The sequence below is a fragment of the Lissotriton helveticus genome, chromosome 12 (genome assembly GCF_964261635.1).
Source record: "Lissotriton helveticus chromosome 12, aLisHel1.1, whole genome shotgun sequence".
NCBI lineage: Eukaryota > Metazoa > Chordata > Amphibia > Caudata > Salamandridae > Lissotriton > Lissotriton helveticus.
This window is the reverse complement of record NC_136073.1, coordinates 204614822-204759000: the sequence shown is the minus strand read 5'-3', so window position 1 is coordinate 204759000 and position 144179 is coordinate 204614822.

Genomic DNA, 144179 nt, shown 5'->3' with positions numbered 1-144179 from the left:
CCCAAGACATTTGTATAGCTTTGGGGGCCTGGAATAGCCTAGAATGTCACAATTGTAGGTGTATCATGGCTAGTAGTTGTGCTGGTACTGTCATTGGCAGCGCTAGCAGGGGCAATGGGTGGTGTAAGCTGCAGTGGCTTTCTGACAGGGCCCTGACATGTATTTACTTACAAGTTAAGCACTGCGTACTCCTCCTCCGTACACTTTATACTGGCCACATATCCAAATGAAGTGACCAGTGAGTATACAATTGTCAATACTGTGAATAGAAAACCCTAACAAAAATAAAATTATATATGAGAAAGAACAGCAAATACCCATTCTGGCTTACACTGTTCATTGCAAGCTGAGTCTATCCACCCTAGTTAGTACATCAATCACAGGTAAAATGCCATTAACTGCAGATTCTTAACTACATTGTGGACATGACCAATGCTAAACAAGCATTTGCAATGCAATAGGTCTCGCATTATGAAAGTTTGAGCTATTGGTCTTGTAAATGACAATTTGTGTTGATTTTGAAAATAGCTAAATTAATAGCTTTGTCATTTTCAATGCCAATAGTTATAACTTTCGCACATGTGACGACTATAGCATTTGTAATGCAACATGTTTTGTATTTACGTGACTTAGATGTATTGATATTACAAATAGCAACGGCTTTTAATTTTTTTAAATAATTAATACTTAAATAAAAGTGATTGTAATTTATATTGGCAATAGCTTAAACGTTTGTAAATAACGTTTGTGAAGATTATGTTCAGTGTATTTTACTGTGATGAAAATCCAAGAACAGAAGTGAAATAACATCTTTTTGTGACATTTGTAATAAAGCTTGAAACATTGAGAGAACATAATTGAACCAGTTGTTGTTGAATGGTTGCACAGATTGATGCTGTGATGTCGCGGAGTGATGCTGTGGTGGTGCTGAGTGATGCTGGGATTGCGCTGAGTGGTGCTGTGGTGGTGCTGAGTGATGCTGTGGTGGTGCTGAGTGATGCTGTGGTGGTGCTGAGTGATGCTGTGGTGGTGCTGAGTAATGCTGTGGTGGTGCTGAGTGATGCTGTGGTGCTGCTGAGTGATGCTGTGGTGGTGCTGCTGAGTTCTCTCTGCAACTGCACTCTGCAACTGCACTCTGAATCTGCACTCTGCACTCTGAATCTGCACTCTGCACTCTGAATCTGCACTCTGAATCTGCACTCTGAATCTGCACTCTGCACTCTGAATCTGCACTCTGAATCTGCACTCTGCACTCTGAATCTGCACTCTGAATCTGCACTCTGCACTCTGAATCTGCACTCTGAATCTGCACTCTGAATCTGCACTCTGCACTCTGAATCTGCACTCTGAATCTGCACTCTGCACTCTGAATCTGCACTCTGCACTCTGAATCTGCACTCTGCACTCTGAATCTGCACTCTGCACTCTGAATCTGCACTCTGCACTCTGCACTCTGCACTCTGAATCTGCACTCTGCACTCTGCACTCTGCACTCTGAATCTGCACTCTGCACTCACAATCTGCACTCTGAATCTGCACTCTGAATCTGCACTCTGAATCTGCACTCTGAATCTGCACTCTGAATCTGCACTCTGCACTCTGAATCTGCACTCTGCACTCTGAATCTGCACTCTGCACTCTGAATCTGCACTCTGCACTCACAATCTGCACTCTGCACTCACAATCTGCACTCACAATCTGCACTCTAAATCTGCACTCTGCACTCTGAATCTGCACTCTGCACTCTGAATCTGCACTCTGCACTCACAATCTGCACTCTGCACTCACAATCTGCACTCACAATCTTTACTGTGATGAAAATCCAAGAACAGAAGTGAAATAACATCTTTTTGTGACATTTGTAATAAAGCTTGAAACATTGAGAGAACATAATTGAACCAGTTGTTGTTGAATGGTTGCACAGATTGATGCTGTGATGTCGCGGAGTGATGCTGTGGTGGTGCTGAGTGATGCTGGGATTGCGCTGAGTGGTGCTGTGGTGGTGCTGAGTGATGCTGTGGTTGTGCTGAGTGATGCTGTGGTGGTGCTGAGTGATGCTGTGGTGGTGCTGAGTGATGCTGTGGTGGTGCTGAGTGATGCTGTGGTGCTGCTGAGTGATGCTGTGGTGCTGCTGAGTGATGCTGTGGTGCTGCTGAGTGATGCTGTGGTGGTGCTGCTGAGTTCTCTCTGCAAATGCACTCTGCAACTGCACTCTGAATCTGCACTCTGCACTCTGAATCTGCACTCTGCACTCTGAATCTGCACTCTGAATCTGCACTCTGAATCTGCACTCTGAATCTGCACTCTGCACTCTGAATCTGCACTCTGAATCTGCACTCTGAATCTGCACTCTGCACTCTGAATCTGCACTCTGAATCTGCACTCTGCACTCTGAATATGCACTCTGAATCTGCACTCTGCACTCTGAATCTGCACTCTGAATACTCTGCACTCTGCACTCTGAATCTGCACTCTGCACTCTGAATCTGCACTCTGAATCTGCACTCTGCACTCTGAATCTGCACTCTGCACTCTGAATCTGCACTCTGCACTCTGCACTCTGAACCTGCACTCTGCACTCTGAATCTGCACTCTGAATCTGCACTCTGAATCTGCACTCTGAATCTGCACTCTGCACTCTGAATCTGCACTCTGCACTCTGAATCTGCACTCTGCACTCTGAATCTGCACTCTGCACTCTGAATCTGCACTCTGAATCTGCACTCTGAATCTGCACTCTGAACTCTGAATCTGCACTCTGAACTCTGAATCTGCACTTTGAACTCTGAATCTGCACTCTGCACTCACAATCTGCACTCTGAATCTGCACTCTGAATCTGCACTCTGCACTCTGAATCTGCACTCTGCACTCTGAATCTGCACTCTGAATCTGCACTCTGAATCTGCACTCTGAATCTGCACTCTGCACTCTGAATCTGCACTCTGCACTCTGAATCTGCACTCTGCACTCTGAATCTGCACTCTGCACTCACAATCTGCACTCTGCACTCACAATCTGCACTCACAATCTGCACTCTAAATCTGCACTCTGCACTCTGAATCTGCACTCTGCACTCTGAATCTGCACTCTGAATCTGCACTCTGCACTCTGAATCTGCACTCTGAATCTGCACTCACAATCTGCACTCACAATCTGCACTCACAATCTGCACTCTGCACACTGCACTCTGAATCTGCACTCTGCACTCTACATATGGTATGTTATGCTTACATACTGTCATATAGCTCCTGTATATCCTTATATCATGTTATGTTAGCATAGGTACATTTAAGGTTTAAACGCCATTTTTCTTTCTTGCAACTTCTGCACACAACACTTAATTGTTGACTTAGCTTTCAACCTAGTAGTTTGCCGTGGTGTATGTGAGAATAATATGTTATTGCTCTGATATCAGCTTTGCTTATTAAACTATGTCTGCACGAAGAGTGCTGAAGTTTCAGGAACAACACGATATGGAATTGTTATGAGGTCAGATCTCCACGCCTTCATAGTCATAACACAAGTGCAGCCTTTGCCAACTCTGGCTTCAGGCGGGATTGATATTGCTTTGCACGAGGCACATAGAACACACTTGATGCGGTGCACATGCAGAGAGAGCTGGTGTATGCTGATGTGATTCCTTCATGCTAGGACACTAAGGTATGGGCCCGCCCTAAAACAACCCAAAGAGACCTTCTTAGCTAATAATATAATATATGTGTTAGGGAGGGTGAGATATAAGTGTTGTTAACTCTTATTCATTACAGTATGTTGACATGCTGTCACCATTCGCTTTTTATGTCTTAGTAACTATGCTGGTAATTTTGCTACTGATAATAAGTATACTTGTATTATCTAAGATACTGCGCCTGAGAAGACGGCATTAGTAAATAAACATTTCAAATGCACATGTGTCTTCTTTACTCCATGTTCTGGTTTGTAATGATAATATAACGAAAGAGTGTTCATGAGTTCCACGTATCCTGAGGTACTGTAAGTTCATGTTCTGGTTTGTCTAAACATTGGGAGTTTGAGAAGACCAATGAGACACTGTAGCTAGCTCGGTAAGGGGTAAGTTGGGTACTAAGGTGAGTTTTGTGACACCCTAATTCGCCGAGGTTCCAATCCTCTGTGCACAGTTCTGTGTGAGAACAGAAACCCTGCGACATGGCGCCCAACGGTTTCGGTGGTCTTATATCATGACACTCGAGTAGTATATTGTTCAAACCTTAACCCCTTCACCTCCGTTTCCGGAAAGCGGGGTGTCGGTGAAACCTACCTATTTTTTGAAATAGGTTTTATTCAAGCTTGATTCTACCTTAAACGGTTTCTTTGAATTACTACCCAGTTGTGCTACAAAGTATTCTTTGTATTTTCTTGTTTCCAGTGTTGTCATGGCGGCGGTGGCCATTGCGCAGCATAGTCGCGTGGCGGTGCGCAACCATCTTCAGACGTACCAAGTCCCGGTGGATGGGATGGCTGTGATTTTCGTGGTGTGTGCAGATCCGGCGTTCCCTTTCGAGTTGTTTTACTCTTGGGTTACGTTTCCGGCTGTGGACGCTAATTCTGGTTTGTTCCACTCCTACACCGCCTCGGCTGTCCCGGCTGAATATACACCGTACAGGGCTCTGGAAATACCTATTGATCATTGGCAGCATCGAGTTTGGTTTGATGGCGCCCTCCCCCACTCTTTGTCCGCTGCGAGGTTAGGTCCACTCTCGATTCCAGGTACAAACTGGCCTGCGTTGGGTGGTTTTACCCCGCACCCGAATCACGGCGCTTGTACCCTGCAGGAAATTCGCAGGTTGCATGTTGTGTCTATTTCCGTGATTCGAGCATTAGTGCAATACATCGGTCGCCATCTTCCTGGTGGTCCCCAGGGGGGTGCGGCCGTTCCCATCGATAGAGGCGGTATGCGTCTCAATCCAGTAATGGTAAATTCGGTTTTTGGTGCACGTCCAGTTGACAACGATGACTTCCCGTTCTGGCTAGCAGAGAAGTTTGATCAACTGGAGGCGGTTTTTCCGAATTCTACTCCTGCTGATAAGCATAGAATGTTGACGATTACTTTACCGAAGGATTTAACTCCTGAACTTGTTGACTGTGAAAGCTGGGGGAAAACATTTGCGGCCGTTTATACGAGGTGCTTCGGCACCCCGTCTATGACTGCCCTGCCTGACATCATTAAACGTGTTCAGAATGATCACGGACCTGAGGCAGCGGTTGAATTGGGTATGCGCCTGTGTGGTTCTTTTGAGATTGTAAGTGATCTCATAATCTCCAATGTTAAAGGAGATGCGGTGAACTTTCAGGTGTCGAATGCTTTGGCTGCTCTGCCCGATGCCGATAAACCCCGTCAGTTAGCAAAGATCGTTGTGGCCGCTTATAAGACAATTGGCCGCACAAGTAGAGGTCTGAAATATTTTTCAGTAAAGGAGAAAAAACAACCTCAAGGACATTCTGCAGTGGCAGATGTCCAGCCCAAGTCCAAAAAACAGAATTGGCCTAAAAAACAAACACAGGGGAAGCAAAATAAGCAGACTCAGGATTCCTTTCCTGCACTACAAGCTCCTGCGCCGCCAGAGATATTTTATGATTTGCGCGATCGCGCGATGATTAAATCACCTGATCGATTTCAGGGTTCTGAACAACGCTCTCCTCGTTCCTTTCAGGAAACATCGGCCCCGAAGACCGGTGGAGGAGGGGGTGGACGTGGACGTGGTGGCCAACAAGGACGTGGTCAGTCCCGCCAGACGGACGGCGCAGTGAAGCAGGAGGATTCTACGCCTAAGAGACCGCAGTTTGCGAAAAAGAAAGTCGCTGCCTTGACAGCACATAGATATGCCACAGATAGTGAGAACGCGGCTTCGGAATCTGACGTGGGCTCTGACCTTGCTGGACAGCGCGGCGGAGATTACCATAGTCAGAGAGGCGCTCCGTCCACTACTGAAGGTGACAGCGACTGATGTGTTCGTTGTAATTGAAACAGCCGATACGAGACTAGCTCCCCCTGAGAGACTTTTTGAAATTGTCCTGTTAATTGAAGGTGACATACAGCGTACTGTCAGAGGGGTATTTTGGGAGAACCTTTCGTCTACGTACGACATTTTGCTTTCTGAGGCTGACTGGCCCCCACCTTTTGTGCTTGCGGCGCCGCGAGGGGAGGAGGTAATCCTTCCCAGTTTCGCGCACACTGTCTCAACTGAGCATGCGCAGCATTTTGCAGAAGAGTGGGCTCGGGCTCTTGCGCCGGCTCTGTACCGCAACCAATGTGGTTGGGATAAATTGTCTCCTTGCCACGAAATTCCTTTGCGGTCTGAGCCGCAGCCTCAGCCTCAATATCCCATACGGCGTGAAGCTAAGGCTGCCGTGGCAGAAATCCTTGAACAATTGGAATATCAGGGAGTTATTGAAACGTGTGTGTCACCGATGAATAATCCCCTTTTTACTGTGACCAAACCTGACGGGTCATATTGTTTGGTATTGGATTACCGGCATTTGAACTCGCATTGCCGTAACTGTGCAGTACAGAATACTCACGGCTCTGCGCTGGTGGATAGTCTAGTGCGTAAGCGTTTCAAGACAACGCTTGACATATCCAACGGTTTTTATGCTCACAGACTGGATAGCTTTAGCTCCCAATGGACAAGTTTTACGTCCGCTGGTGTGCAAAAACGCTTACGGCGACTCCCGATGGGCTACAAAAATAGTCCTGGAGTCTTCACCTCAAGAATAGTCACTCTATTGGAGAGTATCGATCCAGATGCATGTTCTTATGTGGATGACATTTATCTCACAGACGACGAAATTTGGATGCATCTGTGTCGCGTGAATTCAATAATTTGTAATTTTGCAGATATGGGTTACAAGTTTAATTTTGCTAAATCGCACATTGCAGAACACACTGTGTTGTTCCTCGGCTATGAGCTGAACAATGAAGGTCGAGGATTGGCTCCTCACTTCCTGGAGAAATGCGCACAGTTACGCGCTCCTACCACACTGAAAAAATTACAGTCTTTGCTGGGCTTCTTGAATTTCGGCAGAACTTATGTTCCGGACTATGCCCAGCGTATCAAGCCTTTATATGCTTTGATACAACCTACATTCTCAAAATCAAGCCGGCTGCCTGAGCATTCGGCCATTCTGCAATCATTGCAGGCTGATCTGCTCGCTTCTGAATACTTACTGACTCGTGATAACCACACCAACCTGGTGATAAGAATAATTCCAGGGGCAGTGGGTTTCACGTACCTGACTTTTAATGAAGGAGACACAGTGCCTATTGCTTACAAGTCACACTTGTACACTTCGGCTGAATTGCGGTTTCCCACTGTGGAGAAGGTTTTAACTGCTGTACAGATGGCGATTCTTAAGGAACGATCTCTGTCACAGGGGAAGCGCATGTTAGTGGTAACACCCTGTCCTCATTTGGAGGCAGTCACGAAAGCCAGTGTACCAAATTCTAAAGCTTTGCACCCACGGTGGATTCAATGGGCTGCGTCATTGACGTCCACGGATGTCACGTTTATTTTTGACGCCTCTTTACGGTCGCAAGAGTACTTGCAATATGAGTTTGTTCATCCTGCTCCTCTGGCTATGCGACCTTTGGAGGACTTCCATTGCATCATTTACACTGATGGGTCGGCGCAGGTTGCGCATGGCTCAAAACATGCCTACGTTTCCGCATGCGCTATTGTGGTTGGTGCTATGTTGAACGATGAGTTCATTTCCAGGGAGGTACACACGTTGCCCCTGGGCGATTGCACTGCACAATTGGCTGAGCTTCGTGCTCTATTACTAGCGTTGGAGTACGCAGATCCAAGTGTTACTACTCTGATTGTAAGTGATTCTTACTACTGTGTCCAGTCTTACAATGAGAACTTGTTCTTTTGGATTCAAAATGATTTTCATGATTCCAAGGGTAGCACAATAAAACATAAAATGATCTGGGTTCGAGTGGCAGAGCTTAAGGCTATGTTGCCACTCGTTTATGTGATTCATACTCTCGGTCATCATCGCGTAGGAGTTCATGCTGTTGGCAATTCGCTTGCTGATGAGGCGGCGAAATCAGCAGTATCTACATACTTAGTTGCAGCGGTTACTAGATCCAAAACTAAGATTGATAGCGACATCTTAGCAGCAGTTGCTGCCTCTGAGAAGGGAAGTAAACATCCTACGGGATTCCCTTCGAAGTACAAATACCACTTAAGTCCCGAAAAGATTCCTTTTGTGACAATTCCTGACGTTGGGGAACGGCTGATTCCCAACTCGGATCGCAGAGCAGACTTGATTACAGCGGCACATGAAGGTGTGGCGTCTGCGCATGCGGGCGTCTCGGCCACTGTAACTCAATTACAACAACGTTTCTGGTGGCGGGGACTGTACAAACAGACGCGTGATTATGTCCTTCTTTGTGACATATGCCAGCAGATTAAACCTTCGACTGCTACGCGTCCGCCACAGACTCAGTTGTACATTTCTAATAAACCGCTAGGTTGTGTTTATTTAGATCACTGCGGTCCTTTTTCATCTGATACTGCGTATAAGTACATCTTAGTAGCAGTTGACTCATGCACACGCTTTGTGTGGGTATGGCCACATCGCAGCGCTGATTCACGGACTGTCATTAGAGATTTGCGTGTCTTTATAGGGATTTTTGCCTGTGGTACCTTCCATTCGGATCAGGGTCCGGCTTTCGCCTCTAAGGCGTATAAGGATGCCATGACTTCGTTGGGGGTCCAAGTCAAGTTTTCGTCTCCCTACAGACCTGAGGGTAACAGTGTAGTTGAGCGAATGAACCGTGATTTAAAGCAATCTTTGACAGCCCGAGTTATAGGCACTGGCAGAAACTGGCTGGCTCACCTCTATGGCGTGCAGCGTGCTCTTAATAATCTCCCTAGAAGGTCTCTGGGTGGGCGGACCCCATACGAAATGCTCTTTGGCATCAAGATGTACGTCCCTGACCTTGACGGTCTAGGCTTGGTGGTTCGCGCCACTTGCTTTGACGCAGATGAACATTGCAATGTTTCACAGAATCTACAGAAGACCAGAGACAGTCTTGCAAAGGAACATTTGCCCTCCACGTCGGATGATGCGTTGCAGATCCCGGTAGTTGGCTGGCTACCCCGAGTTGGCGAACTGGTTCGAGAGAAGATCGATAACAAGAAAGAATTTGGTCCTTCCTATCGAGCTCCGGTTCCAGTCCTTGGAGTGAAGGGCACAAGAACAGTCATTTTACCACCACTTCCTGGTCGTAAGGAAAACAGGTTTATTTCAATTGACAATGTCAAGATACACAGAGTGGCCGATTCTTCTTAGCATGACACCGGCTGTTTCCTGTCCTTCCATTGTGAGAAATTCAGTTATGCCCACTGCTTCTAATATTGAACCTGAAGTGGCAATCGAATTGCCTGCTGTTTCCAGTCCGTTATTAAATAATTTACCCGGAACTAACATTGATGAGATAGACTATACCTACCCCACTGATTTATCCATGCCTGACCTGCAAGCACGTTTAGCCACGGAATCCAGATTTTCTTTTGACTCTGCTTCCCTTGCCTCGAAGAAACCCTCTCGAATTGCAGTTTGTGCTAGCCTGTTTAAAAAACATTTTTTGATTCCCCCTTGGACATACATTTGGCTGGTCCTTTTTTCAGTTTACCTTTTTATGTCAATTGGGTTTGTGTTTTATTTTTTTCGAATCATGAATGGACACTATGTCGAGGAAAGAACATGCATTACTCATTTAAATGGAACTTTAGCTCCGCTTTCCTCGTCACATTCTACACACAGATATAAAAGAGACTTGACTTTGGTTAACATCACAGCATGGCCTGTCCTTGATGGAATCGTGTGGGATGCAGTTCGGTTTCAGATTCATGGCCCAACGGAAGTCGTTAATGTCCCTAATGTACTTAGAGTGAATATGGGGGATGTAGTGAAACAAAACATTCGTTCTGATGACTGGGATGTCAATGCTGTAGAAAGTTTATTTTCTGATTTACAGTACTATGCTGCATTTGATGCTGAGGATTTATATTTAGAATCTGATAATTACGGTGAATTATTCTGTTATCAACATTATGGCAATCACTTCTTACACAAAACATCTTCCAGAAGGGATACTGTTAACTTTACTCAGTGGGAACATTGCCCAGCACCTCAAGAGGGGAGTTCTGAAACGTTTCTAAAGAAGTATACTTACTTTACTGACTTTAACCAGTCCAATCCCGAGTCCTTTTATTTTGAATTTCGAAAAATGCCAATGTCCAAGGTTAGACTTACCGATACTAAATTGTTGTATTCGAAGGCCTTCCTTGATCAATTAGCTACTGGAGGCTATGAGTTATGGAAGGATACAATAGACCTTAAATCGGTTTGGGGTTCAAGGGCCTGGCAGGTACAAGGCACTGAGGCTTTGCACCGTGCATGTCTCATCCCGAATCATATGTTGTTTCTAAATGACACGATTTCCCAGACCACATGCTTTGGATTGGCTACTTCTAAAAAGTTAAACACTCCTTCTTTCCCGGAGTTGGAAGAATATGATGGTTGGAGTACATTTACTCTGTTGTCCATTAGAGAATTACAGACTCTACTTCTTAATTCCTCCTTTAACATTTCCAGTATGAATCCTAAGGGTTGGCTGCTTTGGCACCGTAGTGCTGATTCTTGCCAGCATAGATTTTTGAATTTAACTGACGGTTTTAGAACTGTTAGATCTGATCCCAGGTTTAGCGTAGGTCATACTGTCACCTCGTATTCTGTAGGCAAATTGTGTAAAAGTTGGCTGAAACATTCAACTTTACCTGCGGTTAAGGATCACCTTTCTAAACTAAATGCAGATGTGGACTTGAATGATTTCATTAAAGGCCCAGCTGGTGGCAGGTCGAAAAGGTGGTTATATGGGGTATACAATGAAATATGGAAGCTATCACAGATTGAGGCTGCTACACGCCTTAGGGCTATTGATCAAGCAAATCTTGAGAAAGTGCTTGCAGTTGTTGACAATAGCATTAATGTGCTTTCATCTAGAATTTACACATTGGATAATATTGTGTCGTCAGTCGTCGATATTGTACATAATGAGGTGTCTGTATTATACCATGGTCAGAATCAATTACGATCAATCATGCAGTTTGCATGGACCCTTCAAACTCTGAAAATGGGTGAAGTTCCCTGGGGGTACATGAATGTTTTGACTTTATTTGCACCGTTTAATTTGACTGACAAACAACGCTTACTTTCGATGCGTGATGCTTCCTTTTCTATGTTACATATTGAAAGGTTAGAATCTTTACCTTTTTCCGTGGCTGAAGCCACTGCTGCAACGTGGCTTATCCACGGTTTAATAACGCTGCCTTTTGCTTTATACAAATTTTCAAATTGCATGAAATATGTTCCCATAGGTCGTTATGAACCTTTAGGTAGCGGTTTCCTTCATGAAGTCTGGTCACTCCCATACACATACAGATGTTTTAAGGATGACCAGGAAGTTTATCTGACAGGGGAGGAGTGCACTGAGACGCCAGATCATTCTTTGATGTGTAGACACATACAGTTGCACGGTTCATGTAACAAGGACCAACAGAATATTGCTTGCGTTTTGCAAGGCACGCCAGTTCCTGCTATCATCCCCACGTTTAAATTATTAGAGAATGGTAGTTATTTAATGCTTAATAATGAAGACTGTTGTGGGTTAATTAAAGGTATACCTTTCATAGTAACAGTAAGTGAGCGGGTTATTTGCTGCAGAAATGTGCTTTATCCTCCCACACGTGAACATAGGGAGTCTTCCATCTGGCCACAGATACCAACCTTGGGAGCAGAATTCAGCGGCATGGCTAGAATAAGGGCTCTTTTGTCCCAGAAAGAGGTGGCCTTGAGCTCGGCCCGTGAAACTTTCGTGCTTCACATTGCAAACACCCGTAAAGAGGTTCAGGCTCTTTTGAATACTGATTTGCCTTTGCATTTCGGAGCGATGGTTCGAACTATCTTTAACGCATCCTCCACAAAAGGCCTTGCACATTTTTTTAAAGTTGTTAGCAGTGGTCTCGTGACTTCATTTGAAAAGATTTTTGGAGTCATCCCTGCTTTCTTCCATTCTATTTTTTCGTCCTTGTTTGGAGGGTTCCCATTTTTACTTGCATTAGCAGCTGGCGCGCTAGTGGTTTTTTGTCTCTTTAAATATGGATGTCCTTCCTGTGCAAGACCCCGCGCAACAGCTACTGACGCGGTTTCGCAACCGCATGCTTGAATATTATGGCGCACTGCCGTTGGCGACATTGAGCACGGCATATGGATTATCTTTTCGATTCTCCTACTTCACCTGTGTCCAGCCTGTATTTCACTGCCTGACCTGTGATTTCCATTGGGCCATTGATTTGTGTCTCTGCGGACCGGTTTCTCCTGACGTCAATTTTAATCAGCTGATGAGTCCTATCATTGCTCACGAGTTGGTTTGTTCTGACGAGAGGATTATGGCCTTAGCAGTGGCGCATGGACTAATGGGTCCCTGGGATATATTGTCGGCAGCACAGACTTTCTTGGAACTAAGTTTTCTTGAAAACCCACCGAGCTGTCCTCTGATGGTTATAGAGGATCCGGTGTTGGGAGAACACGTATGTTCCTTTCATCTTTTAAATTGGATGTCTGTACTATTTTCGGATGAGGACAGTGATTTCCTATTAGAGGCAGTTGCTGCTTACTTTTCATATACAGTTTTATCATAGACACTGCCTCGGATTGACGCGCTGATTAATAGCATTTCATTGATTTTATTGACTTATTTGTCAAGAATTTTTTTATTTTTACTTGCCTATTGGCTTGAGCCACGTTATATTTTTGGGCTATTTTTTAGCATTACTTTTTAAAGTTTAGTTTCGATTCATGCTCGTTTACTGTTGAGTTCTGCTCTCATGTGATGGCACTTCTGTTATCATATTTAGTCCGTTCTCGGATCATGGGGGGGTGTCATATAGCTCCTGTATATCCTTATATCATGTTAAGTTAGCATAGGTACATTTGAGGTTTAAACGCCATTTTTCTTTCTTGCAACTTCTGCACACGACACTTAATTGTTGATTTAGCTTTCAACCTAGTAGTTTGCCGTGGTGTATGTGAGAATAATATGTTATTGCTCTGATATCAGCTTTGCTTATTAAACTATGTCTGCACGAAGAGTGCTGAAGTTTCAGGAACAACACGATATGGAATTGTTATGAGGTCTGATCTCCACGCCTTCATAGTCATAACACAAGTGCAGCCTTTGCCAACTCTGGCTTCAGGCGGGATTGATATTGCTTTGCACGAGGCACATAGAACACACTTGATGCGGTGCACATGCAGAGAGAGCTGGTGTATGCTGATGTGATTCCTTCATGCTAGGACACTAAGGTATGGGCCCGCCCTAAAACAACCCAAAGAGACCTTCTTAGCTAATAATAGAATATATGTGTTAGGGAGGGTGAGATATAAGTGTTGTTAACTCTTATTCATTACAGTATGTTGACATGCTGTCACCATTCGCTTTTTATGTCTTAGTAACTATGCTGGTAATTTTGCTACTGATAATAAGTATACTTGTATTATCTAAGATACTGCGCCTGAGAAGACGGCATTAGTAAATAAACATTTCAAATGCACATGTGTCTTCTTTACTCCATGTTCTGGTTTGTAATGATAATATAACGAAAGAGTGTTCATGAGTTCCACGTATCCTGAGGTACTGTAAGTTCATGTTCTGGTTTGTCTAAACATTGGGAGTTTGAGAAGACCAATGAGACACTGTAGCTAGCTCGGTAAGGGGTAAGTTGGGTACTAAGGTGAGTTTTGGGACACCCTAATTCGCCGAGGTTCCAATCCTCTGTGCACAGTTCTGTGTGAGAACAGAAACCCTGCGACAATACGTTCCATATATTATCCAAGTATATGCCACATTTAGTTAAGAATATATGTTCTGTTTAGTTACATTACTTTGTTTGTATACCTTTTTATGCTGCTCTAAAGTTATTTCAATGGGTGAAATGCGGAGCCTGGGTAGCAGGAAGGAGAAGATAAGAGAGTGCATCGAGTGCGGACTTGTGAGCAAGCGCCTTAAGCCATCAGGATGCTACATCAAGGCACGTAGACAGGGTCGTAATACCCAATGATACTCGTAAAGGTAGCTACAAAAAATGGCGTTAGGTTGTGCACACACCCTGCAAAGATGCGTGTAGCGCCTGAAGTCACAAGTTGAACCTGGTGTTGTTCGCTACAATAGACGATAGTTATCAGTGAGGTTTGTTCCACCATGAAAAAAAAAAGTTGGCTGCCGAGAGTAACAAGGCAGTGCTGGGAGGGGGGCTGTGCACCAACTGAAGTGCTCTGTTTGCACGGCCTGCGGCCGTGTGAAGTGATAAGCCTTGAACGGCCTGCGGCCGTGTGAAGTGATAAGCCTTTGAAGTATGGGAGTGTGGGAGGAGTGCTGCTATGGCCTGGGGGAAGCTGGCTGGGGAGGGGGAGGAGAAGTGAATGTAAGGCTGTGGGGAACAGAGTTTATGGCCCAAAAGCGCGTGCCTGTGGTCACGTGAACTTCAAGAAAACTGCAAGGAACGAAGCCCTTGGTTTGACGAGCTTTTCGAGCACTTGAATTCTCGATCCCTCAATGCGCTTGCGCGCATTGTAGGTCACGAGACCTAAAAACCTGTTCCCGTAAAAGTATCCATCCATTGCGTTTACCTTCCAGAGGTATCTCATGAGTAAGGCCTCCATATGTAGTATTCAAGTAATGAGGGAGAAAGAGAAACCATACCCCTTTGCTCCAGGAACTCTAATGTGGCTCACTCCATATTCATATCAGACCAGAATAGCTATCACAGATTGCCGCCCCCAGGGTTACAATATAAATACAGGCACCACTGACATACACCAATACACCTACTACCTGGGATGCCATAATGAAATGTTATTTATAGCGCCTAATCACTAATGGTCTCTTAGCGCTTGTATGAAAGTTACAACCTAACACCAGCTATTACCTGTCATAATACCCCTTCGGTCAGAGCTTGCCCAAAGACCTGCATGAACAAAAAGGTTTTCAGTTTGAATCTAAATGGGAGGAGAGTAGTTTCACCACGCAAACTTTCCGGCAGTTTATTCCACAACTGGGGAAAGCCAGTCCATCCATAGTCACTTACTCAAACCATGGGCAGGTCAGCAGGCTTGCCTCGGATGACCGAAGGCATTGTCCCGGGACATATCTCCTTAGATGGTCCTTAATATAGACTGGTACCATCCCATACAGGGCCTTATGTGCAATACATAAGCCCTTGAACATAATCCTCTGCTCAATTGGAAGCCAATGAAGTTGTGCAATGTTGTAGCATGTGGCTACACCACTGGCTCATCACTGGTGACTCCTCACAGTGTGCTGCTGATTATCAGGCTGCAATGTTTGCAATTAACCCTGAAATCTCCAAAACAATAGCAGGAAAAAAACACATGAAGTTCCAACCCACCTAATGAAACAAGTTGCCTTTTAAAAAAGCTCTACTCTATGTCAATTGGCACTACGAGTCAAACTCGGATCTAGAAAAAGAACATAATATTTTATCTCACCTTTGAGTCTGAGTGACCATATTGAAAAGGTGCTGATGTGTAACCCCAAATCAACACAACTCTCTCAGAGCCGGAATGCAATGGAATCTCATTACCAACAGAGAACCCCTGGCTGGATAAACCTCTCAAAGGTATAATGACCCCTCTATTATTACTTATCAACAAAGTGTAGGGGGGACTCTGAAAGGGCCTCTATTTTTACTCTATAGAAACCAATGTACAGTCCCAATGATTTCCCAAAAACAGAAAAGTGCTTGACCTAAGTCAGAATTCCCCATTATTCAAAATCCCTGAGAACAAATAAGATTTAGTTCAAGTTCTAGTAAAAAACATTTTTCCAAGGAATTGTCTCATTAAGGCCTTCCCTGTATATTCCCAAAGTGAACATCCAGTACTCTTCCTCCAATTAGATCGATCCTCAATTTTTAACTACTGTCTGGTCGATGACATTAGATGAACGATAATTAGTCATTTCATTTAGAGTAGCCTGCATTCCTTTATACTCAATCTAGGAAGATACTATAGCTCCATTACAGGCATGACATTCACTGTATCTATGATTATCACATGCTGGGTTATGACCAGTAATAGACTTTTGACAGTAATTAACTCCACACTCAAATCTCGATTTCACCAACATTTTTCTGAGTTTGCGGTTCCCACTGAAAGCGAATACAGGTTTAGGCAATTTCATCTCCTCATCATTGATGTTGAGCGTATGCCATTGGGAATGTATGATGTGTCAAACGTTTTGGTCCAGATTTGAGTTTCATATCACACAAACTAAACAATCATTCATTCTTTTGTTCCTTCTTGGAACATGGACTCTCTATTATAATATTTAGCTCTCTTAAATGAGTCACTGACCAATCATTTAGGATGTCCTCTCCTTATCAACTTTTCCCTTAATAACTCTGCATTACTTTCAAAGTCATGCATTCTAGAACAGTTCCTCTGAATGCGGAGGAATTAACTAAAATGCATCTATTGCTTTTGGCACAGAGGACGAAAAGTCTGGAAATGAAGCAAGGTGTTATGGGCTGTGGGCTTCGTATACAGAGAAACCTCAAGTTTCTGTTCATGATGCTGCATCCAAATATCAAGGAACTCCACTTTATCCCTACTAGCATTGAGTGAGAATTTTAAGTTAATATCACATAGTTTGATCCAAGAAAATAAATCTAGGAGTTGTTCTTCTTCACTGTGCTGGTCCAATAAAATATATATATCATTTTTTCAAAGAGACCCGTGAAGATGTTAGCCAAACTGGGGGCACAGGCCGCTCCCATGCTCACCCATTTCAATTGCTTATACAATTCATTATCACGTATAAAAAAAATTCTCAATACAATTTCAAGACACTGAAAAATGAACCTGACAGGACCATCCTGACATTGTTGTTCCAATATGCTACTGACTGCTTCTAAGGCTTCCTTTTGGAGTACATTTGTGTAAAGGGCATACTCCATGACCAATATCTTTCTGTCCTGATGAAACTCGACTCCTTCAAGTTTAGAAATCATGTGACCAATGTCCTTAACATAAGAAGAAAATCAGCTAACCAGATGTTTAAAAAAGTATCAATGTATTTGAAGAGCAATGCTCCAATGGCAGATACACTAGGACACAAAGAGGGTTCTTGACATCTTTTTGTGTCTTGGGTACTCCATACATACCTGGTATATGAGTATTAGACTACTTCAAACACTCAAACTCCTTTTTGCAAATGATACCAGCCTACAGAGCTCTTTTGCTTATTTTTCAGATTTTCCTAATCACACTCTTTGCGGATCACTTTAATTTTGTTTTTATTATGTTCTGGCACAGCCAGCATAGCCTTCCTCTTTTATTTGTATTTATCAGTGCCCCAAAAAAATACCCCCACCTTTATCACAGGGTTTAATGGTGATCTGCCTATTATCTTTGAGTTTCATAAGGGCCAAATTCTCTTCATGAGGAAGATTATGTGGAGGTTTTGGGATAGACGTGATGATTTTCTGTATTTTAAATAAAACATATTTTCAAATATTGCAACTTCTGGCCCTACTTTGTCCACACTGGGCATGAATGTAGGTGGCAGTTTCAACCCTGATCTATTATTATCTACATTGAAATCCTTGAAATGTTTTTTTAACCTTATCCTATTAAAAAAGCATGAAGAACAGCATGACCTGACCAGTTCAAACTTGTCTGCTTGTTTGCTCGGTACAAATGTCAGTCACTTAGATAGTAAGTTCTCAGTGTTCTTATCCATTATCATTATTCTAGTTTGTGCAGTTTACTGTTCCCCAAGTGGTCCACTCCCCTTACTTTATTTGACAGGAGCCCTCTTTTATCTTACTTCCTTAGTGGCTGTTTGACAAAATCATCTTTAAGGAAAGTTAGAAGACCACAATAGTTAAAGGAGGATACCTGAGCGTTTGGTGAATTGGAGTTCGATTGTAAATCTCCCCATGAGGAGGCACAGGTATAATCATGATGACATTTATGATTTCTTTGCCATGGAAACCTTTTGTGTGTATGCAACTTATCATAGTTTAATGAGCTAAAAAAAGCAAAAGTAATTAGGAATTGTGATGTAATATAAAATTAAAAGTACTTAGAAGCTCTACTGTGATATTTGCATAGGGAGGCTGAGATACTGATCTTTTCTTCTTACGTGCGGTGCAACAAGTATGTGAAAATGCAGAATGCACATACTATTAACTGGCACTTTACTGCTGTTGCAGAGTCCCCTCCACATTCACCAATTCTGAATGTCTGGTAGACTGATTGATTGTCTAGTAGCACGCACTATCAGGAACAACCTGGTTGCTTTGTATAAACAGCATCAAATGACTTTAAAAGGATCTTAGGAGTACAGTGCTTACCAAATTTAACACATTTTTAGGAGCTACGAAAATAATAAAATGAATTAGAGCCTGCAATCTATAATGTAATAACGAGAGTTTAAAAATATATATACCGTTTCAGAAGAAGTCTGGTCACGCAACAAGTATTAGGTGACCACAAACTGCCACTTATCATAAATAGATATAAAAACGACGATGACATCCTGGGTGCATGCAACAGATGAGAACGAGTGAGGAGTAAGACTGAGCAGTGAACTCCGCTATGCTCGCTGAGTTTTCCGCACTCCGCGTTACGCAGAGCTCGCAAAGTTCTGAAAAACTCTGGAACAGCGTTTTGTTCCCTCGCTCACGTTGGTCAACGTCTAGTTGGTGAGCGTGAGCGAGGAAAATCCACCTCCCGGTGATATTTTTCCTCATTCGCGATCGTCAACATCAAGTTGGCGTGCGTGGAAAATCACCCTCCCGGCGAGATTTCTCAACACGGGTGGTCAGATTTCTCATTGCAAGTGAGAGTGTATGCTCGCTTTAGAGAAACTGTGCTTTCACGTTGAGTAAACTGTGTAGTAACTTAGTCCTGGCTGGTATGATGTTATCCAAGTAGGTTTATTCAGGTAAGTAAACAAGTAGCATAAATGTCTCATCAGCAAGTGTATAAGTGCGGAAGGACAGCCCCACCAGGAGCAGCATGCTAGCTGCTCCGCCCCATCCACCAACTGTCATCACTCATCCAGTCACCCAAACATTCCACTCATGGTCCATTCACCAACATTCTATACAGAGCTCACACAGGCTGAGCAGCTAGGACAAGGTAACATAGGGCATGAATCATAATGCAAGAATACTACATATCTCTTTCCTATTGAACAGAAGAATAACAAAAGCAAAACATTAAAACTATGGGCATGAAAGAAAAACTATAAACATGAAAGTCCACAACGCAAAGATGAGGGAAACACCACCTGCATCATAAAATGGATATGAACTATTGCAATAAGAGTCAAAAGCCCAGACCCAGGGACGACGGGAACACCGCATCACAAGAGGGTAAGGAACTAAAGACAAGAAGGAAAGATGGATACAGAATACCCATCCCCCTCCTCAAATTAGGAAAAAAGGAACATCAAAAATGTAAGTTCTCCATGGAAGGAGACTAGTCATGTGGACCAAAGGGACTAACACCCAATATCCTGCCGCCAACTTAAACAAGGGACAATGTGTAAATTCATATATACTCTCACTGGGAAAACACGACATGTGGACTAAAGGGACTAGAACCCAATGTCCTGCCCCCACTTTTACAAGGGACAACAAAGTTACATATATGCTCTCCATGTAATGAGACAAACAAGACATGTGGACTAAAGGGACTAAACCCAATATCCTGCCCCCACTTTTACAAGGGACAAACAAAGTTATGTATGCTCTCCATGTAAGGAGGCAAACTTTAGGGCAGCCCCAACAGGAGCAGCTTGCTAGCTGCTTAGCCCCATCCACCAAGTGTCATCACTCAACCAGTCACCCAAACATTCCGCTCATGGTCCATTCACCAACATTCCATACAGAGCACACAGACACACACAGGCTGAGCAGCTAGGCCATGGTAACATAGGGCATGAATCATAATGCAAAAATACTGCAAACTGCAGCTCGAGTAAAAATCTACTCGAGTTTGCGCTGTGCATGGTGCCGTTTGCGTTGATTGCACGGTGCAGTCAAGCACCTGGCACTGAAAATCATCCACGAACTGCATTTATCTAAGTCACTCCACCGCTTACGGAGCTCTGAGTAGAGCGGCTGAGTTTTTATTTGCACTTCGCGCAGTTCTACGTAGCAGAACTCTGCGAACCCCGCCCAGGCTTAGCGAGGGCGGCATTTAGCGATGCCAACGAGAATAACGAAGAAACAAATCTTACCTTGCACTCGCAGCTCACTGCTGTCACTAAAAAAGTGACGCCTGGGGCGGACCGTCCCCACCTAGCTACGCCACTGCTTGTAAGTAATTAATATAATTTTAACACAATTCAATAACATTTTTAAGATAAAAGGGGGATGGGAGGATTCTCATGGTTGGTAAAGGACAGCAGGGCCAGACTGGCCTTACCGGGAATCAGGCGTTTCCCCGTGAGGTTCAAAGGGTGGAGGGTGGTTTTGTTACTGGGGGCCAGTTTTGCTGCAGTATTGCAATATCAGCCCCCCAGTAACATCAACAAGAAAGCATCATTCACTCACTTTCTTTTCTACTTCCCATAGCCAGCCAGTGCTTCACAGTTGCACCCCCCGTTGCCCTCCCAAACTCCCCTTGTTGTGGTCGAACTTGCTCAATATGAATCATGTGGGGACTGATCTGACAAAATTGCCAGCTCTTCTTTGGATTCCCAGTCCAGCCCTGAAGGACAGACTCAGTATCTTCTTTCTCCCGGCTGGGTGGCTGTCACCTATCTACAGAGTCTCTTTAGCATTCACATGTCCAGTCCCTTGATAGAGCATCACCCATTTCGGGATATTATGCCTGAGGACTCTAGTCTGTGAGTGCAGTCTGGCAAATGCTTTGTGCACATTTTGATGCGTTATAATGTCATGAGATACAATAGGGCACTTTTTATTTGTTAAATATTTTTATATTAATCGGAGCTAGCCAAGTAAAAAGATTATATAATAAAATTAGAGTACCACCAAGGAGGGACATCATTGTTCAGTTTCCAGCAATCACTAGTCTCTGTCTCCCAGAAGGAAGCAGTCAAGAAGAACCTCAAGCTCTAGACTTAGTGACTCTGCATAATAACAACAGCAGGTCCTTGAGTGACTCTGTATTATTAAAAGAGACTTCTCTGGTACTACAGGTTTTGTTAGGCATAATGTTTGGAGTGAGTATGCATTATCACTAATAGCAAAGAGGTGAGTGACTTTTAGGTTTGATGAGGTAAGAGCTTTTGAAGCATGGATTAGAGAGATAGCAAATACAAAACACACAGTAATGTTCAGTCTTATCAACAGAAGATCATGAGGAAGATCTGTCCTCTGAATGAATATAATGAATCCTCATAGAGGTGGGCAGTTCTAGGCTAGGGAGTCTATGAAGATCCTTGCCCTTTCCATGCTCCCACATTTGACCAAAGAAGGTGGGCTATAGGCAGCATGAATATGACTTCCTAGTCTAAGTTTCGCAAGTCGCAGTACTGGAGCCAGGAAGCTATGAGTTGATATGCTATCCGATTGATTGCCAGTGGTTAGACTATGTAAAAGCATTCCCCCATCACATTCTGTGTGTTTGATGTGATTCCCTTAGTGACCAAGGGTATGCCCAGACATGGGTCCCATGCTCACTGTGCCCCTGGAACCAAGATGTACTTGACTGAAGAGGCTCAACCAGGCCGAAACTGGTGTGCTGTGGTTCAGAGAAGACCTGGCTTGAAGGTTCAGCCTGAACTGTTCCTATTGGAGGAGCAGGATTAAGACTAATTTGCATACGGCTTGATTTAATCTGAGGTAGCATATTCGACAAAAAAGAATGGATTTTAATACCACTCAGATGAATTGCCAGTGATTAGACTATTTGCAAGTATTCTTCCCATCACTTTTTGTGTTTTGATGTCATGCCCTTAGTGACCAACGGTATATCTATATGTGGGTCTCATGCTCACTGTGCCACTGGAAACAAATTGCACATGCCTGAAGAAAACTGAAAGGTCCAAAACCAGTCACGGGTAGCTTGTGTTGCAGTTCAGAGAAGACCTGGCTTGGCAGTTCGGGCTGCACTGTACCTATTGTCGTAGGATTGAAGCTGATTTCCATATGCCTGAGTCTAATCTGAAGTGACGTAGTGGGCAAAAAAGTGAGTGGAATTGGTACCCTGAGCGATTGACAGCATTCCCCAATCACTTTTGTGTGATTGATGCAATGCCCTTAGTGGCCTAGGGCATGCCCAGACATGGGTGTCATGCTCAATATGCGACTGGAACCAAACTGACATTACTAAATAGGACCAAAAAGGCTGAAACCGGTCTTGGTTTGCTTGTGTTCTAGTTAAGAGACAAGCTTGCTTGTCAGTTTAGGCTGGGCCGTTCCCATTGGAGCAGGATCGAAGCTGATTTGCATATGTCGGTCAAATTTGAGGTGGCTTAGTAGAGCAAAAATAACGAGTTGGAATGTTACCCTGAGCAATTGCCAGCTGTTAGTCTATTTGCAATAATTCCCCCTTCAATATTTGTGTGCAGTGTGCATATAGATAGACCCACACAGTGTGGAATGCATACTTAATGTAGCCCATAAGAAAGCAGCTACCAGAGCTTGCAAAAGGAAATAGCAAAAGAGTACATGCTCTAATCAAACACTGGAGTATTACATGACATAACATAACACAATATGCCATAACGTACCATGTGATAACATCATTGTAATTGTTGTACACAGAAATAATAATGTGGCAACGTTGCAATACAGAATATGTAGATCACAAATAGATGCTCTGAACGTACAGTGCAAAAGAGTCAAGCGACTGGCTGCTGATTCTAATGTGAGATGTGAGTGAGCCAAAGGAACAGCAAAAGTCCAGAACTTGATGGTGGGATGACATTGTATGCTGATGGGTCCTGTTTTTACCTATTTTCCACAGCTTCTCTTTCCTCTGAGGATTGCCTTAGACCTAATAATAACCTGTGACAAGGACTGCAGGGGCCCATTGATAGGAGGGACACCACAAGGGGAAGAGACAGCCTATTTAAAGTGGCCCAGGTTCATGTTGCTTCCATCAGCTTTGGTCTATGGAGAGCCAAACAACTTTCATTAACCATACAAGCCTTGAAAAGCTTTTTTACTGGACCTCAGTCATAGAGGATGTAGGATTCAACGTACTCGGTATAGCCCCAAAGCCTTGCATGGATCTCTATTTGGCTACATAATGAAAATATTCCATTGTGTTAGTATGTCAACTACATGGCTACGGTCAACCTCTATAAAGTGCCTGTTTTTCTGGAAAATGAGATACAAACAATATGGAGGGAGAACCATTCACTTGCAATGCTCATCTTTTTGATATCCTACCTGGTGCACTATATTCTATCTACACACAGTTCTGTAAAGTTGCCAAGCCTTGCTTAGTCTGCTTTGTGTGCTGTTGCCTAGCCCCACTGATAAAAGTGCTCTGAAGCATGCCTTTGGCAGCTTTTAGTGATCTACAAAGAACAAAAATAAAAGAACAAGTAGATGAGTGCTTTGTTCTAGTGAACTAGTATGCACAGGACACACGTCTGGGTATACCCATCCCACTTAGGGCATTACAGTGAATTATATGAAAAAATTAAAGATGGAATGCTTGAATATTCTCAGCTACTTGTAATTACTTCGGCCACTTCACAATTCATTTGTTTTGTGCACCATGCCCCTTCGATTTGGACCCAGTCATATACAAATCAGTCTTGACCTTGCTCCTATAGGAACAGTTCAGCCCAAACTGCCAGTCCAGGTCCTCCATGATCCGGATCACAAGAAACCCAAGACTGGTTTCACCCTTATTAGGGCTCACCAGTCGGGTATGGCTTGGTTCCAGTGTTATTTCACACACCATGCCACCTTAGTTTGGACCCAGCCATCTGCAAATCGGTTTTGACCCTGCTCCAATAGGAAACGTCTAGCCCAAACAACCAGGACAACATGTTGAGGCAGCTATTACAGGCCTCAGTACATGGCCCCTATTGAAATGCATTGTTGTGAAAGCTTGTTTCTGAGTGTCACAAAAAGGAACACATTTGAAGGATGAAACCATATTTTAATCACAATGTAATGTAATTTGTTGGTGGTCCAATAATCATTTTAGGAATTTTGGTCTGCTCTAAGGTGATATTACACTGTGAAAAATGCTTATCCTCTCGTAGTATTTAATGACCCATGTTTGACAGAAAACTGTTTTCTCTAATGAGTTTGCCCTACGGCTTATGGAAGGTGCTCCGGAAGCTAACATTAATAGACCTTTTCTATAAGTACACACCTTCCTCAGCCATGTGAGAACAAAGTTGTGATATCTTGCTCAGCTGCATGCTGAGGCTTTTAGTTCCATAGAATGTGTGGGTTGGTTGAAGGAAAACGACTTCATTGGCTGACAACGACTTGATGGATGAGGTGATTTATTAAACCTGACCTGGCTTCAGAAATTATAGTGTTGTGAAGAGTTGGAGCGGGAGCGTGCGCACTCTCAACGGCATGTGCAGGAGCCAATGACGCCTCTGTGTGGATTGGGCCAGTCAACTGATAGGTGGAATAAAAGACGTCATCACGGTGATGTGCACACCAAAGGGATCCTCATTTAAATTGCAGTTCAATCATTAGCGTATCATGTGCAGCATGCTGATACATTTGTCAGAGGGTAATTTTTTAGACTTTTCCAATGGTGATAGGCACACCTGTGTCTGCATCGGTGATAGACACACCTGTCAGGAGTTATCATCTTCCTGGGATTGTAAGGTCCATTGAACTAAATGTTTTAAAAAATAAAAGAGAAATAATGTACAATTTTTTTTCTCTGAAGTATTTAAAAAAAAGATCTTGCTCATTTGTTGTGGTTATAGTTACATGCAAAATGTGTCAGCACCCCCGTTCTTTCTGTGCAGTCCAGGGAAACCTACTATTAAGTGGAGCAAGTGCAAAAAAATATTTGTGCACTATGCACGTGTATGTGGTACTAATTAAAGCGCAGAAAGGAAGCATTTGTTGCTACTGCAATGTCTAGGTGGTGAGGGACAGGGAGTGTTAGAGATTCTTCCGGATTTAAGTACGGAAGAACAAAGGGGGCTAAATGAGTAGGAAATAAGCATTACACACTGGATCAACATTATTTGCAAGAGTGAGTACCATGATGGAAAGTTATCATTTTGGGTTAAGGGAACAGGGAAAGGATGAGACGTTTGAAGATTATTTAAGCAGTCTTAGGAAACTTGCGTCAACCTGTAAGTATGGTGCAGCTAATGAAGAGCGCATAAGAGACCAATTTGTTTTAAAGTGTAGCGAGGATAAAATTAGAGAAGAGATAGGTCTTAAAGATGCACAACCTTTGGTAATTCCAATAGCAAAAAGGGTTGAACATACGTTAAAATGAGTAACCGAGTTGAAAAGTGAAAAATACAAAAGTCACCTGAATGTGAAGAAATTGGAAGACAATGTGTGTGTTATTAAATATGAAAGTCAGCATATAAAGAGGTAGTGAAAGAAGAAGGGTTTAAAAATTCATTTGAACATTTTCTTTGTGGGCGAAGTGGACATGAGGCAAATGCTAAGACATGTCCTGCTTTGATTGTCATATGTCATGGGTGTGGAAAAAGGGGACACTTTATAAGATTTTGGAGAAAATAGGAGAGAAAATTTCAGAATACAGAAGTAAAAGAGATTACTCATGAGAATGTATGTCAGGTTTAAGAGACCGGGAGGGAGGATCATCCTGTTGGGACTGGGAAAATTGAAGGGGTTTATTTGGAGATGAAATTTAGCTTATGCTCGCATCTTAATATTATTTCAAAAGACAGTAAATGGTTCCAAGAAAAATACTATTTGCAAAACATGGATGTACGCCCTGGGGGTATGGAGGCCAACCCATAAGTATGTTGGGTTACTTCAATGCATGTATAGAATTGGGCAAGAAGTTAATGGTTGGTAAGGTTTATGTTTCAAAGAAAGTAGATGGTTTCCTTGGATGGCCACATCAACGTTTATTGGTTGTTACATTGAATCCAAATGCGGAACCACAGGTGCAGATATGGAAGGTTGAAACAAAGTCTAATGATTTTGAATCTGAATTTCCATCTTTATTTAAAGAAGGCTTAGGATGTTTGAAAGGATATAAACATTGTATAAAACTGAAAAAGGGGGGGGGACCATCTCTAGCTAAAGTAAGAAGAATTCATGGCATCAAGCCAATACATGCCTAGGATGGTCAAACAGACTCACTAAGGCCACCCCGCTCTGGGCATCACAACAACTTGGTTCCCTCTGCTTTCACAATAGGCATTTCAACAATAGGAGACCTGATACACAGGGGCAAACTGTTAACTTTTGAAGACTTGCAGACCAAATACGCATTCTCACAGATTGAGGCCTTCCGTTACCTCCAGATCAAACATGCCCTCCTCTCCGCCATCCCTGATCTTTCCTCCTTGCCCGACTCCTCCCCCCTGGAGGATAGATTGCTTTCAGACCCCTCCCGACAAAGGCCATTTCCTCCACATACTGTAAGCTTTGCAATAACCTCCCAAATATATTTCAGCCCCTGCGAGACAAATGGCAGACGGACTTAGGCGACCTGGAGGAGGACGAGTGGCGGGCGGCCCTGATGTCCCCCAGGGAGGTGGCGATTAATCACCGACTCAGACTGATCCAACTGAAGTTCTTACACAGAACCTACATGCCTGTGACTCTGCTAGCTAAGATTGGAAGGAGGGAGGATGATAGGTGCCTAAGGGGATGCGGACACACTGGTACCTTCTACCATGTACTATGGGAATGTCGAGAAATACAGCGCTTTTGGGAGGTGGTTGTCCGTAAAATGAGAGACTCACTGGGAAAACCCGTTCCACTGTTGCCAAAAGAAATTGTTCTCACCATCTGGGGAGCCACGGACCTGAATGATTTAGAGACAGAATGGGCTGCTTTGAGTTTCCTAATTGCTAAGCGTTCAATTGCAATGAAATGGGGTGCTGCCAATAGACCTCTGGTGGTGGGCTAGATTGCTGAGCTGGACAGGTGTATGTTGGCTGAAAAAACTGTCTACAAACTTCGTGGCTGCCCTGCGAAGTGGGACAAAAAGTGGGGCCTCTGGAACATCTACCAAGGTGAACTTTGTGAATCCCCCACGGTGGAACTGACCATGAACCGGGCTAGGCTAATGGATAGAAGTGTGCAATGATTTTTCTATGTTGTAAATGTATCTTGACTTTGCTTGACCATGTCGAATGTACTTGGATTTTGATTTTTGTTTTTTAGAAAAAAAAAGAAGAAAAAAAAGTAAGAAGAATTCCGATTGCGTTGCAAGGTAGAGTGGAACAAGAATTAGACAAACTTTTTAATCAACAAATCATAATACCAATGGAAGCTACCGAGTGGTTGGCACCAATTGTGGTTGCCAGCAAGGCCAATAGCGATATCAGGTTATGTGTGGACATCAGGGTTTTAAATAAGGAAGTGGTGGTGGATACATTTCCACATCCAAATATAGATGAAATAGTATCATCATTAGCTGGGGCAAACTTTTTCACAACTCTTGATCTCACACAGGCATACCATCAAATAGAACTTACTGAGAGTTCTCAAGAATTGACAGCATTTATATAACACCCTTGGGTACAGCCATTTGGCCTGGTGTCTGTGGACTCTGTTTTTTAGAGAGTGATGGCTTCATTTCTAAAGGGGGTGAAAGGGGTCAAGTGTTATCAAGATGATTTGTTGATATTTGGTGTGTCTCAAGGAGAGCATGACACCTGAGTAAGAGTGGTACTAGAAAGACTAAAAAATGCTGGTCTCACATTAAAGAATGAGAAATGTAGGTTTTATGTTCAGGAGGTTAATTATTTGGGTCATCTCATCACTGGTAGAGGTGTTGCACTAAAAAAAGAACTGGCAGATACAATTGTGAAGTTAGTGTCACCCAGTTCTAAGGAGGAAGTATTATGGAACATTCATAGAAGATTTAGCTAGTAACTCCAGCAACATGAGGCTACTACTTGGAAAGAACAAGGAGTTTAGGTGGGCTCAAGAATGTTAACAAGAATTTGAGGAGTTAAAGAATGACTTGAAAGATGTTCCTAATCTTCAAGCATTTGTTCCTGGATTGAAACTACTGTTGTAACTGATGTGAGTTCAAAAGTTTTGGGGGCAATTTTTAAACGAGATGGGGATGGGAAAGTACAACTTATTGCTTGTGCATCAAGAAAGTTGCAAGGAGCAGAGCTTAACTACTCTGTAGTGGAATGAGAGACAGTGGCTATTTACTAGGCATTAAATATATTTTGGAATTTTATATGGGGAACTTATTTTAAGGTGTGTTCAAACCACAAACCTCTTTAAGAAATTTTCCAAAAGAAAGGTTTTGATTTTATTTCCGCTAGGATTAGGCATTGGGTGGTTGGTTTACAAGACTATCATTTTTTTGTTGTTGCCAATGTAACAACAGATTGTCTATCTCATTGATGAGGTACACAAAACAGTGGAAGATATACTGGAGGAGGAATTTAAGGTGTGTGAAGTTACTTTAGGGGTCATAAATTAAGAAGAATGGAATGAGGTGATTTTAAAGGACAGTGAATTGATGGAGGTTGTAAACAAAATTCATGCTGGGACAGCTCTAGATAAGACTTTGTCCAAGAATTGTCAGCTGATTTTTGATGAGTTAGCAGTGGACAGAGGCATTCTGTTGAGGGGTACAAAATTGGTTCCTCCCATCTCTCTAAGGAAGAAATTGGTGGAGGAGGCTCATCAAGGATATTTTGGTATTGTTAAGACTAAAGAAAGATTGAGAGCTAGTTTTTGGTGGCCTGGAATGGATTTGGGAATAGAACATGAAGTTAGAGAATGCATACATTGTAGGATCAGTGACAAAATTCTGACTCCACGGACCATGCCCATGGTTTGTTGCCATCTCCATGTCAAGAAGTTGCCATTGATATTGTTGGACCACTTAGAGGAGAGCATGGTACTCCCTATTTGATTGTTTTGATAGATCTATACCTAGATGGGTGGAGGTCTCAAGTGTACGGGAAGTGACTACTGAAAGTGTAATAAAGTTCTTGCAAGAAGTGTTTAAAAGGGAAACTTTTCCTAAAACGCTTTTATCTGACAATTGTCCTCAGTTTTGTTCTAAACAAATGAATGATTTCTTGTCAATATGTGGTTTACAACACAAAAGAGGTCAATTTATCATCCCAAGGCAAATAGAGCAGTTGAGAGATTTAATAGGGTAATGAAGGAGAATATTCAACTATCTAGGGTAAATGTCATAAACTGGAAGGATGAATTGCAAAAATATATCACGGCTCATCGTATGACACCTCATACCATTACTCGTAAGTCACCATTTGGGTTATTCAAAGGTAGGACTCCAAATACAATGTTATGTCCTGGTTGGATGACTTGGAATAAAGGCAACAAAGAGAATGGAGTAGGGGTGGGTAGAGAGCAGGAGGAAAGGTTGCAGTTACAGAATAAGAAACATTTTAACGAAAGAAAAAGGGTCAAGCAGATTGCAGTATGTGTAGATGATTGGGTACGTGTGAAAGCTCCTGTAGGTGCAATGTCTTGGTCCAGGTATTCGAAACCTACACGTGGATAAAATGTTTTAATAATGCAGTCATGGTGGAGGATGGTAGAATTTGAGTCATGTAGCAATACTTAAGCCAAATCTGTAAATGGAAAATTATGACCAGAACAATCCGAGTTTCTCAGAGATGTCATCCAGTTAGGATGTTAAACGAAGCACGCATAAGGTCAATACCCCATCTTATCTTAAAGACTATGTTAAATAGTTCTTATTATAATTGCTGTAGAAATGTAATTGTGTTCTTATTTCTTTTGTACAAATTTGCTAGTATACATTTACTGTTCTGTTAGAAAATCAATAGTTGCATATGTTTTCAATATATGTATACATGACTGTTGTAAAGTAAGAGGGGAAAAGTGTGATATCTTGTTCAGCTGCATGCTGAGGTTTTTAGTTCCATTGAATGTGGAATTTAGAATGTGGGAGTTGGGTGAAGGAAAACTACTTCAGTTCATCATTCCCTACTTCGATTTGGTGCAGCTGTTGTGGCTAAATGTCCATGCCTCCCTCTTTCTGACCACTGGAGGGAGTCTGCGAGTTGCGTCTGAACGCCAGAACGCCAGAACGCCATCTTCACCACAGCAAGACGGACACGGAGACTGCCGCTCCCGTCCCCTGCAACTGCCTCCGTCAAGGAGCCTAAGGAGCCACGGAGCACGCAGCGCCAAGCACGAGGGGCACGAAATAGCGGGCAGCAGCAGGTTGCTGCCGCCGCCGCTCTTACTCCGTCTGCTGGTCTGACTGTTGGTCCGACTGCGGCGGGACCCCCGCCGACACGGCGTTATGGTGATACGGTGAGCTGGGGGCAAGAGCAGGCTGTAGCAGGCAGGTGGGTAGGCGAGAGCAGGTGTGTGCACCGCTCCAGGTGCTGAGCCTACAACACCGCCACCGCCTCCACCACCGCCACTACCTCTGCAAACCCCTGCAAAACCACGAGACAGGAGCAAGGATCAAGGTGCAGCAAGGTGCTGCAGTGCACGGCTGGCAGGTGTGAGCGCTGCTCTAAGCGCTATGTCAACAACACCTGTAAGCACGGAGGGGGGTAGCTGTCAACTCGGCCCTCTCCATGCCCTCCCCCTCGCTCCCGTGTGCTAATGTGTGGTAGGCAGGTGTGAGCGCTGTGCCCTGAGCCCCGAACGCTGTGATAACAACACCGCCGCCGCCACCGCTAGCTAATGTCTGGCCCCCTGAGCTACACGGCGACCGAGAAAGCCTTGAACTGAAAGTAAAGAAGGGCTGCGAACTGAAGAACAGAGAACAGATAACCGGTTCACCTTCGGGGAGAGCGGGAGACAGAGGACATCAGGTCTTGGACACCGGTGAGTCAATACAAAGGAAGCCAGGCAGCAAGATAGCTAGCTACAGCCGGGGGTTTGGGGGGCAGCACACGCAAGAGCAAGAGCAAAGCCAGACTCTCAACAACTGGCCAGCCTTACCGGGACAGAGGTAGCGGGCCCTGCCCTGCGGCGAAACCCCTCTGCGACCCCCCCGGCATTGGAGAACACGCCGCCCGCGGCCGCCCCCACATCACATCACCCCCCTCCCCATCGCCCCACTATCGCAGTGAGCACAACGCACTAGGAAAAGACAACAGGAAAAGACAACAGGGAAAACAGGAAAACCAGGGAAAAACAATGAGGACTAGAAACTCGACCTTACTGCAGGCACAGGAAAAGCCTCACCCCCACAGATCTGCCAGGAGACGGAAGGCAAAACTCTTCTACCCCCCGGGAGTGGGGGGCTTCTACCCTGGGTCAGCGCTCCTGGAGGGGGGACTCTCAGAATCACCTGGAGCCACCAGAGCAACACCAACGACCCCAGGCATACCCATTGCGTTCCCAGCATTGACATTGAACCTAGCATCGTCGCAAGCAGGGGAAGAGGGGAACTACCTTAACCAAGTCAACTTAACTCCCCGCTCCGGTGCCAATGTAGCCACTACTGGGCCACTAGGAAACAGAGACATAAGAACCTTCTTGTGCCCCCTGGTAACAAGTCCTGCCGAACCATCTAGGCCCCTAAGCTGCACACTGCCCACTAAATCATCTGAGGACGGTAAAACCCCCAGCCCCGCTGCAGTCCGGGCACCAGGAATTCCCCTATCACCAACAATAACCATGCTCCAGGGTGGAAAACCGCTCAAGTCAGAGGCATCTGACAGGGTCGCACCGAGGTTCGATCACATCAGAACAATAACCCTGACCCCTCAATTACCAGAAGAGCCCCAATCGAAGACGCCCCCAAACGGGGCCCTCATGGCCGGCCCACCTAACAGCCCAAGCAGCAATGCTTTAGCAAACGGAGAGCACATGCCTGATGTGCCCAGCAGCATTAAAGAAACCAATGAAGGAGGAGGAACTCCACAATTACTGGCCTGGCACACCCAGTCCCTGATCCCGTTGAGCTGGAGCCCCCCGGAACAAGACAAAATGACCCAGCTATCAACCTCAATGCGCAGAAGCACGGACAGGGGGAGAGCCCCCCAGTGTTTGCAGACCATCTAACACTGATTAACGAGACACTCATTTCCATGACTGGTGGCGCAATAATGCATGCCGACAAGCTCGATGCCCAGATAAATATATTACAAACTGTCGCAAACCTAATTTCTAGGATCGACGCCAAACTGGATCACTTGAATTCCCTGATCCGTAGAGCACAGGATAGTACACACTTCAAGCCTGAGCCATGTAGTTGCAGCCCAATTCTGAACAACCTAGAAAAACTCCCGCACATGATGACTACACTAATAGAGGATCTCAAAATAGAAGCCAGCAAGATCAAGGATTCAACCGCACCGGCTCCAGTTCTTGACCCCCTAAGAAAAGAAGGCTCCAAAAGCCCTCCACATGAAAGCAAAGAAATTCACAATGAAAATAAAATCGCTTGGGTGGCGCCTCCGTCCACGATCAACGTGAGCAGCTCAAACGCCACCCCGATCAAAACAAAATATCACGATCGTCAGCATACTACCACACCGACCAACCCAGACCCTCAAACAAATTTATCCAGGAAAAATAAGAAAAAATTAAAAAAACTCAACAAGGCGAACAAAAATAAATCTCTCGCCCCCAGAACCATACGGAAATGGCTACGGCCCGGCAACCAGACGCAAGGCCACACAGAGACACCGGAAACGACTGAATTAGAAGTAATCACCAAAACATCAGAAATTACTGAGCCAAAGCTTGAAGTCCCTTACTTCACCAACGCAGCAATAATCCGAGGGTTGGTTGCCCCTCTCGCAGCCCCCCAGCCAGCCCTAACAGTACGAACAAAAAATCAAGCAAACGACTCACAAGGACCAAACACCGTGGAAGCGACTCAATCCCACGCAAGCGAATACGTCCCTCGTCCAAACAACTCTCTGGTCGCTGCTCCATCATCGTTGACGACGCACCGTCCGCCCCAAGTGTCACTAGTTGCCCTAGATCGCAAGGACACTGAAAACATGCTGCCTAACAATGGCCCACCCAGTTTACCATTCACGGTTGCCCTTCAGCGGCCAACGGGGTTAAACAGGCAGGCAATCGCCCTTTCATCTGGCCTATTAAAGTCATCAAAGACAGGCGGCCAGGCTGCGGACTCCGCCGGTCAATTAAATCACTCCCAACCACAGGATAGTAAAATAATGCTGTACCCCGACTACGTCTCTCAGGGGAGGTGGGACATTCTTAACCGCAGTAACCTTTTAATACTTTGCGCAAACATTCCAGGGCTGGAGGGAATAAAAACCACAGACATTGAAACCATCTCCTTCCTGCCGCCAGATGCAGAGGAGAAAAATGAAACCACGGAGCTAATCTTCACGAGCCCGGACATGGCCGAGGCTTTGAAAAGCCAGTATAAGCTACTGGAAAGCTGGGGCATAAAAATAAAATCCAAGCGTCCACAAAAATACCCTCTTATCTTAAAAAAACGCTCATGTGCCAAACACAGCGCTTTCCCTCCAGGGGTCCAAAGGTGGTACAAACACAGGTCCAACCATCAGGACCCCAATCAAGATAACAACTGATGTGTTCCAGGGTACACGCATATGCGCAACACTGGGATGCGCGAGCAAAGACTGGTCTTGGCTACCGCTAGCACTAAATTCCAGATCCTAACGGACCTTGCTTCAATGCCTTAGGCCAAATCCACCGAAGCACGACAAATGCGTACCTACAGTCCTCAGAGAAGGAAAGGTCTCCGGTTAGTCTGAAAATCATGTCTTGGAATGTCGCTGGGCTCAGGAGGTTGCTTCTTAAACAAACCGCAGTGACATTTTTGGAGGACGCGGACATAATCTGCATACAAGAATCCTGGCAAATCCACCCTCTCTCACTAAGAGTATATGCAGAATATGGAAAACCTGCAAAAAGGCTTAACATATTCGGGAGACCATCGGGTGGGATATGTGTCTACATAAAACACTCACTTAAACTGGAATTTGCAGAAATACCTAACCTTCCGGATACCCTCCAGGCAGGCATCTGAAAGGCTGTCGCCCGACAAATGGTAATCTCTCACTTCTGCTAATCAACCTCTATCATAATCCCAATGGGCTCACATCCAACTCGGCCACGCTGATAAACTATCTCGAGTCCTTATTGCTTCAATTCCCGGCCTTAGAATGCATTATCCTTGGCGATTTCAACACCCACAACATAGGGGTACCCACCACACGAAGTCATCAGTCCGGGGCTACTCACGCATTGAACGATCTATTAAAATCCTACAAGCTGGTGACGGCGCAGTCAGTCCTCATAAAGAACAGCCCTGGGTCCTTTGCTGGTCCCACATTTAACAACCGAACAACGGTGGATTACATCATCCTAAGTGACAAACTCAAACTCCTAATGTCAAACTACTCAGTTCACCCGCGTAGTGACAGCGACCACGCTGCCCTAACCATTACACTGAACCTCATAGCGGACACACGCCACAGGCTCGAATATATCGGAGCAGCCGACGGAGAAGAATTAATAAAGCTGCCCAGAAGAATCAAATGGGAACAGACCGCAATCACTACATTTAACAGCTGGGCAAACCAGTGGACCGGCTGGCCACCGAGCGAACAGAAAAAGGGTGCAATAGCTACCTGGAATGCCATAACAGGGACCCTGGTGGTGATTCTTCGCGGGAACTCAAACAGCACAACTCATAGGCACCCGCTACCCACATACGGCCATAACACAGAAATTAAAATAAGCGCCAAACAACTAAACAAGAAACGCAAACTCTTCCGCAAAATTGGGACAAGCCTAAATAAGCAACAACTACAAGAGGCCACAAAAAAGCCACTCAAAAAAGGTTTGGGCAGCTAAACGAGTCCATTGCAAAGCACAATGGCTGAAAATTTTTGACTTGCTGAGCCCAGGAAAATCGCACTATTTATGCAACCTGGGACGTGGCTCAAACCATAGAGAAAATTCTCTTGAGGCCTCCATCTGGGTCACCCATGTAAAAGCTCTCTACACTGAAGACGGCCCTGTTAATAAGCAAAATGAAACATCTATTGCAGGAGACGATCTAGACCATCCACCGAGAAGGCGGCCCCGCCGGGAAAATTGCTAGTGACCAAAATCCTAAAAAACATCAGACAACACTCTGCTCCGGGCCCTAATGGCCTCCCTGGACACTTATTCAAAGCAAACATCGACTTCTGGTCTAAAAACCTGACCCACTTTACACTGAATGTTGGCTCCTGTGGGGATGTACCAGACTCATGGAGAGGCTCGCTCTTACAGCCAATCCACAAAAAAGGCCCCAAAACTGAACCTACTAATTACCGCATGATCGCCCTTTTGGACATCGAGGGAAAAGTCTACGCTAGAGCCATCATCATGAGGGACCTCGCAGACTGGACGAGCACAGAAGGCCTCCTTCCACTCTGCCAAACCGGATTTAGACTTGGGTCCCCCATAGTCGACAACATCATCGCACTATCTTTTTTGGTCCACCGCGCACGGACACGCAAAAGCCCTCCCTTATTCGCCTGCTTTATTGACTACTCAGCGGCGTTCGACGGGGTAGATTGCGTAATTCTGTGGAGAAAGCTGGTTCAATGGAACATCAATCCAGCCCTGTTAAGAGCAATCCAGTCCCTGTATCAAAAAATGTGGGTGCGAATCAAACTCTCGAGGGACCACGCATCTGCCAAAATCGATACAGATCGAGGCCTAAAACAAGGGTGTGTGCTAGCCCCATTATTATTCAACTTATACACAGCGGACATGGAGAAGGCCTTGACTGGGGCAGCCCTGGCCACCCCAAAGATTGGTGGGATCAAAATAGATTTAATGCAATATGCTGACGACCTGGTACTCTTGGACCACACGAGAATAGGGCTACAAATGGCGCTGACGGCACTTGCCGCATACAACGATAAAAACAGGCTAGTAGCGAACCCAACCAAGTCAAAAGTAATCATATTCGGACATTACCCAAAGAAAAAATCATTAAAATGGAGGCTAGGCCATCTCCTGCTGGAAAGCACACCGCGGTACATTTACTTGGGTATCTGCTTCCAGGAGTCGGGGCTTTCAAGTGCCCATCTAAAGATCATCCAAGGCAAAGGCAAAACCATCACCTACGCCATTTGCAAGCTGCAAGCCTCCTTATACAGCCCGTACTCAATGGCAATCCAAAGAGTACTCAAATGCCAAGCTAATGCCGGCCCTCAATTACGCTCTACAGGCATTCCCAGGCAAACTGAGTAATGAACTAGAAAAAATTCACTGTAGAGCATACAAGAGATTTTTCCACCTTCCAAAGTGCACCAGAAACACCCTTGTCCGCCTGGAGTTCTCACTTAACCAGCAAAATCTGGAAGAGATGGCCGCCTTAAGTAAATATTACTTTTTAGCAACGGCGGCACAGGAGAACACACTCAAGGCAGCCCTGAAATGTATCTTCAGAGAACCAGGGAACCCCTGGTCGGCTACACTTAAAGCGGCAAAGGTCCAGCTCAATCTGGCCATCGACACTTGGAACCCCGAACTCGTCAATTACACCGCCATCAAAAATTCGATCAAAAAACAAGTACGTGTGCGGTCACGGGAATTGGATCTTGAGTCTCTGGTAAGATAAAACTTGCATGAGTCCCGGTGCCTACCGCACACCCTGCACACTCCCAAACAACATCTCACGCAGGCCGTGGGCCGTGCTGCCCTCCACAAGATCTTAGCCTACAGACTACATCCGCTGCCCCTCAAAGAATCATACGCCTTCGGTCAGGCTGGCTTAGGAGTCCGGGAATGTGGCTATGCAGGTATAAACGTGAATCATTGGCCCACCTTCTCTTCTGCTGCCCGGCCCTTTGCACGGCCCGCAGTCTTTATCTCAGGCCAATTCTAAGACAATCAGGGTCACGCACCGCAAAGGAGGGGATTACCCATCTTTACACCCTGTCTACGGTAAAGCACATGGCCTCTTTCGGAAAGTTCATCCACCAAACAGGGTCCTTGCTGATGGCCTCCACGGGTTCGATTACATAGAGACTTGCAGGTCTACGAACCCTATCCGCCGTATTTCTAGTACCCAGGGAGCAACCATATAGACGGATCCCCCGAAACTCTCCTGGTTTTAACTTTTGTAATTTTGTAATTTTGTATTTTGGTTTTAATGTAATAGTTTTGAGTAACCAAACAATAAAGAATTCATTCATTCATACTTCAGTTGTTGATAAAGACTTGATGGATGAGGGGCTTTAATAAACCTTGCTTCAGAATTTACCATGTAGTGATGTCTCATGATTGTGGACTTTTTAAAAGTCTGATATTCTGAGTAAAATATATAATTCCAACATCAGAAGCAGCCTGCAAGTTGATTCCCCACTGTTGTACTGCAGCTTCACCACAATGTTCTATTGAAAAATTAGATCCCTAACATTTTAGATTTATGAAAAAAGTGTGGCATATCTGAATGCCATCTTGATGAAAAATAAGCTGTAAAACTGAAAACATTTCCTACAGATAATACTATCGCAAATGAAAACATGATGCATTTCATTTTGCTATAGAACTTAGGGTTATTGTGCCAGAAAACTAAAATGAGGACATTGTTTCTCTAAATTCTCTAATATCTTCTCAGGAAAAATATCTGGTATGCGGAAGAAACAAGTACTTCCAACACCAGCAGCTGCCTGTCAGTTTATTCTCCATTGTTCTACTACAGCTTCACCACAGAGAACAACTACAATACTAACAGACTGTATTTATTTCAAAGGTATGGCACACCTAAGGGCCAACCTGATGGAATCAAAGCTGTAAAACTGAAAGCATTTGCTTTAGAAATTAACAAAAGAGTGGAGCAAGATGGTGCCTGAGTAGTTTGTTGTACAGCTCTCTGCCTCTAATGGGCCATTTGCTGGTTGGCAATCGGCTATGTGGACTGGACTTAGGATCCTGCTACGTGTGCTGTGGCAGCTCACACTTGGAGGAAGCCGCTACTTATGACTTGGCAATGAATTTGGTCACGGTGGTTCTAGCTGAACGCACTGAATTGTTTGGCAGCTGTTGCTGCCACCCTAACATTGCGTCTTCTCGTTGCCCATGAACTCAGGATACTGCAGACTGTGAGTGTGGATCCATACGGAGCCATGGTGAAGATGGGTGTGAAGAGCGCCAAGATGCGAGCCCCCCCCCACCAACAGCTCGGGTACCGGATGCCAGTGGATCATTCACTGTGGGTCCAGCAGAACCAGTTCACAAAGTAAGCTCTTGGGAGGTGCTGGTAGAGGAAAAAGAGATGTGGGAGGTAAAAAAAATACAGCATAACGAGTGACTGAGGGTTCTGTGCATGTTGAGGGGGGGTTTACAGCCCTCAATAGCCAACCCTTTCCCCTTGTCTTTAAGGGGAAAAATGTGGAGCACACCCTGGGGATTATTGCTTCTATTGAACATCTAGGCTTGGAGGTTGAGGCCTGTCTACCTTTATTACACACCTCCTGAATAACAATCTTGTTGCTGGACTGGTGTCATAATTGAATCAGCCACAGGAAGCTCAAATGGGCTCTCTGATAGGTTAATCCGCGCCTATGGTACAGGAGGACCCCCAAACTTAGTATGGCAGTTCCCCAAGGTAATGGCCAACTCTGTGTTGTAACACTTGGAACACTGAAATAAGTTGACTGTGATGTTAATAAGCCTGCTACTCCATCATTTTGAATTGGGGTACCTCCCGAGGTCGCGCGACAACGACAACTCTTTCCCTGAGGCATTGGGGGAAATTTGTTTTTCATTAACAGATGGGTCCGAATCTTCCCTGGATGGAAATGTGTCCTCAAGCGATGAATCGCACTCAGATTCAAACAGCAGTCGTATCACAAAGCATGTGATTTCAACACAGGACAGGAAATCAGAATAGAATAAGCGAAAAGGGAAATGGAGCGGGAATAATCGCCAACTAAAATGGAACTATTCTGCCACACAGATCACCTTCCCCGATGGGAATGAACCCATTAAAGTGTCAAGCAAAGAAGTTATAAGTAAGCTAAGCGTGGATATGGGAGAGCCCTCGTTGTCTTTCATTTTTCATTCGATAAAACAGTATCAAGAAGGAGTATGGAGTGATAATAGTAAGGCAAGAGTGGCTGCTGAAAAGCTTCAGGGCGGGATAAGGAAGTTGAATAAAACTTGCTCAGACATAGCTGAACGTGTATCCTCGCTTGAAGACCACATAGAGAGACGCGAAGCAGAAATAAGTGCATTGAAAACGGAAAGCACCTCCCTAGGGGTTTGTATGACTGATGTTATGTGGAAGATAGAGGATCAAGAGAATAGGCAGTTGAAGAATTATTTGCAGTTTCTTGGGATTCCTGAGGGGGCAGAAGGCGATAATCCAAGGCAGTTCATGGTGAATCTTTTGAAAGGTCCATTTCCTTATCAAACTAAATGGGACAGGGCACATTGATTCCCTTTCATGATAAAGAAGCGGCAATCAAATGAAGCTGAGAGGGCTAGAACTGTGCTGGTTGATTTCGGAAACTTTCTGTTAAGACAACTGGACATGAAGGGATGTCTTTCTTTGTTATGCTGAACTTTGCACATGCGACTGTCGAACGCAGATGGCGCTTACGCCAAATGTTTGTTCCATTGCAGCAGATTGGCGACGACGTTTTTTTACTAAATTCTGCAAGGATAAAAGTTAGCTTCACTTCAGAAAGTAAGGCTCAAGAATATCTCAATGAACTTAAGGCAAAGCAGGGCAGCCCAAATCATCTGAGTTGACTATTTCTTAACACCGTAGGCTTTGGGAAACTAGGCCGAATATAAATCGGTCTAGCATGACTGAATGTTTGAATGCTTTTTAGTGTATAGCAGGGTGGGGATGGGCGGTGGGCTTGCTAGTCAGGTGTAAATCATTCAGGTGTGTCCTGATTGCTTGGTTTCTGGAGTGAGGGGCTGGACTGAGGGTGGGGGGAATTGGGGCCCACACAAGGAGGTTTGTGTGTTTAAACAGAAGTGCTCATTGGCTATGTTGTGAGCTCAGGGCGACAAGCGGAATTGGTATGCAACTAATAAAGGTGTGGCATGGAGGAATCTAGGTTCACTTAAATGTCAGGATTAGAGAGACTCTGAATTGTCACCCTTAATATCCGTGGATTAAACGTTCTGCGGAAAAGTCATAGAGTCTCACAAGGGTTGCGACTCTTGGGTGCAGACATAGTCTGCCTGCAAGAGACCCACATTGAAGAGGCACAGAAGGGTGTGTTAAACATGTTGGGTTATACCCTGATTGGGGGCACTTCTCAAAGTGTATGCATATCAGAGGTGCCAATCTTAGCTAGTATTAATTTTTACAGTGCAAGCAAACTCAGGTGGATCCTCAGGGGAGGTGGGTTTTAACAAAGTGTTGCCTTTAGCTTTTCCCCCTTTTACTATATGCTTAGTTTATGGTAGTATTGCCGATGATCCTGGGATTTTTGGCTTTTAAACGAGCTAGCACATTGGCCTTTACCAATCGTACTTTATGAAGATTTGAATATCAATTTACCTTGCGACTGGGTTATGGATGAACATCAGAGATTCACGGGTAGGAAAACAAAAGTCTTGCAAGCCATTAGGAACTTAAGTCGTGACCATGGGTTCGTTGATGTATGGTCTAGCCTGAGATCAACCAAATTTGGGTATACACATTACTCTGCTCCACATCAGTTACATGCTTGTTTAGATTATTTTCTGGTATCCTCTTCTTTGGTCTAGAATGTCAGTATAGAGCTTCACTACTAGATTATGTTGGATAGCAACCCACTAATATAAGAGATAAAGGGGAAAGGATCTACTAAGAGGGCTTCTGCCTGGAGCTTTGAGAGAGCCTTATTGTATAATAAGGAGTATTATAACCACATGAAAGGGTGGGTCCCAGAACTTATGGATAGAAACGTCAGCTCTGTGCCAACAGGGGTGGTGTGGGACACACTTAAGGCATGGATTTGGGGTGAAACTCTTCAGTTTTCTTTAAGGAGGGGTAACGTTGAAAAATGTTTGTTACGAGAACTCCAAAAGAAACTGGCGATGGCAGAAGAGAAGCTCATACTGGAGGTCAAGCAAATAAAAGAAGTGGATGTGGCCCAATTGGAGGTAGTGACCATCAAGGCAGCAATTGGGGAACTTTTCGCCGAGAAGGCTGCTTGCAAATGGGGTGCTTCTAGGGAATGGGCTTATGAATGAGGCAAACAAATAGGACACCACCAACTTATGAGAACTAGGCAGCAAACTACAAGGAATGGGATATGGTCTGTTATGGATACAATGGCTGGGGTGGTAACAGAACCAGATAAGATAAGGGCATCTTTTCAAAAGTTCCATCATGCACTGTATACAGAGAACATGGCTGGAGACGATCAGGCTAAACAGAAGGCCATGGTTGAGTATCTTGACATAATTTTGCTGACTCCATTGAATGGGGAGGAATAAGAGCTGCAAGAAGGTCCCTCCTCATCTTTACGGCATTGACTAGTCTGCCTGACCAGAAGGCCGCTGGTTCAGACCTCATATCCATCAAATGTTATAGAGTATTCTCTGGCCAACTTAAGGAGATCATAAAAACCCTGTTTGAGCAAATTTTCAGTGCCACAGCTCCTCCTAATTCTTGGTTGCTTGCCAAAATTATAGTTTCCCCAAAAAGGAAAAACCTACTCAGGAGCTGGGCTCGTACTGCCCGAATACTTTAATCTTTGGGGACTCTAAAATCTATGAAAGAATATTAGCCTCTTGTCTGTTACAAGTGATTGATAAATTGGTTACCACGTGGCAGTATGGGTTTATACCCGGGAGAGGTACGATTGACCATGTTAGATGGTCCATCTCTCTGCTTGATGCAATGCAGGTTACAGGAGATCCTTTGGCGCTGATTTTGCTTGATGCTGAAAACGCTTTTGATAGGGTTTCCTGTCTCTTCCTTTGGACCGTCATGCAGAGAATGGAGATTTGCTCTGGTTTTACTTGGGCTGTACAGGCATTATATATTTAACCCACCGCCAGCGTTCTGATAAATGGGGAGTTGACGGAACAATTTCATATCTCATGGCGGACTCGGCAGGGGTGTCCTTGTTCTCCTTTGCTCTTTGTAATGTATATTGACCCTTTCATTAAGAGGCTAGAAAATAACCTGATTATCCACCCAATTCTTAGTTATGGGCACAACAAGCAAATCATGGCTTAATCTGACGATATTGCGCTGGTTACCCCCAATCCAGAAACTTCAATTAAGGCGGTCTAATTAGAGGCTCAAAAATTTGGGGATGTGTCAGGATACACCTTAAACAAGGAAAAGACACACATTTTCAATAATGAGAAAATAGAGTGGGCTGACGCTAGAGTGGTGAAAAAGGCAAGGTTCTCCGGGGTGAATATATAGGCTTATACCAATTTGATTGTTGAAGAAAATTTAGCCCCTCTAGCCATTGAGACTAAGAGCTCATTGTATAGGCTGAATAATTTACACCTCTCTTTAGTAGGCAGATGTAATGTTTTAAAAATGATTTTCTGTCTGAAAATGTTATACTTTTTTGGATCTATCCCTTCAGAATTTACAAATCTAGTGTAAAGAAGTTTGATAAACTTTTTTTTCAATTTCTTTGGGCCTATTCTAGGCCCAGAAGGTCGATAACATTTTTATCACTTCCAAAGTATACAGGCAGCTGGGCGCTGCGCCACCAAAAATTTTATTATTGGGCGACCACCCAGCAACATTGTCCTGTGTTATTACAAGAATATTCTAATGGACAGACTTCGGACCCTCCTTTGCCTTTTGAAGTCTTAATTGGATAGCAGCTTGGGGCTGCTGTGGCAGCAACTGGAACTGGGGGACCGTGAAAAGTTTATAAGGTTTTTACCTCAGTTCGTAGACTCTTAGGTATTGGTTGATTGAGTTTTTATACCCCTATAAGAAATACCGAGAATCTACCTGAGATTTTTTGGGACTATTATTTGGCAACTTGGATCAAGGCTGGGATTTATCAACTCAGGGTCTTCTTCTCTCCTACTGGAATTATATCATTTAGCGATCTACGAAGGAATTTTGACCTTAGCCACAGGGAGTTTTTTTTAAATAGTTACAAATTCGATTTTTTTACAGCATAAGGGGGGTGGGCCAGCTGGCTCTGGTAAAAGCAAACTCATGAAGAAACTGATGGATAGTAACTGTCTCCGAACAGGGACAATTTATAATATCCTCAATACCCATATAAGAGATGATCTGGGCAAATACTCAGAGAAATCACAATCGAAAATATGTATCACGGATAAGGCTTTTCAGCAAGCCCTCTCAAATGCACAATCTGATCTATTATCTGCTAATCTTCAGGCCCAGTTTTATAAAACCTGTTTTTTTAAAATATTAGACTCCAAATAAAATCACCAAATGGGGGAAAGGCAAAGGTACCCGGTGCCCCCGATGTTCCGAAAGCAGGGCTGACTTAGTGCATATGTTTGCCAATTCTTGGTGCCCTTTTGCCTTTGCTGGAGAAAATTTCGGGCTATTTTAGAGATATATTGTCCCTGAATATAACCTTAACTCCCTCAGTGATACTATTGGGGGTACAAGATTCTTCTGGAAGAAAGAAGGGGGGAGCTTTGATTTTTATTGCTATGGCCAACCTCAGGCTCTGTATTGCCTCAGCATTACTGGATGCTAACCCCCCTTCCTTTCAGCAATTGCTGGCTTGATTGTAATCAATCTACAATCTGGAAAGAGCGATTTATACTAAGAAAGGAATTCGAGCCAGGAAAAAGGGATTTAATATTTGGGTTCGCTTGGCCAACTGGGTACGTCACACAACCCCATATAAAGAGGGAAAACAAAGGTACGAATGGTACTCTGGGTCCAGTGTGGATGAAAAAGTATTTTGCACTCTGTATTTGGCTTTTTTGAGCTCTCCTTGCCTTTCTTTGTTTACTAGAGGAATGCTGCTCTGATTTCATGCATTTATATTTAAATCTGTTGTGTTTTATTTATGTACTAGCAGCCGTCCCGACGTTGTCCGGGTATGAAATAGAATGTGTGTAATGTGTGTAATTGGCAAGGGCAATTTATTTTAAAATCTCGCGGTAGACAACATTCTTTGTTTCATTAGAATAGGGACGGAGAAGGCCCAGATGCAGCCCTGGTTGATGTTAGCAGGCGTGTGTAATTTTTGTAGTGATCCGCCGCCTGAGCCCGGCTACAGCCCTGGTTGATGTTAGCAGGCACGTGTAATGTCGTTGAATGAGAGAGTTATCAGTCGCGGGTAAATCCGTTTAATGAGAGAGTGAGTGACAGCGAGTAGGAGAAGCTGCAGTAATTGTCCCCGCAGACACGCTCATTTGCGTGTTCCCCCGCTTGAGGCCCAGATGCAGGCCTGTTTGATGTTAGCAGGCGCGTGTTCCCCCGCTTGAGGCCCAGCTGCAGCCCTGATTGATGTTATCAGGCGCGTGTAATTAGTGTACTGATCCGCTGCCTGAGCCCGGCTAGATCCCTGGTTGATGGTAGCAGGCGCGTGTAATTTCGTTGAATGAGAGAGTTCAGTAACAGCGCGCATGAGAGGCTGCAGTAATGCTACTTACCAGGCCTCCAGGTGAACGCGTTTGTCACACCCCCAGCACACGGCCACAGCAGACGATCTTCTGATTTATGTACAACCCACATGGAATGAAGGGCGGAACTTCGCACACGCCCCCAGCGTTTCTCACGCCCCCAGCGTGCCCCTTGATGTGCTGCAATTGCGTTCACATGGCATGAAGGCCGGACACACGCCCCCAGTGTTTCTCATGCCCCCAGCGTGTCACGCCCCCAGCGTGCCCCTTGATGCTGCGCAGCAACCTAATTGGCGCTTGTATGTACGACTCACATGGCATGAAGGGCAAACACACGCCCCCAGAGTTTATCACGCCCCCAGCGTTTATCACGCACCCAGCACACACCCACAGCACAACGCAGACACGCCCACAAGTGACTATTTTGCTGGCATGGTTCTTTTACGCTCTAAATGTATAGAGGAGTTGGCCTAACGGCTAAGGGGTTCGACCCCGGACCTGGGGATCTGAGTTCGAGTCTTGGTAACGACACCAAGCATCCTGTGATTCTGGGCAAATTACTTAATCTCCCCATGCCTAATAAAAATGAATGTGTGTCCTCATGTAACGTAACGGTGCTATGTAAAGCGCTCTGATACCTGATTCAGTTTGGTTCAAGTTCGCGCTATATAAAACTCTGCAAAAAAATATATATATATGGTGGCCGTCTGCATAGCCTATGTCCTTCTGCTGCAACTGCCCTTTCCAACGCTGTATTGGGTGTTGTGATTGGTGCTGTGGTTACTGAGATTACCTGCCTCAAAGGTTTGGGCTCTCTCTTTATAATAATAGTATGGATTTAAGGCACCATGGTTTAAGTATGTTTACTGATTAAGCTGAAATCTCATTGTCTGTGTGGGGTTGGGGAGTGGGGGGAGGGAATGGTGATACATCATTATGACAATTGCACTTTGGTTGTATACTTTCTTAAACTGGCTCTATAAAAAGAAAAAAGAAATTAAAGAAATTAAAAGACATCAGTTCATTATGTCATAGAAATTATTGGTTAATGCTCTGGAAAATTGAAATGAGGTCATATTTTCTATACATTCTCCAATATTTTCCTCACCAATGTCAGAAAAAAGTCTGATATGCTAAGTGAAACATTTACATCCAACACCACCACCAGGCTGTCAGTTGATTTCCTGATGTTCTACTACAGTTTCACCGCAGTGTTCTAATGACCAATTAGAGCACCAACATTCTTTATTTATCACAACATTGTGGCACACTAGAAAGCCATATCGATGGAATCATAGCTGTAAAACATTTCGTATGAAGGATACTGCAGTAAACAAACAAATGAGGGGTTTGTTTTTGCCATAGGAAATATGATTAATGCTCTAGATATCTAAAACCAGGACATATTTTTATGAGTTCTCAAATGCCTTTCTCATTCATTCATCTGACATGCTGAGTGAGACATGAACTTCCAACTCCAGCAGCAAGCAGTCTGTCAGAACTCCCTAGTGTTCAATTTTAGCTTCACGAGGGTGTTCTAAAGAACGACTAAAGCAATAACAGATTGTATTCAAAACAATAGTTGGGTATTCCTGAATGCCATCTCTTTGAATATACCCTGGTGAATTTAAAGCCTTTACAGAGAAGCAGGCTGAAGTAAATGAGCATTGAGATATTAACGCAGGCATGAGACCAGGGGATTAAAAATGTGAAGAAATGATCATGTTTTTAGTAATTTGAGGCATAATTCATTTTTAAAGGGGCTAAAAATAGGGAAAGATGGAGACAAATGCATGAATACAACATCCCCTTTCCATATCTCATCCTACCCATTTTCTCAGTCATTTAAAAGCTCCCTAATTTAAAAATATTTAAAAAATTGGTAGACAATCTTTGTGTGTACCAGTGTCTGGGATTCCTCAGAGGGTCGCCTGTTGAGGATTCGATGTGGGTCCATCGGCTAACCCCCTTTTGACACTGCAAGAGGATTTGCCCAGCGGGGACTGGAGACCTGCTGCGGACTAGGTGCAGGACCTGACCATGAGGTCAGGGCCTGGAAGCAACCCCCACTGTGCAGAGCCTAAAAAGGGTGCCGGCACAGGGTTGGGAACAAAGCCTGACTTGTGGCACGGCCAGCGACTAGCCAACTAAATGGGGATTGGACGCTCGCTGAAGTTTTGGCACTGAGCCAACTTGGAATATGATCAGAAAACTCCAGAAATTCTTTGAAACCGAAACCAAAGGTTATAGTTAGGTAATAAAATGAGACAAGAACTAATGTTAAAAATCCAAACACCACTGACATAAACGTTATAGATTAGTCAGTTAACTATAGTTTGTGCCTCTATCATGCACTGCTTATGACCTCAAACAATGCATCATTCATGACATGTTAATTGACATCATTGATGTCATCACACATTAGATTTCAACAACATTGTTCAAATATTGTTCAAATTACTAAAGAGTACCACAGTCCTAAAGGTAATATATGAGGTCATAAACAGTACATGATGGTGTCGCAAGTTATATTCAACAGACTAAACTTTGATTGTTTTTTTTCATTGGTTTTTGGGATTTTCCATTGTTAGTTCCACTCTCATTGCAACACCTAACTATAACGTCACTTTAGCCTTTGTTTTTCAGTGAACATATCCATATATCTATCTATCTATACAATAGACACACACACATTTTTTATTACTAGTCCTTGGCAGGCAACCAAGCCTGTCGGGCCTTCTGAATAGATTTTTGAAAGAATTATTACAGTTCAAATATTGTACTCCTAGTGTCAAGGGCCTCAATTATCACCAAAGTCCTCATCTACAAAAGCATGTCTGAGATTTTCTTAACAAAATACATGTCTACTAAATTGCACATAAACTGCCACCAGTTATAAAATTGCAAACATACAAAATTACAGTTGACAAAGCAATATACAACCACTCTCAAAAGGGCGTGATAAGTAATATCACAGAGAAAATCTTCCACCCGAAGAGTTACCAGAGAGGGTGACCAACACCAAGGGCCAGATGTAGGTCACCAAATACCGGTCGGTAACGGCCGATTTCGGCCGTTACCGACCGGTATTTGGCTTTTGAGATGTAGGTGGGTCTGAATTTACAGAATCGGTATATTTACCGATTCGGTAAATTTACCACTTCGGTATTTTACCGAATCGGTAAATATACCGATTCTGTAAATCCATATGTAGGTGACACTCCCAAGAGTGCCACAGGCCCTTAAAAGTCGGTATTTTACCACCCAATCCTATTGGGTGGTAAAATACCGAATTGTGCATGCACACCTGTGCCATGTGACACACAGACATGCCCTTAGGGCATGTCTGTGTGCCACATGGCACACATGTCTGTACTTGGGGTGCTAGAGGGTGTCAAAGTGACACCCCCTGCACCCTTGCAGGATTCGGTATTTACCGAATCTGTAAATACCGAATCGGTATTTCACATTCCTATTGGCTTCAAGGCCCATAGGAATCAATGTGAAATACCGAATCAGTATTTACAGATTCGGTAAATACCGACTCTTACAGAATCGGTAATATTTTACCTACATGTGCCTCTTTCCTATTTACCGACTCTTAAATACCGATTCGGTATGAGTCGGTATTTAAGAGTCGGTAAATAGGAATTACCTACATCTGGCCCCAAATCTTTTACCTACTATGGTAATCATGCAGCAAAATACCAGTCTTGGGGCCAGATGTAGGTAAATAGCATTTACTGATTCGAAAATACCGAATTTTACCGATTCGGTATTTTTGAATCGGTAAATGCTATGTAGCAAATCATTCTGTAAAAATTACCGAATCGTTAAGATTCGGTATTTACCGAATCAGTATTTACCGATTCGGTAATTGCCATTCATTCCTATGGGCCTGGAGGCCCATAGGAATGAATGTCAATTACCGAATAGGTAAATACCGATTCGGTAAAAGGGGGGAAAACATTGAAGGGTGGCACCCCTCAATTGTGTATGGGTGCACATGTTGCAGACATACATTCCCTAAGGGCATGTATGTCTGCAACATGGCACTGAAGCAATTTGCATAAAATTGCTTTTTGGGGTGTTTTCGTTATTTACCACCAACTTGTAGTTGGTGGTAAATAACGAATCCTAACATGGGATAAGCACTCATTTAAGTGCTCCCTACATTAGGAATTCGGTAATTTACCGAATTGGTATTTAAGAAGTCGGTAATTTACAGATTCCTTAAATTACCGATTCGTTAATTTCGGCCCCTACATCAGAAAAGCCTATTACTAGTCAGTAACGGACGAAATTCGTTAATTTCGGCCGTTACTGACCGGTAATACCCTTCCTACATCTGGCCCTAAATGCTGTAACACAGAGATACCAATCTACTGTCAAAGGCTTTTTAATTACCAAATGTTTTTACTCTACATAAGCCTGGCCTACTGCCTTTGCCATAGTTCTCAAAATATATAGATGAGATCTATGGAATCCAACATAACTTTCTACAATAAGCCAATCAGGTTTAAAGCCTTTAAAATTGGCTTGTAGCCACAACGAACATTTGCATACCCTATTGAGCCTAAGCTTTACCATAAGGCAAACATTAGGAATGCAGTCATAAAATTACAAATGTATAGAAAATTACAGTTGGCTGTGCAAATTAAATATTGTACTCAACAAAATCAACACGTCAGAACACGAATCCCCTATCACAGTAGTACTTCTGCTCTGCACTGTCAAGCTAGACCAAGAAAGGTCAGAGCTCTGTTCCCATCAATGCACTGCACAATGAACCAGTTCCAGTGATCGTGTTTCAGATTGTCAGGAATCAAAGTTGTAGAGGATAAAAGTTTGTCTGATGTTTATTAGACAGCTTAGCAAGAGCGAGAACTCAAATTTACATTAAACGTGTACATAGTTTTTTTTCTTATTTATGCACGATGGGAGGTCTGATGAAGTGAACACAGACAGGGAATGGGGTTTTTAATGTGTGCAAATATTTATTATTTGAGCTATTGGGCCATGCTCAGTGGTGAGAACCTAACAGTGCACCCCTAAACTCAACTGCAGTATATGGTTGTCAGCGTCGTTGTATTCTATTTCTACATTCACTCATCATTTCCGCCCACAGACTCGAGCACAGTATTTGTTAAAACAAATTATAATGTCACACCCAGAAGTCAATAAACTATGAGCACATTCTAATATGTAAAATCCATTGTAGATACTCTTTGAAAATGCAGATATGGCCAAAGTTTGAACAATTATTTGGTGTTAGCTGCATGTTAAAATCAGTGGATAGCAATACTTTTGTCTTGGATCTAATTATCTTTGTGTGACTCATTGGAAGTAAAACCTGGATCTGTTTCCCTCCTGACTATATTTTGATCTGGTTGCAGCTATAGATTTTATCTAGTTCCTTCACTTCTTGAGAATAATGCTGCTGGTGCCTTCTCTTCCTTGCACAGAGACTTGAAGGAAGAGACCTACAAAATCATGACGGCAGTCAGAGAAGTAGAAAAGACGCTAGAGACTGTCACCCACAGAGTCCAGCAAATAGTGGATGCGAGAAAAGAGAGACTACAAATACTAAACAGAAATGCACCTATGGGGTTTGATACCAAAACAGTAGAAGCCTTGGTGTCCCTTGAAGGGACGTTTGAAATCTTAGACTACTGATGCAGCGGTACACCGATCAAAGTTATAAGAAACCTAACAGATGTCCACAACGAAGACCTTGCAGCAGGTTTCTCAGGAGTTCCAGCCGAGGTCTTGGGATTGCATCAGAAAGAGACTATTGTTATGGGTGTGAAGACCTTCTGGCTTGCCAAAAACAAACCTTGATGTATAGCAAAGGCTACTGTTCTGCTTGCGGTTACATATAAGAATATGAGGGAATGAAACCTGAAGACATTCAGAAAACATCCATGAACTGGGGATAGAGTAACCTTTTGTTATTTCGAGTCTTGAGTTCCTGTACAGTAACTAGAAAGAGAGATCTAATAATCAGATAATGGGAGCTAAACAAAAGAGCAATATCAGTCTCTGTGGGTTTCTTGATGCAAATGACAATTTAATATCAGGGGAAGAGGTATCTGTTCTGTTGGGCAGACTCAGCAAAGGACTTCCTAGATAATTTACATCAGCCTGCAGAAAAGCATGCAAAATAGTGGTGTGGTTTTAGGGGTCAGATGAGTCATTGTCAGGGTCTCAGTGTTTGGATTGCTACTAATCTTATCTAGGAATGAAGAGTGGCCATTTAGTAAAGAGGTAGTTATGTTGCTGTCCCTTTGTCAATCTAGCTTCCTCTTTCCTCGTCAGATCCTACAGAGGTGCTGAGTAGCCAAAGATTTAGGACAAGAAGAAGAATGCCTATTACATAGTTCTGAAGTTGAATGAGACTTCCCAGTAAGCTGACAGTGGGATTCTAAGATCTTTGTGTTGAGATGTCAAAAATTGCATTGTATTTTGTGGCGCTGTGACACCCTACTCTGCTGCTGGCATCAGTAAAAATATTTGAGCAAAAAACATTTTTGAGAATCACCTCTCAGTGACTTCTATTGTAAAATCTAAGTTTTATACCTTAGGCACCACTGGGTCATGTCTGATTAATTCTATACATACTCTGGATGCTTTATGTAATTATCTAAGAAATGGCCAGGTTACCTCCCTATTGTAAAGCGAGGTTTCATGTACATTGTTTCAACAAGCATAACACAACTACACACCAACTGTGTTAGAAGAACTGTCGTATCCACTGAGACTGCATGTGTGCCCAATCTCTGTATCTAGCTCCGCATGCTTAATGCAGCAAGCATCTTTCTCCAGGCATTCGTTATATGTCTCAGGATTGGCCATGATGAATTCATTCACGATCTCAGTACTTTCATACATATTCAGCGTGGAGGTGTTAGAAGGACTACCATTGTTTCTGACCAATGTATTTGCCACCTTACTAGCTATAACATTTGGGTGCACATGCATCAAAGTTTGATTTTGCGATTCCTTAATACCGATTTTTAAGGAATCGCTAATAAGGAATCTCAAAATGCAACGCACCCAAAAAATCGCAAAACAATTGCGATTCGGTAATATTCGCAATCGCTATTAGCAATTACATATCACCAACTCGCTATTATTGAAATAGAAAATTGCGATATCGCAACTTGCGATATCACAAATTGCGAGATCGCAAATTGCGATCTCACAATTTGCGAGTTGCCTTTGGTGCAGCTTAATGACATCACAATCAGGAAGTGATGTATCCCATGCTGATTCCAGTGCACTGAGAGAGTCAGAGGAGGAGGCAGACTTCAGGAGCACAGCTGAAGTTACCTTTTTTGCTTTGCCAAAACTGTTCTAGGAGAAAAACATGGACTCAGGAGCAACTGGGAACAACCTTGCTAATTGAAAAATGAAACTGTAATTCAGTGAAAAGGTGATAGAAATCCTCATTGAGAAGGTTTTGAGGAACCAGGACAAGGTGTTCGGCAAACTATCACTCCAGGTCCCTGAGTCAGAGAAACAAAAATCTGGCTCAGGATACATTCCAAAGTGAGCACAGTGGAGGTCACCCACCGCACAATAGAAGACCTGAGCAAACGGTGGTATGACCTGTGCAGTCGTGCAAAGGAGATGGTTGCTGACAGGCTTTCAAAGGCAAAGCAGACTGGAGGGGGACCTACTACACTGCCTGGGAATACACCCCTGGAGGACCTAGTGGAGTCCACACTCCAGCGTGAAGCTGTAGTCGGAGTAACGGAGTTGGACACCTCTCCACCGGCCAGTATTTCACAAGGTAAGATGCATGCAAATGTCCATTTAATGCAGATTATAAATTTAGAAACATCACAGCAGATCAGGTCTAGTGTTCTGAATCATACTCCAGTTCACATTTTACTTGCAACATCCAAATGCGTTATGGGAGGAACAGGCAGGGAAGGGAAGTTGGTAAGCAAGTACAACAAGGAAGTAAAACATATCGACGCTGTGTGTCAGATAGTAATTTAATGGAACACAAAAATGCACTATGCAAGACACAAATTTCAACATTATCACAAAAAATTGCTCCGTTTAACATCACAGATGCAGCTGCACAGGAGTCAGAGGGAAGTGAAGGCAGAAACACCCAGGGAACACCGACTGAGGCAGATGTGGAGACACCCGTGGCCCCACAAACCACAAACGCTGCACCCACTAGACGCAGGTCCACAGTTCCACCACTACCTGCCATGGAAGTTGAGGAAGAGTGCGAACATGATCCCCAGACATCTCAGCCTGGACGTACACCCATGACAAGACCCCAGTCACAAGTCCAGCGCAACATTAACCTAACCCGGCAACTCAAGGGCACAGATGACGACACCAGAGGATGAAAGTCAAAATGTCTGGGGTGGGCTGGAGATTCTGAGGGTGCATCGCCTGCAAGCAAAGAAAATGAGATTAATGCAGCCACAACTTTGTACTATGTCACACAACATTGCAGACATGAGAGACTGCTTGAAAGAGCTGACTACAGCAGTGGTGGAAGGACATAGACAGTCCAATGAGGCCATACAAGAGCTATGCAGGGTGATGCAGTAGGACCAGGTGTCCCAAAGAAAAAGGCATCACTAATTTTTAGTAAGTATGGGCGAAATTTGCGAATTCGCAGTCCGCGAATTAGTGCGAAATTGCAAAAAAAGTCTGCAAGTTCGCGAATTTTCCCACGAACTCGCGGATTTTTGTGCCATTTGCACACATATGTGACCACAACTTTGCCAGCGCGCCAAAAGGCGCCGTGGTCCCTTGAGTGAGCTGGCCATTATAGTGGGGACGGGCGGGAAGACATTTCATACCGCTAGTGTGTGGTGGATGGGGCCAAACGGGTGGGGCTTCTATGCGAGTTCACATGCATCTTGTTTATAAAGGGTCAGAGACCGAGCAGAGCAGCAGATGAGGAGAAAGCAGCCTCTTGGTCACAGGAGCTACACGGGGATGGTGCTCTGGAAACTCATGGATGCAAAAATAAGTTTGGCACTGAACCCCAGAATCCTTCAGATGTCCAAGATAGCTCTGCTGCGCGTGTTGATACAAAGCCATTCTGATCCTGCTCAGTGGGCTCAGGCGCATGCAGCTGTTGCTGCTGGACAATGTCCCATCACATACTAAACTGCCCTGTACAGGCATATGCTGGCGCTGGGCAGTAGGGTGCAGTGGCATGCGGGTGCTCAACGCCTGGTACATGCGCATACCGGTGCCAGGGGGGACACGTGTTTATTGGTGCTGTGTAGCAAGTTATGACTTTACATTTTGACTGCACCAGACGGTGGTACCACCTACACGGATCAAGAGCATCCAGGCACCAGACTTCATGGTGCAAGAGCATAATGGTGTGTGCGGTACGGGTATATATGTACTGGGGGCAGGGGGACACTTAGCACAATGTGTGCTCACACCCAGAGGGCTCCCAGGCAATTGAGCACAAATGATTTTCACACTGAGAGGGCTCCGGGGCAGTTCAGCAGCACGGGGGCTCACACCCACTGGGCCCCGGGGCAGTTCAGTAGCGCGTGGGCTCACAACCCCTGGGCAGCTCAGCAGCGCAGTGGCTCACACCCACAGGGCTCCCGGGCAGTTTAGCAGCACCACCCTCTGGTTCATCACTGTCACCCTCTGGTTCATCACTGCCGCCCTCTGGTTCACCACTGCCACCCTCTGGTTCATCACTGCCACCCTCTGGTTCACCACTGCCACCCTCTGGTTCACCACTGTCACCCTCTGGTTCATCACTGTCAGACACTGGTTTATTATGGCCACCCTCTGGTTCATCACTGCCACCCTCAAGTTCGGCACCTGCTTCCTTATCTGTAAGTGCTTCCTGTTGTGGTTTAATTTTTGTGGCAGCCTGGAGCATTGTGCCATACTTGTAACTATCCTCTGACCCTGCTTCGAGGTCAGAGAATAGTTGCAAGTAGGCAACAACTCTGAAGGCGCCGCTCAGGAAGCACTTACAGGGTTACAGCAGGTGCCCAAGTTGAAGTTAATTTCTTTGTAACCATTTTGTAAATGGTTACAAAGAAATTAGCTACAACTTGGGCACCTGCCGTAACCCTGTAAGTGCTTCATGTACTTCAGTTTTTGAAAATCTGTCCCGAACGCGATTTCGCAGATTTTTCTGCAATTTTGCGAGATTTGCGGACCGCAAAATTGCAGAAAATCCGCAAATTCCGCGAACGGAATGGATTTTACGCCCATGCTTAATTTTTAACGCGCCTTGATAGCTACACCAGATCCATCAACTGGCTGAGCACCAACACAGCTCTGCTGTCCCGTCGTTCTGTGGCCACGCAGGTCGAAATGAGCCATTGTTCTGGGGATGCGGCCAGGGGACTCGTCCAGGTCACATATGCAGTAGAGAAATTTCAAACTGCTTTTGCTGGGGGCAGCAATGTATTGGGGGGGGAGTGAGGAGGCGTCCAGCCTCAGTAGTCTCTTGGTGTCAGTTACTACATGTAAGAGTCGCACTACTAGGAGTACCACAGATTTCTGAAGGGTCCAGGAGGGACATGAATGAGGCCACTAAAAGGCATTTTGGATTGCGTGGTCGCAAAAAATAAGGTGGCATTGCGAGACTACCTCCTATATGGTGATGTAACCATTATCATGGCAAAAGTTGTGAATGACATTCAAGTTCAATGATGATGTCTTGTTTACTTATTTTGTTTACACTCACTGTGCTATTTAGCACCTAGTATGTGTGCATTAACACTACCGCATTTCTACATTAAAAACATCCAGTACAGTTCAACCATGCTGTGCTGTGTCTCATTATTACCCACCTCAAAAATAATGCTGTGTAATTTCTGCATGTCTCCTACTCCCATCTTCTAGGCTTGCCCAGCTGCTGCTCGTAGTGGTTGCCCTAGCTGGTTGTCCTCCTCAGGCTTGCTGTCTGACAGTTCCAGGGGTATGTCTCTCCTAGTAGCGATCTTATGCAACATGGCACAAGTGGCCACAATTCTGCAGCAGGTTTCTGGTCGGTACTGCAACGCCCCACCAGTCTTGTGGATGCAGCAAAACCTACTTTTCATCAGGCCAAAGCTGCGTTCTATGACGTTTCTTGTTGCGGTGTGTGCTGCATTGTAACGCTGCTCACTTGGGGTGCTTGGGTTGAGGTATGGTGTCAGGATGTAGTTTGCGCAGGGCATATGCGCTGTCACCTACTGGGTAGTAAGCAAATGGTTAGTGACAAATATGCATTACCATTTGGCCATAGTGTCAGAGAAATTGTAATATGTTTACCAAGCAGATATCCTTCTCCAAATTCACCCCGAAGTAGATGAGTGTGTATGCCACTGTGTCTGAATATGTACCAGTCATGTGTGCTGCCAGGGTATTGTGCCACTATGCCACTGATTATTTGTTTTGAACGGCAGACTACTTGGATATTCAGTGAATGGTAGGATGTTTGGTTCCTAAAGATTAACTCATTCACTGATGGTGGGTAAATGGCTAAATGCTTTCCATCGATGCAACCTATGACATGGGGAAACCGGGCTACCTAATAGAAGTCCAGTTTTGTCTCATGCAAATCTTGTGGGGTTGAGGGGAAGCTAATGTGGTGGTATATCCTGGTCAAGATGAAGTTTAGGAATGAATTAAAAAAACGTGACAGGGCACTTTGCGACACCCCTCCAGCTACAGCTACTACACCCTGGAAGCTACATGACGCTAGTAGGTGCAGGGAACATAGGACATGCACATGAGTGGGAATTGCATGTGTTCTGCGAGTCTGGCGCTGCAGTAGGGGATCCAATTCAGCTATCAGAACATGGATCATAGCAGCATTTAACCTATACGTGTCATAGATCTCCTCCTCTGTCTGTCCAAACAATGTGATGCGCACTCTAAAAATATGATCCTGTATTCTCCTTCTCTGTGCTGCTGCTCGTAACCTCATCCTTCTCGCCATGACGTCGAGCGCTGCCATTGTGAAACATTTTGAAGCTTCCGGGGTCTGTTTAAATACTTTGCTGATGTTCTGCACCTGTTGTGATTGTTTTTACCTGTTTACCACCTACCTGTAAAAATCGGTAAATTGCGATTGCAAAATTACGATTTTCATGAAAATCTCAATATGCGACTTTTCTTGCATTGCTTTGTGACTCTGTAATAGTGACTTGTAATTAAGGAATCGCAATTTTGATCCACGCAAAATTGTGTTTCCTTATTTTTGTGAATTTCTTACAATTTCGCTGATTTGTATTGATACATTGCAAAGAGCTAATTTGCGATCGCAAGAAGGCTGTTTTTTAAATTTGCAATTTTTGCGATCGCAAATTAGCTTGATGCATGTGTACCTTGGTGTATTAGCAGGGCTCTAGAAGAGAGATTCTATGTCAGGACCGGAGGCTCCGATTGTGCTTATATCTCTCTCCGCTTTATTAATAATAAATTTCATAGCAGCCAGAAAGATAAACTCAGAATCTTTAAATGCAAACAGAGAAACATTTTCATTTCCCATAACATCAGGGGAGGCATCCGAGTATGTAGTCCTTCCATTTATTATAACAGGCCAGACTACTTTCTAGTGCTGGTGTAGTACCTTGTAGATCTAAATTAGACCATTCCCTATCACAGTTGTTAGTATCAATAGCTGCTGAACAGAGGAACAGTTTGTGTGTACTCATTTACGACAGTGGTTGTATTGCACTATTCGGCCCCCATCCCTCCCGAAAGGGAGTAGTAGTGATCATAAAGCAAAATTGGACAGCCTTTTGAAACAACCTTTTCTCACTACTTTATTAACTAGCAGGTTCTAGAATTGGGCCTTCAAGTCCCAGATGAATCTATCCACATGCTTGTTTTGGTTAAACTAGTCGTGCTTTGAAATGAGGCACTTTGATGTCCTACTCCTATGCTTACAAAACTACATCCATAGGCATTTGTGCTGGTCTTCATTTATGCTTACAAAAGGAAATCAAGCTCATTGCTTTTCATAATCCCTATAACTTTACTGTCAAGCAGGGCAGGACTGGCCGAAGCAGGCATCAGGAATTTCTCCAGGAATTTGGAAGGGTGGGGGCCAGTTTTGTTACTGGGGACGGCTTTGCGTGGTGCTGCAATATTGGCCCACAGTAAAAAAAAAAGCAACAGTGCTTCATGCTTGCAGTCAACCCCCCCTTCTCCACTCCCTGGGGGTAGGGAGGGGGACTGGTCTGATAACATTTCCACAACTGCTCTGGGTTCCCAGTCCAGCCCTGCTCTCAAGTAATCCGAATTCTAGGCCAGATGGCTTAAGAGATATATTAACAGTCAATGACCTAGAAAGTTTTGGCAGGGAGAGGAATATGTTTTGCTGCCCAGATTTTCTGGATCATTTACATGTCATCAACATATTCCACAATAGCAAGACCAGGGTCCATGGCCACAGAGTCTGGGAAGACACCAGCGGTTGAAGTGCATTAAAAAGTATTGGAACTGTGATGCTGACTGCAATGGGAGTGGAGTCGGTGGGCTAGATCACAGGTGTTGCTAAAAAACAAACAAATATTTTGTAACTATTATTTAGGCATTTCACCGTCAGGTGACACATACAAAAGAACAAAACACCTAAATTAAAAATAATTCAGGTTAAGCTCGTTAGTGGAAAACGTACTGTTTTACATAATGAAACCTCTATTGGTCAAAGCATCACTGCTGATGTTTTCGCATGTGACCAGAAAGCCACAGATTTGAATCCTGGTTGTAGCAGTATGGATTAGTGAACTGTATTTTTAGTGCTACATGGTCTCATCCTGTGACTGAGAGGATTGTGAATAAGTACTTTCTTATTTTAAACTTGCATTAAACACAGTATAAGATAGGCTGCCACAAACTGTGTAAAAAACATTTTGGTTTCAGACACAAAAAAGTGTTTATAATCTAAAATATTGTACTAGGCCGACTGTACTTAGTGCAAACATTAAAACCATGCACTCCACAACTCAACCGGCAACACCCTTGCAACATCTCTCAAAAAGAACAAATCTTTTAGATCCTTGAGCTTAGATTGATTAACATCTATACTGGCTTCCAAGAAGCCTTCACATTTGCAAATTAACCAATTTTGCAGATTAACCAATTGCACACATTTACATTTTTTTCAGGCCCTTCCTTCCTCTTTAGCTGGGCCATCAGACTGTCGAAATTGCCCAACCTGGCACAGTTGTCTTTTAACAAAATTTTGGGGAACTGTTTTTATAAATTCAGAGAGTATGGGCTTGTCATGGCCCAAGGATCCTGTCCACTCTGAACTTAGGAAGAGACACATGAATTTAAAAGGGTTCAGAAGGAAGGATCCTTTGGTGACAGTACACGTGACGTCATAAGGCAGAGTCCAAACTAGTCAGGCACGAAGCTTTGACATTCTTGTTTTCTTTATTCTCTTTAGAACTGGCAGTGCTCAGTTTGTAAACCAATAAGCACAGGAGTCTGCCGAAGGAGGGGACAGACTCGGACACGGCGCACTTATGGCGTTCCTGCCCGTCCCCCGCAGCCGGCAGGGAGGCGGGACTGTGCAGCACACAGCAGTGACACAGCGCCTCTCGCCTCCCTTGCCCTTACCTGATTGGCGGGCAGCGTGCGACCCAGAAGAGGTAGGAATTGCTTTTGGGTCGCATGTTGTCCTAACGACGGCAAAGCTGGTCAGAACAGGCTGCTGGCACCGAGGGACTTTAAAAGGCTGTAGAGCGGCGGGGACGTCCTCTTTCCTCACCGCTCCAAAGCTGATCACATGCCAGGACCTCGTTCAGAGGTCGCAACACATTCTTTTGTTTTTGTACCCTTGCAGGTGCAGCGTGGATCGTCAGGAGCAGGAGCTCCTTTCCCCTTTTGCCCTTTTTAAGTTTTTTGAGGCTACCGTCGTACTGCGAAGCCGAAATTTTATGAGTTCAACAGTGGTGCTTTAACCCGCCTCTCTCTTCCATTGGCTAGCCATTGGAAGAGATGTGTGTCAATTACTCTTTTCCCCGGCTTGATGCGATTCGTGGGCGTTTCTGTGTCTTTTTTTAAGTCCCGCCCCTTTTTTCGTCATGCCATTCTGGGCGTTTATTTAGGTCGAGGCCGCATTGGTGACACCGAGGGACTATCCACCTACTTTAAAATAGAAAGATGCTGTGTCTCGTCACTCCCCGAGGAGCTGCTGTTGTGTGAACTGTTTTTAAACCGCTCAGATGCCTACCTTTGTACAACGAGAAACCATTTAAAGTGTTGAGCAAATCTAGATGAGTTCAACAGTGGTGCTTTAACCCGCCTCTCTCTTCCATTGGCTAGCTTCGTAAATGGAAGCTAGCCATTGGAAGAGATGTGTGTCAATTACTCTTTTCCCCGTCTTGATGCGATTCGTGGGCGTTTCTGTGTCTTTTTTTCAAGTCCCGCCCCTTTTTTCGTCATGCCATTCTGGGCGTTTATTTAGGTCGAGGACGCATTGGTGACACCGAGGGACTATCCACCTACTTTAAAATAGAAAGATGCTGTGTCTCGTCACTCCCCGAGGAGCTGCTGTTGTGTGAACTGTTTTTAAACCGCTCAGATGCCTACTTTTGTACAACTAGAAGCCATTTAAAGTGTTGAGCAAATCTAGTTATCTTTTATCTTTTTAAGAAATTGCGTGCTTTAAACACGTACGCTCGTGAAAACGTGACTCAGCAGTTACATCTGTAGAATATGAATGCGCGCCTTGTTTGTGACGCTGACGGGTTTACTAACGTTGCCAGTAACTTGTGTCAAACCTGCAGAGCAGTGGATAATCGGCAAAGCGTGACTTGGTGTTTACTCCAGTTTACCTGGAAACGGTAACCTGATTTGTTTTGGAGAGCAGCTGCTCCGAGCCAAGAATAGAGGGCTGGCTTCCCTTTAGACCCCCTGCAGCACTCCAATGCCGAGGCTGCCTTGTGCTAATAACTATTGTCCAGCTCGAACATGCCCTGTGCTGGAAACTGCTGTGCACACGCACTCTTATCTGCACGCTCTTGCATAAATAAGCTCGATACGGACCAGGCGCTGCGCCCTAGGCAGCAGGGGAGGGTTTATTTGGGGTTGGCGCTTTTCTGTAGAGCTGAGTAAGCAGGAGGAATCGGAGTGTAGTACTGTAGAACGAGAAGCCTTTTGGAAAGGAGGTTTATACATAAACCATGGAAACTGACGAAAAGCCAGGTTTTAATAGTCAGTTTCATATGGCTGGTGGTTGATCTTTAGTTTTTGTTTTCAGCCGGCCCTGCTTCTGCAGCCGCTGGTGTAATTGTGACACTGATAGGGCCTGCAGCAAGCTGCGCCTGTCCCATTTCTGATGGATTTGAGATATGGTTGTGCATGGTTTCCTCTGTATGGACCACTGAAGCTTCCTGTTATTGGGCATCTTCAAGCTTTAACATCCTTAAAGCAGCTACGTGACACGCATATACAAAGGATTCCCAAATAAGGCAAAACTCGTCACTGATTGTTAAACTCATTTGAAAGAAGTCCATTCCTGGATGAAAAATACATTTTATAGTGGCACTGCATTTAGTTTATTGCCGTAGCATTTATAAGAATCATTGAAGGTGAAAAGGGCGTATTTTGCACGCTGGAATTTTGCAGCTTTGCGCACTCACATAATCATGATCTTGCGGTTGAGACTATTGATTAAGGGCTAGGAGGGATGTGTCCAGTGCAAACATGACCATCAAGTACATTTCTCGTTTCACTCACATTGCTCCAACTGCTTTTTTCTTATTTTATTTTCCCATTACTTCTCATAGCTTTGAAGTAGTGATGTCACCAAAGGAACGGCGGCTATAACTAGTGGTAATGAAAACTGCCTTCCCCCGCCCCCTCGCGGTCTGCCGGCACCCTGTCATTTCTTAGAATGTGTCATTATTGCTTTATTTTCCGGTTGTTCCTGTTAGACCTTTCCTGCCTTTTGAAGTTATTCTGTGTTTGATTTAGATTTACATAAGCGCTCCCCTGCCTGTTCTTTGCATTTTCATTACGTACATCAGCCCTGTCACCAGCAGTGCAGTAGTTTCACCCACATCAGCAACATCACAATGGGACAAGACTCAGAGTCAGGTTGAGACACCGAGGCAAGAACATGACTACTCTCTACTACTGTATGTGGGGCTCTGTCTGTGTGTGTGGGGCTCTGTCTGTGTGTGTGGGGCTCTGTCTGTGTGTGTGTGGGGCTCTGTCTGTGTGTGTTGTGGGCTCTGTCTGTGTGTGTGTGGGGCTCTGTGTGTGTGGTGGGCTCTGTCTGTGTGTGTGGGGCTCTGTCTGTGTGTGTGGGGCTCTGTGTGTGTGTGGGGCTCTGTCTGGGGCTCTGTCTGTGTGTGTGGGGCTCTGTCTGGGGCTCTGTCTGTGTGTGTGGGGCTCTGTCTGGGGCTCTGTCTGTGTGTGTGGGGCTCTGTCTGTGTGTGTGGGGCTCTGTCTGTGTGTGCGTGTTGCTCTGTCTGTATGTGTGTGTTGCTCTGTCTGTGTGTGTGTGTTGCTCTGTCTGTGTGTGTGGCTTTGTCTGTGTGTGGCTCTGTCTGTGTGCGGCTCTGTCTGTGTATGTGTGTGTGTGGCTCTGTGTGTGTGGCTCTGTGGGAGGGTGGCTCTGTGTGTGTGTGTGTGTAGGTGGCTCTGTGTGGGTGGCTCTGTGTGTATGTGGGTGACTCTATGTGAATGACTGTGTGGATGGCTCTGTATGTGTGTGTGTGTGGCTCTGTGTGTGGGTGCAAATGCAATAGATCTCGCATTTGCGAGAGATTAAGCTATTGGCATTGTAAATGACAATGACATTTATTTATGTTTTAAAAACAAAAATGTAAATAAAAATAATGTAATGAGCAATACCAATAGCTCTAACTTTAGCAATGCCGAGACCATTGCATTGTAAATGCTTGTTACTTCTTGTTTCCACAGGGTTTTCACCTGCATCATTCTACAAGCTGCATTTCCTTGGGTAACCTACAGGACAAGGAAGGACATTTTGGAGCAGCTCTCAGCCCCCCCCCCCCCTTTTGCTTAGAGTGCCCTGTTGGGCCAGCTTGGGGCCACGCAGGCTGAGTTTTTACTCACCCGTCCCACATGGTGGTTTGCGTTGGTGGCTCTGGCTGGTGTTGTTGGCACCCTGGCACGTCTGTGTTGTCTAGATTTTATTCCTTGATGGTGGAGACTGCAGCATTCCTTGGGTGATGGGCTTCTGTGTCTGAGGGGGCTGGGAAACTGGTGGTGGGATGTGAGAAGACATTTACCAGGGTAGCAGGGGTTGTGTTGGCTAGTTTTTGGGAAAGGCGCTTTATGGTAGAGTAGCCACAAGATTGTACCCACCTTTTAGTCGGGCAGGGTATTTGTCTGAATCTTATTCAGAACAGAACAGTTGGTGGTGGTTGGGTACACTGTAGTTGGTGGGTTGAGTGGGCTGCCCAATAGTGAATTAGTACTAGGAAAAAGTTTTTTTGTCTCCTTGTGGTGGTACCATGGCTCCTAAGGCCAAGCAAAGTGAATAGTGCTCGTGCATGGACACGTTTATGGAGTCAATGATGCAGAAAATGGAGAACATGGGTCATGCTATAGCGAAGATGAGGAACTAGGTAGATGGGTGGCATGGGGCAGAAGACAGGCCCGGGCAAACGGGGGTGGCACCTAAGGCAGCATTCCCCCCTGTGCCCAAAATGGCAAAACCAAGGAGGAGGGTGGTACCTGCCACATCTTCACTGGGGTAGGGAGAGAGAAGGGGTCTGCGACACCTTCACCATTAGGGAAGGTGCCGCAGGCAGCACCGCCGGTGCCAGCAGGGGTAGTGCCACAGGCTACTGATGGGGTTGGTCATCCAGGTTCAGAGAGTACCTCATCTCTGGGGTGTACTTTACCAGGGGCATCAGGTGCCACACCCCTCCTTCAGGCCCCAGTTACCCCTATGGTAGGAGGCCCGACAGGGAGCCAACAAGGGACATCTGATACAAATCCTCTGGCCTCAGGTGGGCTGGCAGGGGGCGCCCAAGGTCAGCCTGATTTAGTGGCGAGCCTGGCAGCAGTTCTTTCATGGTTGGAGAAGTCAGGTACTTGAGCCCCAGCAGCAGGGGTGTTGGGTGGCGGGGACTCCACACTGGAGAAGACAGTGAGGATGGTGGCGCAGTCTGCAGGTGAGAAGCCTGGGAGGGGCAGTCAGTTCCGACAGGTGGGGCAGCGGCAGGTGGAGCAGCTCCCACAGGGAACGGAAAAGAACCGCGAGCATTAAACATACCATCGGACACAGCAAAGGAGAAATCAGCCGGAGCAGCTGGAACAGGTACGCTGCGGACATTGCCAGTGTTAGGCTTAGGCAAAGTGTCACAAGAGATGAAAGAAAAAATTTGGAAGGGAAGTTATGTGAATATATTTTCCTTGTTATTAGATGAGACTGAAAAGGAGGAGGCCAAAGAGAACAAAGAGTGGATGCACCCGAGGGAATGGGCGAATCGGTTGCAAAAATATTGGGTTGAAGAGTTTTTGATTAACTGGAACAGGGGTTTCTCAATGTACATGGCAGTCATGTCTGAGTGCTTTCCAGGTTTGGGTGCGGAAATGGCATGCTACCAGAGTAAGATTGCGGGTGCTCATGATAGTTATGGTGGTATCGGATGGAAGGAATATGATAAGGACTTTAGGAGAGCAAAGGCCAATGACCCTGCCCTCATTTGGGATCAGATTGGTATGATTTTGTGGTTAGACCACTTGGGGCAAAGGATCCCAGGACAGCCCAAAAAGCCAGTCATTTTGGTCAGGCTCTCCTGTTAGCTTGGGGGGTGGTGGAGGAAAAAAGGGGGCATGCTGGGACTTTAATAGGCGGACGTGCACCAGGGCAGCAGGCATTTGCAAATTCAAGCATTCATGTTCCCTTCTGTGGCAACACCTCTCACCCGGAGTCTAAGTGTTTTAAAAAATCAAAAGATAGAGGGGGTAAAAAACAAGAATGATTGTGTTTCCCTCATGAAGGCCCGGTCCCCAATAATAACCAGTGCTTTGATCCCATGGTTGAACAGGTACAATTGCCCCACGTCAGCTAGGATTTTATTGGAAGGTTTCAGAGATGGGTTCAGAATTCCCGCACCTGACTACATAGTGGTGTCACAATGCCAGAATCAGCTATCAAGGAGGGCTAATCCTGGGGTGGTGTCAGCAAAAATTCAAAAAGAATTGCGCCTGGACAGAGTAGCAGATCCATTTGACAGCGTTCCGGTGGAGGGTTTTGTTTGCTCCCCTCTGGGGGTGGCCCCCAAAAAAGAGCCAGGTGAGTTCAGGTTGATTCATAAGCTTTCGGCTCCCAGAGACCAGTCGTTAAACTACGCCATTGATGGAGAACTGTGCACAGTCAGGTACTCGTCCTTTGATCAGGCAGTTGAGATGCTCAGAGGCCTGGACCCTAATGCACTTTTGGCAAAGTCAGATATCGAGTCAGCTTTTAGCCTGTTCCCGGTCCGCCCTTTGTATATCCACCTACTGGGTTTCCAATTCCAGGGGAAGTTTCAAATGGATACATGCATGCCTAGGGGGTGCTCTGTTTCTTGTCCTTACTTTGAGAAGTTCAGTTCCTTCTTGGAATGGGTTTTCAGGCAGGTGACGGGGCTTCAATACGTTTTGCATTACCTAGATGACTTCCTCTTCCTGGGAGCTCCGGGATCTCAGGACTGTGGCTGGGCGCTACAGAAATTCTGTGTGCTCATGCAGGATTTTGGGGTACCCCTGGTGCAAGGTAAAACTGTCGGGCCATCATCCACTGTGATAGAATTCATGGGTAGAGAGTTTAATTCTGTTCAAGGTCTCTCACGTCTGCCCAATGAAAAGATCATGAATTTCAAGTCAGCTTTGCAACAATGCTTGGCAAAGGAGAAGGTTACATTGCATCAGCTTCAACAAACAGTGGGTCAGTTAATGGGCTATGGACCATTCTCATGCTCCATAGCACAGGCCATGTCAGGACTCAAAGAAAATCACCACCACACCAGGTTATCCAGCGAGGTCAAGCAGGACATGAGGATTTGGATGTCATTTCTGCGTGATTTCAATGGTAAGGCGCTGTGGCCCGGCCCTTGCAAGCCCAGTAGAGAGATAGGCTTGATGACAGATGCAGCAGGTAGTGAGTGGTTTGGCTGGCATGGTGGGTAGAAGCCGGGTTAAGAGGTAACATTGGCTTTTTGGAGCTGTTTCCCATCTTGGTGGCATTGTCTGTCTGGCCGGAGCAACTGAGGAACCAATCAGTGGTTTTCTGGTCAGATAACATGTCTGTGGTGGAATGCATAAACCATCAATCAGCAAAGTGTAAGATGATCCTGCGTTTGTTGAAGGAAAAAATACTGCTGTGCATGAAACTGAATATGCTGTTTAGGGCCAAACATGTGCCAGGGGTATTGAATCATGCTGCTGATGCGCTCTTTCGTGTTAAGAGTGATACAAAAGGGGGTGGTGATGGACGGAGCATCTGAACCAATCAAAACACTCACACCCAGTCAACAGATCTGGGTGTAATCCATCACCGTTCTTTAGCCCACTCTGCCACCCCAGTTCAGACATGGCCATATGCAAATCAGTCTGACCCTGTGCCTCATGGGAACAGTCCAGCCCGAACTGCCAAGCCATGCCTTCCCTGGACCTGAAACAAGCTTCCGAGGACCGGTTTCTGGCATTTCAGCCGTCTTCAGCCCGGCTTGCTTGAATCCAGTGGCAAAGTGAACAAGGGACTCACGTCTGAGCATACCCTGCCAACTTATGGCGAACAAAGTGGTACAAAAGGGGGTGGTGATGGACGGAGCATCTGAACCAATCAAACACTCACACCCAGTCAACAGATCTGGGTTTAATCCATCACCGTTCTTTAGCCCACTCTGCCACCCCAGTTCAGACATGGCCATATGCAAATCAGTCTGACCCTGTGCCTCATGAGAACAGTTCAGCCTGAACTGCCAAGCCATGCCTTCCCAGGACCGAAAACAAGCTTCCGAAGACCGGTTTCAGGCAGTTCAGCCGTCTTCAGTGCGGCTTGCTTGAATCCAGTGGCAAAGTGAGCAAGGGACTCACATCTGAGCATACCCTGCCAACTTATGGCAAACGAAGTGTTACAAAAGGGGGTGGTGATGGACGGAGCATCTGACCCAATTATACACTCACAGCCAGTCAACAGATCTGGGTTTAATCCATCACCGTTCTTTAGCCCACTCTGCCACCCCAGTTCAGACATGTCCAAATGCAAATCAGTCTGACCCTGTGCCTCATGGGAACAGTCCAGCCCAAAATGCCAAGCAATGCCTTCCCTGGACGGGAAACAAGCTTCCGAGGACCGGTTTCTGGCATTTCAGCCATCTTCAGCCCGGCTTCCTTGAATCCAGTGGCAAAGTGAGCATGGGACTCATGTCTGAGCATACCCTGCCAATTTATGGCGAACAAAGTGGTACAATAGCGGGTGGTGATGGACGGAGCATCTGAATCAATCAAACACTCACACCCAGTCAACAGATCTGGGTTTAATCCATCCCCGTTCTTTAGCCCACTCTGCCACCCCAGTTCAGACATGGCTATATGCAAATCAGTCTGACCCTGTGCCTCATGGGAACAGTCCAGCCCGAACTGCCAAGCCATGCCTTCCCTGGACCGGAAACAAGCTTCCGAGGACTGGTTTCTGGCATTTCAGCCGTCTTCAGCCCGGCTTGCTTGAATCCAGTGGCAAAGTGAGCAAGGGACTCACGTCTGAGCATACCCTGCCAACTTATGGCGCACAAAGTGGTACAAAGCGGGTGGTGATAGACGGAGCATCTGAACCAATCAAACACTCACACCCAGTCAACAGATCTGGGTTTAATCCATCACCGTTCTTTAGCCCACTCAGCCACCCCAGTTCAGACATGGCCATATGCAAATCAGTCTGACCCTGTGCCTCATGGGAACAGTCCAGCCCGAACTGCCAAGCCATGCCTTCCCTGGACCGGAAACAAGCTTCCGAGGACCGGTTTCTGGCATTTCAGCTGTCTTCACCCGGCTTGCTTGAATCCAGTGGCAAAGTGAGCAAGGCACTCACGTCTGAGCATACCCTGCCAACTTATGGTGAACAAAGTGGTACAAAAGGGGGCGGTGATGGATGGATCATCTGAACCAATCAAACTCTCCCACCCTGTCAACAGATCTCGGTTTAATCCATCACCGTTCTTTAGCCCACTCTGCCACACCTGTTCAGACATGGCCATATGGAAATCAGTCTGACCCTGTGCCTCATGGGAACAATCCAGCCCGAGCTGCCAAGCCATGCCTTCTCTGGACCGGAAACAAGTTTCCGAGGACCGGTTTCTGGCATTTCAGCCATCTTCAGCCCGGCTTGCTTGAATCCAGTGGCAAAGTGAGCAAGGGACTCACGTCTGAGCAAACCCTGCCAACTTATGGCGAACAAAGTGGTACAAAAGGGGGTGGTGATGGACGGAGCATCTGACCCAATTATACACTCACAGCCAGTCAACAGATCTGGGTTTAATCCATCACCGTTCTTTAGCCCACTCTGCCACCCCAGTTCAGACATGTCCAAATGCAAATCAGTCTGACCCTGTGCCTCATGGGAACAGTCCAGCCCGAAATGCCAAGCAATGCCTTCCCTGGACGGGAAACAAGCTTCCGAGGACCGGTTTCTGGCATTTCAGCCATCTTCAGCCCGGCTTCCTTGAATCCAGTGGCAAAGTGAGCATGGGACTCATGTCTGAGCATACCCTGCCAATTTATGGCGAACAAAGTGGTACAATAGCGGGTGGTGATGGACGGAGCATCTGAACCAATCAAACACTCACACCCAGTCAACAGATCTGGGTTTAATCCATCACCGTTCTTTAGTCCACTCTGCCACCCCAGTTCAGACATGGCCATATGCAAATCAGTCTGACCCTGTGCCTCATGGGAACAATCCAGCCCGAACTGCCAAGCCATGCCTTCCCTGGACCGGCTATGGCCATATGCAAATCAATCAATCAATCAATCAATCAATCATGCCATTTGTATAGTGCACTACTCACCCGGGAGGGTCTCAAGGCGCTTGGGGGGAGGGGTATGCTACTGCTCGAACAGCCAGGTCTTGAGTTGTTTCCTGAAGGCGAGATGGTCCTGGGTCAGCCGAAGGGGGATGGGGAGGGAGTTCCAAGTCTTGGCAGCCAGGTAAGAGAAGGGTCTTCCTCCGGCGGTGGCTCTTCGGATGCGTGGTACGGCTGCGAGGGCGAGGCTGGTGGACCGTAGCTGGCGGGTGGGCGTGTAGAAGGTCAGGCGGTCGTTGAGGTACTTGGGGCCCAGGTCGTGGAGAGACTTGTGTGCGTGGGTGAGGAGCCGGAACGTGATCCTCTTGTCGACGGGGAGCCAGTGCAGGTTCCTCAGGTGGCTGGAGATGTGGCTGCGTCGGGGGACATCCAGGATGAGTCGGGAGGAGGCGTTCTGGATGCGCTGGAGTCTTTTCTGTAGCTTGGCTGTGGTTCCGGCGTAGAGGGCGTTTCCGTAGTCCAGTCGGCTGGTGACGAGTGCCTGGGTGACAGTCTTCCTGGTCTCGGTCGGGATCCAGCGGAAGATCTTGTGAAGCATACGCAGGGTGTTGAAGCACGATGAGGAGATGGCGTTGACTTGTCTGGTCATCGAGAGGGAGGGGTCCAGGATGAAGCCCAGGTTGCGTGCGTGGTCGGTTGGCTTGGGTGCAGTGCCCAGGGCTGGGGGCCACCAGGAGTCGTCCCAGGCGGAGGGCGAAGATCCCAGGATGAGGACTTCCGTATTGTCCGAGTTCAGTTTCAGGCGGCTGTCCTTCATCCACTCGGCGACGTCTTTCATCCCTTCATGTAGGCAGGTTCTGGTGGTGTCGGGGTCTCTGGTGAGGGAGAGGATCAGCTGGGTGTCGTCGGCGTAAGAGATGATGTTGAGGTTGTGCTGGCGTGCGATGGCTGCGAGAGGTTTCATGTAGATGTTGAAGAGGGTGGGGCTGAGTGAAGATCCTTGCGGGACGCCGCAGATGACTTCGGTGGCCTCGGAGCGAAACGGGGGGAGGCGGACTCTTTGTGTTCTTCCGGCGAGGAACGAGATGATCCACTCCAGTGCCTTCTCTTGGATACCGATGTCGCTGAGGCGCTGGACTAGGGTGCGGTGGCAGACCGTATCGAACGCAGCGGAGAGGTCCAGGAGGATGAGGGCCACTGTTTCCCCCTTGTCGAGCAGGGTCCAGATGTCGTCGGTGGCTGCGATGAGGGCGGTCTCTGTGCTGTGGTTGGCTCTGAAGCCGGACTGCGAGGGGTCGAGGGATCCGTTCGTCTCGAGGAAGGCGGTCAGCTGTCTGTTGACGATCTTCTCGATGACTTTAGCAGGAAAAGGGAGGAGCGAGATGGGGCGGAAGTTTTTGAGATCGGTGGGGTCCGCTGTAGGTTTCTTCAGGAGGGCGCTGATCTCGGCGTGCTTCCAGCTCTCCGGGAAGGTGGCGGTGTTGAAGAAGGCATTGATGCTGTTCCGGAGTTGGGGTGCGATGGTGGAGACGTGGTGTGGGCAGGGGTCAATCGGTGATCCGGAGTGGATGGTGTTCATCGTGCGGGCTGTGTCTTCGGTGGTCACCGTGGTCCAGGTGCGAAGGGTGGCGGTGGGGGGTGTTGGTTCGACGGATGGGTGCGTGGGTGGGGCGCCGAAGCTGTTGTGGATGTTGGCGATCTTGCGGTGGAAGGACGAGGCGAGGGAGTCGCAGAGGTCTTGTGACGGAGTGATGTCGTTGGTGCTGGGGTTGGAGAACTCCTTGACTATAGTGAAGAGCTCTTTGCTGTCGTGGGCGTTGTTGTCCAGTCGTTCCTTCAGGGATTTCTGCTTGGTGGTGCGGATGAGCTGGTGGTGCTTGCGGGTAGCGTGTTTGAGGGTGGTCATGTTGTCGGTGGTCCGGTCGAGGAGCCAGGCTTTCTCGAGGGTGCGGCAGGTCTTCTTGGAGTCCTTGGGTCGTCGGTGAACCAGGATGCCTTCTTGCTTCTGGGTCTGCTGGGAGGGTTCTTTAGTGGCGCGAGGTCGTCGGCGCAGGCGGTCAGCCACTGTGTGAAGTTGCGGGCTGCTTCGTTGGGGTCCGTTGTGTTGGCGGGTGGGCTCTGGCTGAGGGAGGTGGTGAGCTGGTCTGCGGTGATCTTGCTCCAATTCCTGTGAGGTACCTGTTGTGGGTGGTGGTGGGTCGTGGATCTTTTGAAGCTGAGGTGGACGCAGCTGTGGTCGGTCCAGTGGAGTCCGGTCGCGTGGATGAAGGTGATGTACTTGCTGGACGAGAAGACGGGATCAAGCGTGTGGCCGGCGTAGTGGGTGGGGGTGTTGACCAGTTGCTTGAGTCCGAAGTTGGCGAGGTTTTCCAGCAGGGCGGTGGTGTTGCGGTCCTTGTTGTTCTCCAGGTGGAAGTTGAGGTCCCCGAGGAGGATGTAGTCAGTGGAGGGGAGGGCGTGCGGGCTGATGAAGTCTGTGATGTCTTCGCTGAATTGTGTGCGTGGTCCCGGGGGTCTGTAGACAAGGGTGCCTCTGAGGGTCGTCTTAGGGTCGGTGTGAATCTGGAAGTGGAGATGTTCGGCTGCGGCGAAGGAGTCGTTGGCGTCGGTCGTGATGTGGATGGTGTTCCTGTGGACGATGGCGATGCCACCTCCGGTCTGGTTGATGCGGTCCCTCCTGATGATCTTGTACCCGTCCGGGATGGCGATGGCGATGTCGGGTGCAGATGAGGCGTTCATCCAGGTTTCCATGAGGAAGGCGACGTCCGGTGATGTAGCGTCGAGGAGGTTCCAGAGTTCCACGGCATGTCTGTGGACGGAGCGGGTGTTGATCAGGATGCACTTGAGGTGGTTGCTGCTGGTGTTTGTCTTGGCGGGTGCGGGGCAGGTTCGGAGGCAGGTGAACTTGCAGGTGCAGCAAGTAAAGGGTCCGTGGGTGCGTCTCGGGGTGGCTCGGCAGCAGGCGGGAGGGAGGAGCAGCTGGGTGGCGGGAGCGGGGCGGCGAATGGAATCACAGGGGGGCGGGGCCGCAGGGAGGCAGCGGCGGGAAATTCCAAGAAGCAGCGGGCAGCGGGAAATTCCCAGGAGCAGCGGGAAATTCCCCGGAGCCACGGGCAGTGAGCGAAGGAATCTGCAGGCAGGAGGCGGCAAAGGCAGGCAGGAGCGGCAGCAGTGAGTGGGGCGACCAAGCCCTGTGGAGGGCTGAGCGGTCACCTGACCCTATGCATATGGCCATGTCTGAACTGGGGTGGCAGAGTGGGCTAAAGAACGGTGATGGATTAAACCCAGATCTGCTGACTGGGTGTGAGTGTTTGATTGGTTCAGATGCTCCGTCCATCACAACCCCCTTTTGTACCACTTTGTTCACTATAAGTTGGCAGGGTATGCTCAGACGTGAGTCCCTTGCTCACTTTGCCACTGGATTCAAGCAAGCCGGGCTGAAGACGGCTCAAATGCCAGAAACCAGTCCTCGGAAGCTTGTTTCCGGTCCAGGGAAGGCATGGTTTGGCAGTTCGGGCTGGACTGTTCCCATGAGGCACAGGGTCAGACTGATTTGCATATGGCCATGTCTGAACTGGGGTGGCAGAGTGGGCTAAAGAACGGTGATGGATTAAACCCAGATCTGCTGACTGGGTGTGAGTGTTTGATTGGTTCAGATGCTCCGTCCATCATACCCCCTTTTGTACCACTTTGTTCGCCATAAGTTGGCAGGGTATGCTCAGAGGTGAGTCCCTTGCTCACTTTGCCACTGGATTCAAGCAAGCTGGGCTGAAGACGGCTGAAATGCCAGAAACCGATCCTCGGAAGCTTGTTTCCGGTCCAGGGAAGGCATGGTTTGGCAGTTTGGGCTGGACTGTTCCCATGAGGCACAGGGTCAGACTGATTTGCATATGGCCATGTCTGAACTGGGGTGGCAGAGTGGGCTAAAGAACGGTGATGGATTAAACCCAGATCTGCTGACTGGGTGTGAGTGTTTGATTGGTTCAGATACTCCGTCCATCACACCCCTTTTTGTACCACTTTGTTCGCCATAACTTGGCAGGGTATGCTCAGACGTGAGTCCCTTGCTCACTTTGCCACTGGATTCAAGCAAGCCAGGCTGAAGACGGCTGAAATGTCAAAAACCAGTCCTCGGAAGCTTGTTTCCGGTCCAGGGAAGGCATAGCTTGGCAGTTCGGGCTGGACTGTTCCCATGAGGTACAGGGTCAGACTGATTGGCATATGGCCATTTCTGAACTGGTGTGGCAGATTGGGCTATAGAACGGTGATGGATTAAACCCAGATCTGCTGACTGGGTGTGAGTGTTTGATTGGGTCAGATGCTCCGTCCATCACCACCCCCTTTTGTACCACTTTGTTCGCCATAAGTTGGCAGGGTATGCTCAGACGTGAGTCCCTTGCTCACTTTGCCACTGGATTCAAGCAAGCCGGGCTGAAGACGGCTGAAATGCCAGAAACCGGTCCTCGGAAGCTTGTTTCCGGTCCAGGGAAGGCAGTGCTTGGCATTTCGGGCTGGACTGTTCCCATGAGGCACAGGGTCAGACTGATTTGCATTTGGACATGTCTGAACTGGGGTGGCAGAGTGGGCTAAAGAACGGTGATGGATTAAACCCAGATCTGTTGACTGGGTGTGAGTGTTTGATTGGTTCAGATGCTCCGTCCATCACCACCCCCTTTTGTACCACTTCGTTCGCCATAAGTTGGCAGGGTATGCTCAGACTTGAGTCCCTTGCTCACTTTGCCACTGGATTCAAGCAAGCCGCACTGAAGACGGCTGAACTGCCAGAAACCGGTCCAAGGAAGCTTGTTTCCGGTCCAGGGAAGGCATGGCTTGGCAATTCGGACTGGACTGTTCCCATGAGGCACAGGGTCAGACTGATTTGCATATGGCCATGTCTGAACTGGGGTGGCAGAGCGGGTAAAGAACGGTGATGGATTAAAGCCAGATCTGCTGACAGGGTGTGAGTGTTTGATTGGTTCAGATGCTCCGTCCATCACCACCCACTTTTGTACCACTTTGTTCGCCATAAGTTGGCAGGGTATGCTCAGACGTGCATCCCTTGCTCACTTTGCCACTGGATTCAAGCAAGCCGGGCTGAAGATGGCTGAAATGCCAGAAACTGGTCCAAGGAAGCTTGTTTCCGGTCCAGGGAAGGCATGGCTTGGCAATTCGGGCTGGACTGTTCCCATGAGGCACAGGGTCAGACTGATTTGCATATGGCCATGTCTGACCTGGCGTGGCAGAGTGGGCTAAAGAACGGTGATGGATTAAACCCAGATCTGCTGACTGGGTGTGAGTGTTTGATTGGTTCAGATGCTCCGTCCATCACCACCCCCTTTTGTACCACTTTCGTGTTAAGAGGCAGGTATTCTGGTCCCATCACCCCGAAGCGGCGGAGAACCCAACGCCATTCCCAGAACAGCTTTGGTAGCTTGGTGCCCCCAATTACCAGATCTCGTGGCAGCTAGCCTAGCACCCACGACCAGGAGGGCATAAGAAGGGTCATTTTGGGCTTACTGTAAATGTTTGGGGTAGGAATGGGAGGAGAACTGGCATGGTACGGGCGGTGTTTTCCTACTTGAGAGCAATGAAAGATGAGGGGTGCTCAGTGGCATCAGCATGGCGACACATAGTGGCTATCTCCTTTTTTGCGAAAGTGAAGGGTGGAGGGGATCCCACTAGTACATTTATAGTGCGGAAAGCATTAAAAGGGTAGCAGTGTTTGCAATGTTTACAGCCGAAAGCAAGGCGATTAATAGGGGTTAACACTTTGGCCACATTACTGGAGGTGCTTAGTTAGGTTTGCAGCACAGAAGCCGAAACACTATTGTTTAGAGCCGCCTTTTCGCTGGCATTTTACAGCGCTTTCAGGATTGGGGAACTAGTGGCAAAGAATAAGCAGGACTGGCAGGGAGGGCTGCAGTTTAGTCATGGTAAGGTTCAAGGAGACTCCTTATTCATATCAATCCCCAGGTCTAAGACTGATCAGGAGGCCAGATGGGAATGGGGGGGTGCTGCGACAGGCACAAGGGAGCGCTTGCTGCCTCATCACTAGGTTGGAGGCATTCTGGAACACAGGCCTAAATGCACGGGGGGACCTTTAATAATTCATGCAAATGGTACCCCTCTCACTAGATTTCATTTCAGAAGGGTCATGGGCTCGGCCATACAAAAAACTGGTTTAGACCCAAGCAGTTTTGGGACCCAATCTTTTAGGATAGAGGCTGCCACCGAAGCGGTGGCTAGAGGTTTTGCTAGGAGCTAGGTGCAGAGGATTAATAGGTGGTCCTCAAATTGTTATAAGCGCTATGTATGGCTGCATATGCTCTAGGGGTTGGGAGGAGTTTTTTAATGATGTTGTTTTCTTCTGGTTTGAATTGCAGTTTCTACATCCTGTCACGTGGGAGGGAAACTTGCAGTGGCTCATCCTCTGGCAGCTACGGTAGACCAGGTATCTGCCTGGGAACATGGAGCAAACGACGTATGTGTCATTAGCCACTCATGTGAACAGGTGCAACAATTTTTTCTTAGGCAATTAAGAGTTTAGAACATGGCAGGCTGGTTTTAGGGTCTTTGTTCATGGACAGGGGGGCCTTCGCTTTGACCAATTTAGGGATTTGGTGGTAGGCCTGCTGGGCCTGGAGAGGACTCTCTCTAAAGTCTTTATTCTGCACCTGGGGGAACGACCTGGTATATCTGGGTAGAAGGAGGTAAGTGGAAACATTGATCACTGAAGTGGGATGGTTGGACTAAAGATGCCCTGGGGCTATACCTGTATGGTCACATATGATTTCATGATTTCAGTGGGGGGGAGTCCGTGTGGGCCTTGAACCAATCTGTTAAAAGAATCAATAACCGGATTGACAGACTATTCAGATCCCCAAAATTGCAGATGATAGCGCATGGGTGCATTAGGGGGGAGCCGTTTTTCCTACAGGATGACATGCACCTCTCTCAGCTGGGTAATGAGCTGCTCATGGAAAACCTTCTTGCCTGGTTAGTAGGGACACGGAATGGAGCATGACCTTCAGAGGGTCAGAGGGGGGAGGCCAGATAGTCGGACAACTATACTGGCCTGTGGCGGTAAGGTCATGATTTGTGAGCATAGTTTTATGGTCCTTAGCGGCCATCACCAATGTAAAATGGGGACGCCTGAAGGGGGGACAGATGGTCTCTCATGGAACTCCAGGGGCAGTTACAGTGTAGGCTGGAAAGGTGCGGAGTAGAGGAGTTACGCTTCCGGTAGGCTGGTTGGTCACCCCGCACGTGCATAAGGGAACAAGTAATCTGCGTATAACTGCATGGGCCCCTATTGAGTTAGTCTTTAGGGCGTAGGTGGTGACCGGGGTGTGAGGTATCCTTCCAGTGAATGGGGCTCCCTGCGCAAGGTCACTCCGTTAGGAGTTTGGACATAACTTGATCAGGATCTGGGGCCAGTCATTGACCTTGCCGTAGGCTCAAACAGGGATACTCAGAAAGATTATGTTATGTTATTGAATGATTAGCTTAGGATAGGAACGGCTATGTATTAGAAATATGTTAAGGTTAGCCAAGTGACATACTGTACCTATCAATGTAACGGAACAGTCTTTCTGCGTAATGTATATATAATGTAAATATATTAATGTTTGATTATTGTTATGTAATAAATACGGCCGGGGTTTACAAACCTTAATCCAAAAATTGGTATTTAATAGGTTGTTTGCCTTGGGGGAAGATGGGAGGGTGAGCAGCTTGGGCAACAGGAAATGTGGCCATCACCCCAAGGGCAGGAGTTAAGGGAGGAGGGGGACTCAGCTGTACCTGGCCATATAGAGTGTGTTTATTTAGTGCCCACCGCTGGTGCCACTGACAGCCTGGGTTGCCGAATACCAAAGTTTCCACCACCTACCTCTGTCTTCAACTACCCTAAACTTCCTGTCTTTTTATTTCACTTTTGTGTGCTCTTTTGGAGATTGTTTCATTCCTGCTTTTTATATTTATCCATGCTTTCCTATTTTTTTCCTCTTCATTATTTCTCTCATCTCTGCATTTGTCTTTCTCTTGACCAGAATCAGATTAAGAAAAATGAGTCCAGGTGCTCACCACCTGTGACCACTTGCAAAAATTAAACCCTGCTAAGAACTAGGATTTTACCTGCACCAAACAAACATAAGGAAAGGTTTTCATGGCAATTCCTCACTGTGGATGTTATCCATGCAAACTTATTTGCTAAAAAGGTTTGTCTTGGTGCTTGTACAATGAATGCTCCTCTTGCTTACAAGAAGATTATATTTTTCTTTCGTGGTTTGAACTCTGCCTCTCTTAGAAAAAACGGGATATGTTTAAACTGGCATACACTATATTTGTTGTCATTGTGCCTCACCGCATTTCAGCTTCCCTGTGACATTCAAGTTCTAGATAGGAAGCTTGAACTTGAGAAAACTTCACATTCTGCTAAATATTCCCCACAGGTCTCCGGCCTGAGCACCCATTTCAATTCTCTGACTTTGCCCACACACGATGATTTTTGTGGTATAATATGACATATTCTGTACAGGAAATTGTAGGCTTTGTGATTATAAATGCTATTATTGGCCTGGGAATGGGAAGGGTGGTGGGGTGAGGGGGAGGTGACCTTTTTGCGGGAAGGAGACAGGCAAGGCAGGCAGCAGAGCAGGGAAGGGCTGGCATTTTATTCAGAGATGAATTTGTCAAATAATAAGTGCTGGGGCTCTTGTCAGGAGGCTGCTTGCCCAAGTCCATTTCTCCTGTTAGCGCTGCCTAAAACAGAAGCAACAACTAACTTTGAAAGTGAGGAGAGGATGTGGTGTAATGGTCAGAGCTGCTGAATTTGGAGCTTGGGAACCAGGTTCAGACCTCGGCTCAACATACTGTGATTCTGGCGAAATCACGTAATCTCTCCGTACCTATCATAAATTAATGTATCCGTAACTGGTGCTCATGAAAAACGCTGGTGTTGATGATTAATTGCCAGGCGCTCTCAACCACTGGCTCAAATTAAGAACTGATTCTTTTCCATCGGGCATTTCACCAGTGTGCTGGGGCCAGTAGAAGCTGGTGTTGAAAGACCAGGGTCACAGCTGATGCCTCTGTACTTTGTTCAGTTCTGTAGGCAGAGAGTGGTTCAAGATGAAAAGCAAAGAAGAGGGATTGAGAGGAAGCAATAGATCAGAGAGGGAGATTAGAGAGAGGAGAGACAGAGTGAATTGAAGGATGGAAATGGAGAGACAAAGTAGAGGAAGGGAGTGGGGCTGGTTTGAGCATTTTGGCCAGTGCACCTTTTGCTTCCCCAGTCCAGCCCTGTGGCAGAGTGAGCAATTATTACATGGGCAGTCATGGTCTGTGATCAATTGTATTTTATTGTTATTGTATGTATATAGCTCATATGACCCCTGGTGAGACATTGCAGATATTCATGCAGGGCAGCTGCTTAGGAATCCAAAGTTAGTGGTTAATCCAATGGTTAATGGTAATTGTTGGTTATTGGGATTAGTCTTGTACATTGAAAGAAGCCAGTCCATTCATTTAGTCTGTGTCTTTGTGGTGAATTAAATGTGGAATTAGTAGATGAGCTATGGGGGAAGAGGCATTGCTAGGTCAGCAATTATTAAATGGAGCAGACATGAGTTATGTTCAGTTTTAATGTAAGATATCACAACTTTCTTTGCCTAGTTGCAGTTTTCCACTCCTTAAAACTTTCAAACCAATGTATCAGCTTATTGAAATTTAAAGCAGTGGAATACAGAAGTAATCACTGGTAGTTATACCATGCTAAAAGTGTGCAAAATGAGACTATGCAGTCACACATGAATGGATGACGGAAGATCGCATGCGTTTTTCACGCATGCCATAGGAACCCCGTCATTTAAATAAATGCGTCTTTCCTCCCGGTATCAAAAACGGCCCCCCAGGGGCCTAAAACCGTCCCCCATCCTAGCAGCCTACCGGGGAAACGCCCGGTGCCCGTTGTGGCCAGTCCGGCCCTGGCGTCTTTAGCACGCATTTGTTATGCACATGCCATTTTTACGACTTGCCTTAGTGGGGCACTGGATATTGGAATAGTTTAATTTACTATTCCAATTCCAGTCTGTGCAAAAGTAGGGAAGGTGTTGGTTTTTAATTCCATTAGCACTTCACCATTGCGCCCCCTCTAATGTAAGTCCTTGTAATGACTTGCTTACAAAACGATTGAGTGCAAAAGACGCATTTGTTCTACTTGTGGTGCTGTGAAGACACAGCGTGATTAGGGCTTTATCCTAAATGACTTTTTTCATCATACATTGGTTTACTAGTCCACTCACATCACTGGACAGACTCATTTGAATGTATAAAAAAGTCTGAATTGTCAGTAGTAGTGCAACGGGTGGTGCAAGCAGCTGCGGTCTCTTCACATGGGCCCTTGCACATATGTATTTACAAATAAAGTACTCAGTCAACCTGCTCGGTATCCCTTTCACTTAAGACAAAACACACGAAAAGTGCTTGGTAGATATTTGTTTGAGAAGTTTAGAATATTTATACTGGCCCAAATGTTATTGATTACCCCCGACGAGGCATTGAAGCAACTTACAATTAGCACCAGATAGTACCCAGCAAAGAAACTCAAGGTTAGTGGTTAATCCAGTGCTTTTGTTTATTGTTGGTTCCTGCGATTAGTTTTGTGCACTCAAGCAAACCATTCCATGCATTCACTCCAGTTGTTTGTGGTGGATTCAAGTAATAACAGTTAGGTGTGATCTTTATTTGAGGATAAGCAGGTACAAGAGTTCATGCTGATTTGAGGTGAGCTTAATAGATGAGCTAGAGGAGACTTTGTGATGTTAAATTGCAAAGGTATCATTTTCCAAAACAGGAGATGTTGTGGTCTTTTGAAATGTGCCGTGGTCAATTTGCAGAAATACATTAATACGGATTAAGGAAAACATGCATAGGATTTTGAGATGTTGTGCTCTGCGAGAAGAGGCATGCAGAAGATAGAAAGAAAGGAGAGAGCTCTTTGAAATGAAAAAGGAGAGGTGACAATCAGAAGTTTTAAGTAAAGCTCAGTTTTTTATGCCAGATTATAGGAATTTTAGAAAGCATGCACTTTAAGGATGCTTGAATGCAGAAAGAAACATCATTATTTGCTTGTTAAGATAGTGCTATGTTAGGTACTTTGATCAGCCTAGCTTAAGGTCGACAGTCTATCTACTGTTAAATTACCACTAAATCACCGTTTGAGCATGGAGAACTGAACAGCTGAGAGGTTGGAGGCATAAAGTAAGGGCTTGATGCAATCATTGAAACCCGATTCTGCAAATGCTGGAGTGGATGTCTACTGATGTTTGTCCTCAAGTGTGGCTCAAAATAATAATTATAAAGCACAGTGGGATACATGTAGGACACCTAAAAACGTATGTTACTGAGAGATAAGACCATAAATATATTCATTTTCAATTTTGTAAGGGTATTTCTTGTAACAGTTATATTTTGAGCAGATTTCAAGTGTAAACTAATCTTTGAAAGATTAGCTTGTACCCATTGGACCTTCCTAGTATACCCTGTTAATTGCTTCTTTGCTGCATATTTAGCAGCAGGTAAGCTGAAACATGACTTGAAAACTTACAGTTTTACATAACCTGGTGAATTTGGACCTGCACTACTAGCCCCAAACAAGGATGCGTTTACACCTTTGGCTAACCTCAAATGATGTCCATGATTGGAATATGATGGTCACAGTCGATAAGTAATGTTTCACATATAATATGCAACCACATAAGTTTAAGTAGTGACAAAAATGATGTGTTTATTAAAATATGATGTTTTCCATGTGATCGTTTTAGAAAAAGAAGGTTGATTAGTGAACTTGCATAGCTGAAATGGGTCGCACCCAAGAGACATAACTGCATAGTTTCACTGGCAATGATCTGCTGTGTGTATTACAGTGAAATGTCATACATAAACACACTGAAAACATTGAAATGTCACATGCTAGAAAACCCTGCACTTCTCACCTTCAATACGGTGCGCACCCTGACTTTGGCTGCTACTTTAGCCACTTTAGCCTCCTTTTGCCACTTACATGCAGGTTCCTCATATCCCTTTTCTGGATTTATATTCTCTTATACCTCCCTTTTCTGTAGTTTATAGCAGCAGTTCTAAACCTGTAGTCTTGTATCGATGATGCCTATTCAGGTTTCCATGACTGGTTAGGAAATTAAATATTGTTAACAGATTAATAACGTGTTTATAAATTAAGAAGAAACATGTAAAATTTAAGATTTTAAAACTCTCTGTAAATGTGAAGGAATATATCCTCAGATTGGTTCGTGGGAGAAGTGCAAGTATATCCAACAGAATATAATGTGGATAACGGGTGCCCTCAATTGAATTTAAAAAAGCCCCATCCTTCTCATTCAAATGTTGATCTTTTTTATATTTCTTTGTCAGATAAATAAAATGTTTAATTATTTTTATATTTGTTTCATGAATTCTTGTGTGTATTTGGGTATTGTAATCAAAATTGCTTACTCTGTGGCCCCCGGCTTCCAGTAATGACTCAGAGGGGGTCCCGGGAATCTAGTAATGATTAAGTAGGGGTCCACAGAAAGCAGAAGGTTAAGAATAACTGGTCTATGGTGTAAACGATTGTGCATCTCTGTACGAGTACTATGCCAAATATAAACAGTTCTACGGCATCACAGTTTCAAGCTCTTCCATTTGGTCTAATTCTTTTCTAAATGGAAGATTTGAATCTGTGATGTCGTACCTCTGGCATAGGAGAGAAGCATAGTCTTCTATCATGGATGCATACTCTTCTTATAGGTCAAATTCATTTCCAAATCATAGATGGATGATTTTCCAATTAGTCTTGCTGATTCCTCTGCAACAGATTCAAACACTTCCACTGGATCACATTTGGTTCCGCATCACTGAAGCATGCACTTTGCCTGGGCCTCATTGATACCTGAATGACATATTTATGCTTCAACTTGAGTCCCCGCCATTTCCCAATCATTGGCACATGCCTTCCAATAGTTCCCCAATAATTTACACATCATGGATGCACTGTACCTAAAAGAGCCATTCATCACCATACATTGACTTTATACATTTTAACAGATACAACAGAGCCTTTCAAATTCCAATATTTTGACAAAGTTCAAAACAGTCAATAGAGTAAATCATTTCCCACAGCACTGTAAACACCATCAATATACACATCATTTACCCAACGTAGGACTCAGAACAATAGATTCAATGGCTCCCACAACACTGACCACATAATTAGACTTTACCCAGTACTGCCAATATGATCATTGAAGATCAGATGCTTAGTGGTAGTGATCATAGACACATTAGTCATTCACTCCTCAGCAATTGTGTGCTTAACAGTGATCATTTCCTCATCATTGATGATGCCTTTATTGTCACACAGTGTGCCCTTCATGAAGAATGGTATATTCATTATTATAAATCACATACTATTCTAAGAGGTCAACATTTCTTTAGTGCTCTTCTTTAATTTGTATGGCACTTTAGCACTTTCCTAATGGACAGATCCTTTCCATAGGAGTCTGGGGATCCCAATGATTGGCTGTGTATGGTTTTGTGTGAATGTGTTTGCTTTTAGTGATAAAGTTTAAAGATATATGTTAGAAATGGTCCATAATGGTTAATGTGAGATTAAAATGAGTCTGATCCATGCAGAGATCTTTGTGATGTATTATGTCTATAGTTGAGAATGCAAAGAGTTTTGCCATTTTCTTGCTGCTCTTGGTAGCCGGTTGATCCATTTCCCAGTCTTGCAGATGGTTTTCTAGATGGTATTGCCTGCTAGGAACATAGTGACGAGGAAGTGTTATTTGTGTGAGCTTGTTTTCATGATTAAACCAGCTCTATGTATTTGATGCTTTGTTGTGCATCGGGGTCCTCTAGCCTGTTTGTATGTATGTTTGTTTGTATGTTTGTTGAAGTAAAATTACAAATGCACACAGAGCTCTGATTGCTGACTTTTTAAAATCCTAAATAAATCTCTTTGTGAGCTGCCCCACTGTCTGCAGCTGTGAAGAGCAAAACAGTGCGGTCTTGATTTTCAGGATTTTATCTGTGTAAATCGGATGTGATTAATGTGTCCTTTTGATGTTTTTGTAGGTTCAGTTCCACAATGCCTATCAAGTCTGAAAAAAGGTGACCCGCATGAGAAATGCCATACCCACACATGCAGTTTTTAGTTTCCACTGTGAGATTTGCAAACTGTCTCCCGATCCACAAACTGCATTTTATAGTATGTAAAGGGCAAACAACCTTTACAACGAGGTTGTTACACCGCAATACAGTTACATTGCGGTCATTACAACGCAAGTCGCTACAATGACTTGCGCTGGATGGCGCTCTACACAAAGGAATAGTATTATTTACTATTCCAACACCTTCCCCACTGTTACACACACTAGAGTTGGAATATTAAATCATACTATTCCTAAGTCCAGCACCTCTAGCGCAAGTCGTTGTAACAACTTGCGTTGTAATAACTGCGATGTAATGTACCGCGATCTAAATGATTGCGTTGCAAAGTCACATATTCTACGTAAAGTATCGCTACAGTACAACTACTTACTACAAAATGTAATTCAAAAACCTACAAGCTTAAATCTCTACCTAAACCTCTCCTATCTTTTGTGTAGGGAGATCCTCTCACATGTACATTTACTATTTAGAAATCAATTTAGGGCAGACCGGGAATGTGACTGGAAAAAGAAGCACACATAAAGGGAAAGGGTTTAGGGAGGAGTGATGAGGGGTTAAGGCAGGGCTAGGAAAAGGTTTAGACAGGAGACTTCACACACCCACAAAAGAGGAGACTGTTGCTATTCACAACTGCACTTCTAAAGTTACTACAGCCAAAAGGACCCAAAACAGTAATACATGTCCAGCACTACATATGGTCAACTGCTGGTACTGAAACACTCTTGTGTAGACAAAAAATTGAGATAGGGACTAAAAATTAAACCCCATAGGAAATAAAGGTACATTAAATTACATTATTTAAACTAGTTAAACATCTATTGAGCTGTCCCTGTTGTAAAGTTGAGGGACATTTTAAAAAGTTTATTAAACTTGAAAAAAAAACCAGCCAACATATATTATTAATGTAAGTAAATTGTATATATCTATGTTAAATGTAACACAAATCTTGAAATACTATTAACTTTTGGAGAATCCAATATTTAATTAATTTAAATATGTAAAATTGAATTAGCAATTTTTATTAAAAAAATCCCTCCCTAAGGTATGAAAAGACTCACTTTAAATTAATCTTTTTTTTATGAAGATAGGTTAATTGTTTTAAATAAAAATAGTTATGAAAATATTTATCTTAAAAGCATATTTACTATTTAATTATATTTAAATTGCTTAACATTAAATTCATTATATATATATATATATATATATATATATGTATATATATGTTTTGAGCAAAAACCTTCCAATATATATATATATATTACCTACTGGCGGTCGCCAGTAGGTATACATAGTTAGGATTTTTTCTCTATGGGATTTTTGAAAATTCTATGTCTAATAACTTTGGCGTTTGTGGACGGAATTGGCTGAAATGTTCAGGAAAATGGAACATTTTGTTTCTGAGCAGCCCCTGTAAATTTGGGGGGGATTCGTCAAGGGGGGGCTGAGAAAAAAGGGGGTCCCAAAACGCGTTTTTCCCATGTTAATTTCCATAGGGTGGTTGGCCTCACTTTTAGCCCGAACGGCTGAATGGATTTGCACGAAACTTGGCAAAATTGTAGGGACTGTTAGCCCGATGTGCCTTTGCTAGGTCTCAATATATATGCTCCAGTGGATTTTGAGAAATTAACGTTCAAAAAAATATATATATCTGTAAGCACGCCCCCGTTTGCGCCCCGGTTCGCGTACCTGACGCGTAACGGAACTTCGCGAAGCGAAGCTGATTGGCTCTCCGGTGTCTGTCAACATTCTAAACAGTCCGGAGCGGCCGCCATCTTGTCTCTCGGTAGGATCGAGAGACAAGAGGAGGCCAAAACAAAGGGGTAAATGACTATAAGGGGGCATAGCAGATCCTCCCTGACCCCCTAGGTTTGATGTGGAGGCTTTAAAAGGGCCCAATGGGGGAAAAGAAAAAAAAATCGTTTTTTTGCGTGGGGAGCGCCCGGTACGGAAGGAAAAAAGAATGATAGACTTTTTAAATATTGTATGTTTATTGATTGTTCGTTTTGTTGTTTTTTTCTCGTTTTTTTTAATTTAAGTAGCAATATGTAGGTACAAATGCAGAGTCAAAAAATTAATATACACCGTCTCCTTTGTAGATATCTTGCATGTTGTTTCAGAAGTTATTGTGGAATATGGAATTCATACCATAGTGTGTCAGGAAAGCAGAAACAATATGGAGGCAGGAGATGATAAAGAGATGTTAAATACACATTGGAGATAATATAAAGTTGTACAGCATACTATAAGTCTGACTTTACATTATAATCAATTTGGTACTAGTTTATGAATTAGATATAAAAATGATTAAAGACTCGAACAATTTTTGATTATTAAATATACATTAATTTTTCTGATTCTTTTTCAAAATTTAATAGAACGTCTAACATTTGACTGTCTGATATGTCTTCTTTTTGACTGAACATAACTTCCCACATTTGACCGTCCTGATAATGAAGTAAGAAATCCACAGATTCTACACATTGTAGAAGTTCATGGTCCCGTGATTCATCCATGAATTCCAAGTCAATGGGTTCAATGATTTCCTCATTGTTCATCTCTAGGACAATTTCAAAGGAAACGTTCTGTTCTCCTTCCATTTTTGTGCTGAAATTTGCATAAAAAATAAATATATCAGTAGAGATAGGGCACTGTTGGGTTTAAGTTCAGACAGGTACTTGTGAGTTTATAACAGAGAAGTTATCTATGGGCACTGTATGGTTTCAGGCGTGAAGTAGTACTATTAAAAAGTGCCTGTGAAAAAGCCTAAGTAAATTCATAATTATACCACAGAAACCTAAATCAATCCATAATTATAATAAACAAGCCTTTCTCAATGTCTAACTCTTAGAGGGATAGTATATAACTATCTGAGAATGTTTTCCCAAATTAATTTAAAGTGCATAACATAGTTCTCCTGTCAAATTTATAAAATAACATCTTACCTTTTAAAAACAAGTTTAAGTTGACAGTGAAAATGCTCTTGCAATGTACTTCAGGAAGTAGTAGTCAAAATGACTGTGTTTCTCTCTCTTTTTTTATATATATTGAGGTACATAACCAATCAAATGACAGGTAAAAAAAGTAGAAAATGAAAGTAACATTTTAATTGGTTGTCAATTCCAACACTTCAGATGTGTTTTGTGAAGTAATTTACCTCAGGGTATTTAGAGAGGTCTACAGGCTAAATGGCTAAATGGAATTCCAACCAAATTTGTGAAAATGGTAGGGATTGGTATGTAGTATGAGCTAATCTATATTTGGTGAAAGTGTCTCCAGTGGTTTTTCTGTATATTACTTTCCCACCTTTTTTGAGCGAGCGCTTCCCGGTGCGCGAACCGGCAGCGTTACGGGAGTCCTCCATTTTGTGTTTCGGTAGATTTGAGATACAAGATGGAGGGCAAATAATATTGAGAATGGGTAGAAGGGGGCACGGTAGACGTATCCTGACCCCCTAGGTTTTCTGAGGGTGGCTGAGGAGGCCTATATGTGCGAAAAAAACATTTTTTTTCAAACTTTCGCACGGTTAGCGTCCGGTGCGCGTACCGGGTAGCGCTCCGGGGAGCGTACTTTGGTGAAAATTAGTGAAAAAAGTTAGAGTAAAATAATAATTGTGAGTGATCAGATGTAAGGTAGCTCTGAAAAGAGCTTTTGGGTCCTGTGGCTGATGTAGGTACCTACAAGTAGGTACCAATGCACAGTCTTAAATTGAGGATGAAAATTCTGTTCCCCTCATCTGAGAAGTGAACTCCATCTGCTCTGTAGATATCTTGCATGTAGTAACGCAAGTTATTGTTGTAGATGGAGCCCATTCCATGGTCTCTCATGTAAGCTGAAACAGATTTATTTACATGCTTCCTTGATTTCTCAATTTGTGGACAAAATTGGTTGGACCACCTCCATTTCTGTCTTTGGCATATATTTGAATATACCAAGGCAGTTTGAGGAAATAGTGCCATCAATTGCTCAAAGGTGTCCTTTAAAAGCATTTCCAGACCTACCCCAGTCAAAGTGCCCAAGTCATTTCCTCCAGAGTGCACAATTAACAGGTCAGGTTTTGGCAAATGCAAAAAGGTTTTCACCAATGGTATCAATTGGTGACATCGTAATCCTCTGTGGCCAATCCAGTTGATTTCCACATTTTGTAAATTGAGGTTTTGTAAATTTCTGTTATCAGCATACCTTTGAGCCCAGTGGATATAACTATGTCCAACAATCCAGACAGAAAACATGGTGAGAGGAGGTTCTGCTGCAGTCAGATGAAGTGTGGTAATGAAATGGCAGTTGAAACAGTAGGAGTATGTAATGAAAAAAACTGTGGAGTTTCTTTGGTAATTAATCAGTAGCAGTGATTGGTGGATTTTGATTGCTGAAAACAGAAAGTTAGGGTGCATGGATGAGTTCTTTGAAAGATGTAATTTAATGGTCAAGAAAAAATCATTTTATGAAAGATTGCACTGGATACGCAGGTGTACTGAGAGTTCAGAGTTCAATTGAAACATTGTTGTGTGAACTTGCAAACATGAGAGGTCTTTCAGGAGGTGGTTGCTATGGAAAAAAGGCAGAAAGGGCAGAGGGGGGAAGGGTGTTGATTTGAAAAAAGTGAGGGAAGAGTTTTGATTGGGTGACATGAGAGATATGTGTGATGAATTACAGCATTTCTGTGCCATTGTTGGTTGCAGCCTCTGGAGTGCATACCTTTTGCTCTGCTGAAGACAAATTGGTGTGTGTCTGAGACTGTTTTGAAACTCAAAAAGTATTTGCTAAGGTGAGAAAAAATTCATTTAATTTAGATAGAGAATAGTATGCTTTAAGGAGAAAATTATGAAAATAAGTTGTGTATTTAAAATGTTGCTAGAGTTTCATAGGTTGCTTGGGGCATATTTACAAGGTCTTTGAGTCCCTTTGATGTTATTTTCCCCATTTTAATTTAAGTCAAGGTCCTTGTAAATACGCCCCCATGTGTGCTTGGCTAATTTAAGTACTGATAGGATGTGCTTCTACATAGGACCTGTGTTGTGTTTTCAAATTATGACCAGAAAATCGTTTTTTTTTTTTTAAAAAAACGCTTTTCACATTTATGAGAAGGTCATATTTTGTGTGCTTCTTTAAATAAATATTGAACTGAGAAATATTAAACTGAGGCTTCTGTAAGTGTCAAAGGAGGTGAGTAATGTACATTGCTCTGTTGGATACAGTCCTCATCCTCTGCGTACTCTTGGATATGCTAGACTAAATCTGCTCAAGGAGATAACTAAGCTGAGGAAACACAGGTTATGTGATTCTGAAATGAGGAAAAGAAATTCCACATTTTTCAATTACATCACCTGTGTTTCCTAACTTTACGAATCACATTGTGCAGATGAGGTTTAGGCCTGTCCACGGACACAGAGGAGGTCTGGCCTTTGTTCAAGAGTGAAGTGGACATGACTCACTTCATTGGTAGGCCTGCACATGTATTATCTCCTCTGTACTCTTCAACAAGCCTAAATTTCATCTGCAACCCTGAGTAGGCCTCACCTCAAACCAACCTCCGGATAGGCCACACCTTATCGTCATCCTGAATCAATCATTTAAAATGTTAGGGGCAGATTTATGATGGCCGTGTGCCTCTTTTGCGCCACTGTGCGTCACTTTTGTGACGCAGCGGCGGTGCAAAAGATTTGCTATGTTGCGATATATTTACAACTTGATGCATCTAGGCAGAAGATGCACCATGTTGCAAGACAGGCCTCACTTCATCTCCAACAAGATACCGTCAGTTTAAACTGTAAACATTTAGGACTGTGTAGGGGCATGGAGAAGCTGAATCTTCTGTAAATGTCAAAATTGTTGTATACAGTGCTCAACTTCTGTGTACTCTTTGATATGCTAGACTCCATCTGCACAATGAGATACCTAAGCAAAGGAAACACAGGTGATGTGATTGTGAAATGAGGAAAAGAAATTCCACATTTTCCATTACATCACCTGTGTTTCCTAACTTTACGAATCACATTGTGCAGATGAGGTTTAGGCCTGTCCACGGACACAGAAGAGGTCTGGCCTTTGTTCAAGAGTGAAGTGGACATGACTCACTTCATTGGTAGGCCTGCACATGTATTATCTCCTCTGTACTCTTCAACAAGCCTAAATTTCATCTGCAACCCTGAGTAGGCCTCACCTCAAACAAACCTCTGGATAGGCCACACGTTATCTTCATCCTGAATCAATCATTTAAAATGTTAGGGACAGATTTATGATAGCCGTGTGCCTCTTTTGCGCCTCTGTGCGTCACTTTTGTGACGCAGCGGCGGTGCAAAAGATTTGCTATGTTGCGACATATTTACAACTTGATGCATCTAGGCAGATGTGTCATGCTGTAAAGTCCTGTGCCACATGAAACCGATGCAGCAGTGATGCAAAAGATGCACCATGTTGCAAGACAGGCCTCACTTCATCTCCAACAAGATACCGTCAGTTTAAACTGTAAACATTTAGGACTGTGTAAGGGGCATGGAGAAGCTGAATCTTCTGTAAATGTCAAAATTGTTGTATACAGTGCTCAACTTCTGTGTACTCTTTGATATGCTAGACTCCATCTGCACAATGAGATACCTAAGCAAAGGAAACACAGGTGATGTGATTGTGAAATGAGGAAAAGAAATTCCACATTTTTCAATTACATCACCTGTGTTTCCTAACTTTACGAATCACATTGTGCAGATGAGGTTTAGGCCTGTCCACGGACACAGAAGAGGTCTGGCCTTTGTTCAAGAGTGAAGTGGACATGACTCACTTCATTGGTAGGCCTGAACATGTATTATCTCCTCTGTACTCTTCAACAAGCCTAAATTTCATCTGCAACCCTGAGTAGGCCTCACCTCAAACAAACCTCTGGATAGGCCACACCTTATCGTCATCCTGAATCAGTCATTTAAAATGTTAGGGACAGATTTATGATAGCCGTGTGCCTCTTTTGCGCCACTGTGCGTCACTTTTGTGACGCAGCGGCGGTGCAAAAGATTTGCTATGTTGCGACATATTTACAACTTGATGCATCTAGGCAGATGTGTCATGCTGTAAAGTCCTGTGCCACATGAAACCGATGCAGCAGTGATGCAAAAGATGCACCATGTTGCAAGACAGGCCTCACTTCATCTCCAACAAGATACCGTCAGTTTAAAATATAAACATTTAGGACTGTGTAGGGGGCATGGAGAAGCTGAATCTTCTGTAAATGTCAAAATTGTTGTATACAGTGCTCAACTTCTGTGTACTCTTTGATATGCTAGACTCCATCTGCACTATGAGATACCTAAGCAAAGGAAACACAGGTGATGTGATTGTGAAATGAGGAAAAGCAATTCCACATTTTTCAATTACATCACCTGTGTTTCCTAACTTTACGAATCTTATTGTGCAGATGAGGTTTAGGCCTGTCCACGGACACAGAAGAGGTCTGGCCTTTGTTCAAGAGTGAAGTGGACATGACTCACTTCATTGGTAGGCCTGCACATGTATTATCTCCTCTGTACTCTTCAACAAGCCTAAATTTAATCTGCAACCCTGAGTAGGCCTCACCTCAAACAAACCTCTGGATAGGCCACACCTTATCGTCATCCTGAATCAATCATTTAAAATGTTAGGGACAGATTTATGATAGCTGTGTGCCTCTTTTGCGCCGCTGTGCGTCACTTTTATGACGCAGCGGCGGTGCAAAAGATTTGCTATGTTGCGACATATTTACAACTTGATGCATCTAGGTAGATGTGTCATGCTGTAAAGTCCTGTGCCACATGAAACCTGCGTCAGATTTCATGTGAGCGTTTTGTTGTAGGGTGGTCAGTCATTTGCATGAAAGCCCTGTAAAACTAACACAGTAAAATTAAGAAGATTTCACTGAGTGACATTTATGGCATTGCTGAATCAAATCCTTACGCATGTTTGAAACAGGCATAAGGAGTGATGCACCATGCAATGTGTGGCTTGCCCCTGTGCATTGCAGTAGACATGTCGCGCTTACGACGTGATTCGTGCAATGCGCCGTTTTTGTGGAACAGATGCGTGACGCATCTGTGCTGTTTTTGCTCAATGGTACTCTGCATTGTAAATGCGGCACATCATGGGTGGCAGAGCAGTGGCGCACGTTAACTGGTGAATCCCTGGGGATGCGCCAGTTAACATAAATCTGCTCCTTTAAATTTAAGTATTAGCAGGGGACACAGTGTTGGTGAGGCTTATCCAAGGTTAAGAAGAGATGAGTCCTGTTCACTGAAAAATTGGACATAGGCCTCACCTCCTCAGCATCGCTGGACATGGTTAAATAATATCTGCAAAATGTTACTCTTGTTAAACAATTTTACAATTATAGTCTCTGAGATTTGTCTCTTACTCTGCAACATCTCATTGTTGTTCTCTTTCTTTAAAGATAACGACAACATCAAGCATGAGTGATAATGAGCAATCTGTTGATCTCAATATTATCATTGAAATTGTGATTGAAAAATCAGTGGAAGTAGATCCCTTGGATGATTTAAATCCTGAGGATGATGAAGAACATGATGAGGATGCCGATTTGTCAGAATTGTATGACATAGGGTGGGAAGCTGACCTGCTTGAGCCTATGGAACTATAAACATTTATTTTTAAAAGTTACTGGAAATGAAAAGTAAACATGTAAACTGTTTCATTTAAAATTAAACACAACTTCAAAAACAGCTTGTGTGGAGGGGGCGTGGCTAGCAGCCGATGATGGCGGTCGCATAAGGGAAAGGCTCCGTGAGTGAAGCGACCTCTCCACCTATCCGAACATTCATCCGTCATAAATCATATCTCTGGGACTGAGACCCGAACCCTGGGACCGGGCGGTCCATGAGGCAGCAACTTTGGAAAAAATCCGGCATTGGGACGGCGAGTATTAACAGCGTCACGGAGCGGCCTGCGGAAGGGAAGAGAGACTGGGGAGTATCCTCGTGACAGAGCCCGACAGGAAGCGGCACTGACCCGGCGACATCGCACCGGAAGTGGCCATCTGGGGCCGAGATCGCGGAAGAGAGAAAATCACCTGGAAATATTGAGGCGGGCACCCGAGCGAGGGGCAGGGGCTGCACTGCGGCGAACGGACCCGTGCTAAGAGGCGAGTATATGGCGGAATGCGGAGGCTGCCGATATTGAAAAGACGGCCGCCATACTGCCCAGACAGAAAAGAAGTGGGGTGTGACTGGAGCCGAGCATCGGCTGAGGAGCCGAACCGACCACCGGGGGGGAACGGTGATTGCGAGTGGCGGCTGGCGATTCGCTGAACCCGGACCCAGATTGTGACGCGGACCCCCCCCTGTAATTACCCGCTGAGATCGTCGGAAGGCTGGAAGGGGGCAGCAGCGCTGAATAACCGGAACGGACACACGGAGAAGACGTGTACCGGCAGACCCCAGGGACGGGCTCCTGATCAGTTACCCCATGATGACTGACAGCAACGACGGCCGCTGACGCCGATTACACGGCCCCGCCGGGAGCGAGGTTCTGGAAGAAGAGGGACTGCAGCTACCCTGCATCCGACCTCGGCAACAGTCCCACGACGCACTACCGGGTCAGTTCCTCGGAAGGCCTCCGCCCGAACCCTGCGGGAGGTCAATCAGTCTTCAACAGGCCGCACTGGGTTTGGCATCCACAACTAAGGGCACCAGACACACGCTAGGCCCCCGCAACCAGCAAGCCTCGCCTGCAGTCGCACAAACACTGGGAGCCTCGCGAATATTAGCTGCGCGGACGGCCGCAGCGGTGCGTACAGCCGCGACAACGGGACGGAGGGGAAAGCAATACCACTAACACGTCCCAGCAATCAAGTGGAGAGAACACAACCTCCTACCCCTAGAACTAACCTAACACGGCGCCCCTCACTCTGCGCATGTAAGGACTGAATACACCACGACGCTTGGAGGGCTGAATGACGAAGTTGGGATAGTAGTGTGAAGGAGTGACCGACGACGCACCAAAGCAGAGCCAACTCGCTCAGGAACATTTCTAATACCAGAAGGTGCCTGCAGAACACCCAGTGACAATGGCAGGAAAGGGCACCAAGAGTGGTACCATGCAGACCCGCATCGACAGATATGCATGCGATAAGACCACATCCTCCCCGAAAGATGGGACTTCACAAGCCGGCAAATCCGGAGGTGGGACGAGCAGCAAGGGGGCGATGCTGGACGACGTGATGAAGGCATTGGCACAAGTACAGGCGACTGTGGGATTGATCTCCACTGAAATTACTCTGATCAGGGCGGACTTTCATAAGATGTCGGAAAAGGTCAAAGAGGTGGAGATTGTGACTAAATCACTGGTAGAAGATGTCTCGGAACTGCAGGCGGCGATGGTTAAGATGTCCGCTGAGAATAAAGCGCTGAAAGAACGTCTGGATGATTAAGAAGGTCGCTCCAGACGTAATAACGTTCGCATCCTCGGAGTGCCGGAATCGGAAGGGACAAGAGCTATGGACCTTTATGTGGAGGACTTGATCAAAACCGAACTGAAACCGAAAGGTCTGTCCACATTCTTCTCCGTAGAAAGGGCACACCGTGTGCCGGGAGGACAACCAAAGCCGGGAGCAGCTCCACGACCTATTATTGCTCGACTGTTCAACTTCCGTGATAGGGATGCGATCCTTCAAGCAGCACGAACGTCTCCTCCAATCAAAATACAGAACGCCACTCTAGCCTTCTTCCCGGACTATACGGCGGAAGTCGCGCGTAGAAGAAGAACATTCTTTGAGGTGAAGAAAGTGCTGAGGCTCAGGGAAATTCCGTACTCGATGCTCTTTCCGGCCAGACTACGTATTGTGGCGGATAATAGAACGTGGTTCTTTGACACACCGGAACTGGCTCAGGACTGGCTGGAGGGGTGGAGACCGGTGAATCCACCGCGCAGATCCAACAGGACACAGAAGCACCGAGACAATGGCCATGATCCGAGCTCTCAAGCCTCGGGCGGCGACATGGGGATGAACTCGCCCCTGAGAGAAGTTGAGGGGGATGACGAAGTCGAAGAACAATAACGTGCCAACCCAAACACTAGGACATTAAGACACAGCTTGCCCCATTGGGCTGCCAATGGACTCTGGGCAGAAGGCCTCCAAGGAGACGGAGAGAGGCCGCGGACTCCGGAGTTCCCTTTACCCCAGCGCGCAAGTACACTGTATTGGGGATGGGTTAAGCACTCTGCTAAGTTGGGGGGGCGGGCAGTTCTAAGTCCGTATAGCAGGGAGGCAGGGAGGGGGGGAGTTCAGGGACGAGGTGTTTTTTACCTTTTAGGTAGTTCTACTAGCGAGGTAAACTGTTTGGCTCATGACATTGCGACACACCACGAAGCTATCACTGAGAGGGATCATAAGCGAGTAAAAGTGTCACACGTTAGCACATATACATCACTGACACCGAGCGCACTACGAAAGGGGTGTCGCGGACTACACAAACAGGCTTGGGGATTCCCCCCGGGAGGGTCACTCACGGAGGGACGGCTACAATCATTCCGATGGCATACTGATGGCCCCAAGAACCAGTAACGCACCAGGCGAAGTGGAACAAAGGACCCCAGTGATGCCGCTCCAGATAATGTCTTGGAACGTTAGAGGGTTGGGGGACAAAATAAAGAGGGGTTTGGTCCTTCAGGGCATTAAAAGATTGGGCCCGGCCCTAGTTCTTCTCCAAGAAACACACTTAGCGGGCAGTGCTCGACGGGCGTTAGATAGACGGGGGTATCAAATGGTAGCACACGCAGACTTCACCTCCGGCTCCCATGGGACAGGTATTTTGTTACGTACCTCCTCACGATTTATACTTAAGTTCACCAAGATGGATGATCAAGGCCGGTTTGCTGCTATACACGGACAATGGGAGGGCAGGACGCTAAACGTGGTATCGGTTTATATCCCCCCAGCGCTGCATTCGGTGGCACTCCCGGACCTCGGCAGGTTCCTACTAGAACTCCCGGAAGGCGATTTGATTATAGGGGGGGATTTCAACGCGGTACTGCACAACACGCGTGACAGACTCCCCGCACGCCCGCAAGCAACTGGCATTAATAGATTTAGTAGCTTTCTGGAGGCACAGGGCCCGATCGATATATGGCGACAGACACACCAGGGAGAGCAACAGTACACCTATTTCTCCGCTACACACAATAGCCTGTCTAGGCAATGGTCGGCTCACAATCGACGATGTTCAGATAAAGCCGAGGGGCATATCGGACCATTCACCTCTAATTCTATCCTTATCCAGTCATGAGAAGACCCGCAGAAGGATATATCCGATATATCCGGGGTATTTGAGGGTACTGTCGATTGGTAAAGACTTAAAGAAGGCTACTCGCCATTACTTTGAGGAAAATAATGCTTCGGTGGACTCCCCCTCAGTCCTTTGGGAAGCCTACAAAACGGTCCTCAGGGGTCAGGCCATTTCCGCGATCACCGAATACAAACGTGCTCAGAGGAGAGAGTTGGTGGAGCTTGAACAAGAGCTAGATAGAGCAAACACGTCACACATGACAGACCCCACACACGACACGCTACACTCCTTGCAACTACGTCAGCGGCTTCACGACGACCACCTGCGACACCAAACGACGGCGGACATTGCAGCGACCACACATAGGGTTTACGACATAGGCGATAAGGCAGGTAAACTTTTGGCCTGGCTGGACAGGAAGAAGGGGGGCAGCAGATGTATACTAAGCCTAAATGATGTACATGGAGAGTCTCACACACGACCTGAGGAGATAGTGGACATATTGGCCGATCACTTCCGGGATGTATACACTTCGAGTGTAGAGGTGACTGAAGCTGCAGCTTTGGCATCCCTCGGTGAAGTACGAATACCGACACTGACGGCCGAGGCAGTAGAAGAACTCGACGCTGAATTGTCGATTGAAGAGATTCAGTTGGCTATCAACGCGACGAGATCGGGGAAGGCTTTGGGTCCGAATGGGATACCTGTGGAATGGTTCAAAACGATGTCTGAATCCCTGAGTACGCCTCTTTTACGGATGTACACGGAAAGTAGGGAGAAAGGAATACTGCCCCTTGACCAGCGGATGGCGACCATAGTGGCTATACCGAAGCCAGGCAAACCATCTAACGAATGTGCTTCCTACCGGCCCATATCACTCCTCAACGTGGAAGCGAAAATCCTTGCAAAATTGTTAGCAACCAGGTTGCAACCATACCTAGAGCAACTGATACACCCGGATCAGTCGGGCTTTATGCCGCGTAGAAGTACAGCACTGAACCTCCGGAGGGTACATGGGGTGCTGGCGAGAGCATCATCATTGGAGACGCCGGCAGCGATACTGTCCCTTGATGCCAAAATGGCATTTGATATGGTGGAATGGAACTACCTGTTTGCGGTACTGACCCGTATGGGGTTCGGTCCCACTTATATTTCCTGGGAAAAATTATTATACAATGACCCCATGGCTCGGGTGGTGGCGAACGGACACATATCACGAGAATTCGGCCTGGCAAGGGGGACAAGGCAGGGATGCCCGCTATCGCCTATCCTGTTCGCACTGACACTGGAACCGTTGGCGATTACCATCAGGGCATCGCCTCTGCTCAAGGGGATACGCTGGAATAATGACTGGGAGGACAGGGTCTCTTTATACGCAGATGATATGCTGATATATGTGACGGATCTGGAGAGAAGTATCCCGAATCTCCTTGCAGTATGTGATTCACACGGTCAAGCATCGGGCTACACTATCAACTGGACGAAATCGATACTCTATGTACTGAGGGGCCCACCCCCGGTGCTTCCTGCCACATGCCCTCTGGCGGTGGCCACCACAACCTTCAAATACCTGGGTGTCTACGTCACACAGGACTCTGCGGTCTTCTACGAGTCCAACCTGTTGCCTCCCCTAACGCGATTCCGCAACGATGTGAAACATTGGAAGGGGCTTCCACTGACTCTACTAGGCAGGGCAGCCCTGTTCAAAATGATGGCGCTGCCTCGTTTCCTCTAAAATACTCGAAAACGCACCGCTGCTGGTACCTCAGAGCTACTTCCAGAAAGTGACGGCGGTGCTGGCAGGTCTCTTGTGGGGCAATCGCCCACCGCGAATAGCACAGATAAAACTGAATAGGGGCTGGTATGATGGCGGGATTGCGCTACCCAATGTGCAATTATACTACTGGGCGGCACAGCTTAAAATCATTAATCGATGGCTCCACGCCCCACAGACAGACCCGGCTTTCATGGCTGACAGGGCACAACTAGGGACGCATAGCATATTGACACCGCTGTATCACAAGGGAGCTGCTGGTAAACTGATGGGTCCCACCAAACATGTAGTGACACTGTGGTATAAGGCACAGGCGAGACTCAAGTGGGGAGGAGTTATAACGAAACTGACCCCACTGTGGGATACGAAAGCACTGGGACACCTTAGACGTACTAAAGGCTTCACCCACTGGGACAATATAGGGATTTCGACAGTTGGGGACATGTGGTCGGAGGGCGGGGTGGTCTCATTCACATACCTCCAACAACATTACGAGATGGGACCAACTGAAAGATTTAGATACATCCAAATCACACACGCTCTACAGGCAGCTATCCCGACAGGGTCGCATATACCGGAATCCTCGCCACTTGAGGATCGCCTACTTATGGACGCTATGCAGGAAAGCGCGACCTCCCAAACATACCGAAAACTCCTGAATAATTTGCCAGATGCATTAGAGAAGTTGCGAGACAAATGGGTGGAGGACGTGGGAGCACTAGATGATACCGAGTGGAATGCAGCGTTAGCGTCGCCACGAGAGGCTGGAGTGTCGGCTAGGTTCCGTCTAATACAACTGAAAATCTTCCATAGGGTATATTACACACGTACCACACTGCACAAAATACAGAGGGCAGACCATCCACATTGTCTCAGGGGATGCGGAGAACAAGGTACCTTCATACATACAATTTGGGGCTGCGCGGCCATTGAGGGTTTCTGGCAGCAGGTGATGCGCACAATTTCCCAGACGCTGGAGGTCTCGCTGACCCCTGAGCCCCGAGTTTGCTTGTTGAACATATGGAGGCCAACAGATGTATCGTTCCACGGAAGGTTGTGGTCCACGATTGGCTTCATGACTGCCAAGCGCGACATCGCGCAGAAATGGGGGGCGGCGGAACTTCCTACTTTTCCACAGTGGTGCAGAAACATGGACACACTTATGGTAACAGAAAGGGCAGTGTACAAAGCAAGAGCTAACCCACGTAAATGGAATAAAATTTGGCAACCCTGGAACACGTACAGGGGGGACATCTGTGACCCATTATCAGAGGATGAAGTAGATAGCTCGGAGGATGAAGAGGGAGAAATCTGATTACTATACGTACCTCACAGGGGATACGCTTGAGATAGATGACACTTTGACTATGGGTTAGAATGGGAGGGTGGACCACTCGGGTAGGGAAGGTGCACACGTATCCCACAATAAAGTGCGGCCTTGTAGGTGGAAATGTACAAAAAATGAAACAGAAATAGCGGTGGATACTGCTGATGAGCCACAAGTTGAGTTGTTGTTACTATAAAAAAGAAAAGCAAGATGATAACAGATGTATGACATCACATGTTTTACAACCAGATGCTTGTATAAACCCAAAGACACTGAGAACCATGTGACAATAAGAGCCGGCCTCAGGGTTGTAGGCACAAAATGTATGATGTTTAAATTTTAATAAAATCTTGCATTTAAAAAATAAAATATAAAAAAAAACAGCTTGTGTGTAGTGTCTTTAATAAAATAGTCAAATATGCTCATAAAATTAGTTCAGATTCACATATAAAAGAGCACAGGTCAAATGTAGAAGCATTCCATTTCTTTGCTACTATTTGTGACTACTAAATTTGCCAATGCACTAAAAATTATTGTATGTAAAATTGCCAAGTAGTGTGTTAAATTTTTGACGACTGTTATTGATTTACTGTTTGGTAATAGTGGTTAATAACATTTTTTATTATATTTTACCACAGATTCAACTGCAGATCATTTCAAAAGTACATAATGCCATCTAAAGAACGAAACCGAAAGGTTACAAAACGTCAAAGACAGCAGATTACTAAATGCTTGCAGCAGTCCTCTACAATAAAAACTCGTCAAGTCACCAAGAAAGCTCCGGGTAAGACAACGAAATCATTCCTAAGAAACATTTGTAGAAAAAAAAGTAGTACTACAGAAAATGTTTTAGTCCAGAAAAAGAGAAACAATTTAAACGGAAAGGAAAGGCCAATCAAAAATGTTACTGCTAGAGCAGGAGATAACTCTGTGCATGGTAGTAGAAGGAAAAATCAGTTTAGGGACATTCGTAGACGAATGTTCCGCAACAGGATAATTGGCAATTTGTTAAAAAATATTAAGAAAGGTCAACAGAAAGTGGTTTTTTATAAGAGAAAAAAAAAAGTTGAGAAAAGTATTGATCAGGCATTTGAAATTAAGCGAAAGTTATTTATTTTGATAATCAATAGAATTAGGAAGCTAAACAAGGCAATTTATGATTTCAAAAGAAATAGTAGATGGAAGAGAACAGTTAATCGTAGTAATTTTTGTGAAGTTTTTTCAGGAGAATGGATGCATAGTTCAAGTTGTGAGGCATTTTTTAATGAGGAGAGTTATTTCCAGGATAATGATTTGGTGCATGCAGTTGACACCAGTGGTCGAGCTTATGAGGTGAAAGATGGTTGTCCAGTTGAAAAAGAAAAACTTGTGACAACAGAGGCAGAAGAGGTGTTAGGTAATGAGGTTTTAGGAAGACGTCCTAAGGGACCAGTGTATACCTGGAAGTGTAGTAGTATTTGCAGTGTGCGACAGGATTCCATCAATTTGCTTTGTGATTTTGTACGGACATTTAATAAGAAAACTTAAAAACAGAAAATGAAGTTGTTGCAAGAATTAGATCCTTGCAGAGTGAGAGAAGTGACTGGTTTGCATGGTCATTCACTGGCTTGTCTTTCCAGGAGAGTATGCCAGAGTGTTTTTCATCATTTCAGGATGCTAGCAGTGCATCATAATAAAGTGAGGAAATTAGTTAGAATGTTGTATTATGCTAAGAGTCCAGCAATTATGCTTAAACAATTATGCACTGCACTTTTGCATGGTTCTGAAGTAGATGTGAAGAATATTTGTGAAGAAATTGAGTTTTGTTACTTTGCAAGTAAAGAGGAGAATGTTGAAATTGACCCAGAAGAAGAAGGTAATGTGGAAGATAGTGTACAGGTTTCAAGTACAGATAATTTTCAGAAAGAAATTGCCACGTTTCAGGTGAAATCAAGTGAGAGGCCTAATTTTACTTGTGTGCGTTGTCGACGCACTTATTATAAGAATCAGACTAAGTTAGTGGATTTATATGCGAAAAGTGAAAGTGAAAATAATAGTGAATGGAAGGATTTTGCAACATACTTGATGGTAGAAAATTGTTTTGATTTGGGATTGGATCAACGTGTGTGTACTTATTGTTGTAACAAATTAAATCAAAACCGGATGCCTGCTAGAGCGGTTCATAATAATCTGGAATTGGTTGAGATTCCTTCTGAATTGAAGGATTTAAATACTTATAAATCTATTTTGATTCAAAGTATCCATCCCTTTCAGGCTATTGTACGAATGGAGCCAAAGACAGGGAAATTGCCTCCATCAGATTTACAGAGAGGATTAAAGGGAAGAGTTGTTTATTTGCCTCTAGATTTGAAGAAAAACATTAATACAATTGGAGTAGAGAAAGTGGAAGAGGAACCTCTGGTTATCTTAGTTAATGGGGTTCCGACAAAGAGTAAGAAAATCTGGCAAGATTTAGTGGATGTTAGGAAAGTCAAAAAGGCAACATTGTATTTGAAGAAAAACAATAAGTACTACAAGAATGTATATGTTGCAGAAGAGGAAGTAAGTGAAGAAGAGGATAGCGATTTGTGTGCTGGTCAAATTGAGAAAGTAGAAGCCTCTAAAAATGAAGAAATATATGAACATTATAGTGTTCATCCTTTACATTCCAAGGAAGTCATGGGGAATGCTATTGAGTTGTTTCAAATGAAACAAGCCAAAGGAAGTCCCATTAGTGTTTGGGAGGAAAGTTTGGAAGCTCGGTGTTTCCCACAGCTATTTCCAACAGGTCAAGGAGGAAGATATGATGAGCGACCTGATCAAATTCCTGCTTCTGAATACCGGACTTTACGATTGTATGCAGAAGATCCTAGGTTTCGTCAATGCATTCCCTATTTGTTTCATCTACTGTTTGAAAGTGATCTGTCTGGACTGTCATATGCAGTGAACCACATCCTGAAAAGTGGTGTACAGATGCAAAATATCTTGGCAAGTGACTTTATGGATAAAGTCAATGTGCAAGACAGTATTTTGGATTCTCACCTGATTAATCTCATGGCGTGTCAGCGTGGTACTAATGAGTACTGGTACCGTCGTCATGGTGATTTAAAATGTATGCTGAGGAACTTAGGAACTCCCACATGGTTCCTCACTCTCAGCTGTGCCGAGTATGGCTGGGAAGATTTACTTGAATTTCTACGAGAGGCAAATGGAAACATTGAAAATATCGAATTCAAGACACCCGGAGAACTGTGCTCCTTGGATCCAGTGAATGTATGCAGGTACTTCAATCATAGATTTGAAGCTATGATGTCTTTCATCATGAACAAGAAAAATCCACCTCTTGGAGAGGTGTTGGATTTCTTCTGGAGAAAGGAGTACCAAGCAAGAGGTGCTCCTCATATACATATGCTGCTGTTGATCAAAGATGCACCCAATTTTGGAACAGATCCGGATGACTTAGTGATGAGTTTCATAGAACAGTATTCTACATGTGCTGTTCCAAGGGCAAAGGAAGACAAAAGCCTAAGAGAACAAGTTTTATGCTTCCAAAGCCATCGTTGTGGAAAGTACTGTCGTCGTAAATTCAGAAACAAGGACAAGTTCTACACAAAATGTCGTTTCGCCTTTCCACGACCGGTGATTTCTAAAGGAAGAGTGAACAGTTTGATGTCTTCACTGCGACATAATGTGATGAAGAAATCACCCAAATATACGTACAATTTGAAAAGGAACGAAGAGTCCAAGTACATCAACGACTACAACCCAGTGATTTTGTCCATGTGGAATGCTAACATGGATATACAGTTTGTGGCTGATAACTGTATGGCTGTGGCTCGGTATGTGACATCTTACATCACCAAAAAAGAAAAGACAGAATTGAAGGATATGTGGGAGGACATTTCCCATGAAAAGAGCCTCAGTAAGAAGTTGTACAATTTCAGTCTGAAGATGTTGTCGCATCGAGAAATCGGAGCTTACGAATGTTCTGACCGGTTGTCTTCAGCAAGTCTCTATGCCAAATCCAGGAGTATCATTTGGGCGAGTCTTGGTCTTGCTGCAACGCGTAATCGAGTTCTGAAACCTGTACAGGAAATTGAGTATTTGGCAGAAAAGGAGCCAAACAGTACAGATATTTTGAAGACCAACATGTTGGATACATATTATCCAAATAGAAGCAGTCACCTCGAGAATGTTTGTCTGTATGAGGTTCTACAAAATTACATATTCAAGAAGAACATCAAAGAAGATATTGATAAAGGAGTGTATGCTGTAATTGGAAGTGAGGGATGTCTGGTCAAGCAAAGAAAATGCCACTTGGTAAACCATCGAAAATTGAGTGGCGAATCTCCTGAAAGAAAAGAGTTTTTCTATTTAGCACTTTTGCAACTTTTCAAGCCTTGGCGTGCAGAAGAGGAACTGCTTGGAGATTTCCTCTGTTATGAAGACTCTTTCAATGCCGCCAAGGAGACCATAGAATGTCCTGTTTTTCCCAAATATCTAGAAATGTTGAATGCGGAAATCGAGCAGGAAGCAACGATTGCAGCCGAGATTGCTAGAGACAGTTCTCAGGACAGTCAGAGTTCTGTTTCATTGAGTCAGGATCCACTAGGAGGACCAGTTATCGAAAATGAAGCTGCCACTGCCATGATTGAAGTGGAAAGAGCCATGGCACATGCTCAGGAGGATGCGGTTAACTTAGAAGACTTGGAAAGACAACTCAACGTTGAGCAGAGGAAAATATATGACGAAGTTACCAACCAAATAGATCATGGATTAAGTCATGAGAAGAAAGAGTGCTCATGTGCGTCGTTGAAGCCTGTCCGACTGTACGTGAGTGGAGAAGCGGGAACTGGAAAAAGTTTCCTCATTAAAGCAATTTCATGTTATTTGCAGAAAAGGACTGAGTCATCGCTGTCTTGTGTTGTCACCGCTCCAGCTGGACTGGCAGCACATAACATTAAAGGTATTACTTTGCATCGTCTACTGATGCTGCCAGTGGAGCATGATAACAAATTACAATACCACAAGTTATCTGGAGATGCTTGTTGTGAAGTTTCAAGAGTCTTGAGAAAAATGAAACTTCTTATCATTGACGAAGTAAGCATGGTTTCCAATGTCATGCTTGCCTTTGTGCATTTGAGAATGCAAGAAGTTCTCAAAACAGAGTATGATGTGTTATTTGGTGGCAAACACATCATTGTTTTCGGTGATCTTCTGCAGCTGACACCAGTGAAAGGACAACCTGTGTTCAAAATGCTCATGCATGAAGATACCAAGAAGTGCCTAGGGAGTATTGGCAACGTCAATATATGGTTAAACTTCAATTATGCTGAACTGCGTGAAAATATGCGTCAAGCGAAGGATGAAGATTATAAGAATATTCTACAAGATGTTAGAATCGGAAAAGTAACCGAGCATGGGAAAGAAGCTTTACATGCACGATTACTGTCAAATTTGTATCCAGAAGAAGACGCTGTGCCTGAGAATATTTTTCAGAAAATTACTGAGAAGAAATCTGGAATATGTTTGATGCCAACTCTTGCAGAATGTGCCATCTTCAACAACACAATGTTGCATTTAGAAAACCAAGAGATTGTGAAACTGGAAGCTATTGACAGAGTAGAGCATATGGGAGCAACAATTATTTTGTCTGAGAATTTGAAATCAAAATTGGATTCATTAGAGAAGACTATATCTAAAACTGCAGGTTTTGAAAAGACTCTGAATGTGTGCTTAAATTGCCGTATCATTTTAAGAAGGAATTTAAATGTTGAAAGAGGTCTGGTAAATGGAGCAATGGGTCATGTTGTTGATTTTGTGAATTACAAAAATAGAGATGGAATTGAAATTTTAAAAATTAAATTTGATGGCATTGACGAAATAGAACACATTTGTCGTTGTTCAGCTAGATTTTTGCTTGTGAAAGACTTATATGTTCGCCGAAAACAGTTTCCTGTTTGTTTGGCATATGCGGTGACAATTCATAAATCTCAAGGTTTAAGTGTAGATAGTGCTTTGGTGAACATTGGAAGTTCTGTGTTTAAAGAGGGTATGGCATATGTGGCATTATCACGAGTCAGAACTTTACCAGGATTGTACTTGATTGAGTGTGATGAAACAAAGATTTGTGCAGATCTAGATTGTGTTAAAGAATACAATAGGTTAAGAAGAGAGTATGCGCCACATTTGCCTCAATATCCTTTGTTTGAGAAACGTGTGGTAGGCCGGAAACGAAGAAATGTGACCAATAGTAGAGAGGTTGTAGCAAAAAGACGAAAATTCGATGAACCAGAAATTATAAGCAGAAAGAAAAAGGATTTTGTTGAAGATGTTGTTGGTTTTCAATTTGAAAACAGTTCTGGTGTCAACTGCTATGCTAATGTAGTGGTTAATGTTTTGCTTTCTCTAGAAAATTTAAAAGAAGAGATTGTGGTCAATTCGGATCAAAGATTTTGCAGTTTGTTGAATTCTGTGTTAGAGAAATGTAGCACTGATAGAACAAAAATAGAAAGTGTGTCTGAAATTCGAAATCTGTTAGACAAATGTTCAGGTAAAACGCAATTCTCTCAAAATATTCAGCAAGATTGTCAGGAGTTTTTAATGTATATGCTTGATGTATTGCAAGATGAAGGTGTAGATGTAGATCACCTGTTTGGCCTTTCTTATCAATGGCAGCATGACTGCGAGAACTGTAGGGTATCAAGTACTACTAGTGTAGACTCAGAAAAATGTATATATTTAACTTTGCCAGACAGTAAATCAGTGTCCTTTAATAAGCTAGTAAAAGCAGCCGATCACAACATGGAGTGTAGCCAATGTGAGTCTGAAATGTTGTCCACATTATTTATACGAACATATGGCCAGTATGACATTTTAATGTTCCAACGATGTAGGCCTGATGGAACAAAATTGACAACTTTAATTAAAAATGTTGTGGCTTCGCAGTTGTCAATAACAGGAAGGACTTTTGTAACTGCAGCAATTATATATCATGACGGTCCTTCAACAACATCAGGACATTACACAGCTTATTTGAAGTCTAGAAACGGCTGGTCATTCTGCAATGATTCTGTTTTAACTTTAAAAAAAAAATTGCCTTTTGACCTTAAAAATTCTTACCTGGTGTTTTTACAACCAAAATTTTAGGGAAAGAATCTCGGGATTTGCTCTGAGGAATTTCAAGAGGCTCTAATGGCTCCTACACTATTTGGCCTTGAGGATAAGTGTAGTACAGAGTCAAAAGTTATTTTTCAGTTTTAAGCAGTTCCTGAAAAAAAGAAGGTTTTCTTACAGAAAGTGGTGGGCACGGATTAGTTAAAGGACAACAGAGTATTTCCAAAAGCAAACGGTGTTCTTACCATAACACTTAACGTCATGGAAAAATAACTGCACTTTGAATGAGTTCAGAAAAACTGTTTCTTTTAATAAGCTAATTCAAGCAGCCAATCAAAACATGGAGTAGAGGTAATGTAAGTCTGCAATGCTGACGACATATTTTGAACAAACTTTTGGTTATAATGTCATTTAAAAATTCCAACTATATAAACCTGATGAAAATTAGTTTTCAACTTTAATTACAAATGTTATGGCTACACAGTCGTTGATTTTAGGAAGAACATTTCTAACTGCAGCTATTATATGACATGATGGTCCTTTGACAACATCCATTTATTACACATCTTATTCAAAATGTAAAAAAAAATGATGTTCCGGAAATAATTCACATTGCACTATGAAACAATGTTGCCTTTTTATTTAAAAATATTCTTACTTTCTGTTTTCAGAAGAAAGAATTTAGGGTAGGTAACTGGCCTATAATGATTTTAGGAGTTGATATAATTTTATGTACTGTTTTAAATTGCTTGGTGATTAAAAGTGATGTAGAGAATTAAATAATTGTAGTAGTCATAGAGGTAGTGTAAGTCTGCTTCATAGTAAGCAGTATCAGTGTCATAGGAAATGTGGAACATGAGTGAGCAAGAAGGGTGAGATATTACTAGTACAGGATTGTGAAAGTGATCTTGAACGTTTTCTTTCTGAAAGTTGCGGAAAAAGAAAATGACGGGATTTGCTTAGAAGAATTCCAAGAGTTATAAATGGCTCTTACACGATTTGGCCTTGAGGAGAAGTGCGGTAGAGAGCGAGAAGTCATTTATTGTATGTAACATATTTGTCAAAACGATTGAGCTTTTCTTTCAGAAAGTGGCGGACTGAAAGTAATAACAGCACAACAGAGTATAAGCTGTTCATAGGACATCCTTCGACGTCATAGAAAGTAAGTTACTTTTGAGGAGTTCTGATTTCTGATTGGTTATGTTATATGGGTTTTTTAAACACAATCATTTTGATTGTGTTTTTTTCCCCCCGCTGTTATATGATGAATACCTTCAAGTCACTGTTTTTAGTGAAATTTGATATATTCTGAGAACAGCAAAAATAAACCATTTAACATGTATAATTAATTCTGTACGTTTTGTATTTATGATATACATTTAGAACTGTGTAGGAGGCATGGAGAAACTGAGGCTTCTGTAAGTGTCAAGGGAGGTGAGTAATATACATTGCTCTGTTGCATACAGTCCTCACCTTCTGCGTACTCTTGGATATGCTAGACTACATCTGTACAATGAGATACCTAAGCTGAGGAAATACAGGTGATGTGATTGTTAAATGAGCAAAAATATTTGCACGTTTTTCAATTATATCAGCTGTGTTTCCTAACATTACGAATCACATTGTGCAGATGAGGTTTAGGCCTGTCCAGGGAGACAGAGGAGGTCTGGCCTTTGTTCAAGAGTGCAGTGGACATGACTCACTTCGTTGGTAGGCTTGCACATGTATTATCTCCTCTGTACTCTTCAACAAGCCTAAATTTAATCTGTAACTCTGAGTAGACTTCACCTCAAACAAATCTCTGGATAGGCCACACCTTATCAGCATCCTGAAACAATCATTTAAAATGTTAGGGGCAGTTTTATGATGACCGTGCACCTCTTTTGCGCTGCCGTTGTGTCACTTTTGTGACACAGCGTCAGTGCAAAAGATGCACCACGTTGCAAGGCCTCATTTCATCTGCAAAAAGATACTGTTAGTTTAAAATGTATATATTTAGGACTGTGTAGGGGGCATGGAGAAGCAGAGGCTTCGGTAAGTGTCAAAGTTGTTGCATACAGTGGTCACCTTCCGCGTAGTCTTTCATATGCTAGACTACATCTGCACAATGAGATACCTAAGCAAAGGAAACACAAGTGATGTAATTGTGGAATAAACAAAAAAATTGAACGTTTTTCAATTACATTACCTGTGTTTCCTAACATTATGAATCACATTGTGTAGATGCCTCACTCAGTCTGTATCTGACACTCTTTCCTTCACTTCCTCTGTCTCATCTCTCCCTCACTCTCTTTTCCTTATTCACCCTTTCCTTATATAGTTTACCTTACTCAGTTTCTTTTAGTAGCTTTCACAACTTCAATTTAGTTTTCTCTTCTATCCTTCTTTTCTGTCACTGAAAGTATCTTCTTTTTTTTTCTCTTAGTAATTTACTCTATTTCAATTTCTTTTTGTGTCTGACTGTCTATCAACGTTTCTTTCTCTTTTTTCTGCATGTTTATCTCTAACTTTATTTCTTTGTAAAATTGGATGATTGTCAATCTTTTCCCCTGTCTTTTCTAATTTTTAAATACATGTTTTAATATTTTTCAAATTTTTGTTCTCTCTTTCACAGATTGAAAGTATAAAAATAACAAGTGACTAAGTTAACGACAATTATAAGGTAAATGTTTTGTACTCTTTTCGTTACATTTCTATCACATTTAACTTCAATTAGTTCCACTGCTTCATTTCTTTAACCCTCAGTTTCCTGCCTTTGCTATTTCCCTCATTCCTTTCTCTATTACTTACTTACTCTACTCCTTCTACTCCTTTTCTCAGTCCCTCTGTTCTCATAGTTCCTCACTCCTGTTCTATTACTCTCACTGTCTCTGACTGATCACTCTTTCACTACTTGTTCATTATGCTTTCTCCCTGTAGTTCAAGCACACTAAGAGGCATATTATCAACACAGGCAATAAAATTATCGCTGCTTTTATTGGCAGAAAACTGCTGCAAAAGCGGCTTTAGCGGCAGTTTTCTGCCGCAAAAGCGGCTTTAGCGGCAGTTTTCTGCCGATAAAAGAAGCGAAAATGTTATCGTCTGTGTTGATAATATGCCCCTATGTTATTTACATTTCTTTGCTGTTTCAATCATTCCTTTTCTGTCACTTCTTCTTTTCTGCTTTCTGTTTTTTCTCTCTGTTATTCCACATGTTTTAACCTTAGTCACTATCATACATCTTGTTTTATTCCTATTTACTTTTGCTCACTGTTTTCTTAACACTTTCCCTCAGGATTGTTCTTTTAGTCCGGTTCTATCCCTACCTCTCATTCCACATCCTTTACTATTTTTCTTCTTATTTTGCTCTCCTTCTCTTGTTTTTTTTTTTTTAATTTTTTTTATTGCGCTAACGGGGCGCTCTCCGGTGCGCGCACCGGGAAGCGCACCAATGAGAAAAATGAAGTCAAGAGTGCTTAAAATTTTAGTCATTTTTTTAAAATGGGAAGTAGTTCTGAAAAGAACTTTTTTTTATGTTTTTGTTGTTTTATATTTTTTTTAAATTTTTCTGAACATTTTTTGTTTTTTTTGTATTTTTTGAACAATTTTATGTTTTTTTTGGTTTTTTGGGGGGGAAACAACGGAAAACAGACATTATAAAGGGCTCAACAAAAAACAAGAAACAAAAAACTGGGAATAAACAGTGGCTCGAGAGGAGAAAAAAAAAAAAAACTACTTTCTTCTCTTGCTGCAGTTGTGGTTGTCGATGGAAGCATTAATAAGGTGAATGCTTAGTTCCCCGTAGCAGAGGGTCTTTCCGCAAAAAATGCAGACCATTTTTATTACACCAAATTTTTCTTGTATATTTGGTACTGTTTCGCGCCCTTCTGGTGCTGCAAATGAAGATTCACCTGAGGAGGTGCTGGCCTGATGGTCTCTTTTTTTCTGAGCCAGATCCCGTACCTCAGCTTGTGCCAGATTGTTAGGGTGCCACCTCTGCATGTGGCTGATCATTGTGTAGTTCCCAAATGAATATTTTTTATTTGGGTTGCCCCTGGACATGACCTCTTTGCAAATTAAGCATGTCACCTTCGGGGCATTCACTTTTTTTTGCCCAGCAGGAATGGAAAAATACTGCCATATATAATGAACTTTGACATGGCTTTGTCTTGGTTCTTCAGGCAAGTATGTTATGGTTTGTTGGTCCTCATCATCTTCTTCCTCCTCTTCTTCAACTCCTGGAAGGATCTGTGGTGGTGGACCTTCCTTTCTGGGTGGTGGTGGTGGGGGTGCACTAGCTGCAGCTACTACTGAAGCCATGTCTCACAGATAGCTCTTGCTTTCTCAAAGAAAAAAGTAAGAATGAGGAAAAGAGGAGGGGGCTTTCATCATTTGTAAAAAAAAAAAAGTTGAGAACCAAAGAAAAGTGTTATTTTCAGGTCACATGTCCCGACGCGCTTACGCTACGCGCCCCGGCGCGCTTACGTTTCGCGCTCCGGTCGCGCCATGGAGCGCTTCCGGGTACGTTTACGGAGCGCACCGAAGAAACGCATCACGCGGTTACGCGATGCGTCACGTTTACGCGGCGCATCACGCGACTACGCGAAACGTCATCATGTTGTTTTCGTTCACGGGAGCAGCGCTCACGGAACGCTCCCCCGTACTTTCACCGGTACGTGCCCCGGGAGCGCCCCGGGGCACGTACCGGGGCACATAATAAAAAAAAAAATATTTACACATTTTAAAATTTCTGATAAAAATTATTACTTTCATACATTAGATATTTGCTATTAAAAAACCTATGAAATTCACTGAAAAAAACCATAGGTTATAGACCATATATAGTTAGGAATTAGCATTTACAAAACCTTGAAAATTCACTGAAAAAACCATAGGTTATAGACCATATATAGTTAGGAATTAGCATTTACAAAACCATTGAAATTCACTGAAAAAACCATAGGTTATAGACCATATATAGTTAGGAATTAGCATTTACAAAACCTTGAAAATTCACAGAAAAAACCATAAGTTATAGACCATATATAGTTAGGAATTAGCATTTACAAAACCTTATTTTACTCACACAAAACCATTGAAATTCCATATATAGTTAGTTGCACTAACTATATATCGCGCACCCGCAATCCACTGCTGATCATGTCACATATTACATCATTCATGACATGGTCAGTGACATCACTGATGACATCACTGATGACATCTCAAATGACATCACTGATGACATCACTGATGACATCTCAAATGACATCATTGATGACATCACTGATGACAACATCCAGTGACTGTATGTTTCTGTAAAGTTAAAATATGTCTTACATATTGAAGAATGAGTGGATTTATAAGTGTCTGGATGAAGGATTTAGTAGGTGCATGACTGACTGTATGAGTGAGTGATTAAATGTGTCTCACTGAGTGCATGGGTTAGTGACTAAACTGTCTTAATTTGTGCATCATTATATCTGTTGTTCTGTAAACTGCTGCATGTGTTGATCAGTAGCTATATGAGTAACTATATGGGTTATTGATTGGTTGCCCATGTATTTGTATGGGAGACTGAGTGTGTGTGTGGGTGTCTGGGAGGTGTATGACTCTGTGCATAGATGTGTGAGCAGTTGATTCACTAGATGTATGTGTTCAAAAGTGCATGTGGAAACAGCTGTATGGGCGGTTGACTGTGTGCATGAGTGTATTGGTGAGTGAATGGATATCTCAGTGCTACATGTCAAAGTAAGTACATATGTAAAACACAGTACATGTGAGAGTTGACATATATAAATAACTGTGCATAAGAGCCAGTGAATGTGTGAGTGGCTGTATGGATCATTGTGAACTTGTATCCGGGATTGTATAAGAGAGTAAATATGTGTTAGTATGTGTTTGAATAAGTAAGGTGTGTATAACTGTATAGTTGAGAAAATGGAGGTGTGATTGATTCTTTGCATGACTGACTAGGTGTGTGTGTAACTTCATGGATGAGTGACAGTCTGTGAGTGTCTGTTTACACTGAGTGTATCTAAGGTTATATTAGAGTTATATATATATATATATATCAAGGCTCCCGGTCTGTCTGCTCTCCTTCACTCGCGGCCGGGTGCTTTCAATGGTGGGAGACGGTACCACGCCAGTCACAGACAAAGCTCAGATGCAAGAAGCATGCAGCAGTCACGGGGGACTGTTCCAATGTAGTTTATTGGACAAACACACTAAGACGCGTTTCGGCCACCGCCTTTCTCAATTAGAGGCCGGCGCCACCTTTAGGCAAGATTTAAATACAGCCAATCAACATAATAAAGAAAGGACATGTATAGTGCATTCAGACCACCATTTCTGAGTGGTGTAAATTCAGTTAAATCACTGACTATTTTGTTGATTGGCTGTATTTAAATCTTGCCTAAAGGTGGCGCCGGCCTCTAATTGAGAAAGGCGGTGGCCGAAACGCGTCTTAGTGTGTTTGTCCAATAAACTACATTGGAACAGTCCCCCGTGAGTGCTGCATGCTTCTTGCATCTGAGCTTTATATATATATATATTACCTACTGGCGGTCGCCAGTAGGTATATATAGTTAGGATTTTTTCCCTATGGGATTTTTGAAAATTCTATGTCTAATAACTTTGGCGTTTGTGGACGGAATTGGCTGAAATTTTCAGGAAAATGGCACATTTTGTTTCTGAGCAGCCCTTGAAAATTTGGGGGGGGTTCGTCAAGGGGGGGCCGAGAAAAAAGGGGGGTCCCAAAACGTGTTTTTAACATTGAGTTTTCCATAGGGCGGTTGGCCTCACTTTTAGCCCGAACGGCTGAATGGATTTGCACGAAACTTGGCAAAATTGTAGGGACTGGTAGACCGATGTGCCTTTTGTAGGTCTCAATATATGTGCTTCAGTGGATTTTGAGAAATTAACGTTCAAAAAAAGATATATATCTGTAACAGCGGACCGGGCAGCGCTCCAGTTCGCGTACTTTTCGCGCAACGGAGCTTTGTGAAGCGAAGCTGATTGGTTCTCCGGCATCTGTAAACATTCCAAACAGTCCGTAGCGGCCGCCATCTTGTCTCTCGGTAGGATCGAGAGACAAGAGGAGGCCAAAGCGAAGGGGCAAATGACCATAAGGGGGCATAGTAGATTCTCGCTGACCCCCTAGGTTTGATGTGGAGGTTTTAAAAGGGCCCCGCGGGGCAAAAAAAAAAAATAATAATAATAATCGAACGGCTGAATGGATTTGCACGAAACTTGGCAAAATTGTAGGGACTGGTAGCCCGATGTGCCTTTGCTAGGTCTCAATATATGTGCTCCAGTGGATTTTGAGAAATTAACGTTCAAAAAAAGATATATATCTGTAACAGCGCTCCGCTTCGGAGCTTTGCGAAGCTGATTGGTTCTTCGGCGTCTGTAAACATTCCAAACAGTCCGTAGCGGCCGCCATCTTGTCTCTCGGTAGGATCGAGAGACAAGAGGAGGCCAAAGCGAAGGGGCAAATGACCATAAGGGGGCATAGTAGATTCTCGCTGACCCCCTAGGTTTGATGTGGAGGTTTTAAAAGGGCCCCGCGGGGCAAAAAAAAATAAAAAATATTAATAATCGAACGGCTGAATGGATTTGCACGAAACTTGGCAAAATTGTAGGGACTGGTAGCCCGATGTGCCTTTGCTAGGTCTCAATATATGTGCTCCAGTGGATTTTGAGAAATTAACGTTCAAAAAAAGATATATATCTGTAACAGCGCTCCGCTTCGGAGCTTTGCGAAGCTGATTGGTTCTTCGGCGTCTGTAAACATTCCAAACAGTCCGTAGCGGCTGCCATCTTGTCTCTCGGTAGGATCGAGAGACAAGAGGAGGCCAAAGCGAAGGGGCAAATGACCATAAGGGGGCATAGTAGATCGTCCCTGGCCCCCTAGGTTTGATGTGGAGGCTTTAAAAGGGTCTCGCAGGGCAAAAAAAAAAAATATAGTTTTTTTAGTTTTTTTGCGTGGAGTGCGCCCGGTTCGCGAACCGGGAAGCGTTCTGGGGAGCGTACTTTCTTGAAAATTAGTGAAAAAAGTTAGAGTAAAATAATAATTGTGAGTGATCAGATGTAGGGTAGCTCTGAGAAGAGCTTTTGGGTTTATGGTACATTTAGGTACTTATAAGTAGGTACCAATGCACAGTCTTAAATTCAAAATGAAAACTCTGTTGCCCTCATCTGAGAAGTGAACTCCATCTCCTCTGTAGATATCTTGCATGTAGTAACGCACGTTATTGTTGTACAGGGAGCCCATTCCATGGTCTCTCATGTAAGCTGAAACAGATTTGTTTACATGCTTCCTCGACTTCTCAATTTGTGGACAAAATTGGTTTGACCACCTCCATTTCTGTCTTTGGCATATATTTGAATATACCAAGGCAGTCTGAGGAAAAAGTGCCATCAATTGCTCAAAGGTGTCCTTTAAAAGCATTTCCAGACCTACCCCAGTCAAAGTGCCCAAATCATTACCTCCACAGTACACAATTAATAGGTCAGGTTTTGGCAAATGCATAAAGGTTTTCACCAATGGTATCAATTGGTGACATTTTAATCCTCTGTGGCCAAACCACTTAATTTCCACATCTTGTAAATTGAGGTTAGGTAAATTCCTGTTCTCAGCATACCTCTGAGCCCAATAGATGTAACTATGTCCAACAATCCAGACAGAAAACATGGTGAGAGAAGGTTCTCCTGCAGTCAGATGAAGTGTGGCAATGAAATGGCAGTTGAAAAAATAAGAGTTTAAAATGAAAAAAACTGTGGAGTTTCTGTGTTAATGAAGCAGTAACAGTGATTGGTGGATTTTGATTGCTGAAAACAGAAAGTTAGGGTGCATGGATGAGTTGTTTGAAAGATGTATTTTGAGTGGTCAAGAAAAAATCATTAAATGAAAGAATGCACTGGATATGAGGTGCACTGAGAGTTCAGAGTTCAATTGCAACATTGTTGTGTGAACTTGCAAACACCAGAGGTCTTCCAAGACGTGGTTGCCATGCAGAAAAGGCATGAAATGGCAGAGGGGGGAAGGGTTTTCATTTGAAAAAAAGTGAGGGAAGAGTTTTGATTGGGTGACATGAGAGATATGTGTGAAGAATTACAGCATTTCTGTGCTTTTGATAGCTGCAGACTCTGGAGTGCATACCTTTTGCTCTGCTGAAGACAAATTGGTGTGTTTCTGAGACTGTTTTGAAACTCAAAGTATTTGCTAAGGTGAGAAAAGATTTCTTTAATTTAGATAGAAAATAGTGTGCTTTAAGGAGAAAATTATGAAGAAAGTTGTGTTTTTCAAATGTTGCTTTGTCTCAAGTGTTTTACAAATAGATTGTGTTTCTTTGAGAAATTGTAATTGGAGAAAATGTGAAGTATTAGTACTGACAGGGTTTTTATGTGCATAGGAGCTGTGGAGTGTTTTCAAATTATGACTTGTAAATCGTTTTTGAGAAAAAGCAATGGTTTTAATATTGATGACAAGGACATAATGGTGTCTGCTTCTTTATAAGGTAATTGAGAGTCTCTGATGTTATTTTTCCCATTTCAATGTAAGAAGTTTGTCTGTGGAGCAAATTGCTTGTAAATATGCTCCCACCTGTGCATGGCAAATTTAGATTTTGAATGTTTGCGTTACATAGGCATGTTAAAGGTGACTGAAACATGCTGCAAAGGCAATCAAAAAACGCTTTTATGTGTCTTAAGGACATTTTAAGTCATTTCCCCATGTGCAGTGTTTTCAAATTATGAGTTGAAAATCGTTTTTGAGGTAAAGGAATGTTTTCAAAATTTATGTGCGCCATATGCCCCCAAATTTCTTTTTCAGGGGTGCAGCAGGGTGTTCTTGAGACACCCCTGCACCCTCGGAAAAATTCGTAATTTGCGATGAGGTAATTGCTAATCGCAAATTGCACCTTCATTCCTATGGGCCTCCTGCTGCATGGAAATGAATGGGTAATTTGTAATTAGCAAATAGCTCATCGCAAACTAGGAATGGTAAAGAATCGCTATTTATTCCTTAAAGTTCGCTATTTAGGAAATGCAAAAAACTTTGATGATACATATGGCGGTTCATCTCTAACAAGATAAGAAGCATAGGGATAGATTTATGATGACTGGCGCATCACCAGGAATGTGTTAGTCATTCTGTGCCGCTGTTCCGTCACCTATGGTGTGCTGCATTTACAATGCGGCGCATCATGGGGCAAAAACAGCACAGATGCGTGACGTATCTGTGCCGTAAAGGTGGCGCATTGCTGGAGTTGTATCGCAAGTGTGATGAAGCTCCAGCAAGGCTCAGGGGTGCCCCTGTCGCAGGGTTTCTGTTCTCACACAGAACTGTGGACAGAGGATTGGAACCTCGGCGAATTAGGGTGCCCCAAAACTCACCTTAGTCATCAAAAACCCCTTAGCAAGCTAGGTACAGTGTCACATTGGATATAACAAACTCTCAATGTTTAGACAATCCAGAATATGAACTTATAGTACCTCAGGATACGTGGAACTCATGAACAGTCGGTCGTTATATATTTCTTAGAAACCAGAACATGGAGTTAAGAAGAACACATGTGTATTTGAAATGTTTATTTACTAATGCCGTCTTCTCAGGCGTAGTATCTTAGATAATAGAAGTACACATATTATCAGTAGCAAAATTACCAGCATAGTTACTAGTACATAAAAAGCGAATGGTGACAGTATGTTAACATGCTGTAAATGAATAAGAGTTAGCAACACTTATAAGCAGCCGCGGGCCGTGGAGGGAGTTACGGTGGGGCAGGGAGGCGGGGAGGGGGAGGGGCAGGGTGGAGAGGGCTCCACCCTGCCCCTCCCCCTCCCCGCCTCCCTGCCTCACCGTAACTCCCTCCACGGCCCGCGGCTGCTTATATCTGACCCTCCCTAATACACATATTATATTATTTGCTAAGAAGGTCTCTTTGTGTTGGTTTAGGGCGTGCCCATACTTTAGTGTCTTAGATTTGAAGGAATCACATCAGCATACACCAGCTCTCTCTTCATGTGAACCGCATCAAGTGTTGTGTATGTGTGTTCGGCAAAGCAATATAAAACCCGCCTCATGCCCAGAATTGGCAGAAGCTGCACTTATGTTATGAGTATGAAGTCGTGGAGATCAGACCTCATAACAATTCTGTATCGTGTTGTTCTTGAAACTTCAGCAGTCGCTGTACAGATATAGTTTAACAAGCAAAGCAGATAGTAGAGCAATAACATATTATTCTCATGTAAACCACGATGAACTACTAGGTTGAAAGCTAAAGCAACAACTAAGTGTCGTGTGCAGAAGTTGCAAAAAAGGAAAAATGGCGTTTAAACCGGTAATGAGCCCATGCTAACTTAACACGGTGTAAAGATATCCAGGATCTAGATGACACCTCCCCATGATCCGGAAACTAACTGAATAAGATAATAGAAGTGGCATCTCATGAGAGCAGATTGCAACTTTATATGTGGACGGTCCGCAAGGTAAAACATTAAAAACTAGGAAAATGTAATGCTAAAGAAAAATAAAACAGCCAACTACTTTATCGAGGCTTAAGCCAATAGGCAAGCTAAATAATAAAAACTTGACAAATAAGTCAATGAATTGTCAATGAAATGCTAGTACTCAGCATATCAAACATGAAAAAGGTCTATGACATAACTGTGTATGCAAAATAAGCTGCAACAGCCTCCAATAGGAAGTCACCGTCTTCATCCGAAAAGAGTTCAGCCATCCAATTTAAAAGCGGAAAAGAACATACGTGCTCTCCCAGCACCGGATCCTCTATCACCATCAGAGGACAGCTCGGTGGGTTTTCAAGAAAGCTCTGTTCCAAGAAAGACTGTGTTGCCGCCAGTAAATTCCAGGGACCAATTAGTCCATGCATCAATGCCACAGCCATAATCCTTTCGCCAGGACAAACCAACTCGTGAGTAATGATAGGAGTCATCAGCTGATTAAAGTCGACGTCAGGAGAAACCGGTCCGCAGAGACACAAATCAATGGCCCAATCGAAATCACAGGTCAGGCAGTGAAATACAGGCTGGACACAGGTGAAGTAGGAGAATCGAAAAGATAATCCATATGCCGTGCTTAATATCGCCAACGGCATTGTGCCATAATATTCAAGCATGCGATTGCGGAACAGCGTCAGCAGCTGCAGGGCGGGAGCTTGCACAGGAGGGACATCCATATTTAAAAATGTAAAAAAGCACAAGAGCGTCCGCTGGTAATGCAAGTAAAAATGGGAATCCACCAAGCACAGTGGAAAAAATAGAATGAAAGAAAGCAGGGATGACTCCAAAGATTTTCTCAAATGAAGTCACGAGACCACTGGTAACAACTTTAAAAAAGTGCGCCAGGCCCTTTGTGGAGGACGCGTTAAAGATAGTCCGAACCATCTTGCTGAAATGGAAAGGCAAATCTGTATTTAAAAGGGTCTGCACCTCTGTACGGGTGTTCGCTATGTGAAGCACGAAAGTTTCACGGGCCGAACTCAAGGCCACCTCTCTCTGAGACAAAAGAGCTCTTATTCTTGCCATGCCGTTGAAATCTGTTCCCAAGGTTGGTATTTGTGGCCAGATTGAAAACTCCCTATGTTCATGTGTGGGAGGAAATAGAACATTTCTGCAGCAAATAACCCGTTCACTTACTGTTACGATAAAAGGAATACTTTTAATTAACCCAGAACAATCTTCATTATTGAGCATCAAATAACTACCATTTTCCAACAACTTGAACGTGGGGATGATAGCAGGAACTGGCGTGCCTTGCAACACGCAAGCCATATTTGGTCGGTGTTTATTGCATGAACCGTGTAACTGTATGTGCCTACACATTAGTGAATGATCTGGCGTCTCAGTGCATTCCTCTCCATTCAGATAAACTTCTTGATCATCTTTGAAACATCTGTATGTGTATGGAAGCGACCAGACCTCATGAAGAAAACCACTACCTAAAGGTGCATAACGACCTATTGGTATATATTTCATACAATTTGAAAACTTATATAAAGCAAAAGGCAGCGTTATTAAACCGTGGATAAGGCACGTTGCCAAAGCAGCCAACCTTTTGGATTTATACTGGAAATGTTAAAGGAAGAATTATGGAGTAGGGCCTGTAAATCTTTAATGGACAACCGAGTAAAATTACTCCAACCATCATATTCCTCTAACTCCGGGATAGTAGGGGTGTTTAATTTTTTAGAAGTAGCCAATCCAAAGCATTTGGTCTGCGAAATTGTTTCATTCACAAACAACATATGATTTGGGATGAGATATGCACGGTGCAAAGCCTCAGTGCCTTTTACCTGCCAGGTTCGTGAACCCCAAACTGATGTAGATCCTGGATATCTTTACACTGTGTTAAGTTAGCATGGGCTCATTATTGGTTTAAACGCCATTTTTCCTTTTTTGCAACTTCTGCACACGACACTTAGTTGTTGCTTTAGCTTTCAGCCTACCTGCGTCAAGATCTATGCCTGCTTCAAGCAGGCGCAGGGTTTTGATGCAGCTTTGTCCTATCTGATTGTAAATGCGGCAGACTGTGGGTGGTAGAGCAGCGGTGCACGTTAACTGGTGCATCTCTGGGGATGTGCTAGTTAATATAAATCTGCCCCTTTCCATACATACTGAGCATGTCATGAATGATATAATATGTGACATCATCAGCAGTGGATTACGGGTAATAGTATCTCTAGTTTACTCCCCTATAGCTGTCTTTCTTTTAACATAACTGTCTGTTTCCTTCCCTTATACTTACTGTTTTTTTGGTTCGCTTCCGGTTCGCGTACCGGCGAGCGAACTGGGAAGCGAACTAAGAGAAATAGAGGTTGGCACAGTTCCAAATATTGTCCCAATTTTTTAATACCGGGGAGGTAGTTCTGAAAAGAACTTTTTTTTTATTGTTTTTGTTGTTTTATATTTTTTTTATTATTTTTCTGAACATTTTTTTACTTTTTTTGAATTTTTCTGAACAGTTTTATATTTTTTTTGTTTTTTTTTTGGAGGGGGCAACGAAAACGATTCATTGTAAAGGGCTCAACAGGAGCAACAAAAAAAAAAAAGAATTTATTGTTTGGGGCGTTTCGGACAAACATGAGCATGATTGTCAATAGCTCTGTTGATCAGAGTGATGCTACTTTCTCCGTAGCAAATGAATCCACTGCAATGTACGCAGACTTGTTTTACTTCACGAAATCTCGTTTGTATATTTGGCACCATCTCCCTGCCCTCTGGTCCCGTTACTTCCGGTACAACAGATCTTCTGGCCATAATAGGGAGATTATCTAGGTCGTTACGAAACTGTGCAGCACTGTAGTTGTTAGGATGCCACCTAGTCATATGGCGATGCATTGTGTAGTTTCCGAAACTGTATTTTTTGTCGGTCCCTCTGGACAGTCTATCTTGACATATAAGGCAAGTTACGTATCTTGCATTTACTTTTTTCTGACCTTTGGGAATTTTAAAAAATTGCCAAATGAAGTTTTCTTTCCGGTGAGACGTCCTGGGCTCCTCAGGCAAAAAGTGCCTCTCTTCGTGCTCTTCGTCCTGTTCCTCTTCTTCCTCTTCTTGCTGAATTATAACTTCAGCAGGTGGTCCACTCTTCCTTGGATGTGGTGGAGGTGGTGGGGAAGCACCAGCTGAAGCTACTAAAGAAGCCATTGCTCACTGGTAACAAAGGGTCTTTCTCTCACAATGATGAAAGTCAGAGTGAGGAAAGAAGGAGGGATTTTCATCATTTGGGAAAAACAATAGTTCTCAACCAATGAAAAGTGTTCATTTTAGATTATATGACCTAGTCTTACATCATTAGGAAACCAAAAGTGAAATGAACCAATGAAAAGTGTTATTACCAAGTCACATGACCTGCTGTGTTTACGTTACGCGCTTTGCAGGGCCTCCCGGTTTGCTTCCAGAAACCTGCGCTTTGCGCCTCGCTTCGCGTACCAGTTCGCTAACGTAGCACGTCATATGACGTATCACGCGACAACGCGAAACGTCATGTGGACGGGAGGCGTCACGATGTTGTTTTCTAACGCGGCAGTTGCGGTAAAGAAACGTTTACCGGCTCGCGGTCTATTTCGCGGCATCAAGGTCAGCTAACGGGAAGTTTCCCGATTCGCGAAGCGGGAAGGAAGAAAAAAAAATATAAAAAAAAAAAATTATTAATAAACATATAAAATATATTTTTGGATTTAAAGAAGAATACATTTTACAGCTACAGATATTAGCTGTTAAAAAACCAATGAAATTCACTGAAAAAACCATAGGTTATAGACCATATATAGTTAGGAATTAGCATTTAGAAAACCTTATTTTACTCACACAAAACCATTGAAATTCCATATATAGTTAGTTGCACTAACTATATATCGCGCACCCGCAATCCACTGCTGATGATGTCACATATTACATCATTCATGACATGGTCAGTGACATCACTGATGACATCACTGATGACATCTCAAATGACATCACTGATGATATCTCATTTGACATCAATGGTCACATCAATAATGATATCATTAATGTGACAATACAATGCATCTCCTCACACTTTAATATAACCTCTGTTACACCCAGTGTTAAATACAGAGTATAATTTTTGAAACCATTGACACACCAATACTAGTTACTACATACGCACTCACTGATTCCTACGTCTACACACACATTCACTCATTCACCCATACAATCATTCATACATACAATCACTCATCTTTACAACACTATCATATGCACTCATACACCTATACAGACACTCACACTCTGCCACTCATCCATGGAGTTACTCACACACCTAGTCAGTCCTGTAAAGAATCAATCACACTTCCATTTTCTAATCTACACAGTTAAACATAGAGTACCTTACATTTTCAAACATATACTAACACATACTTACTCTCTTATAGAATCACTGATACAAGTACACATTGATCTGCACAGAGTCACACACCTCCCAGCCAGCCATACACACACTCAGTCTCCCATACAAATACTTGTGCAACCAATCAATAACCCATATAGCTACTTATATAGCTACTGATCAACACATGCAGCAGCTTGCACAACAACAGACATACTGATGCACACTTTCAGACAGTTTAGTCACTAACCCGTGCATTTAGTAAGACGCATTTAATCACTCACTTATACAGTCAATCACGCACCTACTAAAACCTTCATTCAGACACTTATACATCCACTCATTCTTCAATATGTAAAACATATTTAAACTTTACAGAAACACATAATCACTGGATGTTGTCATCAGTGATGTCATTTGAGATGTCATCAGTGATGTCATCAGTGATGTCACTGACCATGTCATGAATGATGTAATATGTGACATCATCAGCAGTGGATTGCGGGTGCGCGATATATAGTTAGTGCAACTAACTATATATGGAATTTCAATGGTTTTGTGTGAGTAAAATAAGGTTTTCTAAATGCTAACTCCTAACTATATATGGTCTATAACCTATGGTTTTTTCAGTGAATATATATATATATATATATATGTATATATATATATATATATATATATATATATATATATATATATATATATATATATATATATATATATATATATGCCAAATACCAATGAGAAATTGACTCGCACTCGTGGGGGGTTTGAATCCAAGTCAGATTTATTTACACAAAAGATCAAAGAATAGATATATATATAAAGGTTTAAATAAGGTCATTTAATTCAACATTATTTCACTCTGATTATATTTTAACTGGCTCCATTATTTTCTACAGGAGCGTGTGGTAGGATTAGTGGATGTATCACTATCAAAGGAGAGAGAGAGGACTAGGTAGCTAGTCTGTATCCCCAGGGTTTTATATGTGAAATCAATAAGGACTAGCCTATTTGTGAATTTACATAGACTCAAGACTGTAAGACAGGGTACAAACCCTTTTGTTTGTTCATGAAGCCTTCACCCACCAACCTGGTTGGTGGCATGCTTCATTATTGGGCCCACCCAGTGACACCGAGTGTGTCCCAGGTGTGCTTCGACGCCTGAATGCAACGGAGCAGGTATGTTTCTGAGTGTGCAGTGTAGTGACGTGAAGGTGAAAGTTTAAAAGCTATACAGGGATCCCAGTACCCGAGGGTAAATTATATTTTAATAAATGGGTCACTGTTAGCATTAAAAAAAGGCTGTTGGATGTTATAGGAGTGTTAATTAGGGTCTCCTACATCCAGGTGTGGTCTAAATGTTTCAGCCAGGCCTTTATGATTAAAACTGGCTTTCCTCAGGACCAAAGTGTGTAGGTGCAAGTTACTTAATTTTTAGTGATTGTGTAATTTTGGAAATGTGTAGCACTCGCTAAGGTGCTTTACATGTGTGAGGGGGATTCCCTCTTAGAGCATTACTGGACATACAACAAGTATGACAAAACACACATACAGGGGAGAGTCTTAGTATAGTAACATATTCACAAAACAGTTTGATTGCCGATATCTATTGTGCTGTGTAGACGATAAATAAGCGGCAATTGGTGTAACTATATTGGTGGTATGACTAAGGTGAAAGTTATCATATATACATGAAGTTTTGTGGTGGGCTAAACATCGTAAGCGCATCAACACAAGAAAACGGTGGTAGGTGCATGAAAGGAAGATTATCCTCACGTTGGCTTGTTGCCAAATTAGCCCCATGGAGTAGTCCGGCAGAGGAGTGGACCCTGGGAAGATAAAGGGGCCTCAGGGGGTTAGGGACCTGTGGAGAGAGAGCTTACCCATCTAGTAGCTGAAGCGCTCGGTTTACTCACGAAAAGCTTTATGAACAAACAAAAGGTTTTGTTCCCTGTCTTACAGTCTTGAGTCTAGGTAAATTCACAAATAGGCTAGTCCTTATTGATTTCACACAGGATTAGTGGATGGCCATGTGTGGTGCTGGACTTACTACTGCTTCATTTTGGGCTGCAGTAACTTTACACGTGTAATTGTAGCTCCATCCCATGTTTTCAGGAGGTGGAGACATGTATGCCTATAGTTTTGAGTTATTATACACTCATAATGCTGAATAGTAAAAAGTAGTAAAATTGCTCAAAATTATAAGCGTAAACATGTAGATTTATGTGTAAGTTTACCTTTGTGAATAGGCACCTGTGTGTGCAGTTCTCGGTCCTTAATATGATACCCGGCAGCTGTTTGTGTGGTCCAAGGCTATCATGGGCAGGGCAATGTAATTACATTAATAGTAACACTATTAATCCCTCTCCCCTGATGATTCCGTGAATCTTCTTGTTTTTGAGCGGAGTGGTGGGGGCCATTTTGGGCGGAGTGATTAGCGCCGGCATTGCCGAACTGGTCTTTGCCGTGGATGCCTGCTACAACTGACATTGTGTTGCCATCATACACGGCGCTGAAATGGAAGGAGCTGCCCTGGTCCCCACGCCCTGGCTGTGCTTGTCGGGGAGCCGAATTGATGACCGACTGCTGGGAAGTTGCGCCGGCGATCGAGACCGGGGGTTGCCACACGTCTGTGAGCCCCATGTGCAGGGGGCTGCAGTATCATCCTTTTTCGAGGCGCCCTTGAATATCGGCGATGTTTTGAGTGCTCTGGCCGACTTGCGCGATGCCCTGTGTTATAACGCCCGTGATCTGGAGGGCCGATTGTGTGACATTTTGCCCCCACTCTCCTCGCCTGACCGAGCTGGCGCTCGCCTGCGAAGCGTTTTGCCACATCCTGGGCTCGACTGTTGCGAGCCGCCTCTTCAGAGATGCGTGGAGATGTTGAGGTTGAGGGAGCCAAACAACATTGCGACTCTGCCGGTCACAGCAATGGTGGATGGTTTGCGCCCCGCGCTTTTACAGATGCTGGGGGATCGCCTTTGGAAGCCATGTCTGATACCTCCGTCGAGATCTATTGGCGAGACTGACACTCTTATTCTGGACATGTTGCCTGCGTCTGGGTTGACTCGCTTTGGTGGACTGCTGCTGTGTGCTGGCCCGTGCTGTGCCTTTATGGATCGCATTGCCCTGAGTCGGATGGATATAGGTGGATGGTGCCTTGTCTTGCTGTGGTCATTCTGGCTGCCTCCCCTGTTCCGTGGGGCTACTTCGCTACTGTACTTCATTGGCACACTGGATCGTAAGGGACAAGGTTGACTCTGTTTTTCCCCTTCTTACTTACCGATGATGGATAGACAGGGGAGCTGGACGTTGGCTATGTTTTGATTAGGGGTCGGGGGTGGGGTGGCCGATAGTATTCCTGCTGGCTGTTCTGGGTGCACGTGGATGGCCCTCCTCCGGTAATACATGTTTCCTTTTTCTTTCTTCTCTTTTCTTTCTTCTTCATTTCGGGTACTCTTTTGGGGTGACAGACACACTGCGAGGGGGGGGTAGGCCATAGCCTCTGCATGCGTGTAGGGTGGGGGGATGTTATTTTGTCCTTTTTGGTTTCTATGGGCCTTTATTTCTCTTTATTTTATATTCCTTTTTCTCTCCCCTTTTTCTTGGGTCACTGGTGTTAGTTGTCAGTGGGTGGGTAGCAACTGGCACACAACGTGTTCTGCGATTGTCTATCCTTATGTGCTGTTTCAGTGCCGCCATTTTGATGATGTCTTCATGCTTGCTGGATTTCTTGCTGTGCGTTGCCCACTTCAATTTTGTTTGGTATGTTCGGTCTTTGATCCTTTCTAGTCTTTTCCAGCTTAATATTCTTCATTTACAACATTAAAAAAGAAAAACCTTTAACAATGAACCTTCCCTTCTCCTGCTCCCCAGTAGTACGTATTTTTCCAGTGTAACTCGAATCAACTGTATTTTGTTTGAAGTACTACTGCGATGCCGTATTGTTTGCTGATGTGCTCCAAAACGTTGTTGAGGCCGGCCGGATGGTTGTAGGCCCGTATTTGTTTCATGATATTGCGCAATAAAGGTTTTAAAAAAAAAAATATATATAGTAACACTATTAGGGTAATTACATTACACAACCCCTGGCAGAATTTCTGAAAGCAACTGTGGTGGGCTTTGTCTAATATTGTTTATTTCATTACAACAACCCTGATTTAGTTCTGCTGGTTAAAAATGTTGGATTTTGCAAATTCCAGTTTTCGCCAGAATATCTTAACCACCCATACATGTTAACTCCCTTTCTTTTGCTAACATGTAGTAGTGGGATTAAGAGATAGAGCGAGACAGAGTTGTGATAGAGAGAGAGGAAGAAAGGTAGACAGAGAATTGCAAAAATACAGTGTGAGTTAAACGAGGAGAGGTAGAGAAAACGATATAAGCATTGGCAGAGAGACGTATGTGTGTGTGTGCGTGTGTGTGACATAGAGATAGACAGATAGGAGATAGATAGACATCAATGTGATGTATTGAAAAAGTAGCAAGCTGCAGGGATAAATGTAGAGAGTTTATAAAGAGATAAGATAAATATGAGGTGGAGAGATATTGAGGTGGAAAGAGAGGTGGGATTAAGAGGGTATAAATTAGAAAGAGAGGGAGAATGATGAAAATATCAGAGACATTTGGGTTTACCTGGGATCAGCATTTAATCAAATATTTGGGTTGTTTCTGTTCTACAACGTACTCTATGTGAACACACCATGTATTCACTATAAAAAAAAGAGGGGGTATATTTACTGACCCCTTTTTCTGCCGGTGCGTCACCTTTTTTTGAAGCACCAGAAGCGCAGCGGCGGGCCCAAATTTATAAGGCCACGTAAAGCCACCCTGCATGGCTTTTTATGGCATTGTAAATATAGCCACCTTTGGTGCATTACTCTGCGTGAAAGAGGCATTCCATGGGTGTTGCTTTGGGTGTTCTCATGCAACATCCATGGAACCTGACGCATTCCCAGATTTACAAGGTTTCGTAGACCAAGGAATGCCTGAGATTCCTACGTCTCCCCAGGGGAGGCGTAATGGTAGTGCAATGAGGAGAAATATATTTTTTCTCGTTTTTCTTTTTGTTATGATGGCTGCATTCTACAGCACACATAGAAAGAGGAAAATACCTCTGGTGCTTGTTTTTGTGAAGAAAGGTGTCCCTTCATGCAGAAAAAACAATCACCCCAACAACGAAGAGACCCTTGCACCATGGCACAAGGAAGCTTGCCTCGGCACATTGCAGCCCATTGTGCTTCAGTGCAGGGCCAAAGGATAGAAATGCACCATATCTTGTAGATACAGTGCATTCCTGCCCTTTTCTCTTGATGCATGGCAGCGCAACAGGAAGGCTTGGTGTACTGCTGTGTGCCAAAATATTGTAAATGAGGCATGAAGTTTATAGCCCCTCAAAAAGATGGCACCTAACCCTGGCTACACTGGCCACAATACTCTCTGACACGATAACTCTCTGCGGGAGAATTTCCTCCTTCTGTCACATGATTCAGGCTTCACAAAATTATAAATCCGCACACATGGCTTGGGAAGAGTTAGAGAGATAGAGGGAGGTGAAGATAGAGAGAGACAGAGAGTGAGAGACAGAGAGAGAGAGAGAGAGAATAGAGAAAGTGAGAGACAGAAAAAGTAACATTTATGTAGAGCTTACTTCCTGTATGTGTGGAGATGAAGAGCATGCCTAAATGGGCTGCATGCTACATTGTGTTGGGTGTATGACTAGTAGGGTGTGGTCTTTGTTTTGACCCTATTTAGGAAGTGTTTCCATGTTGTGCACAATATCCACCTAGGTGCGCTTTTTGTGGTATGAGGCGCGGTGCTTTGCAGTTTGTTGGCAGAATAAGTGTGAAAGATAGACACACAGTTTATGGTTTTCAGTTTGCCAGTACCTCTGAGCAACTCTGCATTTCCCTTTATGGTATTTCTTGTGATCATAGTCCACTAAGCTAGTTTCTTCAGTGGGTCATCTATTTTTAGGAATTTTGTTTAAAGTTAAGGTCCATTTCATGTTAAGAAAGATGTAGGGATATGTATAGAGAGATAGTAGAGGACAGAGGTAAGGAATATCAGGAGTTAGAGAGAAATTGAGATAGAGGGACAGAGATCTGTATAAGAGATAGGGGTTAGTTTAAAGAGAGTAAAAGGTATGGTAGTGAGAATAGTTAGCTAGAGTTGCAAGGTATGGACAGAGGTGTGAAGCAGAGAGAAAGAGTTGAGGAAGAAATGAGGACTGAAAAGAAGAGGTAAGAGGCTAAGGTTCAGGTGGAGAGAGGTAGAGAGAGGTGAAGTACAGAGAGGTGGACAGCACAAGAGGTGATGTAGAAAGAAAAAGAAGAGGGAGGAGTGTGGTACATGGAGGAAAAGCATACAGAGACATAAAGCTAGTGAAGGAGACAGAGAGAATGAGGCAAAGAAGTATGGAACCCCACTTTGTGAAACGGGGCAATTTTCTGACCATTACCAGAGCAAAAGAAAAGGCAATGATGCAGGGTAAAAGAAAAATGGACGCTGATCTCATAGAAAATTGGGCATGCAGACCCTTGAAGAGAGAGGACTCCTTATAGCCCTTCCAAGCTTCCCAGGTCCAAAAATGGCAAGCAACTCTAGTCCATGTTTATAATTTTCATTCTGGGACTTGTAGTCTTGATAATCCAATTGTAAATATAGAACTACAAGCCCGTAAATATAAAAAAATAAACTGTCCTGGAAAAGCTAGACTACTTGTCTAGGTCCCTGTGACAACAAGCAGCGAGCCCCTCCATGTAACATAAGCTTTTTTCAACAGGGTTAGCATTGTTTGATAATATCACATAATACCCTGCTGTAATAGTGTTTTAGGGTCTGATCATGAGTTTGGCGGTCTTGGACAGTCGTCGCACTGGCATCAAAATAACCACTGCTCAGTTGGCGGTCCACCTGCCGTATTGCGATCTTGCAACAAACTGGGTTCGGTTTCCTCAGGGTCAGTTCAATACTCAATAGGTCTACCTCTTGATACCAATATATCTGCTTGCCATGATATAACAAATGTTTAAGGTGATCAAGTGAGGGAAGGAAAGGAAGGGGACAGCAGGGAAGGAGACCTGAAACACAAACACACCGTCTATATTACCATGAACATACCACCAGGCTAATAATTTGACTTCTATAAAACCTATGGTATCTGTAAACAAAATAATCCTTATTTCAAGTTACAAGATAAAGCAGAGACAACTTTAGAGATATAGATTTCTCATCTTACATTTTGTAAAGGTGTGTATGTTTATCCCTGAAAAAAACTTGTAGCTGCAATAAAAAAATCAGTATATTAATATCTGTATTAATCTTCTAAGAACTGAATCTTTTCATCTTAGATCTTTAGGGAAGTCTATCAAACATACCAAAACTAATATTGTGCCTTATATCACAGGGTGTGAAACATATCCTTTTGACTGATGAGAACCCTGTTAAGAATAGCAAGAAATAATACAACCAACTTAATTATAGGAATCTTAGTTCATTGCACCATAGTAAACCTCCTCCTCCTGTTTTTGAAACTCAATAATAAAACAGAGATAGTTTTACTCCATGCCATCAATAGAAGATGTTTTATTTCAGAATTTGTAGTGCTGAGAAGAACTTAGGAACAAAAACAACTTCCTTTGAAAAGGTCAGCAATTTCATCGCCAATATCTTGTGCAAAACAAAATGCCCCAACCTTTTACTTTGTTTGATATCCAATTGACAATAAACAATTTTGAGTAAAGCAATGTTTTGTCAACTAATTCATTTCCACACCAAAATTTGCTCACCGGCTCATGAGACAGTGATTTTTCCTTGGATCGAAAGTAAGCACCAGCTTACTTTAAAGATATTGAATACTCGCTGGAGCTCTTAACACCACCATTGCATTAGTTACACACCATACATAGAAGACAAGTAAGTGCAAGCAAAGGCAGGTGCCAGCCCCCTTGCTTTCCCAGAAACATCAACAAAGATTCCTGTGGCAGTCCGGAACAAACAGCCACCGGAATAATCTGCACCGCTGTGACCATCGGAAGCAGATTTTATGTTCTTCCGGGTTAATCACTGACTGCCGAGCTCCTTCCCTTCCGGAGTATCACGCCATGAGTAGGATCATGGAAATGTAGTTCATACTTCCCCCGGTTTCCAAACCTGACCTATGCTCCCCATTTCATGAAGATCCCTAAACAGCTCAACCACCATCTTTAGCTCATGTGATGCTACCGCCTTTTTTTCCATTTAAGATTCTCATTGTTTCCAAGAACATTTACTGTAGAATGTCCTGTAGCCTTCGTTATGTGTGTAACAGATATTTGCGGTTTGCAGAACAAAAGACTACCGGAGCTCCGCCACCACCGACAGCCATTCGCAGACCGCCACAACAGCAGTCAAGGAAAGCAGCTGCCAGAGGGCAGTACAGAGAAGTTCACTGCCGTCCGAATTACAATTTGACTTTCCAATGAGCCGAACATGGCAGGAAGACCACCTTCTTCGAGTCACCCATTTCCTTTTCTTCCCTTTAGTCTCCCACTAGGATCCCTTCTTCCAGGTCCCTCCTTTGCATCAGCATCTCAACCCCGAAAAAAACGACCTTGTTGGTGCCGAAATCCAGGTATGTCCGTTTTGCAGTATTTATCGATTGATAATTCTGGGCAAATATTTTCCGGGCTCCGGCAATAGGAATGTACTCATAGTAGGTGTTTTTTCACGTGTCATGCATATGTGTACACTGCAGCCAAAATGTACACACCTGCACCGACACACATGAAAAAATATTCCCGGCCGTCAGAAGTACTGCCCATTGCATAGCGGTAATATGCCAGGCGGGAAGCCACCGTGGCAGTGGTACAAAGGAAAGACCACTGAAGTCATAATCGGGTCCTTAGGGCCTCCTGCTTCAGTGAAGCAGAGGGACTGCAAGGACATTCATCAGACAGAAGCAGAGCTGCAAAGAGACCCCATTTCATGTGTGACACCCTCAGCCAGTCCTGATTTTTAATTACACAGGAGCAAGCTTTCTGGATCTTTTTTGACTATTTATTTTGTAATTTCATAAAGCATTACATGTACTGGTTTATTTAGTGTGGAGGGCAAAAGTATAGGAAAAAACAGGATGGGGAGGAACTTTGATGTTCTTTAGTCACTGACCCCATTCTCGCTGAATACTTTAACAATGGTTTTAAAGTTTTCAACATGCAGATTGTTGCTGTCTGAAAAACCTGGAATGAATCAAGAGATCGCACATGACATAATTCCAGTAAATATCTAATGATAAACCGTTGCATGGATGCCTTTGGGAGGAGGTTGGATGCAAGGTTTACATATCAACATGTCACAGTGTGCTGCAACATGATATAGAGATGCCTTGCGTGGGCACTATGTTTGACTATTAGGATTTGAAAGCCACCAACTCTAGTACTGAGTAGGGGCCATCGGAGGAAGACATTACACCACTTTTAGAGTGGAGAGTTTAATGTTTTTTTTTTTTTTTCCGTTCATCACCACCAGGAAAAAAACTGGGGGTGAAGGAGATAAAAAACAATAATAACCATCACACACTGGGAGAAAACTCCAAGGGTGTAGGGGATGTTAGTATTTTGCTTTAAAGAAACAAGTCCCCACTTTGCAAGTTTGTTCTTGAAAATCAAAAACTTTAGAAAAGTTTGGTGAACGGACATTGAAACTGACTGCAGCAGTCCACCAAACTTTTGTACATTGAACGGGACCACTGTGAAGGCTGTTCTTTCAATGTACAGAGATGCCTGTTGGACTGGAATTCATCTATAATTCTGCCAGACAGTAGTCCATCAGTGCGGTTGAGGTAATGTCCTCCACCACCATGATGGACGAAGTATCATCCACCAAACCTTAAATGTTAGGTCAGGCTACATATCATCAAGGGCAGAATTTTCCAGTCATGGGGTTTCTTTTATGAACCTATTGCATTCTGCAAGTTGTATTTTTGGTTCATTTAAACTTGCTAGATGGATTCATACATCCGATAACAATAATTTGAAAATGGAAAGTCCAGGACTTGAACATGGGCCTGATGGAGTAGAGCCACCAGATAGCCTTTATTCATTTAGTGGGAAAGAGCTTTCTAAAGTGGTTTGGTTAGTTTGTGGTCAATTGGAGTAAAATACAGGTTCAAATTGATTGTTTGTCACTTGATTGCATCTTTAGAAATCTAGAAGTAGTGAGTCATTATGATATGAAGCAATGACTGAACATTTCTGCGTGCAAATCCTCAGACTTCTCAAGTTGTTAAAAGGTTACTAGTCAGTGCTGGTTTTCTGTCTTCTATCGCTTTGCATTCTAATACTTTCAGTCCTTCACTCAGAATTTGGACTAATGAAAACTAGAACTACTAGTAAACCTATGTGAGCTGGCAAGCCCAGATTAGCTGAAAATTCATAGAGGAAAGCAGATATTTTTAGATCTCTTTTTATCTCCCTTGTGAATGGGATACAGGTACCACTCTGGGTATTGTTAGTTACTTAGCTACTTAGCTGCAGAATACTCCCATCACATGACATAGAACAGCTTGGCTTTGCAGAATGGCTGTTATATTTTTTGTGATTAAACTTAAAACATGCAAAAATCTTAAATGAATAGACAAATGATGTTTCAGTATTCATGTTGTTATATGCATATAAGGAAGATGAACTAAAGTTAGCTTTAGCTATATTTCCTCTGGCACCATAAAAATAAAAAGGATGTAACTAGGCTTTAAAAACAGTTATCAAGTGGTCAAATATGTTTGTTAATGCTGAAAAACCAGGCAGGTGAGAAAGATCTGTAGAGTACAATGTGATGTTCCCTTTAACAGCTCTGACGGGACGCTACCAAGTGCCCCCCACGTAGGTGTCGATTTCGATTCGGGATTAAAATCCGTGTTACGATTCGTATTCGTACCCGTTTACGTACGAATTCACAAAACCCGTCCGATTTGCGAAGTATGATTCGAAATCCGCTAATACGTACGAAAATCTGCGACCCGTACGAACCTCAATAGAAAACCCGTACGAAATGTCGACGGAACTTCAACCTTACGATTTGTAAACATGCCGTACGAACTAACAAGTACGATCCGGACCAGGAACAAAGTACGCGATTTGTACGGGCAAACGTTGACCCGCATGAATCACGATTCGTATGGAAAACATCGCGTATGAGCGAGCCGCACTAACAAATACGAGGCGCACACCCCACTATCAAGCGTACACGTACCCCCGGTGAAGAAACACGAGCCTAACTGACAGACGCACTAAAAAATACGAGGCGCACACCCCACTATCAAGCGTACACGTACCCCAGGTGACGATACACGAGCCTAACTGACAGACGCACTAACAAATACGAGGCGCACACCCCCCTATCAAGCGTACACGTACCCCCGGTGACGAAACACGAGCCTAACTGACAGACGCACTAACAAATACGAGGCGCACACCCCACTATCAAGCGTACACGTACCCCCGGTGACGATACACAAGCCTAACTGACAGACGCACTAACAAATACGAGGTGCACACCCCACTATCAAGCGTACACGTACCCCCAGTGACGAAACAGGAGCCTAACTGACAGACGCACTAACAAATACGAGGCGCACATCCCACTATCAAGCGTACACGTACCCCCGGTCACGAAACACGAGCCTAACTGACAGACGCACCAACAAATACGAGGCGCACTCCCCACTATCAAGCGTACACGTAACCCCGGAGACGATACACGAGCCTAACTGACAGACGCACTAACAAATACGAGGCGCACACCCCACTATCAAGCGTACACGTACCCCCGGTCACGAAACACAAGCCTAACTGACAGGCGCACTAACAAATACGAGGCGCACACCCCACTATCAAGCGTACACGTACCCCCGGTGACGATACACGAGCCTAACTGACAGACGCACTTACAAATATGAGGTGCACACCCCACTATCAAGCGTACACGTACCCCCGGTCACGAAACACAAGCCTAACTGACAGACGCACTAACAAATACGAGGCGCACACCCCACTATCAAGCGTACACGTACCCCCGGTCACGAAACACGAGCCTAACTGACAGACGCACTAACAAATACGAGGCGCACACCCCACTATCAAGCGTACACGTACCCCCGGTGACGATACACGAGCCTAACTGACAGACGCACTAACAAATACGAGGCTCACACCCCACTATCAAGCGTACACGTACCCCCGGTCATGAAACACGAGTCTAACTGACAAACGCACTAACAAATACGAGGCGCACACCCCACTATCAAGCGTACACGTACCCCCGGTGACGATACACAAGCCTAACTGACAGACGCACTAACAAATACGAGGCGCACAGCCCAATAAAGAAAGCTACAGCCTACACAGCATAGGAAAACAATGTCCTTGGAACATACAAACAAACAAACAGAGTGCCCAACTCACAAACACCCTTTATGACACACCCACCAGAAATTCAAAAAAAGCCACACCCACAAATGGACCAATAAAAGGGCCCACACATTCAACCCATCATCCTTTGCAACATACCTATCCTTGCAAAGACACAACCATCACACCAACAACTGCAGCCACACACCTTCACACATACACACTATCTTATTCACACACACCACCCCTTCACAATCAGACCCACACACCCTCATCCATACACACCATCACACCCCAATCACATACACCCCACACCATGACCACACCAAAGGGTCCAAAGTTCACTAACCCGGAGATGGAGATCCTTACAGATGAGGTCATCCGAGTCTATCCACAGCTGTTTGGTGCATTGCTCAGACAGACCAGCATAGCTGATAAGACACGCTTGTGGGAGAGGATAGTTGAGAAGGTGAATGCTGTTGCACCCATCAGGCGCACCAAGGCGGTTTGCCAGAACAGGTGGTACGATCTGCGGAGGATGGTCAAGCGCAAGATGAATGAGGACTATGCCAACGCTCATCACACTGGAGGTGGACCTCCCCGCAGACCTGCACAATACCAGCCCTGGGAGGAGAAAGTTGTGGCCATGCTACCACCGGTGGGAGTTCACGGAATTGAAGGAGCAGTTGAGCCTGTTGAGTATCTAAACAACTCATGTAACATGTGTGGACTCCCAGCAGTGCGGGGGGTGTTGGGGGGGTGGGGCCATGACTCCCAGCAGCGCCCACCAGTAGGGGGTGTGGGGGGGTGTTGGGGGGTGTAGGGGGGTGTAAGGGGAGTTGCAGAAGGCTGCAAGGGGGAGGGTGAGAGAGTGCAAGAAGTATAGTAGGAGGCAGCACTCAACCCATATGGGCCAGGTACACACCCATGCACCATGTTCAATGCACAGGGAGTGTGAAAGTACTGACAAGATAGCTGACCCTTGGCCCTGTTGTAGGCAGCCCATGGGCCTCCTGTGACCAGTGCAAACACTAACACCAGGACAAGTGAAGATATCTTGCACAGGAACTCACAAACACCATAATGGCAGCATGCTACATGGGGGACAGACACACCACGAGGGAGGCCCACTTGTCAATCACTCTCAAACTACTACCATGGCCTGTCAAACACACCCCTTACAGAAACTGAGTCCTGGGGACAGACAATGGAGTGCACCACTGACACAATTGTCATGTGACAAAACCCCAAAAATACTGATCTGATGACGTATGCAAACAAAAAAAGCACAGTGCAGAATCACAAGTCCATTGTGCCTCTCACACAGTGCTGTTGCCATAGCTTGGTGATGCTGTGGATGCACCCAAGTAGCACCATGGACATGGGTATTGACAAGGTAATGCGTCATGGAGAAGTCGCACGTCCTAAAGCCCTGTGCCTGAAGAGGGTGTACTGCTCCTAGGGGGTTGGCAGTGGGTGTCTGTCTTGGCCCTGCAAACCCTCTCTAAAGTAGCATGATGACATCAGCTAAAATCAACTCATTTGCCATCATAAACATGCAGCACAAAAACACTGTGCATGCTTGCACCAGCAAAAATTATTCAGACTGCATTGTGCAGATTGGGCCACACAGAGCACATCTTGAACTGTGTGGTGCTGGGCACACAAGCCACAGCAATGTCTGTGACATTCATCAAAAGACAGTACCCAACATGTCAAGCACCCCTGATCACATGTCAATCTCAGCCCACAACATACACATACACAAGTGAACAATTACGATAATACAAAGCAGGGGGAACATTGATACCGACTATGTATATTACATTTGGATGTTGCATGATAGTGCATTAACACTGTTCCTCTCTCACACCCACACGGGAACGTGCGGAAAATACCCCCAACCAGGGGGGAGAAGGATCCCAGTCCCAGGCTCAGCATGGCAGTGACCCCACCGTAACAGAAGCCTCTCAACACACCGTGGATGACCCCAACCAACCAGGCCCCTCTGGATCCCAAACCCCTGCAGCAGCTGGAACAGATACACCTGTGCCAACCACCACACCCATTCCCGCCACATCCCAGCAGACAGCTCGGAGCCCTGCCCATGATACACAACAGAGCCTGTCTGACAATGAGGGACATCGTTCGCCGGGCACCCATGAGGTGGCAGACGACACCTCCACTGCCAGCACTCATGGGTCCCGTCGACATGATGTGCCCACAAGCGTCGGACCGGCTCGTGTGGGCAGGGGTGGTGGGAGTGGCGCAAGGCGGAGGCGAGAACCTGACCAGCCAGCTGCAGGGCCCGGTATGTCCGAACTACGAGACATCATGGATGAATACCGGCGGGACACCAGGGAGTTCAGTCTGGTAGTGGAGGCCCTCAACAAAATGACAGAGCAGCAGGCCCAGCTACATGCCAGTCAAGAACGACACCAGGGACGGATGGAGGCAAGACTGGATCAGCTAGTGACGGCACATTGGGAAATTAACCAATCGCTCCGTCTGATCGCTGGCAACATGCAGCACCCTCCCTGTGTCACAAGGCCAGAAACATCTAGGCAAAGACCAACAACAGGCACAGGGAGGGAGGAGGAGGCGGAATTGTCAGACGGAGATTCCCATGCATCACCAAGGCCTGCACGTGAGGGTCCCCCAAGGAAGGTTGGTCGTCCACGGTCAAGATGTTGAGAGGCATAGGGCCATGAACAACTCCCAGGTCACCTGGTCTGGCATGTAGCCTTTGTGTGCAACAGCGTCATCCTATTGACTCTAACTCTCTCCCACATGGACTTGCTGGTCGCAGTGTTGCCAATGATGCCAAGCACTGTGGCCTGGACTCTGTTGACCCATACTGTAAGCATCACATCTCCCGCTGTGAACTTTGGATTCCCCCCTTCTTGTACAGCACCTACTCACGTTACACGCACAGGACCAAAATATAAATCTCACTTGCACTAAAAGCATTGATGTCTTTGTATGTACTCTGATACTAATACATTTGTGAGGTGAAATGTCTTCAAATGCCAATCTCTCATGCAAACTATTGCCATCAACACTCATGGATTTTAGTTAGGCAGAGGAAATACATAGGTCACAAGATAGCCGAAATTGCATACATGGATAGCAAGACTCACCTGTGATGGTTACTAACTGCAGAAGATGGGGTCAGCTTGAAATACTGCAATGACAGACAGTCATACAAGAGTGTGTGAGGTGTCCAGAGCATGGCAAATATGCTAGGTCTCCACAGAGGGGGCACCAGGATCTGTCTAATGAGGAATGAGAACTAGTAGCCACATGCTGTTGTACTGTGGATGTGAAGATTGATGACCTGGCCGAGGGCGCCAACAGGGACTCTGGCCAATAGGTTGTTAGATGACAGACGTCCATATAATTTATTTTGCATGGATCTGTGGAGTACCGACTGAGTGTGGCTGATGAGTATGAAGGTGAAAGTGCATTTGACTGTGGGATCATTGTAGGTATCTCATGCGGATGGTCATGTGGCAGCAGCTGGGGATGTTGGGGATGAGGTGTGTGCATGCACCCTGCATTTTCACAAGTACTCTGTAAGTCACGTTCTTGGTCCTGTGTAGAGGTAGTTGCTGTAGTAGGGCTGGCTGGTGTTGTGGACGGTAACCAGGCAGAACACCACCTTGCCAACATAAATCACCATAGACATACCTGAAGGAAATTACAAATCCCGCTAACACCACACCGACAGAGTGGTAGGAGGACTTCCCATCATCCACATTAATAATCCCAGACTCACAACCAACAACGACGACACCCTCCACATCGCATAAAACATGCTTTTACTGATCCACACAAACAACACCCTCTGAGGAACACTCATCTAAGGAACACGTGGAGTCCCAAAACTATTCACCAACTCCATCGCTCACCTCATAAGCACGCAAGCCCTCGCATACATGGACAACATCCTCCTTGTGGAAATTTACTGTCACCGTAATGACAACTATGACGTAAACTCCACCGCCCTGATGGACAACCTTGCCAAGCTTGGATTACAACAACAAGTGACAACCCACACTCACAACGCTAGACACACACAGGACCCCATCTTAGCTGAAACTCCACACATCTAATCCAACAACAACACCTCACAACACTGGAAAGACCACAGAAGCCTACACTTCACCTTCAGGAAAGCAAACACAATCCCCCTGCACACAGATCATGCCACGCAGCTGCAGGTGCAAGCTCAACAAGGACTAAGTGACAGCCACCCTTACCCTGGGCCCACAAGCCAACACTACCAACCCCCACACTGCTGCCATATTCCTCAAACAGTGGGTCACTGACTGCGCATACACCTTCATCCCAATCAAGTCCTCCGCCACCAAACACAACAACCAAACTCCGGAGCCTTCTGCAACGCTCCTGTAACACATCGGCACGTATGATCCTCATTTACCACAACTCGGCCACATCACACAACACCCCAGAGGCCTGCAGAGACTCCCTGACAACAACCAAATCAGCTTCTAAATCCACATCCACGCACACAAATCTCTACACCACGCAGGATCACCATACCACTACCACACACTCACCTCCTACACACCCACCGGCAGCCTCTGCTCTACCAACCATGCTCTTGCCACTGTCCCTCACATCCCGAATAACATGGACAGTGACAGATCAATCTCCTACCTCGACTCCAAGACCTGGTACACCCTCCCTAAAAGTCAACTACAGAACCAGGACCTGCTGCCCTTAACAACAATTCTCCAGGCCAGTGTCTTTAGATCAGTACCAGCACCCCCCAGCGCATTGAGACCGTCATGGGTAGGTAGTGCATCAAACTAACCAATCAAGTGATTGTAGATGGCTGAGGCAAAATCTGTGTGTAGTGTGGGCGAGCTGGAGATGATAGTTACAATTATGCTGGTCAGGATGCTGGTGTGAAACAGGCTGTGCAGATGTTTGACAATGCAGAGTGTGTCCATGGTGTTGGATGTGACTCAGAGGGTGTAGGGCGTTAAGTCTGACCAATAATAATCCTGGATAGGGTGTGTGATCCCTGTGGGGTTTAGAAAAAGCGTCTGTGATCTCCCGGCATGAGTGGCGCTATCAGGTTGCGTACAACCACGTTACAGCATTTTAGTCATTGTGTGGTGGTGTTGTGCCAACGAGGTAATACACCACAATGTGGTGCTGCTGGAAGTAGTGTGTGTGCAGTACGAGGCACATGACCTGGTTGTACGGACACGCACTGTTAAGTGTGTCTGCGTTGAGTTGTCAGTATGAGTTGCACACACAGCCTGAGAGCCTGTCATGGGTGTGTTTGTGTTAGGGTGTGACCAGGTTGATGATTGTCTGCTTTTCACTGTGTGGAGGTTGTCTTGGGCATGAGTCTGTTGTGTCACATGTGTCATTCAATCAAAATAAGCCTAAGTGGATACAAAGGCAAAATGCAGAACCCCATCCAGACACTGTTCAACCACAAAAAGGCCAAACCCAACTCTCAAGAAATCCCTAACAAGCAATGTCTGAGTTACATGGCCAATCAAAAATGCTGCCTCAGAGGTCTACCTTTTCACTAATCCTTAGGGTCATGTTGTGTTTTACGTTTACACAACATTGACACCAAGGTCTGAAACCACTCACTAACGTTAAAATGAAGAGAGATAAGAGAGAGTACCTCACGGTAGCAACACCCGAGGGGGTTCCTGACAGACAATTGCCAGTTTACCCACTTCTCATCATCGGCCACTCTGTCTTTGTCTGAGCAAGGGACAAAGAGCCAAATACAAACATTGATTCACTAACTAACAATAATAGTGTGATAACATAATCAACCACTATGTCCCCTCATGTTAATTATGGTTAATATCATGTGTGTCTGCACCTGCTACCCCTATGAGAGCGAAGGACAATCGACCACCACTATTGAGAAGGGGGCGGGGGACTTGCTAGCTACACAACTTCCTAAAGATGTGGTCACATGTGTCATGAAATGAGCTGAGTGTCTAGCAGTGTGCATGTTGCAGGTGATGAGGGACGGGCCTTTGTCATGGCGGTTGTGCAACAGTGGCACAGACAAATGCGGCATGCACCAATGATGGCTTGATGGATGAGTATCTCATAGGTGTGTGTGGCTTGATTGGGGCATGCGGTGCAGCGTTGTGGCTGTGGATGCTGCAGCCAGGAGGAGTGAACACATGAGGGCAGAAGGGGCATTTGAACATGCCAACCAGCCACACAACCCAAGGCTTCCTGCTAGGCAAAAATTGAATATTGTATGTGAGCCTGGAGTGGCTGGTTACCCATGGGTCAGTCCCAGCAAATGTGTGAACATTGAATACACATCATGGCCACAGGACCAGGCACAACAATGCCAATCAGGGCACACGACACACTGCGTCAGCATCAGTAGCCTGCACGTTGTGTGTATCAAACAACAGAACACATACGCAACCATGTTCATCATGCTTGTTGTGAGTGTACACATACCCACATATGATCACTCACTGTAAAGAACGACATATTCAATGCATGCAGTCTGGAAAGATACTGGCGGTGACAGCAATGAGGCACAATGTACATTTTGAAACACAGTTCCTACACATTAGTTTGAACTTACTTGCAAGGACATGCTGCATCTTCCTAATTACATGTCCAGTGGCATTACTCAGACGACTATAACACTCATGCAACGATGTTACCTGTAATGCTGTTGATACACTCTCCACACAACTGGCAGGGACTGTCCGTATCTGTGACCATCAGAGTAGTGTGATGCTGGAAGGTTTCCATCTCCCAATATCCCCTTGGTCTGACTACTAATGACAGACACATTAGGGCGATCAGGCAAGGGAAGGTGAGGATGGGAACTGCAGGGAGGGAGATCTGAAAAAGAGCAAAACATGCATGAGTATTCCATACTTTCAGTTACAGAATCTCAGAGTATCTTGGCATCTACACTGTACCTCTCACACCTGTGTAGTGCAAACACTGCCACTGTGTCTTATTAGTGATCACAGATCTTGCAATGGCCCAAGATCAGATCCCTCTACAGGGACACATGAGAGTTGTTAGGGGTTCTCACCATAATGGAGCATGTATGACGCTCACTAGGCTGCTACAATGGAATTAGATCCATGCAGTCATTAACGACGTCCCAGTGTAAGATTGATGCACACAATCTCGGTAATTGTAACGTATATCAGTGCAAATTACACAAAGTCAACTATACATACTCAGCCCTGTGAATAAGTGAGGGTCATGACAGGAAAGTTGACATCACCCGCATGAGCCGTAAGCAGCTCCTCAAAATAGAACAGAAATACACAAAACATCATTAATGCCCATAGGGCCCACTCATTACCTCTTGCAACTGTGCCTTATTATGCTAGACAGGAAAAGCATGTGTAAACAAACTCAACTGTGAGTACATAGGCAGAATGCTAGTAGATACAACCCTACCGTGACCAGGATATGCTGCATGGCAGAAGAGAATCCAGACATTTACCTCAACGTACTGTTCCCATGTACGTGTGAACATTAGGCCCAGGCCAACGTTGTGATGTAATTTGCGCAACATACCTGGCATCATAAGAAAGGAAAGTTAACATCAACTTACTGAGAAGGCTAGCGATGCAGTGTTGTCCACCGGAACTGAGGTAACGATCTGACAGTGACATGACATACTGCAACAAGGGGCAATGCATTCATGCTAACAGACTCACAAGAGAATTGACAGAAAATGTGGAACATACACTGGCCCACACCGGCACTACATGGTTCACAGGAAAACAAACTGTACTGGCCCACAAGGTTGAGTGGATGATTTGGACACATCCTGCTGCACACAGTGAGGCAGCAATTCTCCACAGTGCCTGTGTTTGTGATGTCACACACAATGGCAAGCCGTGGCATCTGCAATGTGTCAGGGTCAATGTAAACACACATTGATGCATTCACCAAATTATGAACTCTACTACAGATGACTGTCAGGTTAGGTGACTGTCTTGTCATGGGAGTGGCGCTACATGCAATTTGATACATGGCAACATGACATCTATGTATGGGTCTACAACATGCGCAGGAACAGATGCTACCCAAAAAAAAAACGATTTACATTTTAGAAAACTCCGAAATAAATTTTTAAACTTGAAGATATCGCTGTTCCGTTTTCCCGTAGTATTAGAATCCACTCGAAAATAATGATGTTTAACAAACTATTTTTGGAATTTTGAAATTTGTCCATCAAACCTTATACCAGTCTAAAAACACCTTTACTATTTTTAAAAAAAAGAAATATGATGGTTAAAGTCCTGATGAAGGTATAGTGTGTATGTCGAAACGCGTCGACAGGAAACCATCTGTTCTTCTTATAATAATTTTTACTGTGACAACATATGTATTAGTACAATGTTATTTTATCAATTTGGATCAATGTATTGATTTTTATTATATGTTCCTATCATATTAAAAATGTATTTTTTCATATTGAATTAGTTGTATGTTTGCCTTAATCTAGTGTGCCATTTCCTTAAATTGTATGCCTGGGATTGTTATCTCACATATATTGTTTGCCCTGTCCCAGGATATTTATCCATAACAGGGGGTCCTTGTTTTTGTCAAAACCTCCCCCTTCACTGCCATGTTGTGCAGCATGCAGCACACGGTGAAGATGTCACACACCTTGAGCGGGGAGTATGGTAGTGATCCGCCTGTCTTGTCAAGACACCTTAATCGGCCCTTCAGGAGCCCAAACGTACGCTCTATCACACGCCGTGTCTGGCCATGTGCATTATTGTAACGCTGGTCTGCGGTAGTTCGGGGGTTGCATAGTGGAGTCATGAGCCACGGCATGTTTGGGTATCCGGCATCTCCTACAACAATACATCATGTCAATGACTGCGCAATGAGTAGCCATGAGAGAGATGCTTGACATAGAGACATACATGAGTAACAGTGTATACCCACCAACTAGACATGCCCGATGGTTGCGCAGCTGCAGCATCATCTGTGGTACCCTGCTCCGCCTCATGATGAATGCATCGTGGCATGATCCTGGAAAACGTGCACAAACATGGGAAATCATCATGTTAGCAAGATACACCACCAGGGCATTTATGGAGTGGTAATGTTTCCGGTTGCCGAAGGCCTACTCCTGAGCCTGTGGTGGCACCAGTCCAACATGTGTCCCATCAATGGACCCAATTACATGTGGCATGCGTCCCAGGGCATAGAATGCACCCTTGACATTGTTCAACTCTTGTGGAGTTGGGAACTTAATGAAATGATCAATGTGCAGCAACATAGCCGCAAAGACATCGCGGAGGACCCGACTAAACATGGTCTGGGACATTCCCCCCACATCACCTATGGTGAATTGGAACGTACCTGTGGCAAAGAAATGTAGGGCTGCCATCACCTTTACCTTGAGTGTCAGCGCAGTTGGATACCTGTGCCACGGTTGTAGGTGTGGTTCCAGTCTGTCAGTCAAATCCTCTATCATTTTCTGTGGAAATCTGTAGCGCCGGATGCAATTCCGTTCCCCCATGGCATCCAAGTCAGGCAACGGCCTTGGCAGAGGGGGTGCCCTGCACGACATGTGTGGAGAGAAAAGTGTACCACTATCAGGCAAGACATTTTACAATGTACATATCACATTCAACAGTGATTACACACATGAAATCACTTATGAACATGCGATGGGCTACACGTCATGGACAGTTAGCAAGCTACTTGGCTCTCTTGATACATAACTGATTGCCCTATTGTCTGTGAAATGTACATAACATGCACACAAAAGATAATCTGGCCATGTCAGAGTTGGCAGAGCAATGTATAGCGTCAGTGACACACGTCACGTGACCTGCATGAGAAGGTGGTCGACACATCCAGACAGCTGACTGCACGGAACACACACACGTCACATGTGCTCCATATATTGCTTTTCAGTTATATTGTGCATGGGTTTAGCATTTTACAATACTAGACCACAGACATCCTCTGAATGCAGATGTGTATGTCTGTGGCCAAATGCTCTATGATGCGATCACACACATGAGCTGTAGAAATGCCCCTGTGGCATGGTGTGCGTACATGTATGACACTTGCTATCAGGACACAGACCCATCATAGATGCACCTATAGAGGCTGACGTATACCCATTGCAAACAGCATGTACAATGTATTACATGGCACACACATTACATTGTCACACAGGGTCATGCATATCCCAAATTGGTACTGTGAGACAGTGCCCCTGTCCCTGGCATCATGTGACAGATGTCCGTAATGAAGAGTGTTCCATCACAGTGTTAATGTGAATGACTACATGTCCATTATGTTACTCATGTGGCAAGTGTGAAGGTAATGTTAACCAAATAGCGGCCCGTCACATATGTCATGTCTCCACAGCCCATCAGTCATCATTTATGCCACTAGTTCACATGCCCTCTGCTATTACTGTGTGTGCCAATCCGGGGTTGTGCTAATGTAGGTCAGCCATGTTACTACATACATGGACATCCTCATGATGAACTCACACCCACATCCCT